Raw genomic sequence first — 124572 nt, 5'->3', positions numbered from 1 at the left:
GAGTTTCTCCTTTTGAAAGAGAAGTTATTTGTCTTATATATAATTCAGTTACATCCTCTGCAGCCTCCTTTTCCAAATATTACTAGAACTTCCCTGAAAAATGAAGGAAGGAAGTGGGGCATGGTGCTTTGCATCTTTAGTCACAGCACCAGGGAGACAGTTTTCTGTACATTCAGATTCAGGGGTACATATCAAATTCTAGGGTAACCAGGGCTATATAGAGATCCTCAAAGAACACAGGTGAATGAAATGAACACCACGCTGAGGAAGCTTAGATGGTGATAGGAAGGAAGGAGGGGGGGAGGGAGAGAGAGAGGGAAGGAAGGAAGGAAGGAAGGAAGGAAGGAAGGAAGGAAAAAACACCTGGTGGGAATGGGAGAACAAGACAAAATAAAGAAATGACTAAATGACTAGAAAGAAAATAACTTTCCTACTCCAGTGCCCTAAATGTGGCTGCTCTCTGGACAGAGCCAAAATGTCCATCACTTACATGCAAATGAGCCAAAAAACAGGAGATGAGCCGCTGAACTCCCTAGACATCCAGCTGTGGTTTTGTCATGGTTTGAGCGTGAGTCTGTAATGAAGGATGGTTTTATAGAGTTTTCAAGGACTCTGCACTCAATGGTAAGGGCTTTCCGCTGAATCATCATGCAAGGTTTCAAACAGGCATGTCATTACCACCTTTGTAGTTTTGTTTGGCCATTCTTTCTAAATACATTAGCCTCAGTAAAAGTATTGCCTGGCTCATAAATATTCTTTAAAATATCTGGACCCGAGAGCTTGAACACATAGCCACAGCCCTGAGGGCTGCTGTTCTCACATCAATGTTGCCCTTTATCTGGAATGTAGTTCACTAGATCCCTCTGAATATTCTCACTATTTTTTCACAAATGTGCTCTGAATCTCACCTAAGCCAAATTACATGCAGTCTGCTAAGCCATTTGTTGTGTTTGCATGTATATAGTTTCAGGGCTGAACGCTCCGGGATGGGCTACCAACAAAAGGGCTCATCCTTGGGAGAAGTTGATTCTCTTGAAGGAGAACTCTTGAGAGTAAACTTCTGAATACTAAAGAATAACACTGAGAATTATTTTTAAGTGCAATGTAAAAATGATGGACCCATCCATCATTTAAAAATTCTCTGCAAAGAAAACTTATTATAAGATTAGCTGGATCTGTGTAGAAGACTTACCTCTAATTTCTTAAATTGAGCCAGAATCAACATTATCAATGACAGCTTTTTTTTTTTTTCCTCTCAGGCTCCTCCTGTCTGCAGCTCCCAAGCAGCACTGAGTAAAACTGAGTAATTTCAATTATTGTTATTATTTTATTTCCTTAGTGCTAGGGATAGAACAAAACGTGTGCTACGAAAGCTATTAGTGAGCTAGTCCCTACCACTAGGAGCCCATTAAATATATGTTAGTAGATAAATGTGTCCTAATATATAAATAAAATATTATCTTATAAAAAGCTTTAAGCTGGGCGGTAGTGGTGCACACCTTTAATCCCAGCACTTGGGAGGCAGAGGCAGGCGGATCTCTGTGAGTTCGAGACCAGCTTGGTCTACAAGAGCTAGTTCCAGGACAGGCTCCAAAGCTACAGAGAAACCCTGCCTTGAAAAACCAATAAATAATAAATAAATAAATATAAAAATAAAAAAGCTTTAAAACATATTGTGACACAACACTGTAGCTTCTTATACCGTGGAAAGTTTCATACACATAGCATTTTATGAATTCTATAATGTACACTAAGTTTAGATCCCATGTAAAAACAGAACAATATGATATCATCATACATTCAAAATTTAAATTCACAAGAAACATAAATGGAAAAAATATCATGAATTTTAAATTTTAAAGTCATGATAGATTAAAATTCTGTAGTTCAAGTGAAATTGAAAATAATGGCAATCTCCTTGTTAACTATGACCAATCCATTTATTTGAGAATCTTTGAACTCAGGGAAAAAAATATAAAGTCATGTACTCAGTATTTCAACTCACCTCCAGATCCTCTTGCAGGGAAGTCTGCCCTTTGCTTCAGGGGTGCTGTGTCTTCTGGACTCTCTGGACAGCAGTTGTGACTCTCAAAGGCAACCACGGTGTAACTCCCACCAAGTGTCTCTGAACTAAGCACATCTTGCTCTTCAGACTCCTTTATATTAGAGAGCTGAAAGCCCCACCCTAAGGTGGAGTGTTTAAGAGTTAGCCTGAGGCTGGGCAGTGGTGGTGCACGCCTTTAATCCCAGCACTCGGGAGGCAGAGGCAGGCGGATCTCTGTGAGTTTGAGACCAGCCTGGTCTACAAGAGCTAGTTCCAGGACAGGAACCAAAAGCCATGGAGAAACTCTGTCTCGAAAAATCAAAAAAAAAAAAAAAAAAAGAGTTAGCCTGTTTTAATTAACTTTCACAATCACCTGGATGTACACCCTGAGTGTTGTTTTAGCCCTCATGGCTATTTTGTTGCTCTACTATGGACCAATCAGGCTTAATCACGAACACTTTCACTGATGACTTGTTAATAAATTGAAAGAAACATATTGTTGTGGCAAATCTTGGTTCATCTAAAATCTAAACTCCTGAGCACTCCTTCAGTCTCTCTCTCTCTCTCTCTCTCTCTCTCTCTCTCCTCTCTCTCTCTCTCTCCCTTCCCCACTCCCTTTCTTTCTCTCACTTGCTCACTTGCTCTCTTTCTGAAACAGGGGCTTTCTATTTTGTAGGTCTGGCTGTCCTAGAGCTTACTATATAGACCAAGATGACCTCCAGTTCACAGAGATCTACCTATCTTTGCCTCCCACGTGTTGGGATCAAAGGCATGTGACACCATACCTGGGTAAGTTCGAAATCTTCTCCACCAAGTGACTGTGGCACACACTTTTAATCCCAACACTCAGGGGGCAGTGAACTCTGTGAGTTCAAGATCACCCTTGTCTTTTTTTTTTTTTTGAGACAAGGTTTCTCTGTAGCTTTGGTTCCTGTCTTGGAACTAGTTCTTGTAGACAATACTGGCCTTGAATTCATACAGATCAGCCTGCTTCTGCTTCCCGAGTGCTGGGATTAAAGATGTGTGCCACCACCGCCCAGCTGACCCTCCTGGTCTTAGAGCAAGTTCTAGGACAGGCTTCATAACTACTGGGAAACCATGATGTAGGTGGGTCTTCTATCTATTTGTTGCTTTCATTGGTTAATTAATAAAGAAAACTGCTTAGCCTGATAGGTCAGAACATAGGTGGGTGGAGTAGACAGAACAGAATGCTGGGAAGAAGGGAAGTGGGTCAGATGCTATAGCTCTCCTCTCCAAGATGGACGCAGGTTAAGATCCTTTCTGGTAAGCCACCACCTTGTGGTAATACACATATTAATAAATATGGGTTACAGCAAGATGTGGGAATTAGCCAATAAGAGGCTACAGATAACGGGCCAGGCAGTGTTTAAAAGAATACAGTTTCCGTGTAATTATTTTGGGTGTAAAGCTAGCTATATGGCAGGACACAGCCCGCCGCTCCTTACTACAAAACCCTATCTCAAAGAGAAAAGAAAAAGAAAGAAAGAGAGAGAGAGGAAGGAAGGAAGAAAGGAAGAAAGAAAGAAAGAAAGAAAAAAGAAAAAGAAAATTTCTCAATCAGATAATTTAAAAGAGAAAGATTCACTCTAAATCTGAGCCACACCTTCTGTTGGCTGCCCACATTAAAGGACAAAAAAAAAAAAAAAAAAAAAAAAAAAAAAAAAAAAAAAAAAAACCTTTTGCTTTTTTGTTTACTTACCTTCACTTATGCTGGGAATTTTGTCTATCTCATTATTGTGGCCAATATTAAATCTAACTTCATCAGGATTCCCACATAGACTGAAGACAAGCAATTTTGCAGGAATCCTCCTGGACTCCAGGGCCATATTTTGGACTGCAAAGACATCAGCCTCATGGTCTGAATAACTACTGGATACTCAGCCTTCTGGTTGTGAGACAGTCATTGTCGGAGTACTCAGGCCACATCTTATAACACAGCCTAATAAGCTCCCTGCTAACTGTACAGTCATTTTATCAGTTCTGTGTCTTTAAGAACCCTGACTAATCCATGATTTCAAATATCACAAAGACACCCAGTGTTCTATAATTAGTATACAATAATTTTTTTAAAAATATATATGTATTTAATTTTGTTGAAGATAGATTATGTGTTTTGGAGTCTATGATAGATTACCTTGGAACAGATTTGATCCTTTTTTTTCTTGATAGATTTTTTTATTGGTATTTATTGATCTCTACATTTTTCTCTGCTCCCCTCCCTGCCTCTCTTCTTCCCCATTCAATCCTTCCCCGAGGTCCCCATGCTCCCAATTTACTCAGGAGATCATGTCTTTTTCTACTTTCTACTTCCTATGTAGATTAGATCTATGTAAGTCTCTCTTAGTGTCCTCATTGTTGTCTAAGTTCTTTGGGATTGTGGTTTGTAGGCTGGTTTTCTTTTCTTTATTGTTAAAAACTACCTATGAGTGAGTACATGTGATAATTGTCTTTCTGTGTCTGGGTTACCTCACTCAAAATAAATGTTTTTTAGCTCCATCCATTTTCCTGCAAAATTCAAGATGTCATTATTTTTTTCTGCTGCATAGGACTCCATTGTATAAATGTACAACATTTTCCTTATCCATTCTTTGGTTGAGGAGAATTTAGGTTGTTTCCAGGTTCTGGCTATGACAAACAAAGCTGCTATGAACATAGTTGAGCACACAGATTTGATCTTTGTAAAGGTCAGAAAGCACTGATAGAATAAGCTACACCCTAGTTTTTTGGACTCCACCATGATCCCTCTATGCTTTGTTGCTTCCTTCCCTTAGCCGTCATCTACTTTTCAAGGTCACACAGAGAGTCTGTTATAACTTTATCATCTAATCATCATAAAAGTTCCTTTATGCATTTGCTGTTAGACAAAGTTGTCCGGTTTTGAGAAAATGGAATTCTTCACAGTAGATAGTACATACTGAAAAGGACTAGCAGGTCTCCAGAAGCCTTCCTTAAGTTTATGACTTACGCATAGAATTAACACTGAATCCTATTATTGACAATGCAATTTAAGAAAATAGGGGATGATTATTGTGTCTAGGAAAACAAGGTTTATAATCTTATTAAATGAGATAGCCTATTCTCAACTAGTCAAGTTGGTCATGAAGAGTAACTATTTAATAAAGACTTTTTTAATTCAATGGAATAAAGCACAAAATTATTAAACTTTTCCAACAGTCATCTCCATCTCTGTAATTTAATAATTATAAAATTATTAGTTACTCTCTCTTTGTATTTTGGCTTTTGTTGCAGGATCCCTGGAAAAATCTGCTAAAGAAAGCTGTAGGCTAGCCATTTACCAAGCCACACTGTCTCCTTCACCTGAAGATATGCACACTGATACCATCACAGGAAAGTATGGCAGCACTGGACCTTTACTGTCTTCTTTGTGATGCTAATGATCTGTTGGCATGGGGTTGCCTAGTCTTCATGCGTTGGTCTTACACTTATCTCCTTGATGAAGTTTACCCATGAAGGGAGGTGAAGTTTAAAACTAGATCATGTGGACTTTGTTGGCCACTGTTACAAGTCTGGATTCTTTTCTTCTTTTAAGGGAGGCTTTGGAGTGCTCTGACTTTAGGAAGCTTTAGAAAGAATTTTGTTAAGTCAAAAATCTATTTCTTCAAAACAGTAGCGAGAAGAAAGCTGGTGAAGGTGGAAAGCAGCTGTGTTTGGACTGTGGAATCATTACAGCCTTCTGAAGGTCGGGCTGTGAGATGTGAAAGAAACTGAGAAGTAATATGAACCCTGAGGCCAAAGATGAGGTGAATGCAAAATTGTTGTAGGGCAATGGTCTTGTTCCCTGTAAAGATGAGAATGCCTGACTGATAAAGGTACCAAGCCACATGGCTAACACAGACAAGAATTATGAGTAAGATGTAAGAATTAGTTAATAAGAAAGCCTACTCTTATAGGCCAACCTGAGTATAATTAATGTAGGTCTCTGTGTGTTTCTTTGGAACTGAACAGCTGCAGGACTGGGCAGGACAGAAATCTCTGTCAACAGAATGGCACCAATGTGTACAACTATAACCACATAAAACCTCAGAGAGCTTGGGAAACAATTCTAGACACAAAAGAACAGAGTCAAGCACAGCTTTTGGTATCAGCATTTTCTTGGATGGGCTCTGTTTGCTAGAGGCAAGTGCATCTTATTTAAGAGAGGCTTCCTTACTCAGCTTTAGCTACAAAAACCTTGGAGCTCTTTTAAGAGGCCCTGTCACCAAACACTTAAATGGTGTTTATGAGTAGCCAACAGCATGCTTCTTGGTGGTGGCAGGAACCTTAAAACTCCATAGAGTTGTGGCAATAAGCATGGCTTCTGTCAGTACCTCCACCATGAGGCTAGACTCTCAGAAAGCTAAGGAATGGGATAGATCAAATGGCCATCAAAGCCACAGCTTTATTCCTAGCCATATTATTTAGCAAATTAAAGATTCATGTGGTCAGAAAAAGAGAGATATACAGTAAAGATAGATTCAGATGAAAAAATCCCCTAAATGGTTTACAGTGTGTTTAAAAATATATGTACACTTGTGAAAGAAAAGAAAAAGGATAAAGTCCTTAAAAAACAGTAGTTGAGTGTGGTGGCACACACCTTTAGTCTCAGCACTTGGGAGGAAGAGGCAGGCAGATCTTTGTGAAGTCAAGGATGATATAGCCAAAACTACACAGAAAAAAAAAAACTGTCTCAAATAAATAAATAAATAAATAAGAAAAGAAACAGAGTTTAAAATAAAGATACATAAATACGGAAAATATACAGAGAGTCTGAATACTGTATGTTACTGTGTTGTCTTTGAATTGTTTGACTGCTGAGGGAGGACCAGCAGCTGATAAAAGACATTTGATTATAAATGCTGATGGATTAATCAATGCCTTGACTTCAAAATGTAAGTCAAAATATATGTTACTTTGGAGAAGAGGTTTTGCTTTTGTTTCCACAGGAAATGAGAGGCTGTGGATTCATTCTGAGTTAAGAAAAATCAGGTTTGATCAAGGAAGACCCTCTAAGAAATCTCTGGTCGGAGCAAATGGTCCAGATGATCCAACATTTCAAAGGGTCTCTGTTGGTTTCCTCTGAATCCTACATCTAGAACAGTTTCAAGACTGCTGGCTGAGATGATCAAGTCTCATAGAATATTCCAGTTAGGACTTGACCATGATCCTAAATTTTTTTAGGTCCCTATAAGATTATCTATGCCCCAATCAGCAGGAAGTAGCCTAGAAAACTATGCCCACATTCCCACAAAATGGATTTGTCTTTGTTTAGAGTGTTGTTTACAAGTTACTAGGGATAATGGTCAGGAAAAAAAAATTAAAAAAATGGATTAGATTTAGAGTTCTTGCTTTGAAAAAGAAAAGGAGAGGGAGAGGAAATGCTGTGGGACAATGGTCTTAATGGTGGGACAAAAACTTCTGTCAACTCAAAATTTAAAGAACAGCTGTTACCACCAGCATAAAGGGTAGTGGGTGCTCAGCTTGAAGGAAGGATGCAAACATGAAGCAAAGGTGCAAAAGGAACTTCAAAGGGCAGTGCAGAGCAGAACAAGGCAGCAGACCAAAAGTCTTTTTCACTTCTGACCTCTGAAGAAGGATGGCAGGAAGAGAAAATGGCTGGTTAACTAGCTTTCCGGGAAAGAGATCATTAAATGAAAATAGATATCAGGAAAAGAGATGGTTGGAGAGGATGGAGGGGCATTGAATCACAAAGATTACTGAAGAAAAGTTGAGAACACAGAAAGAAAAGACACCAGATGCTTAAAGCTGGCAAAGTGTCATGGGTAACAGGCTGAATGTTTATGTTAATAAGAGAGGAACAATGGAAAAATAAGAGAGGTAGGAAAATCTGGGTTAAAGACCAATGTATGTAACTTACCAGTATTCTGTTTCTATCTGGAATGTCTGCTTGACAAGAGCCATGAGGCATAGGTCCTTCAACTCCACTGGCAATAGGTGGCTGTTCCCTAATTTCTACATTTATTGTTGAGTAGAGTAATTGTGACATCAGAAGAAAACCATGGTTTCTGCTTTTTCTCCAAATTTCTCCTCCCCTTTGCTAGCCTTTCCTCACTACCTTTATCTCTCATCTGTCCAACAGATTTCTGTATTTTGATCAGCTAACACTATAATATCTAAGTTTATATTTGTAAGAAAAATTGTGCCCAGAATCTTAGAAATGCTCACCTGGAATGCCTCTCTTTTCATGAATCGCAGTACTCAAGATACTCACTGTTTTCTTTCTGGAAAGTAAGCATTGCTGCCTTGATGACAATATCATGTAGCCTGCGACCATTTCTGAAGTAGTGACACTTCTATAGTTACCTTGTGTCATCACTAATGACTTAATGCTTATATTTATAAAGAATATTTTATCTGGAATTTATCTAGAATAAAGATAAATCTTTAAAGGATAGAATTTTTGATATAACCATTGTTTAGAATGTTGATATGACAAATATCTAGTCACTAAACTTGTTTTAACATTTCAATATTAAAATATTATTAAGATATTTATAATATATTGCTTTATTTGTATCCATTTCACATTGGGTTTGATTGGTTTTGTTTTAAAAAATAGGGCCTATGTATTTCAGTCTAGCTTGAAATTCATTACCTAGTCCAGGATGTTTTCAAATGTTTTGAGGTAAATCTCCTCCTCAGCCTCTTGAGTTTTGGAATTAGAAGTGTGTACCACAACACCTAGCTCTATTTCACCATTTTTCAAAAGATTAGCCATGAATCAGTTGAAGTGGCTTGATTTTAGAGTTATAAGGATGCTTCTAAGATGTGAGAAGAGAAAGTAAAGGATTTGTATAAGAGTCTTCAACTTGAATGGAAAACAGTTTATTTTAGAGGCTCACTGCATAATTAGATCAAATAGTTTTCTGGAGAGATTGGTTTCCAGAGAAAATGTTTCTTTTACACAAACTTATCTTTAAAGGAAAATTTTAAGAAAAGATTAGCAAAAGATCAATAATATTGTTCTTTTACATGTGCTTTGCAAAATGCAAATATCTGTTACAATGCCAATTATTACAAAGCGTTACTTAAGAGCAGCCTTCTGTAACACACTTAATGGAGAAGAAATTCTGAATGCTTACAGATTCCATAGATGGCAAAGGCCAAAGACTCTGGAGCCAGCCAATTCCACTTTTTACAATGGATTTTCAGGACTCAGACTGCAGATGCCGCCTGATAGGGCATCGACGGCGGTCATATTGGAGGTAATTCTGCTTTTTCTTAGAATTTGTTATATGGAATAATTTATTCAATACTTACCTTATCTGTCCATCATAGGTCTTGTAATGGCAAGTATCACATCCTCAAAAGTTTGTACAATGTGTGTCATGCAATAGCTCTTGAGTAAATGCTCACTGAATCAGTATTCTAATTTTAATTTTGGAAGATTAATCAAATGGACAAAGTGTTGAATGATGCATCGATTTCTCTTACTTGTCAAACTTCAATTGGCTGTCAAAATTGAGATAGGATGGAAAAAGTTAAAATTTAAAAATAATTTTAGTTTCTTTAATCTTTAGTTTCCACCTTTTCTCTCATAAACCTTATTGAATTTTTTGTGTATTTTTTGATAAAGTCAAAGTCCTGGAAACCAGAAAATTATGTAAACAATTCCCAAAATATAGTGGTATGTTATTTGTATTTTAATAAATAAATCTTGCCTGAAGACCAGAGGCAAAGCTAAAGCCACTAGAGATCAGGTAGTGGTGATTTACACCTTTAATCCCAGGATTTGAGAGACAGAGGCAGACAGATCTCTCGAGTTCAAGGCCACTCTGGGCTACACAAGATCAATTCAGAAACAAATCCAGGTGTGGTGCCTGACACCTTTAATCCCAGTCCTAAGGAGTCACACATTTAATGCCAGCGCTAGAGGGAATATAAAATGTAAGGAGGGAGAGGTTTAGATTACTTAGTCTGCAGTTGCCCAGCTTTGGTAGTGATTAGATTTCTCTAGAGGCTTGATTGCTTTGTTTTTCCAGTTTTGGGGTTGAACACCAATATCTGACTCTGGGTTTTTATTATTGGTGCTACACCAAAATGTTTATGTGGCATACAAGTAACATTTCATACTGTTTGTGAACGGAGGTGATTTTTGTCCCAGCTGTTAGACACTAGATAGTTATTTAAAGCCGGTATGGTACTGCACACCTTTAATCCCGGCATTCAGGAGGCAAACTCAGGAAGATCTCTGAGTTCAAGGCCAGCCTAATTTATAGAGTACAATATAGGACAGAGAAAGCCTTTCTTGAAAAGATAAAAAAACAAATGAACAAAGCAAAATTCTTACATTATTTACATAATAGATTGTGGAATAATTTATGTTGTATTTGGGGAGTGTATCTTCTTCATAGTCTGTTGCACCTGTGAAATAATTTTATTCTAATTTCCTATGTATCCATACATGTAGGGGGATTAATTTTGATATGAAAATATATTTGAAAAAGTGTTTATTTCTAAAATGAGAATGACAGAGACACGGGTTTGGACAGTCCAAAGAGCCACTATTGAAGGAGCTGATGTTATTAGGGTCTTTAAAAGATTACAAACGGTTAGAAGTTGTCAGGGCAGAGGATGTGGCACAGTTGGTAGACGCCACATCTAGCTTGTAAGAAGATTCCATTCCCATCATGGGGGCACACTCCTCGGGAGCTCAAGATTGCCTTTGCCTGCCTTTGCCTGTCTACATAGCAAGTTCAAGGCCAGACTGGGAGACTCCTAAATAAAAAATAAACAAAACAAATGTATTTTATTTAAAGCCAGCTTTTAAAGCTTTTGCAAAGTTACAAAAGAAAAGCCATTTGTTACAGCAGTCAGTAATGACACCCAAGAAAAACAAAGACATTAGGAGCTTCCAGCAACTTGCTGGTAGTAAGGTGTGTTACCCAAAGCCATTAGGACTACCCAGAACATGGAGAACCGCTGGGCACATGGAAGACGTTACCGCCTTCATCGTCCTCTAGGGAATTTTGATTTGGCTAGAATGACTTATTAGATGTTCCATTTGGGGGAGACGGATGCAAAACCAGCTGTGTTGTAAACCTTGTAAACATGGTTAAAGGGAAATACTTTTCAAGTTTAACGGAAGGACGAGGACAGAAATGACATTTAGAACTTACTGCGCATGGCCCTTGTAATGGTGAATTTTGTTCACCTGCAGCTATGCAGCTACGTTGTTCCAACAGGGTGTGTTAAAACCTCTGCTATAGAAATGCAGAAATGTAGAGGCCTGTTCAGATATGCCTGTGGTGGGTGGGTGTGGGAGGGATTAGGTCTCAGTCTCTGGGATTTGATGTTACAGGGTTGAGGCTCCGGCTTGTTACAGAAGAAGCCCAGGACGTACGTAGCCTCAGTGTGTTCAAGTAGCAATTGGAAGAATATGAAAGCTGAGAAAGGAACCCATCAGTGAGATTTTTCAATGAAAACGTCCTTCTTGGGATGCAGTTGACAAAAGGCTCTGGTTGGTCTCTTCAGTAAATAGCCAGAGCTCTGTGTAGCAGTTCCTCCCGCTGGCCTGTCTTCCAATGCGGGCAGACTGAGCAGGCGCCATGATGCAGAGTTTCTTTTAATCTCTGGGTCGTTGCAAAGTCTCCTGTTCACCCTCGCTTTCCACCGGCAGCCCCCAGGCCTGCTGTTGCAGTCCACTGCGCTCCCGGGCCCAGGACGGCATGGTGAGGCCTCAGCAGCTCAGAGGTCTGGGGATTTGCATTGCTGTAGCGCTGGCGTCCTTTCTTGCCGGCTTTACTATGGGTAAGTGTGAAAGTCTGGTGAAGAGATCTCACTGGAGGGAGGAAAAGCCCAGAGTGGCTTGGGGCGTGCTCTGTGGAGTTTCCAAAAGAATACAGCAAAAGTAGAGAGCAAATACAATGCATTTCAGTCGGAATTCAATATTTAGGTTTTTATTGAGTTCAGACCACAGCTGTGGGCTGCTGGGAAGAAAACACCGGTTGCTACTATCTATGTGGATGGGAAAAAGATGCCTATTTCTAAATAATTATGAATTGGAATCATTTTTTACCTGGATGTTTTTGCAGTGGTTCTTGAGTGTCAGGGGCTGTTTATGAACTAGATTTCCTGAGAGAGCCTGAAAGGTTATGCCTCATATATTCATAGTACAAGGGAAGAAAAAGAACAGTTCCTGAAGTGAACCGTGCTAACCAACTGAGAGTTACATGCTTATGAGAATTTTAATAGCTTTCTGCAATTGGCATGTTTCCCCCCAAAAGTGCACAGTGATCTGTTGGTTAGGTCTCACCTTGGTTTTTTGTTTGTTTGTTTGTTTGTTTGTTTTTTATTAAAAATTTCTGCCTCCTCCCCGCCTCCCTTTTCCCTCCCCTCCCCCCACTCCCCACGCCCCACTCCCTTCCCCCTCCCTCTCCAGTCCAAAGAGCTGTCAGGATTCCCTGCCCTGTGGGCAGTGCAAGGTCCTTCCCGCTCCATCCAGGTCTAGGAGGGTGAGCATCCAAACAGTTGTTGTTGTTGTTTGTTTTTACTTTATTTGGTTTCTGATTGTCAGAAGCAACCAGTATGCTTGCTCTGCATCTTTATGAGTGTCTGTGTATTTCTGTGTGTAGAGTGTGTATCTGTGATTTCACTCTACCCCCAGGCTGGCTCATTAAACCTCTGAAAGAAACATCTGGTTCTCATCAGAGGCTGCAGTGGACGCTGTTATCGGAAATGAAGGCTGAAAACATTAGATCTTTTCTCCGGTAAGTTTATGTTGCATTCTTATCGTAGAAATAGTGTTTGTTGCATGAACAGATGAATTTCAACTTGGCCCGCCTTTATTTATATGTGAAATTATACATTGTTCATCAATTCACTGATTTTTTTAAAAAATGTGTCTAAACCACTAAGGATGAAATCCATGCTTGTTACAGAGGTGCCGTTTCTCACCCATAACTTCATCCCGCAGGAAAGGGTCTGATTGGTGTATTTAGAGACCTTTCAACTTCATGTAACCTTGAACTGCAACTGAGTGAGATGTTTTGTTGCTTGTGCATGGGAATCAGAAGAATCTTATGTCTTCCTTTCTCCCAGCACCCTTTCTTTACTGCATTCTGTTAAGAAGAGTTAGGACACTGGCAGCCCGGTGACTTAGAAAGGAGATCAGCCTTTCTGACTGTGGTTTTCTTATTTTGCAAATTTTTTTTTTCTTTTTCTCAATCACTGAACAAAATGGAAACAGTAAGGAAGGACAGTGTAAACTTTTCAACTTCTTTTGCAAGGCAGTTTCTATAACACGTTTTTGTTCTCAGACTCCCTCAAAAAGAGTGCTACAAACAAATCAGCTTTGTTGGATTATAATTTACATAAACTACACAGTTCAAAACCTTGCAGTTTTATAACTGTTTACTGGCTTGTTTCTTCTGGCTTGCTCAGTTTGCTTTTTTATTGATTCCAGGACTGCCTGCCCAGGGATGGCACTGCCCACAGTGGCTGGGCCCTCGCAAAACAATCATTAATCAAGAAAATGCCTCACAGACATGCCTAAAAGGCCAGTCTGAAGAAGGCAATTCCTCAATTGAAATTCCCTGTTCTAGAAGACTCTAGGTTGTCAAGTTGAAAACAAAAGAAAACAAACAACCCATAACCAACAAAAGGATGTAAAGTAGAAATCAAATATCCCTAGGCTCCATGTATTTCTCTCTAGTTGTAAAATAGCTAGTCTAACCTCATTTGTACTTTGTAAAAGAAATATTTGACATATTAAACATCTATAGCCTGCAGTTTTCACTTAATGGCTTAACTAGAGAGAGAAAGCTTCACAGAGCTTGATAAATGAGTCTTCATGGTTCAGTCATAGTCTGCAGGTGGGAGAGGGTAAGACTCAAGCAGAGGGAAAAATATTTATGTCTGGGAAGAAGGCCTTGTGCAAAGTCTGCAAATGACAACAATGACCGTGGAAAGAGCACTGTTGAGCGGAAGCTTTGATTGAGCACAGTAACAGGGAAGGAGGCTGGGGTAGGAGGATTTGAGTCTGAGTATCTTGAGCAATCGTGAAATAAGAGCAGACCAACTACTGAAAAATACTATTTCTCAAAATCATAAAATTATAATTTCAGGTTCTAGCTATAAAAATATGAACTACTTTTTCAGCTCCATTATTTGCAAACTAAGGGAAAGGAAGAGCAGTGGCGAGGATGGAGACACACTGTAAAAGTGCTGGTACCAAGTTTCCAATGAAAATGCATCTTCATGTCCATGGAGGGTTTGTTTTTCTTTTTTTGTTTTTGCTAATTTTTTGGTCATCCTTTAGTTAACTTTAAAACTAATTTACAGAAATGTTTATTTTTTTCTCTACTGTTGCAAGTGGAAAAGAGAAGAAACCTTTAACATAATATTTGTGAAATAAATCTTATGAATAACTCCTTGTGGGGTTATTAAAATGCTATAGTTCATTCCCACCCAGAACTAAGAAAATATCACCCAAGGAAGTTTGACAGATCTGTGCTTCTCAAGTCACAAAAAAGATTTTGGGACTAAAGAATACAAAAATTCATGGACCTTAATTTCAATGAAGTAAATACACTGCTCCATACCTGTTACAACTGATAGAATCATCTAAGCCAAATGCAGAGTACCTGGCTGTCCCTGAGAAATGCTGAGACTTCTCCCTCAAAATGTCCTCCATTTACTCATAAACATCAGGGTATTGCATTGTCCTAGAGCAGTGACATTCTTAAAGGTGTCTTCTCGCATTTGGTTCCGTGCTAGTGTGTTTACCATGGAATTCGTCATTTCTGCAGGGAGCATAACATGAAGATTGGTTGGCTGGTTGGTTTTGGTTTTTTCAAGACAGGATCTCATTATGTAGCTCTGACTGTCCTAGAACTCACTGTGTAGACCAGGCTGGATTTGAGCTCTACCTGCTTCTGGCTCCTGCGTACTGGGATTAAAGACATGCACCACTGTGCCCAGCTATACCATGAAAATTGAAATTGTATTTAATTATTTTAAAGAGTCATGTCTAAGAAATTGGTATATCTGACTGAGATTTTTCTATGTCTGATACGTAATTGGCATGGACTGCTTCAAGGGAGAGCCATGAAGCCTTGTTTGGATGCATGCTCTTACCTTCCAATTCTATTGATCTCATTTCAGGTCCTTTACAATATCTCCCCATCTGGCAGGAACAGAACAAAATTTACTACTTGCCAAAAAAATCCAAACACAATGGAAGAAATTTGGATTAGATTCAGCCAATTTGGTTCATTATGATGTTCTCTTATCTTACCCAAATGAGACAAATGCAAACTATGTATCGATTGTGGATGGCCATGGAACTGAGGTGATGTGGAATTCTTGGGAGTTTTCTTTTTCTTTTTTTTTTTTTTTTTTTGATTTTTCGAGACAGGGTTTCTCTGTAGCTTTTTGGTTCCTGTCCTGGCACTAGCTCTTGTAGACCAGGCTGGCCTCGAACTCACAGAGATCCGCCTGCTTGAAATCCCTGGTTTGTACTTTGCCCCTGAGACAGGATCTCACTTTTTAGCTTTTGCTGGCCTGGAATCTGTTGTATGAGCCAAACTGTCCTCAAATCTGTGGTAAGGTGCACACAACCAACCTAATTCATTGCTTGTTTCTTGCTCCTTCACTAATTGGAATGCAGAGTCAAGTACCAATATAAATTTGTTGATAGTGTGGTACCGTTCACATAATTCAGAAACGGTGATGTGCTGCACTCTTCCGTGTCTATTTGTGTTAAGCATGGTACTAATTCCTTAGGCCAGAATGAAGCCTAGTACATATTTCCTTTGCTTAGGGGGCTGAGGCAGACAAAGGCATATGTCATTTAAAATCAGTAGGCTAAGTGCTGGGAAGAGAGAATTAAGGTTCAGCCATTTAGCCTAAGCAAGGAAATAAAAAGTCTTGCTGGAGGAACTGATACATGAGTCAGAAAAGAGAATAAGAGTTTAACCACATGAAAACTTAAAGCAAGGAAGAGAGTTCCAGTCAGAGGAAGTACTAGACATGCATGGAAGTGTATCCTGGCTCAGTATTATTGGTAGAGTCTAAAGATTTTATGTGTTACAATAATGTGAAAGCAAAGTGAACTACAGAAAGGGGTAGAGGAATAGATAAGCTCTGGAGACGGGTCATAGGATTATATTGTATCTTAAGGAGTTAGATGGCAAGATTCAACTATGAGACCTTCTGAAAATCATAGGCAAGGAAAAGGTAGGACTGCAAAGCATGTTAGGGAGGGCTCTTGCACAGCACATATAGACTAGGCAGAGAGTCAAAGTTACAATGGTAACATAATAGTTCAAGTTAAATGCGAAGCCCTGAATTAGGCTACTTGCAGAAATAAAGGTGAAGGATGAATCTGATAAGCAATCAGGAGTGGGTTAGCAACACGGTTCACGGCTGACCTGAGCAAGGAAGAAGCGCATAAATAATCAGGATAACTGACTCTCCACACCCAACTGCCTGGTGCAGGTGGCTTACTTAGTGAGACAGTTCACAGGTGGGAGGTGTAGAGCTGTAAACATGGTAGAAGATAAAAGCAAATTTTAATAGGTTGAGTTTGAAGATCAAAGCTAAATAATCACCTGGCTCTTAAATACAGGAATGTATAAAAGCTGACCCCGGAAGTCTGTTACTCGTTGGCACAATCTCAATAGTGAAATTGCACTGGAAAGAGCAGGAGATTACCAAGAAGTGGTGTAGGGTAGAATATGGTAACCATTTAATTGATGCAAGAGAAGCAAACAGAAAACAAAGGAGGAAATCACAAAAGCACCACCACCGGTAGCATTTCTTTTGCTCGCTTACTCTTAAGTAGTGCTGAGGATGGAATTCAACATGCTACACAAGTATTCTACCACCAAGATACACCACAGCCCACGAATGCCACCTTTGAAACCTGCTTCTACACTTAATAAGAGAACATTTAATCACTTAGGACTATTACTTTGAAGGTGATGTAAAACTTATTCGTTGTTGTCAGCAGGATTTGTCTGTTTAATTATAAAACCTTATCTAAGTATAACTTAGAGGGCAAGGCAGACTATGCCTGATAATGATGTGGGATTATTCTCTGTAACTTGACATGTTTGAATTCTTGCTAGATTTTTAAAACTTCATACCTTGAACCACCACCAGATGGATATGAGAATGTTACAAACATCGTACCACCCTATAATGCCTTTTCAGCCCAGGGCCTGCCAGAGGTAAAAAACGTGCACACCTTTACACCTTTTTTTGTTCTGTGAAAGCCAGTGTAGAGAAACACCACCCAGGGGACCTCACGTGCAGACTACATATTGGTGTAGCCATGGTTTCATGTTCAGTACTATGAGCACCTTCCAAAATTAGAATGATTTTTTAATAACAAAGAAGAACCAAATGAAAGAGCACTAAGAGTTCGCATTCTGAAGAACAGTAAACCTCCAACTGCGCTCTCAGTAGGTGCTTCCAGCAGCTTTCCTCACTCTTTACAATGTGATTTTTAAATTATTTTTATCCACCTGGCTTTGTAGTTCATACTACAGATATTCTTAAAATAGTGTTGTGGTTGGAAATTAAATATATTTGGGATTTCAGAAGCTATTTCCAATTGATAGCTTACAAACGAAAAATTGGTTTTCTCCATGGAAGTCTCACTGGGGAAACAAGCTACTCTTTAGGGTTGGCTCCCATGCCCAGCAGTATATGCTCAACACAAAATAAACCCAACAGCATCTTTGGAGGCTCTTCTCATAATTTTAAGTCAGGTTTTTTTTTAATCTTACAAGTCTTTTGGATGTATATTATAGCTTCTAGTGTGTGTTTATTAAATTCCATGTGTATGAATACAAGTGTCTGCATTTATATGCATTTCTTATTATTTTTCTTTTGTTCTTGTTCTCTTTTGATTATTTCAGTCTATTCTGATTTGTTTGTTTTTGTTTTATCTCATTTTACTTTATTATCATTCCTTAGATACTTGTTTGTTTTCTAAGGAGAAACAGTAAGGGTGTGGATCCTGATGGGAAAGGAGATGGGGAAGATCTGGAAGGAATAAGAGGAGGGGAAACCATTATCAGAACATATTGTATTTAAAAAGTATCTTCAATAAAAGAAAAAAGATGGAAAAAGATAGACAATGAAAATTAAACATAGTTGGGTTTATTGAAATTGGATTGACTGTTTCCTACTGATATTTTCTTCTGTAGAATAACTATTTAAAATATGTTTCCACTCCATAAAGAAGTTTATGAAATGTTAAAATGGTGTTGTTGGGTTCCAAATAAGGAAAGAAAACTGCCAATAGACTTTTGAAAAACAAATTATTTCAATTTTGTCTTGAAGGCAGTAGCATACATATCTTTCCCTTTTCTTGTAGGGAGAGCTTGTCTATGTCAATTATGCTCGCACTGAAGACTTCTTCAAGCTAGAAAGAGAGATGAACATCACCTGTGCTGGGAAGATTGTTATTGCAAGATATGGGAAGATCTTTCGAGGAAATAAAGTAGGATATTCCTTTTTCTAGAGGGAAAGGGGGAGGTTGGATCCTACAAATATAAATGCTCAATTATATTCACTCTCTAAAATTGCTCTTAACGTTGTTCTCATGGGTACACAGAAAACTTTATTTTATATAACTTTATATGTCTTTTCTTATTTGAGACAGGGTCTCACTATGTAGCTCTGACTATCCTGGAACTCGCTTTGTAGACCAGGCTGACCTAAAACTCACAGAGATCTGCCTGTCTCTACCTCCCATGTGCTGGGATTACAAACATGTCCCACCACTGCCTGGTGTAATATTTTAATTCTGGAAAGGACATTGTTTTTGTTACAAAAGTAGCATTTGCTTTTTAAAGATCAATAGAATGAAATTTCTATCAATTAAAAGGAACCTTTCCTCTGTATTACCCAACTTTTTTCTAGACTGTTGGAAGGAGGCTACTTGTTTGTTTCGGCTGCCCAGAACTGAAATAATCACACAGAAAACTGTATTAATTAAATCACTGCTTGGCCCTTAGCTCTTGCTTCTTATTGACTAACACTTTTATATTAATTTAACACATTTCTATTATCTGTGTTTCACCACGTGGCTATGCCTTACCAGCTAAAGTTCCGGTGTTACTATGGCTACGGCTGGGCTACATGGCTTCTCGTGACTCTGCCTCCTTTCTCCCAGGATTCAGCTTAATTTCCCCCACCTAACTCTGTTCCCCTATAGCTCTACTATAAGCCCAAAGCAGTTCCTTTACTTATCAATGGTAATCACAGCATACAGAGGGAAATCTCACATCACTAGACGTATTCAATTTGGGGTCACCCCTTCCCAATTTAATTCTTTGAATTCTAAATCTGAGTATATGTACTCTTTATGCAATTATTACGATTAGATTTTAAAGAGGCCATGATATACTGTGTGTCCTGTAACCCTGTTCCCACTCAGCTATTCCTATGCATACCTACGGTAATACACTAAGAGCTGTACAATATAGTAGCAGTTAAGGGACTGGGACCCTGGCTCCACATACTTGGGTCAGTACTAGTCTGGGCACTGAATCTTTTTAGATCTTTTCACTGTCACCTACTCTCTCTTCCCAGTGTCCTCTTGAGCAGAATATGAATGCTAATAGCACCAACATCATAGAGTTCTTCATAAGAACCTAGTCTGTACTAGAGAGAGCATCTCAGTAGCAAATTGATACTAGTAAATTCTATATGACTTTTTATTAAGTCCCTCATTCATTTAAATAGGAACATAGTATTTTTCAGAATTGATAATATATTTAATCATTCTCCTGTTGACAGATACTTTCCTTAGCCAGGCTTCAGTATGTTCCTACTATAAAGAATTCCATTGTTAACATTCCATATATACTTCAAACATTTGCATCCAATTTTTGTGATATACATTCTAAAAATTAAGTGTGCATATATGTATGTGGTGTGTGTGTGTGTATAATCAATGTTCTTTTTTAATTTCTTTTCCAGAAAGTTGAGATGTTGACAAAGCTGAGTGCTTTTTTAACATTGTAATACATACAAAAGAGCCAAAAAAGAGAATTACCTACTTTTTGCTGCAACATTTCTGATGATTAAGAATTCAGTTATCTCAGCAAGGCAGTGGTGGTGCACGCCTTTAATCCCAGCACTTTGGGGGCAGAGGCAGGCGGATCTCTGTGAGTTCGAGGCCAGCCTGGTCTACAAGAGTTAGTTCCAGGACAGATAGGGCTGTTACACAGAGAAACCCTGTCTTGTAAAACAAAAACAAAACAATTCAGTTATTAGTTATCTCACAGAATAAAGTTTTCTATTCTTATCAAATTTAATCCAGATGGTTAGATGCTTACAAAGTTCCTTTTGAAAAAACACACTATGACTATTCTACATAGCGTTCACAATCTGTTTGGATATGTAAGTATTTAAGTGCTTACTCGGTGATGTGCAAGATTTTTGAGGGTAGTTGGTTAAAAGTATAGCATCATTCACATTCTCATCAACCCTCTTGTTTTAGTAGGGAAGACAAACACTAGAAAGATATTTTAATTTATCATAAACTGTCCTATGATAGAAATATATAAGATAAGTATAAAGAAAGGAGACTAATTTTGCAGGTTTGGGCATGACAGAAACAGTTCCTAAAAGAAATAGTTAGGATTTTGTAAGATAAATGACCATTTATTAAGTTTACCATGAAAGTGATTAGTTTGGAAGCAAAGATAACAAACACATAACAACAGCATCAAAAAGCAGTTTTTAAAGGACTTTTGCAGGAGTAAGCCAGTCCTCTGCATTCCTGCTTCGTGTTGCACATTGCTCTTGCAGGTGAAAAACGCCATGCTAGCCGGAGCCTTGGGAATCGTCCTGTACTCTGATCCAGCTGACTACTGTGCCCCCGACGTACAGCCGTATCCCAAAGGATGGAACCTTCCTGGAACTGCAGCACAGAGAGGAAATGTCTTAAACCTGAATGGGGCAGGTGACCCGCTTACGCCAGGCTATCCAGCTAAAGGTTATGAGCAAATCTGTTAGTTGATCACTTTTGTGAAGTACTCCTTGCTGTTCTAAGTGTATAAAAACAAGCACTGTATGTCTTTTGGGATCCTGACTGCTCAGAAATAAGTACTTTCTCTGTTCTGGGTTTTTTTTTGTTTTTTCCATATGAAGTTGAGAATTGTATTACCAAGGTCTGTAAAGAATCATCTTGGAATTTTGACGAGGATTGCACTGAATCTGTGGATTGCCCTTGTTAGGATGGACATCTTCTCTATGTTAATCCTGCTGATCCATGAGTAGGGAAGATCTTTCCATCTTCTGATATCTTCAATTTCTTTCTTCAAAGACATGAAGCTTTCACTTGCTTGGTAATATTTTTTTATTATTTTAGGCTATTGTTTTTTTTTTTTATTTGAGCCTATTGTGAAAGGTATTGTTTCCCTGATTTCTTTTTGTTTCTTTGTAGGATCTCCATGGTGGAATTTTTAGGGTCACTGATATATGCTATCATATCATCTTCAAATTATGATTCTTTGATTTCCTGTTTTTCAATTTGTATCCCCTTAATCTTTTTCAGCTGTCTTATTGCTCTAGCTAAAATATTGATAATTATGAGTAGATATGGAGAGACTGGACAGTCTTCTCTTTCAGAAAAATTTTAGTTGTATTGCTTTGGGGTCAGGGAGTGGAATGTGGTGGTTTAAATAGGAATGGCCCCCATAGATGCATTTGAATGTTTGGCCCTTAGGGAGTGGCGCTATCAGGTGGTGTGGCCTTGTTGGAGTAGGTGTGCGTTTATTGGAGGACATGTGTCCTAGCCCTGTGGAGGCAGGCTTTGAGGTCTCAGGCACTCAAGCTACACCCAGTGTGATACACAGACTCCTTCTGCTGCCTATTGATCAAGATGTCGAACTCTCAGCTCCTTTTCCAACACCATGTCTGCCTGCGTACTGCCACATTCCCGCCATGATGATAATGGACTACACCTCTGAAACTGTGTCTTAATTAAGGTTTTTATTACTGTGAAGAGGCACTCTGACCATGAAAACTCTTATAAAGAAAACATTTAATTGGGGTGACTCTCTTATAATTTCGGATGTTCAGTTCATTATCATCATGACCGGGAACATGGTGACCTGCAGGTAGATGTGGTGCTGGCTATATCTTTATTAGAATGCAGCAGGAAATCCACTGAGTGTCACACTGAGGTAAGCTTGAGCAAAAGAAACCTCAAAGCCTGCCCCTACAGTGACCCACTTCCTCCAACAAGGCCAGGTCTCCTAATAGTGCCACTCCCTTTGGGGGTTATTTTCTTTCAAACCACTGTAAACTGTAAGCCAGCCCCAATTGAGTGCTTTTCTTTGTAAGAGTTTTTGTGGTCATGGTGTCTCTTCACTGCTGTGGAGTGTTCCTTCTGTACACTGTGAATATGTGTTGCTTTCACTGGTTAATAAAGAAATTGCTTTGACCTGTAACAAGGCAGAATAAAGCCAGACAGGAAAGCCAAATGGAGAGACAGGGAAAAAGAAGAGTGGAGAGAGTGAGAGATGAGCCAGCTGCCGGGGAAGCAAAATGCTAGAAAACAGGTGAAACCATGAAGTCATGTGGCAAAACGTAGATGAACAGAAATGGGTTAATTTAAGTTGTAAGAGTTAATTAGAAATAGTCTGAACTATAGGCCAAACATTCTGTAATGAATATAAACATCTCTGTGTTTATTTGGGACCAGATGGTTGGGACAACAGAAAAGCTCCTCTGTTTACACTTCACAGCAATAGAAACCCTAACTAAGGTAACAATATGTAGTGTCCTTCCCTGTCTCTTTTTATTACATTTGGTTTGAAGTCTATTTTCTTAGATATTAAAATGGCTACACCAGCTTTCTTGTTAGATCTATTTGCTTAGAAAATCCTTTTCCAACCCTTTACCCTGATGTACTGTTTATCCTTGTTGTTAATGTGTATTTTCTGGATGCAGCAGAAAGATTTGCATCCATTCTGTTAGTCTGTGTCTTTTCACTGGAGAATTGAGACCATTGATATTGAGAGATATCAATGATCAGTGAGTGTTGACTTCTATTACTTTGTTGTTGATTGTGATGGTGATGGTGGTTGTCGTGTGTGTGAGCTTTTCTTCTTTTGTTTTTACTGATATAAGACTATTTCCTACATTTTCATGGGTGTAGTTAACATTGGTGGTTTGGATTTTTCCATCTAGTACCTTCTTTCGTGCTGGCTCTATCATGTAATATCTATAATATTTGATTTCTCCATCTATGGTGATTGAAAGTTTTGTTGGTATGGTAGGCAGGACTGGTCTCTTAGAGTCTGCAAGGCTTAGGATCTTCTGGCTTTTAGAGTCTCTACTGAGAACTTGGGTGTAATTCTAATAGGTCTGCCTTTATGTGTTACTTGGCTGTTTTCCCTTGTGGTTTTTAATAATTTTTTTGTGTGTGCTGTACAATTAGTGTCTTGATTTTTATGTGGTTGGGGGGACTTTCTTCTTTGGTCCAACTTATTTGGTGTTCTGTAAGCTTCCTGTACCTTTGTATGCATCTCCTTCTTGAGATTAGGGAAATTTATTTTATGATTTTGTTGAAGACATTTTCTGGGCCTTTGAGATAGAGATCTTCTTCTAATCCCTATTATTCTTAGGTTTGGACTTTTCGTAGTGTCCCAGATTTTCTGGATGTTTTGTATCAGGAAATTTTTAGATTTAACTTTGTCTTTGACTGATGTATTCATTTTTTCTATAGTATCTTCAATGCCTGAAACTCTCTTCCATCTCTTATATTCTCTTGGTGAAGCTTCCCTCTGTAGTTACTGTTTGAATTTCTAAAATTTTTATTTCCAGAATTCCTTCAGCTTAAGTTTTCTATATTGATTCTACTTCCACTTTTCTGGTCTTAGTCAGTTTTATTTGTTTCCTTTAACTATGTGCTTTCTTGGATTTCGTTAAGTGATTTATTCATTTCCTCACACTGTTTGTTTTCCTGGATTTATTAATTTCCATTTTTAAGGAATTTTATCATTTTTATATAGTTGGTTTTAAGGTATTTTTCTTGTGTTTCGGCTGTATTGGAATATTCAAGTAGGATAGCTGGGCTGTGGTGGAGACATATTGCCCTTGCTGTTATTGATTCTGTTTTAATAGTGCCATCTAAGCATCTGGGTTTGGGTTGATTATAGACCTAGGTTCTGATTTCTGGATTTGTTTTGTTTTGGTTTTAATCCTTGATTTCAATTTTCTCTCTGGATTTTCAGAGTGTGTTTACTGAGAGTTGTCTGTCTCATCCAGCTGATGTGTTCTCAGAGATAGCCTGCTGGTGTTGTAGGCTGGGATACTGGGACAAGGCAGGGGAAGTAAGGTTGGAGGAGAAGGTCTTTGTTATTCCTTGGAGATGGAGTCAAACAGGAAAGGGAGGTCATAGAAGATTTCGCTATAGAAAGCTTGGGATGAAAATGGGGGGATTAGAACTCAGGAGCAGTAGGAGAGGTCTGAGTCTGCCTCCAGCCTTCTTTTCCTGGTAGGAGGGGCCCCTAAGTTAGCAGGGCTGTCTGCTGGGTTGGGATCTGTGGGGGTGGGAGGAGGAATGTTAGAAGGGGAAAGATTTGTGAGATCCACTGGAGATGGGAGTGGGCAGAGTGTTAGGGGTGGGAGGACATTGCCAACTGTGTTCTGCTGTAGAGCTGAGGGTGGAACTGGTAGAACAGAGAAAGATTAGAGATCTGAAGGGAACCTACAGGTATGGCCTGTGAATTAACATGGTCATGTGGACTGGAGCTGTGGGCTGTTCCCTTGCTCTACTAGGTTGCTGTGTTCCCACCAAATGCTTGCTGGTGTTGGAAGTTGGGATACTCGGATTTGCTGGGGGAAGGAGGGTTAGGGATGAAGTGGGGTCAGAGAGGAAAGGAAAACTACAGCAGGTTTCCCGCTATGGAGCTGGGGATGATATTGGTACTAGGGTGTATCTTGGGAGCAGCAGCACAAATGTGGGCTTGCCTTCAGTCTATTTGTCGCCCTAAGAGAAGAGGGCCATTAGCAGGGAGTGCTCACTGGGGTTGGGGTCTGGGGCAAAACAACAAGTAGGGGGAGGAAGGTTAGAAGATCTGTGGGATCCACGGGAGATGGGAGGAGGGGCTGCCAAAGGTGTTCTATAGAGCTGGTATTTGAACTGGGGGACCAGAGAGAGAAGAGAAGGTCTGCAGGCAGCCTACCTGCTTTTTTGGGAGTTAGCAGAAAATCACTGTTTGGTTTTTAGATACTCAAGAACTTTGGAAATATTTTCTTCAATATTGATTTCTAATTCCAATAAAATTAATACCACTTTTGTCAAAAAAAAATACACTTCGTATGATTTTTGCATTTAGTGGAACAATATGGTTAGACTTTTTGTTTCAATAGGCAATTATAAAAATAAGTAATAAGAAAGAGATATTTGAGCTGTTGTTTTATATGTCTTATCATTTTTAAGTTGGTTCAGATATGGCATGAGGGTTTCCATTTTAATCCATCCTGTGTGATAGCCAGGCCTGAGGAGATTATCAGTCTGACCAGTACTTCCAAATCATGCTTTGAAGAAAACTTTGTCTTATTATTTAGGTAAATATAATTATTCCTCAATCACTATCTCATAAGTTTTCTATTTTTTATCCATTATATGTGACTTTAGACATATAGACACATTTCCAAACATATAGTTTGCTGGAGTTTTTATAATAGTAATTCATAATATCTTTTGAGCAAATAAGATATTAAAAAGTTTAAGAAAATCATTTCAAGTGTTTAGTTTGAAATCTATAAATTCTATGATTTGATTTTACTTTAAAATATAAATGACTTAACTTTTTACTGCTGACTCAAATAGGCCAGTTTAAATAATACAATTTGACCTTTTGATAACCTTTAATTTTATTTTAATTGCCAAAATATAGCAAATCTGTAATGATATTACAAGAAATTCCATCATATCATTGTCTTTGCTTGTATTCTTCAATGGTTTTCACTTATATACTTGATCTTTGCAGAGTACACCTTCAGACTTCAAGTTGAAGAAGGAGTAGGAATTCCGAGTATACCCGTACATCCAATAGGATATAACGATGCCGAGATACTATTACGGTATAGTCATTTAATTGGAGATGAGTGTGTCTTGCCCTATATTGTCCATTTTCTGCTCTATAAGTCAGTTATGTTAAGAACAGCTGAGTCCTTGCTGTCTGATTTAGTGTCCTCACCTGTAAAATGCTGCTTCTTGTGTCTCAGCTGAGATCTCTGTCTCCAGTACAACGATCATTGAGCTAATACTTGCTGGTATTGTTTTCTGTATTTTATTGCCTGTTTCCCAACTACTATTTCCTAAATATTTGTACCACAGTAACTTAATTCCCTTTTATAGGTGCCCCCAATGGGGTTAGTAGTTGCTTTTAAAATTAGTTGTTTCTTAACACATTCATGAATGTTCCCGCTTTCGAATAGCCTCAGTTTCCTGCTTCTCCAACTATGTCAAATGTGAAGAGGCTGTTGCCACGCATCTGTCCTCCAGATTTTATTTTTTCCCTTCACCTTTAATAGTAACATGTTGCACGTTACTAATTTGTCTAGGCTATGACTCTTTCCAGAGTGAGAGCTCCATGAGGTTAGGCCTCTGTGTAAATAGTTCTACTCTATACAATCATACCCAGTCTTGTGATTTCCTCAAGATCAATCTTTGTGTTGTTTCATGTGCTCTTGGCAGAAACTTGGGAGGAACTGCTGCCCCAGACAACAGCTGGAAGGGAGCTCTAAATGTCAGTTACAATATCGGGCCTGGCTTTAGAGGAAGCAAATATTCCAGGTAACGTTGTGAATCTTTAAAAGCCTGAAAAAGTTTGCTTTTAACAGAAAAATGTCAGGCTAATGCTCTGCCAGGTAAAGTATGCTCTTCATGTTTTCCTTGTCACCAGTGAGCAACTGATCATTTTATATCAACTCGGAAGGACTTACAGAATTAACTACTGAATTATTCAGTGGTGACATTGTATTATTAGATGAAATATTACCATGTTTGAGCTTAGGCTTATAACATTTCAAACAGTGTTGTCTTTTTTAGCTTCCATTTTCAACTCAAGTTTTAAATCAGGTTTCCTAGTGACATTTATGATGTCAGCTGAGAGACGATAAAGGGCGAGAGGAAGGAGCCCTCGGTTACTTAAACCTTCACTCCATGGCATAAAGGGCGAGAGGAAGGAGCCCTCGGTTACTTAAACCTTCACTCCATGGCATAAAGGAGTCAAAATGAGGAAACCATGTTGTTCAACAATTCAATAATCCTCAATAGATGTTTCATTATAAATAGTATTGCTATTTTCTTTTCAAAACAGGGTTTCTTTTTTTTGGAGTAAACCGTATTTATTAAAATAAGAAAATGGTCAGTGTTATATTATTTCTAAGTAAATATTTGAATTAAATTAAAATATTTGATATTTTTTCCTGTTTTTTAAAAATTGTTTTTATCGGCCTATATATTTTTCTCCGCACCCTCCCTTCCCCCTCCCCTTTTTCCCTCTCCTATGATCCCCTCACTCTGTTTACTCAGGAGCTCTTGTCTTTTTCTACTCAAGACCTGGTTTCTTTGTGTAGCCCTGTCTGTACTGGAATTTGCTCTGAAGACCAGGTTGACCTTGAACTCAGAGACCCGCTTAAGTGCTGGGATTAAAGGCCTGTGTCACCACTGCCCAATAAAATTAGTGTTGTTTTTTAAACACAGAACTGCTGCACTGGAGTGATCATATGTGCCTGATGGGTTGAGAAAAAAGTAGGCAAGCAACATAGTTATAGAAACACAGACCATGGTGGGAGATGTAATATACTGGAAAGACTGGGGAAAGGGAAATGTTAGTGTTGATAAACCAGAAAGGCTAAAGAGAGCTGTTTATTTTATTAAACCCACATTGCTCAGTCAGTCTTGTTTGCTAATAATTTACCTATCTATGTGAACTTTGATAATCAGAATATGTTAGAATTGGTTTGTTTCAGAAAAGCTAAATTGAAACAAGTTTAGTTTTCTTACTTTTATGGGAATTTTTTTAAAATATTTATTTATTATGTATACAATACTCTGCATCAGACCTCATTACAGATGGTTGTGAGCCACCATGTGGTTGCCGGGAATTGAACTCAGGACCTTTGGAAGAGCAGGCAATGCTCTTAACCACTGAGCCATCTCTCCAGCCCACTTTTATGGGAATTTTAGAATTTGAGTTACATAAGGGCTTAATAATCACCATAATTCAATCAAAACAGTGTTCCTTCAATTAGAAAATTTATTACCTATTTTACTTATATTCTTTGGAGAGAGAAAGATAGCATAGTTTCACAAGATAACTTTTATTTGTTTTTAATTTACAAGCAGAATTAGACAGACATGGAGAAAATGCGTTGATAATTTCTGAGTTTACTCAGGGGTCTGGGGAGATGACTTGGCAGTTAAGAGGACTAGTGTTCTGTTCCCAGTGACTATGTTGTCTCACAGAATGTCTGTAACTCCAGCTCTTAAGGGATCTAAAATTCCCTCCTCCCTCCTCTGGCCTCCCTGCCCCTTCCATACACATGCACAAATGCATTAATAAAGCATATATTATAAAAACAGATTAAACTCAGAAAGCATAAGAAATAGAGAGTGTAGGTCTGGCTATCCAGCACTCTCCATCATTGCTGTGATTTGAGTTCAAAATGGATTGATACATAGTAAGCAATAACAGCAAAGCTTTGAGAGATTCTTCTCTTTCACCTCACAGAGGTCTTGATAATTATATGTCCATTTAGGAAGACTATCAAATGACAAGACATAAAGACACTTCCTCATATTGCTGGCATCAACGCAGAATAATTTATTCCTAACAAAAATGGAAATAGAAATAAACACAAAGACAATAGAGCAAAATTAAACCTAGATATACAGATAGCTAAAATAATGGAATTTTAACTGTCCACATTGCAAGATGAAGTCATAGCACATATCAGCAGGACATCCAAAACTGATAAAGAGTAATTTAAAGTGATAATTGTTGGACAGGTATGAAATGAGAATTTATTCTATCATTCACTAGACTTATTAGCTAATAAAGGAACCAGAACTGGTGTTAAAATTGGTTTAAAGAAGCTGGGTGGTGGTGGCACATGCCTTTAATCCCAGCTCTTGCCGGGTGATGGTGGCGCACGCCTTTAATCCCAGCACTCGGGAGGCAGAGGCAGGCGGATCTCTGTGAGTTCGAGACCAGCCTGGTCTACAGACCTAGTTCCAGGACAGGCTCCAAAGCCACAGAGAAACCCTGTCTCGAAAAACCAAAAAAAAAAAAAAATCCCAGCTCTTGGGAGGCAGAGGCAGGTGGATCTCTGTGAGTTTGAGGCCAGCCTGGTCTACAGAGCGAGTTCTAGGACAAACTGCAAAGCAAAACAAAGAAACCCTGTCTTGAAGAACAGCAGCAAAATTGGTTCAAAGATACGTACAGGGATACATATACACACAACTATTTATATACATCAAATCAGCTTATTAGGAATGCTGAGATGAACATAATTGCAGGAAAATTTGCTTTTACAGTAGTGAGCGATCTTAAATGAATGTGTACTAAATATGACTCTACTGTGAATTGTGTTTTGTCATAATTCTGCGTGTTTATTCAGACCGTCTTTCCAGAGATGCATAAAGCAGTCTAGTTATATAATGAAATGAAACAAAAGATACAGGTGAGCGTGATAAGAGAGCTGAGTCTTTTCTACTCTTCCCGAAAGGGTGTGTTAATGCATTTGACAAATACTCGATGAACACTAGCTGTACACAAAGTACCCCATGACTTTAAGCTCTTAGTTACAGGAAGATGCTGAAAATGTTTCTGCATTGTAGCAGTTGGTGTTTTGTTGCTAAAAGTGAACCTGGGGTTTTCTTTTGTCAGCTAGTGGCTCCACCATTAAGGCTCCTTCTTGTGTTTACTTTGCAGTAGCAAAATACATTTTTTTGCTGAATGCATTTTAAAAACCTCACTTGTTGATTGGTTTTGCTCTTGATGGAACACTTAGCCGAATTATGTATTAATTACTCTTAGGATTACTTATGTATTTAGAAAAATTTTAGGAGGATGACAGAATCTGCATGCACTTCACATTGTTCAAGCTTTGGGAGCTGTTTCCTTCTTTCCATCATAGATAACAAATTATAGATCTTTTTTGATCTAGAGAAAACAAAGGCTCATTTTCTGTTCCCATGAAAAAGCTCACTATTTATTCATGTCCTTGTAGAATTCATAGAGTGTGTATTGCCTTTGAGATGGAGGAAGTCTGGCTGAGTTTGACGGAACTTGCCTTTGCTTTTAAATTGGTTAAAATCATGAAGGAATATTAAAATTTAGCCGAAATCAGAATCAAAATGGATGAATGGCCCAGGGAAGTTTCAGTATGTAGTTGTGCATTTAGCACAACATTCTAAATTCTTTTCTTGGGGGGGGGGGAGGGGGGTGTTGAGACAGGGTTTCTCTGTAGCTTTGAAGCCAGTCCTGGAACTAGCTCTTGTAGACCAGGCTGGCCTCGAACTCACAGAGATCCACCTGTCTCTGCCTCTGAAGTGCTGGGATTAAAGGCGTGCAACACCATCACCCGGCCTAAGTACTTATTTAACAATAGAATTCATAATATTTTTCAGTCAGTGCTCAGGTCAGTTTTAAGTAATATATTTATAGACCGCTTTCAGTCATGACAAAAGTTAATGAATAGCAAGTATTACTATAATCATGTGTCCCTTACCAGGAAGATGTGTTTTGAGAAATGTGTCATTGCTGGAACACCAGAGTGTGCTTACACATACCTCAGTCACTGAATGGGACTTTAAAAAAAATCTGTTATAAACAATCCTTTTATTTTACATACCAATCCTAATTCTCTCCCCCTCCCCTCCACCACCTTCCCCCAGGCACTCCTCAGAGAGGGTGAGGTCTCCCTGGGGAGTCAAAAAGTCTGAAATGTGACTTCTTGATGCCTTGGGATTCTATAAACAAGAAGAATGAGGCTACCGTTAGCCTAACAGGGTAGTCTGTCTTAGAGGAAACTCTTTTTTAGTAAGTGTGAGCACACTTTTAATGAATAATGAAAGTGCACTATGCGTTGTACAGAACTGCATTGCTCTCCATTTATGACTGGCAATATAATGTCTGTTCCCATAAGTATCACCACAAATACGCAAGTAATATACGATGGCATCATAGCAGGTGCCGTGTTAATAGATCCTTCTAATTCCTTTCTACTTTTTGGGATACTATCATATGTATGATCTGTTACTGATTTAGACATCACTGTGCTATGCAGGGATTTATAAAAACAGATGCTCCAGTATAGTGAGAATACAAAGTTTTAATATTAGTACTTTAAGGCATTTAATAGAATATTTTCAGTTAAAAGTAAGAATGAGTAATACAGCTATGAAGACAAATACAAAATATTGGTATTTAAAGTTGACGTTAAGATACATACCTAAATACACAGGTATAAATTACAATGATGCTTCACAAGTATTTCATATAATCCAATTATTGAGGATTCACTGTCCTAGTGTATAGTTTTCTGTAGTTTTGAGATTTTTCACAATAAAATGTAAAACAAAAAATCTAAATGCAATGCTTCATTCAACTAACTTATTCTTTTTACAATTCTAGGAAAGTTAGAATGCATGTCAGTAACATTAACAGAATCACAAGGATTTACAATGTGATTGGAACTATCAGAGGGTCTCTGGAACCTGGTGAGTCGTTAGGAAGATTGGAAGTATCAGAGGGTCTCTGGAACCTAGTGAGTCATTAAAAATCTAAAGACATTTTCTTTTAATGAAGATTAAGGAAAGATGAAATTCTGTTAATAACATTTTTTTCTGGCTGATTTGAAAGTGAAATTCAGGGGAAGGATATTTCCACTTTAAAAGATTTTCCTTTACACTGTTGGTTGTCTTCTGTGAGGTAGCTCAGGCAGGAGAAAGTTTAATTTACTTACATAAATGACTAATGCCTGTAATGTTTGCAAGCTGAAGTTTTCGGAACACATTCTTGTCCAGATAGGTATGTCATTCTGGGAGGTCATCGTGACTCCTGGGTGTTTGGAGGGATTGACCCTACCACGGGGACTGCAGTTTTGCAAGAGATTGCCCAAAGTTTTGGAAAACTGATGGATCGAGGTAACTAGCATTTCTCAGGTAGCTGCTGACAGAAAGTGACTTGCTTAAATTCCTGTCCCTGTAGGTGGGTGTGTTTAACCGTGTTTACTAACATGATTACAGGCTGGAGACCTAGGAGAACTATCATTTTTGCCAGCTGGGATGCAGAAGAGTTCGGGCTGCTGGGTTCAACTGAATGGGCTGAAGTAAGTAACAGCGAAGGTACTTGTTGTGATACTGTGTAGATTCTCTTACCTAATAGAGAATGACTCAAGGGAGTATAAGACATAGAATTTGTTTTTACTCTCAAATCTATTTGGCACAGCTGAGTCACTTCTTATGCTAAACCTATTTATTATCAAAAATATTTCATATTTTTGCATTTGTATTATGAAAACAAAGTCAGTAAACTCAGAATAATCAGAATCTGCAAGCTGTTAATCTTTTTACCTCTCATAGCAGTAATATGCTTTGATTATTAAATATAAAGTGATAATTCTGTAAATTTAGTAAAGTAGCTTAGCTTATTATTTCACAGTGGTGTCTATTTTTTTTCTTTCTTACAGGCTCTTACCTCTTAAAGAGCCTCTCCTACACACCGTCTTTCTCCTTTCCAGTTCTCCTCTGTTGGTAATGTCTAAATTCTTACGTGTGAAAAGCGAGCACACATTTTCATATTGTTGTTACACTTTGTGGTGCTTGCTTTCTATCATCTGTCACATACAAGCATAAATGTTGTTGGTATGTTCTATGCATGTCTGTATATAGTTTACAAAACATTTTTCTCCTGACTCATTCCCTTTTATATAACTATAAAATATGAAAATATATAAAATCACATATAGCTACTTATCTGATATCACTTAGCTTTGTTGTTTATATTTACATCATAAAGTTTCACTTTGATACTGGTACCATAAATATGAAATTCGAAGGTAGAGCATTAATTTAGATTGATTAAATATTATTGATCAAAGTAATTTCTTTTTAGAATGTTTGACTTTTTATAATATGTGTGCGCATAAATATATTTTTTTAATTTCAGAAATTCAAAATAAAAATCAAAGAAATCTAAGATTTGCTATAGTAAATTTGCATTGATAACACAAGTGAGTTTAGAAAGAATTTCAACTTTCTTCCTAGTTTTCTGTACCAGGCTTTTTCTTTTGGGCCATTAACCAGCTCCCAAATCAAGACACAGAGACTCATTAGTTTTTAATGCTCAGCCCAGCTTCGGCTCATCTCTTTTGACTGAAATTAACCTGTTTCTCTTTATCTGTCTTTTGCCCTGGACTTTTTATTTTCTCACTTCTGTATATCTTACTTTCACTGCTTCTTGAGTATGCTAGTTGGCAGCTGCCTGGTTGGCCCTGGGTGTATCCATTGTTCTCTTCTTCCTCGTCTTTATCCTTTTCTCTCTCGAGCCTAGACTTCTCCTCCTGTTTATTCTTTCTGCCCAGCAGCCTTATCTATCCTTTTCTCTGCCTAGCTATTGCTGTCCTGCTCTTTATTAGACCAACCAGATACCTTAGACAGGCAAGGTGAAACAAACATCTTTACATAATTAAACACACATCCTTACATCATTAAACAAATGCAGCATAAATAAATGTAACATATCTTTGTCTATTTAAAATTATTTTCCACAACAGTTTTCTACAGGATATGTTGTCATATTAAATACCACATTAACTTCTCTGAAAACGTATAAGGAATTATGTATGATGGTGCAAACCTTAATTCCTGGCACTCAGGTGGCAGAGGCAGGAAGACCTATAGTTTGAGGCCAGCCAGGGGTACACAATGAGATCCTGCAAATGCTGTAGTAGAGACTTTGACTATAATCAAGGCAATCATATTAGTTACTTTTCTTGTTGGTACAAAATGCCCGAGAAAAGCAACTCAAGGTACAAAAGGTTTATTCTGCCCATAGTTCAAAGGTACCACCCATCATGGCAGGAAAATAGTGAGGACGTATCTGAGAAGCAATTGACCACATTAAATCCACAGTCAGGAAGATGAACTAGATAAACACTCTGATGCGAGCTTTCCTTCAACCCAGAACACTAGCATAGAGAAAGGCTTTATCTTTATTTTATTCTTTTACTTCTCTATAGATTTTTATAAATATAGATAAATGGACTTTTATGTGTTTTTCACTCTTATACTATACTTAGGAGTCGACTTAGTGGATCACAAATTTCAGTGGCTATAAGGAGCAATTTCTAAGGACACCTGTTAGGAAACAGTTTCAGGCCTCACTTTGAACAGCTTAGATTCAACAGATTTTATGAAGAACTACCAAATTTTGGACCCTCATCTTAGCTTATTTTGATACAGAGAATGAAGGAATTACACCTAAAAATATCTTCCCTGGGCTTTTTGCTTTTAGTACACAGCTTCATAACATTCTCATTTTCTTATTTTAATTTTTATTGCCATCAATTAAGCAGTCATCAGAATTTTCTACAAGTTTGTGGTCACAGGCAGATACTGTATTTGACTTATAAACACCAACAGACCATTTTCTAGGAGGCTTTTGTGGTTACTTTTTTTTTATATTTTCAAAGCAGTAAAAACTGCATACTAACAACTTTGATTCAACTGCAGGAGAACGCAAAGATCTTACAGGAGAGAAGCATTGCTTACATCAACTCAGATTCATCTATAGAAGGTGCATCTTATTTTATTTTGAAATACGGCATTCAAAAGTAAATTCCGTTTTTAGTAATTTTGTTTCTAGTTAGTATGCTATTCTTTTGTTTGTTCTGACTTTTTTTTCTGTCTTGAGATAAGTCTCAGTTGTGTTGGTGGTCATGACCTTGAACTCCTCATCTTCCCCCTTCTACCTGCTAAGCACTAGGATTATAGGAGTGCACCTTAGCACCCACAGTGTTTTTTGGCTTATTACTTTCTTAAGTCTATAAATTCTTAGTAGTATCTCAAATCTTATATTTAGATAAGGCTATTCAATAGTAAGTTAGCTTTTGTTTTACTACAAGAAAAAGTAATATCAATCATTATGACTCACAACTGAGCTATATGACTCCTGATTTCTTTTTTTTTTTTTTTTTTTTTGGTCTATCTTTGGTTTATCTTTGCTTGCCTTGGATTGTGATTTAAAGACCTAACATTCACCACATTTTTCTTGTGGATGAATTAGAGAAATTTGGTTGGCGTATTTCAGAAGAATGTCTCATACAGAAATATTTTCTTAATAAAACATTTCCTTGAAAAATAAAATAATATTTCCACTATTTATTGAAACTGAATTTTGAATTGACCCATTGTATTTGGCTCTCAGTGGTTTTGATGCATTTTTGTTCATTGTCCCTGAAGCTGTTACAACATGCATATTGCTTTCTAATACATTGATCTAAAACAATGAAAGAATGAAGAATGAATTCTGTGGTCTTAATGCGTTCTTTGACATTGTCCCCTGAGAGATGCTGATGGCTGTGGGGGCTGCCACATCAGACGCCACAGTCCACCATCTCTTCGTCTGTTTAATCAACGCACTGCAGCCTCTCCACTTCTCAGGAGCATTTTGAATTAGATAGTTACATTATATTTGAAATAGAAAGTGCAATTAAACATAAATGGACTCATTTGGTAGTATGAAATATGACCTTTGTGTTTGGTTTATCCCTCAGGCAATTACACCCTCCGAGTTGACTGTACTCCTCTTCTTTACCAGTTGGTGTATAAAGTGGCAAGAGAGGTAAATGAGGACACCTGGCTGACTATTTTATGATGAATGGGTAACACATTTCTGGCATGGTTAGCTACATTTGTTTTTAAGTTGTTGTCAGAACATTGGTGACTCAAATAAGTAGCAGCTACAACAAAATTTATCATATACAGTTGACTATGCAACATAATTGTGAGGATGCTAAGAAATAAAGTATTAAAAATAAGCCAAGGAATTCAGAAATCTGGTAATGCAGGAATTATTGGTCTCCATTGCCAGGCATTTCACTGTATGCCAACTTAGTGGGTAGAGTGGAGAACAGTCAGTCAAAAGACCAAAGGGGAGGAAGTCTCCAACTGGTGATTACACAGAAACACCATAAATATTAAATTAATTATACATGTTAAGTCCTCATGAGAACTAAAGCACAGTGAATCCCAAAGTAAAATCAGATACTGTGCTCCCAATATCTGTACACTCTGAGCAGTCCTCCGTAATCGAATTTACTTAGAGAAGTTCTGCAGAGGCAGACCAGTGACTGAGAGCACCAGCGGATCTTTCAGATCGTCCAGAGGACCCAAGTTTGGTTCCCAGCACCCAATCAGGTCTCTTAAAACTGCCTGTAATTCCAGCTCAAGGAATCTGACACCATTTTCATCGTCCTTGGGCACCTGAAACACATGGCGCGCGCCCGCGCACACACACACACACACACACACACACACACACAACCAACAAAAAAAATCACATCAGTAAAAATAAAATGAATCTTTAAAACCAAAGAATTTGCTTATAGAAGTGATTGATGCTTTAAGATCAGCCTTAGTGAAAAGTAAGAGGTGAGTGTCACCCTAATGCAGGTTTTGTTTCCTAATCTCTGTAAGCTGGCCCTACCTGCCTGTTTACTGCTAGTGTCTCTAAAAACAGGTATATTTTTTTTCCAAGCAAAAGTGCTTACTATATTTCTCTTTTCCCTTTTATTGGTGTTCTTACCCTCTTGAATAAATTTATTTCCTTGGTTTTTTTTTTTTTTTTTTTTTTTTGGTTTTTGTTTTTTTCAGGCACGGTTTCATTGTAGCTTTGGAGCCTGTCCTGGAACTAGCTCTTGTAGACCAGGCTGGCCTCAAACTCACAGAGATCCGCCTGCCGCTGCCTCCCGAGTGCTGGGATTAAAGGCGTGCATCACCATCACCCAGCATCCTTATTCTGTTATTGGAAGGTCTCAAAATAAAGCAAGTGTAAAGAGAATCTTTATGGGGCAATACTACAGAATATGTTTTTATGATCTGTACTGTATTTGAAAAACGGCTACTGTCTTTGATATCAGGGGTGCTAAGACCTTTGGAACCAGTAAGTAGAAGTTATTATTTGTGCATCTTGTGAAAAGACACATACTTATTATTTATGGTCATGCAAAGACTGGGTAACTAAAGCGACTCCTTCACCTTCCTGTGGACAGATTATTACAATTTCTTCCATCCTCCACATCTTAGTTACTTTTCTATTGTGATGAAGAGATATCATGACCAAAGAATATTATAGAATAATGAATTTACTGAGGACTTACAATTTCAGAGGGTGAGTCTGTGACTATCATGATGGGTAGCAAGGCAGCAGGCAGGCAGGCATGACGTAGAAGCAGTAGCTGAGAACTTAACATACTTACCTCTAAGCAGAAGGCGGAGAGAGATGTAAATAGAAATGGCATAGCCGTTTGAAATTTTAAAGTCCACCCCTAGTGAGATATCTCCTCCATACCTCCCAATCCTTAAACAGTTCCACCTACTGGGGACCAAGCATTCAAATGAATGAGTCGTTCAGGTTTACAGCTACATAAGACTATGCATGGCTCTATCTCCCTAGAACCCTACACAGCACAGTCCAAGAAAACCTAGACAACAAAGAGGAACCTAAGAGAGACATACCTGGATCCAATCTACATGGGAAGTAGAAAAAGACAAGATCTCCTGACTAAATTGGGAGCATGGGGATCATGGAAAAGGGTAGAAGGGAAGGTAGAAGGGAGGGAAGCAGAAAAAAATATATATAGCTCAATAAAAACAATTTAAAAAACATAAAAAAAGAGAAGCAAGTGCTTAACTGCTGAGCCACTTCTCAGCCTATAGTCTTAAAAAAGAAATTGTGTGTGTGTGTGTGTGTGTGTGTGTGTGTGTGTGTGTGTGGTTTGTAGGACTCAGTTTTCTCCTACTATGTAGGTCCTGGGAACTCCATTTTACTTTTAGGCATTGGATCAAATACCTTTAGATGTTGAGCCATCTCACCATCCATAAACTCTTTTCATTAAAAAAAAATGGTTTTGGTTAGCTAATAGAACAACAGGCTTCCACATGACTTCTTACATCATTACTAATTCTCCCCAGAGTCTTATTTAAATTCCACCATCCTGGTACGTCCTCTTCCAGTCTCATACCACATGAGTTCTACTATCCACCCATCTTTAGAACTCTTCCCTAACCCATATTCCCTTTATCATGTTCTAATCTCTACCAACATTCCACGTTAAATACAAAATTAAATTACAAGGTATGACACATATATAAAAAAGAACACATAGCATTTGAGATATCTCAGTAAACATTACCCCCAATTCTACCCATTTTTCTACAAATTTCATTTTTACTTGGTGCTAAATAGAATTGCATTGTATAAATGTGACATTTTACTTACCTACATTTCAGTTGATGGACATCTAGTTTGATTCCATTCCCTAACTTTGTGAAGAATACAGTAATGACCATGAATGCGCAAGTGTCTCTGTTGTTAGCTTTTTGGGTGTATGTGCAGAAGTGATATAGCTCAGTCATATAAACATCTATTTTTATTTTGAAAAAGCGCCACCTTGATTTCCATAGTGACTGTACCAGTGTATAAAGGTTTCCATTTCCTCACATTAAGAAAGTCCAGCTTTGCTTAAACATAAAATAGTAATTTAAAAATATAAATAATTATTCTCACTATTCCTGACTTCTTTTCCAGCAAAAGTAGGATCCATCTGCTTGGATAAAGGCAATTTATTATAGAAATTATCTACATTTTCTCCAGTATCTTTACCTGAAACACTTTAAAACTTTCCTTTAAAATGTTATTAATAAAAAAGGAAATCCCCCTTTTTAGGTAGCTGGCAACATTACAAACATCAGTCATCATAAATGTAGAAGAATTTGTACTAGTTCTTTCCTTTTCTTAGGAAATATACTATTTTATGCAAGTGAAAATGGCATATGCATGCGCAGATAGCAACAGAAGTTGATACTAATGTGCAGATGGAGTTATATTGGGTTCATATTTGCTTCCATTCCTGATGCCCACTGTTTGTTTTTCTAGATCTCCAGCCCTGATGATGGTTTTGAAAGCAAGTCACTTTATGAAAGCTGGCTGGAAAAAGACCCTTCACCTGAAAATAAAGTTTTTCCTAGGTAAATTAACGTGTGTAGCTTTTCTACCCTGGGATAAATATAGATTGCTCCTTTTCCCTTGCTCTTCCAAACTTGCAATTCTTACAGAGCGCATCAATAATGTAAATAAATTCAATAAAGCTGTCCAGTCAGTTGCTGTTTTGCTTACTAGTCAGCTCAGACACATTTTTAGTGTTCAGTGTAACATAGATAGATATATTTTTGAAAATTTTCAACTAAACTGATTTTGTGGGGACTTGAGAAATAACTTGCTGTTCTACCATTGGACCCAAGTTCAGTTCCCAGCACCCATGTCAAGTGGCTCACAACCATCTGTCACCAGCTCCAGGAGATTCAATAGCCTCTTCTGGATTCTGTGGGCACCTGAACATCCTTGTATATACATGCAAATATATGCATATAAATATATGTAAAATAAATTTTGCAATGATTTTGCTATTTATTAGTCATTATTTGGCATCTTTACAGAAATGTAATTTTAGATATGTAGTATATGCTTTAAATAATAGCATAACTTCATGTGATAATAACGTAAAATATAAATGTACTGTGGGTGTTCATGAGTGTGGGTGTGTATCGATGTATTGTGTGTTCATGTGTTTGGATGTGTATCGATGTGAGTGTTCGTGTGTGTGGACATGATATACATGTGTGTTCATCTGTTACATGTATGTGTGGATGTATGTACATGTTGATGTGTGTGTGTGTAGTATATGTGTAGGTGCATGTATGTGGATGTGCTATATATATGTGTGTGTGCATGTGTGTGTATGTGGTATATACGTGTTGGTGGAGGCCAGAGGTTGATGCCCGGATCTTTCTCCATTTATTCCCAACCTTATTTTTTTCCTTAAAAAAGATTTATTATATTTTAATGATGTGTATATATGTGCATCTGTGTGTTGGTATGTGCATGTGTCCTCAGAGGCCAGATGAGTTGGATAAACTGAAATGGAATTTACAGTCAGTTTGAGCCATGTGATATGGGTTCTGGGGAACTGAATTCAAGTCCTTTGGAAGAGCAGTATATATGCTTTTAGTCACTGAGCTGTCTCTCCAGCCCCTCTACCTTATTTATTTTTACTTTTACATGATAGATCATTCACTGAACCTGGAGTACCCAGCAAAACTGGCTGGTTGTGGATTTCCAGAATCTGACTGTCTGCCCCTTGCCCTCAGCCCTGGGGTTTGAGATATGAGTGGCCACGACTGGCTTTTATGTGGATTGTGAAAATCTGAACTCTTAAGTCCTCATGCTTGCACAGGAAACACTTTGTCCACTGACTCGTCTCCCTAACCCCCTCGTTTTATTTTATATTTAATAAAGGGCATTATCAATAATCTTTAAATTGTGTGTTTTTCTGTAATCAATTTAGATTTTTGATTTTTATCATTTTACATTTTTTCATTCATGTTGTAGTGACTTTTAAGTTTATTATATAGTTATCCATTTTTATTATAATATGATTTATAAGACTGGCAGAAGATGATAGTTTATAGCTTCATTCTATTGTTTAAAGTCATTTAAAATATCATTGTATTTAATTTTTAATTGTAATTTTTTTCTATTTTTTAAGACTATAATTATATCATTTACCTCTTCTGTTCCCTTTTTCCTATTTTCCCTATATACTTTGCTCCCCCTCCCTCCGCTCTTTCAAATCTATGGCCTCTTTTTCTTTCATTGTTGTTACATATATGTGTGTCTTATATGCGTACATAGACACATTCAGTGTGCATCCCCCCAAATTTATAAACACAATTTACTTGATCCTTGTGCTGGTAGTTGTATGTTTTCAGGAATGACCATTTGGTATTGGATAACCAGTTGGTGAGCCCTTTCCTGGGAGAAGACTATTTCTTCTGTCCTCATCATTCCTTAGCTGATGTAGTTCTTTGTCTAGGTTGAAGCCTCGTGAGCTTTCCTCTGTCCCATGGCTGTATATCTATTGGCATTGTCCTCGTCCAGCTCCTGTTTAGGCAGCCATGTTGGTCAAAGTTCATGGGAGAAGCTTCTCTGGCATTGCCAGGAGACACAATCTCAGAGCAACCTTTTGATTCCTCTGGATCATACAATTTTTCTGCCTCCTTTTTCACAATGATCCCTGAGTCATATGTTTCAGAGGTTCTATTGTAGATGTATTAGTTGGGACTAGGCTCCACAACTATGCATTTTGATCAGTTATGATTTTATGTACTGGTTTATGTCTGTTGCAACGAGAATTTTCATCGATGTGTAATGAGAATGACATTTTGCGGGATATAATGATACATATTATATTTATAAAAGTTAAAGCTTATGCTGGTTTAATAAAGTGACAATTGTGAGTTCTCCTCTAATATCAATGACTTCACTAGTACTAGGTGCTAGTACAGTTGGCTAGGTTTCCAGTATAGAAATGATTTCCCCTTCCCTGACTGTCCCTAAAGCCTCCAGTTTACTCTCCTTCCCAGGGCCATCCATGTGTCCTTCTTAGGGTCCTCCTTGTTACCTAGCTTCTCTGGAACTGTGGATTGTAGTCTGGTTATCCTTTACTTATATCTAATATCCACTTATAAGTATGAATATGCCATGTTTGTCTCTCTGAGTCTGGGTTACCCCATTCATGATAGCTTTTTCTAGTTCCATCCATTTGCCTTTAAATTTCATGATGTCACTGATTTTGACAGCTAAGTAAATGTATCATATTTTCTTTAACCATTCTTCAGTTCAACGGCATCTAGGTTGTTTCCAGGTTCTGGCTATTACGAATAATGCTGCTATAAACATTGTTGAGGATGTGTCCTTGTGGTATGATTGAGTATTGCTGGGTCTTGAGGTAGATTGATTCCCACATTTCTGAGAAACCACCATACTGATTTTAAAGTGGTTGAACAAATTTAAACTCCCACCAGCAATGGAGAAGTGTTCCCCTGACTCCACATCCTCTTCAACATCAGGTGTCCTCAGTATTTTTTTTATTTTAGCCATTTTGATAGGTATAAGATGGAATCTCAGAGTCATTTTTATTTGTATTTCCCTGATTATTATGTTGAGCAATTTCTTAAATATCTTTTGGCCATTTGAGATTCTTCTGATGAAAGTTCTCTGTTTAGCTCTGTACTCCAATAAATTGGTGTATTTTATATTTTGATGTCTAGTTTCTTGAATTCTTAATATATTTTGGAGATCAACCATCTGTCAGATGTAGGATTGGTGAAGATCGTTGCCCATTCTGTAGGCTGTCCTTGAAAAACAGACAGCATCTCAACAGAGTGGATCAAGAGGTGAATGGCCAGCCTCTCAGCTAGATAGCCCAGGCTCTAGACCCTAGTCCCCCTGGGCAAAAATGCAGGCCCCTTCCCTACCTGTTTTAGCTGCATTTTGTATCTTAATCTATTTAGTCAGTTCATGTATTTTGATTTAAGAATTGAGGTTGTTGATATTTAAAGTTATTTTTGAATGTTGATTGCAGTTATTATGTAGTTGATTTTTGGGTTCTTTGTGGATTGTATTTTAGTAATTGTAGCTTTATATTTCTTCTGACTGTTTATTCCTCTTTAATTTTGCTTTGTTGTATGAGTGTGTGTGTGTGTGTGTGTGTGTGTGTGTGTCTATTTAGTCTGTTTGTATCATTGGAAGTTTTTCATTTTCTATCAATTATCATGGCTAGTTTTACTGGATATATCAGTCTAGACTGGCCATTGTTGTCTTTTAGTACTTAAAATCCATTGCTCCAGGCTCTTCCAGCTTTAATAATTTCCACTGAGAAATCACCTATTATTCTGATGTGACTTGTGGTTATTCTCTTATAGCTCTCAATAATCTTTGTTATGCATATTTAGTGTTTTAAGTATAATTTATCATGGGAATTTTCTTTTCTAATATTGTATATTTGGCATTCTGTGTGCTTCTGGTATCTATATGAGTATGTCTTTTCTTGTTTGAGAAAGTTTTCTTCAATGATTTATATGAAGATCTGGTCTGTGTAATTGACCTGGGACCCCTCTCCCTCATCTATTCTTATAATTTGAAGGTTTGGCTTTTTTAAACTAGTGTTTCACATTTCTTGTATATTCCTTTTTTTTAAGTTTTTTTTCATAGAAATTCTCTATTTTTTCTTTGAGTTCTGATCTTCTATTTTCTACTTGATTAATTCTTCTTGTAAGCCTTTCTTTCTAGTTGGAGGTATTGGTTTTGTTCACTGCCATCTTATTTCAGTTTGAGTCCCTCTTCAATGTTTCTATGTATTGAATTCTTTTTCTAAATCCTGGATTGTCTCCATAATTCCTATCAGCCTTACATTTGTGTTTTTTGGATCATTACTGAGGCATTTATTCTCTTTAACTTCATTGAGATATTTCTTTTTGTCTTCCTTAAACCTTTCAAAATTTTGATGATGTTTGTAATTTTTCTTTTAAATTGCATCCTGGGCTTCATCTATGTAGTGCTCATTGGCACATATTTCCTTAGAACTGATCAATTATTTTTTTTTGTATGTGGGTGTACTGCTTTGATATTGCTAATATTATTTGTATTTTTGTGGCTAGATCGGGGCAAGTGGACTTCTTTTATTAGCTGGTTTTGGACTATATCTTGGATAAGGATGTTATTTATTTTGATTAATGTGTGTGTATGTGTGTGTGTGTGTGTGTGTGTGTATCCTCATTCATATGACACATATATTTGTGTGGAGGTCAAAGGACAATTTTTCTTTGATTCCCTCCATTTTCATGTGATTTCTAAGATCAAACTCAGGTTATCAGGGTTGTTGGTAAGAGTCATTATCCTTGGGCTGGAGAGATTATTTAGTGGTTAAGAGTACTGGCTGTTCTTCCAAAGCTCCTAAATTCAATTCCCAGGAACTACATGATGGTTTACCATCATTCATAATGCGATCTGGTGCCCTCTTCTGGCCTGCAGGCATACATGCAGGCAGAACACTGTATACATAATAAGTAAATAAATGTTTTTTTTTGTTGTTTTTTTTTTTAAAAGAGTCATTATCCTCTAAGCTATCTTGATGGCTCCCAAATTAGTCTTGCAAAAGTTTAAAAGTTTTTCTCCCATTATAAAAGTTTCATATGCTTATTCAGCAAAAATAAGAAAAAGCAAGCTCTTCCTATAAACAGCTTGAGATGGCCTATGAAAATGGTTTATTAAGTGGTTCAAATATTTCTGTTAATTTAAAAAAAAATTTAGACTTCAGTGTCCTGTAGTACTGGTCATATTCAATGTAGCTTGCCACATTAATATTCTAGCAAATAATAGGGGAATAGCTTGATATTGTTTTAGCTTCTTACAATTCTTATAGCAATTTGGTATGCAAATTCTTAACTACTTTTGAGCAGGATTCATTTTTCCATCTGTTTTATTTCATATTATTTATTATTCTATCCATGTATTTATTTATTTATTTATATTTTATATCTAGAATCAATAAGCTGGGATCTGGAAGTGATTTTGAAGCTTATTTTCAGAGACTTGGAATTGCTTCAGCCAGAGCTCGCTACACTAAGAACAGGGTACGCCATCTAGTAATTATTAATAAGTAGTATATCGGTTCACTCTTCATTATTCTAACAAGATACCTGGAATGATCACCTCACAAAGAAGTTTGTTTTGTTCATGGTTTCGGAGGTCTCGGCCTGAAGTGTTTGTACCAGCTCTTGTGGGGTTGTGGTGAGTCAGTACATCATGGTGGGAAGAAAGCTGCTTACCTTAAGGCAGCCAGGCAGCAAAGAGGGATTAGAAGGAGCTGTATTGCTACTTCCTTCTTCTAGGGCATTTCCCAGTACCTTTTCTGGGGGCATTTCTTTTTAGTTATGAAATAGTGTGTTTCATTACGACTTTTTCATATATGCATACAATGAATTTTAACAATGCTCATATTGTCCCTTGTACTGTCTACACCCTGTAGTTTTTGTTTTGTTGCAAGTAATACTCCATCTATTCTCGTGTATTTTGTTTTAAATTTAGATATGTAGATTCTGTAAATTGGGAAAATAAACCATATTTTTTATTCTCTGTATGACTTTGTTTAAATGGAACTCAAGCTCCATCCATTTTTCTATAGCACTTCTTAAAATTGTTCTACTCCACTAGGAGGATATGCTTGAACTTACAAGTCTTTGTATAAGTCTTTGGATGGAGGTTATTCCAGGTCCAAACCATAGCAGCATTTCACTAATATGAACTAGAATTGAATTGCATGTCATCAGGTGGACGTGGGACCCAAGAAGAGTTCAGAGATGCAGACAGACTGCTTGTTCCTGCTCCTTTGTAGATACACTATGAAGGAATGCAGGCTGTTCTGTGAATGCATTACTACTAAGATTTTTCATTGAAATGCTAGTTCATGTATAAATGTCAGATGCATAGCTGGTTATACATATTTTCTCAACAGAGAATTTGCTGGAAAAATCTTATTTCGTTCTGTGGATGTAGCTCAGTTGGTAGACTGCTTGCCCGGGGTGCATGAAGCCTTGGGTTCCTTTCCCCAAAATGGACTGTGGTAGTACAGGCCTGTAATCCCAGTACTGGGAGTGAAACTAAGGGGAACCGAAATTCAAGGTCATCCTTGGCTACATAGAGAGCTCGAGATCAGCCTGGGCTATACTCTCACTCAAACTAAATAAAAACAAAAGTACATAAATAAAATTTTATTTTGTAGTCCAGTTATATAGGCTCTATATGCTTTTTCCTCAGAAGAAATGTTTTTGTTGAGGGGCATGCTGGGCTAGGGTTGTATGTTATCAGTTCCCCTTCTACATATTTTTGTCTGTCATGAGGCAAAGCCAGTGGGAGAGAACAGAGCAAGTTTCTCACAATTTTTAATTTCCTCCTACTTTCTGTTCTGTACTGCTTAGTTCATATTATTGTCAGTCAACCATTCCGATGACTTGCAAGTACTTAGAAGTAGTGAATGTGTGCTGTGTTGCTTTGACAATATCTTAAGTTTTGTCATACACCACATATTAGCAGACTTGGCTTCTTTGCATCTTTTAATCAATTTCAAACCCAAAGTATCGTACACCAACATCTTGCTTGTACATAATGTATATTGGTTGTCTGATTATCCTGAATACAACCAATGATAAAGAAGCAAAGATACTTCCAGAATACTGTAAATTAGATGAATGAGCATTGTATACTATATATCAATACTCATTTTTTTTTACTACACCTGAACATCAAGCAACATGAGTTTAAATGGTATGAGTCCATTTAGGTGTAAATATTCTTGAGATTTTTCTGCAATTTGAAAAAGATTACAAAGTACAGACTCTAGAAATGTCAAAAAACTTTAAGAGCTAGGTATGTCCTACATAAAATATATGCAGATGAGTCTACTCTCACCTCTTGCTGCTATGAAATATATACAAAATAATGCAAAAAATAAATTCATCAAAGTTATTTATTGAATTATGCATGACACCATTTGCAATACAACAAAATATAAGTAAGTATGGAGATATTACATTAAATTATAGCTGTGTAAAGTGAACTACAAAATGTAATATACTACTAAAGTCATTCTACAGCTCTGTGTATAGCTCTGTGGTATGATTGTTTTGAGTATTTACTTAAAGTGCCATGTGACACTAATCATGTGGGGCTTGAGCTCTTTACCTCTATAGTAAGTTGCATACTATAGTAAAAAGAATGTGTGATGGGTCTCACATATTTTGATCATACAGAATACACAGAGTATACACAATATGTGTTGTTTATATTAGTAGTAGTTTAGGTGATATATGTACTAATGTGGAAATTAGATAGGCTCTTTCTAATTTCTGTGTGATTTAGGGGTCAACTGCATGTGTAAAGTGTGACTTAGCTGTATCACTTTATTCACTATTACACTCTGTCACAAGTTTGAAGAAAGTTGTCTAATATTCAAAAAACACACAATTAGAAGAAAGGGGACTAATACTGAATTGTTTTTTATGATCCAGAGTAGCAAGAATGGTAGTCCTATAAGAATATAGAAGGCCAGGTGGTGGTGGCTCATGCCTTTAATCCCAGCACCTGGGAGGCAGAGGCAGGAGGATCTCTGTGAGTTCAAGGCCAGCCTGGTCTACAAGAGCTAGTTCCAGGACAGGCTCCAAAGCTACAGAGAAACCCTGTCTCGAAAAACAAACAAGCAAAACAAAACAAAACAAAAAAAGCTATGGGCTAGAGAGATGGCTCAGTGGTTAAGAGCACTAACTGCTCATCCGGAGGTCCTGAGTTCAATTCCCAGCACCCACATGGTTGTTCACAACCATCAGTAATGCGATCTGGTGTTCTCTTCTGGCCTGCAGGCATGCATGCAGACAGAACATTGTACACATAATAAGAAAAAAAAGAATATAGCAGATAGTAAAAAATAAAATTAGGATATGCAAACCGAAGTTCTAAAACTATGTCCACAAACTATGTAGTAACATGTTCACTACATATACTCCCAGATTATTATCAAGGGTTGATAGCCTTTGTTTGAGCACTGCTTGGTTAGGGAAAGAATACATTACCTTTCTGTAGACATTAAGCTACCCAGAACATTTTATACACTTGATCAGTTCATAGTTTTGAATTGTGCTGATTTGAATAAGTATTTCTTCAGTTTAAAAACCAAAGGTTGGATGAAGGTTACATGAATTACACAATGAAGACAGGCATATAAAAATTTAAGTTAGTGAGCATTTTGGCTGTAGTGTTTTAATTATATTTTTAACTTACTTAGTTGATGAAATCAGGACTTTCGTCTATTTTTCTTTAATCATGATTAAAATATAAATTGAAAATATAATTCTTATTTTTCAATTCTCTCTCCATTTTAGAAAACAGATAAATACAGTAGCTATCCTGTATACCATACCATCTATGAGACATTTGAATTAGTAGAGAAGTTTTATGACCCCACATTTAAAAAACAGCTTTCTGTGGCTCAGTTGCGAGGAGCATTGGTATATGAGCTTGCAGACTCTGTAATCATTCCTTTCAACGTTCAAGACTATGCAAAAGCCTTGAAAACCTATGCAGCAAGTATCTTCAATTTATCCAGGAAACATGACCAGCAACTGAGAAAACATGCGGTGTCATTTGGTAAGATTTTATAGACTTTGTTGTAAACTTTTTTAGTTCCTATCATGGTCAGTGCATTCAAGAAGAAATACCTTCTCATTTACTAATTATTTCTGACAAGAACTTTAAATGAATGCTGAATTAGGGGTCTGATTTAATCTGAAATGTCTATGATGAAACCATTACTTATGAAGTAGTGCTACAAAAATTAAATTAGGTAAATATTTTTCTATGTTACTATTCTTATTAATATTTTCCAAATATTAAAAATTATAGTTACAAATTATTGTATATAAACTATTATTGCTGAATAGATTCATCAATATTTGTGTACATGAAGGCTATTTTGCATAGATATGTTCAGCCTTTCATTTTATGACTGGCTCTTCACGTCATGTGTCTTCTATAAACTAGGGGTGAAATACAGCACAATGCAGTGACATTAAACACTGGATCTGGAAGCATTGGATCTTGGCCTGACTCGGATATTCCCCCTTCCACTTGTACCTGTGACATTAAGAACACTTAACTTCTGGGCTGCCAACTTCTTGAGCCATGAACCAGTAAAACACGCTTCACTGTTGGGGAGGTTATTAGGGAATCTGTAGATCAGTAGCTATCGGTGCTGAGCGTTCAGTGAATGTTGCCTACTGGCACTAATTATAAATATTTTCTTTCCTGACTCCCAGATATATATTCTTTGTATATACCAAAATAATTTTGTATTTCATGTCTGTTGCGTACCAAGTATATTATTAATGTTAAAGTTCTATTTGTTAATTTTTCAAAGAGCTTGAAATTTAATGTGAGAAGGGGAAAGGCAAATCCAGATGACAAGTTCTTAGAGGGGCAAAAAGAATAACTAACCGCATAGAGAATAGGGATGGAGTTGGTCATTAGCGACGACAGGTGAATGTTATTTTGATTATTACATAAGGATTAGTAACCTTTATGAAATTATGAAGAACAGCAAATATTTTATTCATTTTAAATTAGAAATTACATTTCTAGAGTCATTGTGGAGCCAGATGCTGTGTGCTACCATGTAGACATCGAGGTCAGAGTACAATTTGTGGGAGCTGGTTCTCTCCTATTGTGTGGGTCTCAGGCATTTATACCCCCATCCAGTCCTCCTCTGTCTCCACTTAGATGGTACAATCAACAAAGCATGGCAAACCAAGCTGAGACAGGACCAAGCTTCCCCCTGTCCCCACTGCTTCATTAAGTGTGAACAAGGCATCCACCAATGGGATTAGGTTCCAAAACGCCAACTCATGCATCAGAACAGGTTCTGGTCCCACTGCCAGGGGCCCCACAAAAGACCACACTACACAATTGTCACTCAAATGCAGAGGGCCTAATCCAGTCCCAGACTGGCTCCCGAGCTGTTTGTCCAGAGTCTGTGAGCTCCCACAAGCTCAGGTCAGTGGTCTCTACAGGTTTCCTCATCACCATCTTGATGCCTCTCTACCCTCTCTTCAACTAGACTCCTAGAGTTCAGCTCACTGGTTGGCTGTGGATCTTTGTATCTGCTTCCATCAGGTACTGGATGAAGGCTCTATGATGACAATTAGGGTAGTCTCCAATTTGATTACAGGGAAAGGCCAGTCCAGGCACCCTCTCCACTATTGCTGGGAGTCCTAGATGGGGTCATCCTTATGGGTTGCCAGGAGCCTTTCTGGCACCAGGTTTCTCCAGGACTCCACAATAGCCCTGTCTATCAAGCTATCTCCCCCATCACTCTCTTGCTCCATCCTGCTCACAACTCAACCATCCTGATCCCTCATGTTCCCATCCTCCATCCTCTCTCCTCTATTCTCTCCCATCCTCAGTTTCCCCAGAACATCCCGTTTACTTCCTCTTCCCTGGAAGATACATGCATCCCTCTTGAAGTCCTCCTTGTTACCTAGCTTCTCTGGGGCTGAGGATTATAGCCTGGTTACCCTTTGCTTTACATCTAATATGCACTTATGAGTGAGTACACACCGTGTTTATCTTTCTGGGTTACCTCACTTAGGATGATTTTTTTTTCTAGTTCCATTCATTTGCCTCCACATTTCATAATGTGGTATTGTGTGTAAGTATTACTCCATTGTGTAAATATACCATATTTTCTTCATCCATTCTTCAATTGAGGGGCATGTAGGTTGTTTCTACATTCTGGCTTTTACAAATAATGCTGCTATGAACATAGTTGAGCAAGTGTCATTGGGATATGGTTGAACATCCTTTGAGCAATATCATCCCAAGAATGATATTGCTGGGACTTGAGGTAGATTGATTCCCAAATTCCTGAGAAACTGCCACACTGATTTCCAAAGCGGCTGCACAAGTGCAAACAAGTGCACTCCCGCCAGCAATGGAGGAGGGTTCCCTTTACCCTGTTGCAGGAGGCTGCTTGTTCATTTCTCAGCCTCCCAGATCTGAAATAACCACACAGAAACTGTATTAATTAAATCACTGCTTGGCCTATTAGATCTAACTTCTTATTGGCTAGCTCTTACATATTAATTTAACTCATGTCTATTAATCTGTGGCTTACCAGATAAAGTTCTGGTGTCTGTCTCCTGTTTGGCTACATGATTTTTCTGACTCTGCTTCTTTCTCCCAGCATTCAGTTTAGTTTCCCCTGCCTAGTTCTACTCTACCCTATCAGGCAAAGCCAGTTTCTTTATTAACCAATGGTATCAACAGCATACAGAGGGGAATCTTACATCATTATCCCACATCCTCTCCAGCATAAACTGCCATTAGCATTTTGATTTTAGCCATTCTGACAGATGTGAGATGGTATCTCAGAGTCGTTTTAATTTGCATTTCCTTGATAGCCAAGGATGTTGAACTTTTCCTTAAGTGTATCTCAGCCATTCCAGATTCTTCTGTTGAGAATTCTCTGTTTAAATGTGTACCCCATTTTTTAATGGGAATATTTGATATTTTGATGTCTAGTTTCTATAGTGCATTATATATTTTGGAGATGTTCTCTGTCAGAGTGGAGTAGGTGAAGATCTTTTCCCATTCCATAGGCTGCCGTTTTCTCTTGTTGACTGTGTCCTTTGCCTTACAGCAGTTTCTGTTTCAGAGGTCCCATTTATTAATTGTCAATCTCAGTGTCTGTATTGCTGGTGTTATATTCAGGAAGTAGTCTCCTGTGCCAGTGCATTCAAGGTTATTTCCCACTTTCTCTTCTATCAGCCTCAGTGTAACTGAATTTATATTGAGGTCTTTGATAGCATATGTGTCTCTGTTAGTGAATACCCATCAGATGGCATATTGTCATATCTCTTCCATTTTAACAGTAGCATTTGTTTCTGCTATGTCCCACCTTCACAATCAAAATTCTCTGTTAGTAGCAGGAAGCAATGATTATTCAGAAGATGTATTAGTGAAGAATGTGGGTCAGATGAGTGAATGAATCAATCAATCAACGAATACATAATTTATACTCCTAGTTCTTTCTCCTCCACTAAACAGCTCACTATGCTCCCATACTACTAGTACCACTGCACTGTAAATGTTATTTCTGATGAATCCTAATGACATATTTCAGTTTATCTTGATTTCTGTACTGTATGTGAAATTTAGATCTCCTTCTTCAACATCCTATTTCCTTTGCTTCTATCATATCCATTATTAGATTACTTGCTTTGATTACATTTTAAACAAAACTTGGAAAAGTTGAGGTTGAAAGGACTTTTTTGAAAATACCAAATGTATTTATATTGAAGGCCTGACCCATTGACAGCTAATGTAGCAGAGTCATGTAATCTGAGTTACAAGCACTTGATCTGCAAAACAGACTCAAATGCAAGCAGTATATCAGTCATGCATGTCAATTCCTGCTTAGAACATATACAACATGGCAAATAGGTTGTTGTAATAAAAAGTATGTGCTGAAAGTCTAATTATATTTTTAAAACTTTATGAAATAAAGAAAAATATGTCCAGACCAAACCTCATACTGTTTCTCCATTTAGATATATTAATTTGTCACAAGTCACCATTTGCAAAAGATATTAATATACCATTATTTTGTTGTGAGGAGCGGCGGGCTGCGTCCCACCACCCGCTAGCTTTACCCAAAATAATTACACGGAAATTGTATTCTTTTAAACACTGCTTGGCCCATTAGTTTTAACCTCTTATTGGCTAGCTCTTACATATTGATTTGACCCATTTCTAATATTCTGTGTAGCACCACGAGCTGGCTTACCAGGAAAGATCTTAACCTGTGTCTGTCTGGAGTGGGAGAATCATGGTGACTGCTTGACTCGGCTTCTTTCTCCCAGCATTCTGTTCTGTCTACTCCACCTACCTAATTTTCTGTCCTATTAAAGGGTCAAGGCAGTTTCTTTATTTAACCAATGAAATCAACACAAAACAGAAGACTCCCACATCATTATTTGAAAAATAAGAATTGGTATTGTTTTAATCCTGTAATAATGACAGTTAATATCATGTATATATAATACATATACATACACACACACACACACACACACATATATATATATATATATATATATATATATATATATATATATATATATCCAGTTGCTAACATATCATAATTGCTAATTGTTCCAATAAATATATTCAATTAAAGAATGCTGGAGTTTGGGTAAGTAACTGATTGCGGTATTATTTGTTTCCTGTACTTGTGAAAGGAATTCTCTTAAGAACCAAATTTGGAGAGTGCTGTAGAGATGACACAGTGATTAAAAGCACTTTATGGTCTGTCATGAGGAGTTCAGTTCTCAAGACTCACCATGTCATGAGGATCATAAATACCTGTGATTCTAGCTCCAAAAGAGATCTCACCCTCTCTTGACCTCCATGGATACCTGGACACAAGTACACACACACACACACACACACACACACACACTAAAAACAAAAAAAAAAACAACAAAATAACTCAATTTGACTACATTTAAAATTCCCATCTTTTTGCTTAATCCTTTTCATGAGTCCACAAGAAGGGTCCCTAGAACAAAGGTTTTCCATTGTTTGGTCCTATCAGGGAGAGGGCGGAAATGTGAACCTCTGAAATGTGAACTACTAACTAAATTCTTTTATTTTTCTATTTTTAAAAAAGATTCCTTATTTTCTGCTGTGACAAACTTTTCAGAGGCTGCTTCAGACTTTCATAGAAGACTCACAAAAGTTGATCTTACTAAGTAAGTTTCAGCTGCCTACTCTCAAAAGGGCAGACTGTCTTCGTGTGTGTAGAATGCGAAGTCATCGCTGCTTAAGCCGTGGTCTGCAAGACAACAGCATTAGCAAGATTCACCAGCTTCTTAGAACCCAGAAAGACATGCTTAGAGTTGTCTTTTCTCTAATATGTCTTTTCCAACTACTCACTTAAGCCCTCTGTTGTTCCCTTCCCTAGCTTCATTCTCATGTTCATGGCCTCTTCTTTGTAATAACTAGGGCTCTCAGTTGTTTTATTTTTAATTTACACTAATGCAAAGTTGAATTTGTGTGATGAGAGTTACAGTTGGTAATTTATAACTATAAACTTGGGTGCTTTGAATATATTTCTGTATAGTTCTTCTCAATACCTAGTCACCCATCAACCACTTCTTTTGTATAGATTTTTTTCTGGAATTTTTTTGTTATTGCCACTTTTAGGTAGAAAATAATTTTTATATTATATTAAAACATTATACAATAAATATGAATTGCACCAAGTATAGTTTATTTTTTCATACTTAAACAGCAAGCTGCATCAGTCATTTTGAGGAGGCTCTCTTGACCCTTGGATTGTGGGAGAGCCCAAAGACGTACGTAGGTCAACTGTGCAGAAGCAGTGTAAGGATTGTGAATGGGAAAGGACCGCCTGCTCACCATGGCAAGCTGTCCTCCCTTTCTCGCAGATTTCAGAAACCTTTACTCTGTGTTGTTGCTCATCTTTATTCTATTTCTTCCCTCCAGAGTAGGACTGTGTGAGTCATTAGGGATGACTTGGCAGTTTCCTCCATCTTTCTGGGGGGTCTGGTTAGCCTACAGAGAAATAAAGAATAGCTTTCATTTCTTTTTGACCACTTTGTGGCCTTGAAAAACAAAACAATCCACTTCTCAATAGCATTCTGGGTCTGTTGTAAATGCTAAGATGACCCTGCTGTTACATGTTGCTTGCTGTGTGACATGTTACCATGTCAACATTATTTCTCCTAATGGTCTACTGATTATTTTATCTTCCCATGCATTATCTTTATTTAATATTAGTTGAATTATGGCCTGCTAGTAGAGATTTTAATGATGTGTTTCTTATTCTCCAAGTCCTATTGCAGTGAGAATTGTGAATGACCAACTGATGCTTCTGGAAAGAGCATTCATAGATCCTCTTGGTTTACCTGGGAGGCGGTTCTACAGGTAAGAGGAAGGCGTGTGTTCTACAGAGGGCACCAAACACCTCACTATAGTCAAAGAAGTATATCAAAGATGATTTAAATAAATGCCATCATAGTAGTATGAAACATATTAATGTAATATAAATGCTAAATGTAATATGAGTACAATTATGTATCCAGTAATGGTATAATGTGTAGTATTGGAGAAATACTTCTCATCAGTTCACTGTGGGCCAAACTGAGAAAGAACTTTAACACAATATTCCAGCCACAGAGTTCGAAAGGAACCTTAGCGCACATGCAGTCCAAGTCTAGTGAATCCTTCCTGTATGCTTTCAGGTACTTAAATAATCAGTCTGCTTCAGACTTGTGATGGAGACCTTCCTGGATGGTCTTCCGTGATGGAGACCTTGTATTATTTGAAGGAGTAATTATTAGAAAATTTCTTTCATAAAGATCTCAAATCTTTTATCCTGTATAATGTTTTCATCTAACCTGATCTTTTTTCCCAAGTAAAACAAGTTTACTTTATTACGTTTATTTTACATTTATTATATTTAGTCTCATTCCATACAATGATTTAAGTTGTGAAGATAGTTGTCATGTCTCTTGAAAGAAATATTGTTTTGTTTCAGGTAACTTTTTTGTTTTGTATCTATATCATATTTTCTTTTAGTATCTTAAAGCTATCACCTCCCCCTCCCCCAGTTTATTTTCTTAAGGTCCTTCTGACTGGAGAGATGGCTTAGTGGTTAAGGGCACTTGATTCTCGGCACCTATGTGGTGGCTCACAACCATCTGCAACTCAGTCTCTTCTGAACTCTGGAGGCACTAGGCATGCATGTAGTACACATACATACACCCAGGCAAAACTTTTTGCACATAACAATGTAAATAAATTTAAAAACTACTTAAAATGCTGCCTTAATGGAAATTAAGATGGGTCTAACATTTAAAGTTCGAAAAATCTTCACTCATGGTCATGCAAAGTAGGAATGGGTGCAGTTTGGGGGTTTCAGTGCTCTTCCATAGCATGCCTCTAGGATTTGCCTGTCTGAATTAACATAATAAATGCTACTTTACAAAGTTAGTGATCACCTTTCTAAATGTTAGTTGTTAGGACTAACAGCCAAATGATATAAATAGATCTTTTAGAGCTGGGACCTTCCACTGTGACCTTTGGTTTCTCAGCTGCAAATGGAGATTTTAGCTGTTTACCATTGAGACCTATAGATTTAAGGCTTCTGAAGATTGAGCTAGGAGACGGAGGCACTCTGGGGTGTGAGCTGTATTTATAAATGTCTGTTTATTCATAGATATAAATTGGAGATAGTAGTTATGAACATGTATGCATATATAACAAGAAACATCCACTATTTTAGTATTTTCTCGCAAGTTATTGTTAGGAAGATTTATTATGTATACAATATTCTGTTTGTGTCTATGCTCGAAGGCCAGAAGAGGGCACCAGACCCCATTACAGATGGTTGTGAGCCACCATGTGGTTGCTGGGAATTGAACTCAGGACCTTTGGAAGAGCAGGCAATGCTCTTAACCTCTGAGCCATCTCTCCAGCCCAGCAAGGAAGATTTTAGCACTTTAATCCCCCACATAGTATTTCAGTGTTTGGCTTTCATTTATAGAATTAATGACTTATTATTGAGATTTGTTAGATGAGCTTCTCCCCACCCATTATGAAATACACTTCTGTAAGATGTACTTGTGTTCTATTTGAGCATTTATAAATATTAGTATCTCTATAATCAGGACCTAGTATTTAGGGCCAAAAAAGACAACACATTTTAAAGTTTGATGAAAATATGTCAAAACGTCCTCCAAAGCTACCATGCTATATGTTAAGAATATATTTTTAAACTGTTAATTGAATATGTAGAAACCAAAGTAGTTCATATTGTTGTTTTAGCCAGCTGCAGTATTCTAGAATAATGTTACTGTGTTATTGTAAAGATCTTGTAGAAGAACTGTATAACATATTGTATACTTTGCCGAACAACTTCTTAGATAAATGTAGCTATGGCACCTGTAATTTTTCATTTGATATAAAAATAATCAATTTTTTTGTTTAGGCACATCATCTTCGCACCAAGTAGCCACAACAAATATGCTGGAGAATCATTCCCTGGGATTTATGATGCCATGTTTGATATTGAAAATAGAGCAGACCCTTACTCGGCCTGGGCAGAAGTGAAGAAACATATTTCTATTGCAGCTTTCACAGTTCAAGCAGCAGCAGGGACCCTGACAGATGTGTTATGAAGTTTTTGTCAAGTAGCTTCATCACTAGAAGTACTGCAGTGTTGAGAGGCAAACCATCAGAGGGAGTCTTGCTCATATGGACTCACTGGTAGAGGCTGCCGAGAGTCTGAAGACAATATGTCTTTTTCTCTGGTGATTCAAGAGGCCAGGACACTCTAAAACCATGATTCTCAGATCATGTTTTGTACTTCCACCATACTTATCTGTCGTGTTTTTTTCTTTTTAAACTCTTGCATGCATATTCGGTGAAACTGAAACTGGAAGCAACCTAAATGTTCATGGACATCCAGGTGATACACACAAAGAGCTGATAAACATCCAGTATTATTGGCAGATCCTGCTGAGTAAGAAGTTGGGCAAGAATGAGCCCATAAGACCAAACTATCTACAGTACTATTTACCTGAGGCTTTGGAGATAAATGGAATTTTCCATACTTCCAGCTTAATGTTAGTTACACAGTGTATGCATTTACCAAAGCTCATCAAACTGTCATTGAAATGTCTACATTTTGTTGAAAATTATGCTCAAGTAAATTTGATTATAGAGGGGAAACCCTACCAAAGGAAAAAAGTCAGGTAAAAAAAAAAAAACAGAAATAGCACATCATTGCTTGTAAAATGAACAAGGAATACATGAAGTACAAATGGTACTTTCATAATTCGGTTCTATTGGATAATATGTAAGTCTAACGAATGAGGTTCCAACTCACCACCCTAATTCCATTAAGAAAAGTTCAACAGTATTACAGGGTTTCTGACAGAGTCTTAGAATTACAAGCAAATGCTACTGAAGTTTCATTTAGTAAGAAAAGATGCAGACTTGGCTCAATGGTAGGACTCTTGCCTCATTTTTTCAAGAACCAAGTTTTTTCCCTCAGTACTACACACACAAGCATAAATATGTATGTATATACAAGTACATATACACTCACACATTAAGTAAGCTTGATTATTTAACCACTTCACCAAATAATTGAAAATAAAAATTTAGAACAGTCCTTTCCCTTAACCTTCAGGAGCATCAAAGGTGAGGGTGTGGACAGAATATATGAGCTGAGGATGGGAAGGCATGCTAGGAAATGGTCTTTTGGACATTACTGGTGTACACATGAATGTGTAGCAAGGGTACGTTATCTACACAGATCAAGCACAGAAGTCCAGAACAGATAGGGGAGGGACTCATGAGGTCCCATCTGTAAAGAAAAAAACTACTGGCAGTTAATACTTAGTAGAGGGGAAGCTGGTTTTTCAGACCACTGGTAAGTTGCCCATGGCCCAGTAAACAGACCCATAGGCACTCATATGCAAGTGAACCTAATTAAACTGAGTATATTGGGGGAAAAAAGACATGAAAATAGTAGGTTTCTGTGCTTATGCTCTTGTACACTATGACTTGTCATTTGTATTGGTTTAATAAAACTATGATTGGCTAGTAGCCAGGTGGGGTGACCAGACGAAGGCTGGGAAGAAAGGCAGAGACACAGTTGGAAGTAAATGCAGAGGAAGCAAGATAAGAATGCCTTATTGAGAAAAGGTACCAAGCCACTTGGATACACATAGATAACAATTATTAGTTAATTTAAGTTGTAAGAGCTACTCAGTAATAAGCCTGAGTAATAGGCCAAAATATAAGCCTGTGTGTGTTTATTTGGGACTGAATGGCTGCGGAAGTAGGGGAAAGAAACTTCTGTTTACAGAAGGTGTTGGGAAGATAGTTCTGAAGGGAAAGTGATAAGGAATTTAGGGTGAATATGTTAAAAATATATTATATATATATATATATATATATATATATATATATAAATAAATAAATAATCAAGGCGTAAAAAGTTATTTTTTAAAAATTAACATTATAAGCACACTAAAATAGTAAGCCAAAGCTCAGTTTGACCACAGGAGAGTAGTAGATCTCACTACTCTTCCATCCTGGCCAACAAGATTGTTTAATTCAATGAGTGGGGTGTTAGACAGCCCCAAACTATGTATTTGTGAGGCACAGGGGAGGGAGTCCCTTACATAAGAGTGTGGTTGAAGTTTTTTTAATTAATTTTTAATTATTTTTACTGAGGTATACATTTTTCTCCACTCCCCTCCCTTTCTCCCTTCTCCCCTTTTACCTTCTCTTGTGACCCCCACAATCCCAGTTAATTCAGATCTTGGCAAGACACTGGGTGAAGTTTTGAAGAATTATTTTCAACAATACACTGAAAATTTGCTGTGAAGATTGCTTACATGGATATTTTTCTATAGAACTATCTTAATTAAGAATTTTAAAATGGTAATGAGTTATGCTTCAGTTTAGGCTGAGAATAAATGACTTCAGAGTCTGGATCTGTTACTCTCCCACTTACAAGCCTACAATATTCCAAGGATCTCACAAGACTGTCATAAACTTTGTTTACAGTAAAAACATTTAAACCTTAGTGTGATTTCTAAAATCCTGGTGACCTCTGGTTTTGTTATATTAGCCTATAATCTTGTTTAGCACATCCTTAGGACCACCTAGTATTCGCTACAGAAATTGAAAGGAAAAAAGGAGAACAAGTGCACAGGTTTCTTGAGTTTATACAATGTAACTCCACCAAAACCTAACAGGCTGTTTGTTAAGATGCTAAGCACTACTTAGCTAAAGCTGTGGAGCCCTCACCCACACTTGGGTGTGTTCCATCCTTTCTTCCAGTTTGTAGTTCAAGACAGACACTGAAGCAGACTACTGTCCTTTTGGGTAAGAGAGTTATTAGAAAAGTTATTAATGCCATCGAACAGATACCTGGCTGGGGATTCAATGAGTTCAGGCCTGCACGACAAAGCAGAGCTCTTCTATGTCTTGGAGTTGATAAGAAGTCCATAGGCTCTGATTTTCTAGTGGTCAAAGAAGGGGGAAGGGCATGATTTTTATCCTTAAGGTAGCCCTTCAAGGAGGGCCATGTCACCAGTAGCCTGATAAACTTTCTTTGGGGAAGTGAGAATTAGACTCAGGGAGTAGTTGTCAGTTTCCTAGTCTGGTGATGTGGGCAGAGTGGTAAACTCCTTAGACGTGAAAACTATAAAACTCAGTCAGCTTTAAGTGGAGACACCTCTAGATGGGTGTGACCTGAGCAGCGACCACTTATGTTTAAATCTGTGTTAAGATCTCACCTTAATAAATCCCAGTTTTAGCTGATCTACTGGGAGCTCACCAAGGCCAGCTGGACTGTGACCGAAAAAGCATGGGATAAAACCGGACTCTCTGAACATGGCGAACAATGAGGGCTGATGAGACGCCAAGGACAATGGCACGGGGTTTTGATCCTACTTAATGTGCTGGCTTTGTGGAAGCCTAGTCAGTTTGGATGTTCACCTTCCTAGATATGGACGGAGGGGGGAGGACCTAGGACTTACCACAGGGCAGGGAACCCGGACTGCTCTGTGGACTGGAGAGGGAGGGGGAGAGGAGTGGGGGGAGGGGTAGAAGGGTGGGAGGAGGGGGAGAAGGGTGGGAGGAGGGGGAGGGAAATGGGAGGCTGGGAGGAGGTGGAAACTTGTTTTTTGTTTATGTTTTTTTTCTTCTTTTCTTAATAAAAAAAATTATAAAATAAAAAAAAGAAACAACATAGCCCATTAGAGGCAGGATGGATAATTTGTATACTCATTCAATGGAATGCTGTATTGCAGTAGAAACGAACTCATTTTTAAGCTTTCATTTCTTTTAATCATGTGCAAAATCACAGAAAACCAAATACCATGTTATTCATGAAAAAAAAATAAATAAATCCCAGTTTTGCCTCACGATGGCTTCTCCTCAAATCCTGTGTTTGGAAGGTTATAAAAAAAAAAAAATGAGACTTCACCTAAGCAGAGGTCTCTGCAACTACTCCAGCTAAAGCAGGATGCAGTGAGCTGTTTTCAGCCCTACTTTTGTGGCTCATTCTTCCCGACTACCCAAGTGAATGAAACATTATGTATTTCTAAACTCACGGCCATAGTATACATTATTTCTAAATCACTTCTAAAGGTGATACAGGATTTCTAAGAATCACTCCTGCTAGTTGCTTTTTTGAAAACTATGGCCGCCAAATAGCACCTATGATTATCAATGTGAATTTGGGATAAATAGAAAAATTTCCAGCTTATTATTCCTAATTGGCCATTTTGTTTATCACTGAAGAGAGAATAGGACACTATGCTGTATGCACTGTGATCTGCATGTTGACTCTGGGGAATATGTGAAACTGTTAGTAAACTAGTTTAAAGTTAAGGTCGTGGCCTGACAGTCAGTCCAAAATGGACCACTTCATCATAATCAGCTTTGGACAAATGAGAAACAGTAATTGCCAAGGAGAGGTATCACACGGCCTCTCTCCTGAAGTTTAAAATACAATATGAAAAGGAAGAATTAAGTGAAGGATAAGGATTTCTCCTGGTAATCCATGACTATTTTCTAAGTTAAAATTTTGGTTACGTAAATGGATGTTTTGCATGCAGGTGTGCACTACATGTGTGCCTCCTGCCCACTGAGGGCAGAAGAGAGCTCTGGATCGCCTGGAGCTGGATTAGAGGGTTGTGAGTTGCTATATGATGTTTGGGATCAAGTGATCAAATCATGGTTCTTTGGAAGAGCAGTGCGCTCTTAACATCTGAGACAACTTTCTAGGATCCCAAATAGGGTTCTCTTTACATATTTTTTTTTTAAATTCTTTAATTTTTAGTCAGCTCTTAAATTTTCCCCCCAAAAGAATAAGACCCAACAAGAAGCCCCATGCCTAGGTTGAGAAGCTATTGGCAACTGATGACTGCGGAAGGGAGGTGAGGGGTGAGGGCAGTTTTCTTTAATACCACACTGAGGCTACCCATCTCCAGTAGATGGCCCTATACAAACACATGCAGTACACCACAACAGTGAGCTTGGTGGGTTTACAAAACAACACACAAATGAAAGAGTTTAACCAGTGACATGAATCCTTTTCCTTACCTGTAGTACAAAACAACATCCCTCACAGAGTAGCCGTGAGCAGTTAAGTTTTCGTGCACCGATGTTCTTAAAACAATGCCAGTCCATTACTGGTGTATGCTAGTCACTTACAGCTACCCAAATATGCCAAATAGTGAGTGCAGTAGAAGATAGGTTCCCATTAGTTGGCCAAAACAGAAGCAGCCAAAGCAACAGGCAGGCAGCAAAAAGATTAACAAAACATAAAACAGGAATAGACTTCTCCAACATCTTTGTTGCTTATTTGGTGCTTCAAGCTTTGGGAGGTTTTCCTTTTTCATGCTTAATCATTAGACTAATTAGGAAAATCTTTTTTAAAAAGATAATTATATAATTTAATTACTTCAATAGGATATCTGCTTAGTGGAAAAGGAGTAACAACTAAAGCTATTTTGATACAAAATCTTTAAGTGACCTAAAAATGTCTAAAGACCATCCATGAAAATAGTCTTTGTAAACCTATTCTTGAAGAAATTCCATACATCTAAGAATGACACACACAAAAAAAATCAAAAACAAAGCACAAAGTTCATACAGAGAAACTTGGCAAGCTAGATGTTTTAGGGATAATGAATGCTACACGTCCAAGGGCACAGGCATCTAGCATTGATTAAAAGGCCCATGCAGGCGGGATAAAATGTAGTTGTAAGATCAAGAGACAAGCAATCAGGGAAAAACATGACCTTCCACCGACGAAAGAAATCAGACATGCCAATAAAAACCTCAAAATAACAAGCTGAACTTAATAGCTCATATTTTAGAATAAAGCCATGAGCATTACTGGATAAATTACTATAGATTAAAGTCAAATAAGATAATCTGCAAAACCCTAGAGTTAAAAAAACAAAAGCAAAAAAAAAAAAAACCCAAAAAACTAAAACAATATATACTCAAGTATCTTTAAGAGTTTTTAAAGTTTACTATGGGTGTATACAACACGCAATTTTCAGAGTAATCTTATTCATTCTTTCATTCTGCGTGTTTGTGGGTGCTCATCACAGATGCCAGAAGAGGGCAACAGATCCACTGGAGTTGAAATTACAGGTTATAAACTACCCACAATGGGTGCTGGCAAGTGAACTCAGCTCCTCCGGAGTTGAAGTGCTCTTAACCACCGCACACTATTTCTCCCGTTCCCAGAGAATCATTTTAAGAAAAGCGTTAGAAGCAGTAACTCAGAACTCAAAATATCTGCAAGAATCTTTTAATAGTTCTCTTCATTCTGATGAACTGATAAGAAAATCAAACAAGATCTATGTAAAGACAAAGTCCCCAGCACAAGATACAATGGCAAAGCTCAACCAGTGCACTGACTATAGTTCTGTAAATGTACAGTCAGCCTATAAACAGCTGATTTCAATTCATATTTTGTTTACATTACTGGCTTACATTATAAGACAGACTCCAAAAATTTCCCTTTAAGAATTCCACTAGAAAGGTTAAAATTAATCATTCTATTTTAAATTATGTAAAGGTTAATGCCTTACTTCTGTAAAGTGTTTTTTATGTAAATTTTAACATGGGGAGATGACATACTAACCATAACTCCTGTACTAGTTTCATAAGCTTGGCAACCTAAAGTTATTTCAAAATAAGCGGTTAGAAAAGACAGGCCAATTTAGGATATTAATTCCTTTGTGCAAGCAAAACTAGGCAAGAAAAACAACATTTACGTTCCCATGCTACAATGAGTTACAACATGTATAAAATATATCTAGGTTTGGCTGCTTTGATGCCGTAATAAAAATGCATGTATGTAACAGAAATAATATCTTTGAGCTAACAAGCATTTCCTTAACCTTTCTTAATAAATTGACATTCTTCTTTAAAAATACTGTTACTTTAACATAGAGTAAATACTGTTACTTTAACATAGAGTTTATAATGCGATTTCATTTAATTTTTATCTGAGTGACACACAGAGGTTCTGGAAGGAAATAACAATTAAATGGTCACAAATGTAACCACCGCACAATGTACTAAAAATGAAAACAGTGCTGTGCAACCAGGTCTGAGGTTAGGAAACATCATTTGCTTCAACAGTACCACCTCAACAGACAAGCTACTATTCAAGGGAAAACAGGCTCAGTAAGGAAGCGATAAGTGTAATTAATATTTTGAATCAAACTGATTCAACCTCTTCCCTCAGACAGAAAGTAAGATCACTTTTCTAAATGAATTCATGTCTAACTAAAAACTTAGAGACAATATTTGGATCCCAGTTTTTCTTTTCTTTTGGTTTTTCGAGACAGGGTTTCTCTGTGGCTTTGGAGCCTGTCCTGGAACTAGCTCTGTAGACCAGGCTGGTCTCGAACTCACAGAGATCCACCTGCTTCTGCCTCCCAAGTGCTGGGATTAAAGGCGTGCGCCACCACCGCCCAGCCTGGATCCCAGTTTTTCATTGCCAAAAAATGTGAGCACGCCCTCGTATCCGTAGAGCTTAAAGACTAGATTTGTGTCTTTACACTTGTTGACAGAACTAGATAGACAGAATGTTGCATACAGTTGGCTGTATCTAATGTGAACAACATACTTGCCTGGTGCCCACAGAGTCCAGAAGAGGGACCAGTAACTGAAGTAGAGTTCCTTGAGTATATAAGTTGCCATATGGGTGCAGGGAATCAACCCAACAGCCAGTGCTGTTAAGGGAGCTCTCTCCAGTGCCCACCCAGATTCTTTATTAACTAAGATAATATTTTGACTATACTCATACTTTCTTTGTAAGAATTCCATTAATACCAACGTAAACACCTTTAACTTTCATTTTGATTTATACCAGTTTAAGGCACCAATTTACTAGAGTTCTAACCTTCATATAACAGGTTTCCCCTTGAGCTGTGCCTCAAAAAGTAACCTATTCATTAACGGCTGTAATTGGCATAAATATAAATGTTCTGTGTCATATACAATTAATAGAAATGAGGTATAACATAAAATCAGTATTGTACTGGTAAACTTGTCAACCTCTTTGTGGCACCCTTAGAAAAATTCCAAAGAATCAAGCAGCTACACTAACACAGAACACGCAGCTGTCCTACTTGTTCAGTACTGCATACTTTGTTCTTGTCGCCTTGACCACAGCACACGACACAAACAATCAAAGGAGCAAAGGTTTATTTTGGCTCGCAGTTTCAGAGGATACAGTTTACATACAATGGCTGGGAGGCAGCACTGAGAGCGCGGGACAGAGGTGGCTCCATGCCCTGACAGCAGGGGTGTATAATCCTTAAAGACTCACTCCTAGAGAACCCAACCAGGCCCAACATCCAAAAAGTTCCACAGCCTTCAAAACAGAGCCGTAAATTGGGAACTCAAAACAAGCTCTCAGAGGCATTGCAGAGTCAAGCCTCACACATACCTTAACACATCTCAACAAAGCTACACAGTCACAATTTTACAGATACAGTTTTCATCTGGGAGACAGAGATAATCTCTAAGAGATTTAGACTAGAAATTTAATAAAATTTAGTCAAAACATCATAAAAACACCTTTAAATAATTAAAAAGATTTTCAAAACATTATTGCTTACTCTTATGAAATGATAAATTTTAACCAAATTGATGCTTCTATAAACTTAATTTTATTTCCTATAGTCTTAAATTATATTGCTTGACAAGAACTATAGATATCGGTGTAACTCTGAAATTAAACGAACTGCAAACGAATTCTGTGAGCAGTACACAGAGACAGTGACTATACTGCTTTAGGGTTAGCACTACCGAAGTAACCACCTCATAGGGGAAATAAAACTTTATTACAGTAACAAAGTTCATGAAAAGGCCAATTAAATTTTTTATATTACACCTTTCTACCGTTCTAAGGGTAACGGTAATATAAGAAAAAAATCCTTTTATTTCTCTGCTTATAATAATTTTTACTAAGAAATACTACAATCATACTTATGAGTTTTTTTCCTCCCTTTGTGTGTGGGGTAACAACTATGTTTTTACTATTGAGGAGACTTGGAGTCTTAATATGGAACTCAAAAGAAAGATAGAGGCACAAAAAAATCAAGAGACTTTGGCTTTAAAGAAACTCATGATAACCCTAAAATGGCAGATTAAAAAACAACAAAAAGGTTACAGCAGCAAGCTACTACTTCACCACACACATTGAGAACTCTAAATCAGACAAGAGTTTTCTGCTTCTCTTCCAATCAATCTGCAATTTCTTCTTTTTGTTTTTCCTGCTTTTTGGTTGTGGGCAGTTCAAGACTAGCCCATTGCATGGGCTCTGCCTTTCTCATAGTGATCTCAATCTTGGTTGCAGTCATAGTTACATAACTTCGTTTAACATCAATCACCTACAACACATCAAGAGTAAACATTAACTTGGTGCTTTTATTGGTCTCAGAAAAACACATCTTGCTTATTCTAATGACAAAAATCAAGCCTCTGGAGCCATTTTTTATGCAATTTAAGTATCTTAAAAGACACATTAAGGTTTTATTCATCAACTTTCCATGAGTATTCATTCTAATTTTTTTCATTATCAGGGAAAATAAATAAGTGGATTCATAATACTTACGCCCCACAGTTTCACATTTTGATGAAATTCCTTCTCTCCTTCAAATACAATGTGAACATTTAACTGAAATAGATAAATTGTTATTTTTTGGTGGTAGATATTGAAAACCAGGCCTTAAAACACACTAAGCCTGCAGTAAAACAGTGAATCACATCCAGTCAAGAATGATAACTGATCAGAGTGAAGGTTTGTGAAACCAAGCACCGATTACAAAGACAAGACGGACATTACTTAAGCCATGAGAAAATGTCAATGGTGGCTCCCCAACTTCCTGCTTCCTTTAAGAAAATGAGTATGAGAATAAAAAAATTAACTGAAAGGTTCATACTGAAAAACCTGTATTTTGTGATTCTTCTAAGATACTACATATTTTAGAAAATTTCAGAACACAATGTTCTGAAGAACAAACTTTAGAAACACGCAGAAACACTGATTTTTCACTTAAAATACTGCTTCTATAAAAGTCATTAGTTTTCTGATCAGAGCTAAGAACTCTGAGAAAATATAAACAAATAATGCGTTAAGGGTAATTTTACTCAGTCAGTTCATAGACTCACCAGTGTACTGTTTGCCTCCACCTGGCTGAGCTCTGGCAGTGAATTCTTAGCATACACTGAGATGGTAACTTCACCGCCAGTCTGATGCCAGTCATGTCTACATGGTACAACTTTCTTCCCCTGTAATGTAATACAAACCTTGTGATCTTAAGACACAACACAACTTTTTTAAAAGAACTCGCTCAGCTAATAGAGGAAAATTCACTATGCACAATGAAGTACTTGATGCTTCGGGGTAACACATCTAAAGATTCCACCAAGAGGTTTAAACAATAAACTATGATACATATATCTTAACAAGTTTATGATGTGAGAACACCCTCATTTCTCCAGTTTGGCTTTTCTCCTTTAGGGCTATATAGTTACTGTTCACTTAGGAGACAATTTCACAAGCCTTACTAAACTTTATTCCATTCACATCCTATTGTCCATTAAGTTGTGTCACAGAATCATTCTTTGAAGACAGAAATGAGAAAGGAATTTGTTTGGTAAGATAAACAAGACAACACAAGACTTGAAAGTCTGAGAACCTTGAGTTTATTTTGTACAGATGAAGAAGTTTGGGTGTTATTAGGGCTGGGGACTTAGCTCAGTACCAAGCCTGCTTTGCAAGTATGAGGGGCTGAGTTTGGAACATCAACATAAAAAAAAATCATATATGGTAGCATGATTCTGTAATCCTAGTGCCAGAAGGTTAATCACAAGATTCCACAGCTGGAATGATGAGCTCTAGGCTCAGACAGAACCCCGTATTTCATCAAACACAGTGGTGACACAGGAAGACACCAAACACAGAACCATCATACCATGTATGCATGAACACACACACTGTCAACTAATAACTATACCTATGATTATTAAATTACCTTGTCCTTTCATATTAGCATGCAGAAAATGTCACAGTTTGCAGAAATCATCTGTTGACTGCGAGTCTGGAAATGACTATTATTCCTAGTGCTTTACTATATTATCAATTCATTTCAAAAACAAATCAAACACTTTTATTTAAAAGAAAAAATAGTTACATTTCACCTAGAAATACACTCTTAACTTTTAAACAAAAAGTGAAGCATACAATTTATTTTTTGAAAGTATTTAAGGTTTTGATTTCAGAGAAAATATACAAGCATACCCCATTTTCTGCTAATAAAATATTTCTGCAAGTTTTATGGTAAGTAATCTATGATTCAAAATGACAACAATGACATACCAAAGACTGAACACATGTCTAGCCTGAAAGTTCATCCTTGAGTTAAAACATAGAAGTTTTATGAACCAGAAAGGTTCCTAAAGTTACCAATGTCAGCACCGCACAAAAATTTGTTTGGATTAATCATGCTATTAAAATAATAAGATCTGGCATACAAATCTTTATGTAGCAACAAACTGGTTTTATTTTCTCAACTTAAGAGATTAAGGTAATTATGTTCACAGCCCTAAAATACTTTGATAGGAGCTGATGCACTTCAACTCTCTCCTCCGTGATAAACTTCTCCAGAGCACGCAGAGGCATTCAAAGAAATCCCACTGTGAACACTAGATGGAGGGACCGTATGTATGGTGGAATTGATTTTGTGAGCAAAAAAAGAAGTAGAGGGCTAACTATTGGTTTAGTAACATTAAATTAATAAATTGCTTTTATGAGACAATTTTCAAAGTAGGAAAGGCTGTGAACCTAATTTTTTCTAATACATTTTTAGATTTACTTTGTGTGTGTGAAGGCTTTCCTTGCATGTATGTCTGTGTACCACATGCATGTATGGTGTCTAATGGTGAGTCTCTGGATGATGGGATGGGAACTGAATCTCAATCCTTTGAAAGAACAACAAGTGCTCTTACCCACGGAGCCAACTCTCTAGCCCCTGTGAAACTAATTTTAATAAGACAAGCATTTTCCAATTTTAGTAGGTTTAAAGTATTTCTAAAAACTCACATACCTGCATCAATACACACAGGGTTATTTTGTTGGGAGATTGAGATGCACTACTTTGTACATATGCCAATGCTTTACTTACCTTGTAAGAAAGCTAGTTTTATGCTATAAACACATGTTAATTTCAGATCTTTTAAACATGGCTTGGATGATCACAGGTCAGTATGTGAGCCTGAAAGGTGACTTACCGCATCTTTTTTAGTCCACACATGTTTCCCTTTCGTGCAGCCCTCCTGGGCTAAGAATGTATTAAAATCTGAGGTTTTTCTTCTACAACAGCTCCAATATTTCATCCTTTAAATCAGACAATGGATTAAAGTTATCATTAAAACAGATGTAATTAAGAAATAAATACTCCAACTTTAAATATCTTGCAAGTATTTATTAGTGAACAGTTAAAATGGATACATACTAGGAAAACTAATTATTTAAAAACCAGGGTGACATTTATTTTATTAACTTAGCTTTTGAATAAATCTATAATCACAAATTCCAAGTCTAGGTTCTGAGAATGTACAGCCTAATTCCTTCATGAAGCTACCAAAAGTGATATGAATGAATACTGTAATAGCCACACTTCAACAACCCACTAAAGACCAAGGAACAAAGTAGAAACTAGCGCTTCCACACATGATGAACAATCTCAAAGAACGGAAAACCACTACTACTAACTTGAGATAAAACCCTGCACAGGTAACTGAAAATTACATATCTCCAGGCATCCGAAGCATTTGGAAACACAGTATAGAGACAAACTCAAAATTGAGAGTTATGGAAAAGCATGGGCTTTCCACGCCCCATGGCCAAAAATTCCAATGTCCTAAAAATGAATGACAGTCTTTTAAGAAAAGCAATTCAGGCCACTCGGTAGGTCATGCCTCTAAGTGCTCTCTGCAGGAGGCTAAGGCCTGAGTACCTTAAGGTAGAGGCAATGCACACAACCAAAGTCTAAATAAGAACACACTGAAAAATTACAATGATTACTTAAAAATTATGAAGGCAACTGCCTCTGCCCTTTTCTTAGATTATAAGGATTAAATGGCAATGTAGGTAAAATTTTTCCAAAAACTGAATGGCAATGTTTAAAGATATAAAAGTTTAATATTTTGAATTACTACTATAAATTTTTATTAGAAATACATAAGTTACCCCTCATGGAAAATAGGTACTCCAGAATGATACACACAGACTTCGTCTAGACTCTGTAGACCCTGGTATGTCTAAAAAACAAAGACAAAGAGAAAAAATTAGCTGTTCATCTCACACTTGCATCTTACACCTATCTGTAGTACTCGTTACCTATAAGGCCTTTAGAAAATACTTAAATAACAGCAGCTATAATACTGGTAAATTCATCCAGAAATGGAAAATGCCTCTCTTTTGAACATAAATAAACTATAGATTCCTGCAAAGAAAGAAATCAGAAAGGTAGCCAACTTACTAAATAAGAGGCTTTAAGGCTTTTAGGCATGAGGTTACAATGAACTAAGTCCAAATATTTAAATTTACAGAAATGTGTTGGAATCAAGGGACTTACACTCTTCCCAAAACAGAGTATGATTTATGTGTTTAGTATACTCTGTGTGGGCATCACTAATTAATATGGAAAATCTAAAAAGCAATTCTGGAAGTTTCAGGAAATGGTGATATCTTATCCCTACAAATGGTAAAATGAGCTGCAGACCTATATAAACATCCATGGTTTGTCTGGAAGATCCGGGCCCCACTGCTGCTGTACATGAAGGCTCTACAGATGAATTCACAAAAAGTTATGTTAATAAAACATGGATGTAGCTGATAGTATGTTCTCTAATTTTATAATCATATTAACTAAAGTAGAGAAGACCAAGATTTTGTGTTTCTTTTCTGTAGGTCCAAAGTACTAGGTGTTTATCACCTTAAGTACATAAATTCCAGTATATTAGAATCTGAACTTATCATTACTGCCACCTAAATGTCTCTTTTCTTATCTTATCCAATGGCACCAAATGCATCCAGTCCTCCAAATCTGAATCAGTACATCTGTCCTTTCTACCTCTGAAGTTATCGCAAAATCTGGTCAAACTCAAAAGACTAACTCGTTTAAACTCACTCAAGGACTAGCAAATGCTCCTTGAATGTCCTTTATTTAAAAAAACTCTCATATTTTCCACCATACTCTGTGTTTCACATAAAGTACCCCTGCATGAGAAAATGTAGCTCAGAACAAGTTGTGCAGGAGAATTGTCTGTATTCTGTCAATCATGTTTTAAATAAACGGTGATTGGCCAGGCAGGAAGTATAGGTGGGTCAACCAGACAGGAAACAGAGGCGGGGCAATGAGAACAGGAGAATTCTGGGAAGGAGGAAGCCCATTTTCGCCCAGACCATCGAAGAAGCAACATGTGACATGCCCCACTGAAAAAGGTACTGAGCCACATGGCTAACATAGATAAGAATAATGGGTTAATATAAGGTACCAGAGCTAATAAGAAGACTGAGCTAATGGGCCAATCAGTTTATAACCTAATGTAGACTTTGTGTGATTTCTTTAGGGCTTGCCAGCTGTCGGGTACCGGGTGGGACATTAACCCTAACAAGCCGGCCCATCATGTTACAAACAAGTACTTCTTAAATAAAGTAGAACACTGTCAACAAAGGAAAAAAAAAACAGGAAAACTTCCATTTCATGAAAACTGAAAGAAAGTCTCTTTGTTTATCAATGGTATCATCAGCCCAGTGGAAATCAAATGAAATACCTCTGACAAGAGACCTGGAGCTAAGAGATATGAATAGTTCCTACAAGACTGCTAGGGAAAGGATGACAAGAAAGGCTAGCAGAGAGATCACGGGCATGTGGTCAGAGAGGAAAGACCTGAGCAGTAGTAGGCACGTCAGTGGGCACTCAACACCGCCGAGGTCAAGGAAACACAAAGTAAGAAGACTGTATGCTCTATCAGAAGAGCTGAACTATAAAACACTGATACGACAAAGGGAGCCAATGTGGATCCAATTCATCAGTACTGACAAGCATATAAAATATGCAACCTTTTGAAATCTCCTATGTCTACGTATCTGCTGAAAATGAACACATACATCTAATCCCATTTCTAGTATGTCACACACTGAAGTGTTTAAGGTCAGTGTTATTTAAAAAAAAAAACAGTGGGAAGGAAAAATCAATTATCACAATTATCAATTGTAGCACATGCTCAACAATGACATTCACAAAGCACCAAAAAGGGCAAGATTATGGTTATATTCCCTAAAACAAACCTAACAAACCCAAATGAAAGATTAAGAAAGAGGACAAAGAGAGCAAGATACGTGCTGACAGATAAAGATAATCTTTTCAGGGGAGCGTGTGAAAAAGCTGAAGATACTGCCGGCTTCATTTTGAAAGTCATCAAGTTTAAGTTTGTTCGTGAACAAGTTCTAACAAATTTCACTATTTCAATGAAATAGATTAAAAATTTCTTAAATCCTCTATAACCTAAAAATTTAATTTCTCACCACTAAAGGCACTTAAATTTGGTTATCTCTTAATTTCAACCTACATAAGGAAACAGTATTATGACATTCCCATTATTTTCTCTGTATTACTGCAATCAGTTTTGTTAGATATACCTCCCTCACTCCATTGTTGATACTTTTATTGAGTTGAATTTCCGCTCGGACTCTGCCACCTGTACTGCCTTTCCTACTCTCTACCAACAGCACCCAACTATGAACCCTGTGAGCTCTAACGGCAAACTGCCAGTGAGACTGGAGACTGGTGCAATGGTAGCATGAATATGAGGGCATAACAAATTGCCCTTTGACTGGATTCAAGGCCCACTCCAGAAGATTCAATCCACACCTCAAACTATTAATGAGGCCAGAACCCGAGGCTAGACAGGTAGACCATGTGCTCTGGGGGAAAACTACTACTTCTCTGCTAAATGTACAACACAGGGAAATACATATTGCTAACCATAGATCAGAGAAGCTTCTTGTGGTTGATGGTAACTAACAGACAATTTGACAGTAGGTAAACAATGCGAAAGCTTGGAGCACCCAGCCATAAATGGGATGTCTGAATATTCAAGGCTCAGGAATCTACAAAGTAGATTCAACGAGCCAGAAGTGGTGGATGACTCCAATGAAACAGCGTGCTCCAGATAGAACTTATGTACATACGAACAGAGACCGCGACAGCATGCACAAGACTTGAAGGGGGGGATAAGAAAAACTCCAGCACGGAGAAGAGAAAGTGGGCATACCTAACCAAGAAGCAGTTTGCAACTGGCAACTGATGAGAAAGGGGGGAAAAAATCTAACCATGCTCCAGGACAGGCTTCACGCTCATGAGGAGCTGACCAAAACAAAACAGATTTCAGTTTTTTTTTTTTGTTTTTTTTTTTTTTTCGAGACAGGGTTTCTCTGTGGTTTTGGAGCCTGTCCTGGAACTAGCTCTTGTAGACCAGGCTGGTCTCGAACTCACAGAGATCCGCCTGCCTCTGCCTCCCGAGTGTTGGGATTAAAGGCGTGAGCCACCACCGCCCGGCCAGATTTCAGTTTTTATATGTGTGCACTTTCAGTTATGTTTCGGTGATTTATTTATTTCTTGAGAGAGAGAAAAAGAACATGAAGTTGGGTGAGTAGGGAGGATTTGGAAAGGCTTGGGAATATGAAAAGAATACTACCAAATTAAATTGAATGAAATTTTAAAAAAGTAATAAAATTGAAAATGAAAAAAAAAATTACCCCCTTTTACTTACAACTTCTACCTTATACATATGAGGCTCTACTTCTGTTTCCATTCCACTTTTAGTAAGCAAGGGAATCTCAAACATCATAGAAGGAAAACAAACCTGCTGACATCCCATCTTCACTCTTAACTCTAACTGGTCCGGCAACAATAAAGATACCACTTTTATTGTTATTTCATTATTTTATCAGCATGAGTATTTTGCCCAATCATGTCTATGCACCAAATGTGTGCCTGGAGCCCAGGGAGGACAAAAGAGGTAATGGACCCCCTTGACCTAGAGTTGCACATGGCTGTGAACTGCCATATACATGGTTAGAATCAAGCCTAGGCTGTAAGAAGGAGCAGTTACTGCTCTTAATTGTTTCAGACACTTGTGTCCCTTATTTTAACTAATAGACTACTTAAACAATGGACCCCAAAAAAGAAATTACCCACAGGAATATCATGCTGGAAGAGAAGGCCTAAATTCTGTGCCAGTCAAATGGAAAAGCCACACCATGATGAGTTTATGGTTGGTGGAACCAGACCTTGATTGGGACCTGGTGTAGGAAGTCCTTCTGTTTATGTGTAGCTTTTATTGATTAATGAATAAATCTGTTTTGGCCAGTGACTTAGCAGAATATGGCAAGGCAGGAGTTCCAAGCAGATAGAGGAAGACAGAGTAGGGGGAATCACGGAGACGCCATGTAGCCACCAGAGGGGAAAGATGTGACCTGCCATCTGGAACCTTGCTGGTAGGCCACGACCCTCGCGGTTAAATATAAAATAATGGAAATAGGTTAATTCTAGATGTAGGAGCTAACTAGCAATATGCTTAAGCTATTGGCCAAGCAGTACTGCAAATAATATGGTTTCTGAGTGATTATTTTGGGTCTGAGTAGCCAGAATGAACAAAGGGCTGCTCCCAACAGGGACCGCTTAGTTATACATACCTCTAGGCCTCTATTTAAGCCATCTCTTACACAAAATGGACTGGTGGCGGGGTGTGTGTGTGTGTGTGTGTGTGTGTGTGTGTGAGAGAGAGAGAGAGGGCTGGATCTTTGTCCCTCTTCCCAATGTGATCACATGTATTAGAAAAAAGCCTTTCCTGTTTTTCTCAGATTAATTTATCTATTTAAAAATTGGCTTATCAAAGATGGGTGTCTGAACTTGGCTTCTTGGGGCTTAGGCTGTGACCCTAAATTCACTAATTACCCATATTCTTGAAGATACAAGTATTCAAAGTATACTACTTCCTTAACCACGGCTTTCAATTATTGCCCAAGCCCTGGGATCTTGCATGCACTGAGTAGCACAGATCTAAAGCCTCTCGACCTGCTCCCTCTAGGGATGGTTCTACTCCCAGGTTTAGTCCTCCTCCCCCCAATTCCAACCTAGTACCGCATCAGAAAGATCTTCACCAACAAATCTTATTTAAGTAGCCCCTGACTGGAACCTCTGTAGTTGCTCTTTGTTTATTAAATTGTTTAGTAAATTGTTTATTAAATTTACTTCAGGTGTGTCTGAATTAATTATTCAATGGTCTAGTCTGTTCTCTTGCTCACATAATATATTCACTCCTCAGGTTTTTGTGTGATACTATTGTCTCCAGCCCCTGAACCAATGTCTAGCATATATCAAGTGCTTAGTAATTGTCAATTAAATTAGATTTATTCCCATAATTCTACCAGATGTTCCTCTTAGAAAATCTCTACTGTATTTATAGTCCTAGTGTTCAACAAAGTACCCAACATTTAACTAGCATCCAGGTGTTTGCTACCTTTAGAGTGATTCAGAGCCCTTTGCGTCCATGTTAAAATTTTACTCCATAAATCCAACGTTTTATAATATATACCTTTGAACACCCTCCATTTTTACAAGAAGTCCCAATCTTAATTTCATCACTGTCTTCTTCTGCAATGGAAAAAAAGGTAACACAAAGTTTCATAACTATGTTCTTTTAAAACAAAGGAATAAAATCTAAAATTACAATATTAAAATAGAACCCCACAGTTGTATTAGTATTAAAAAATAATCTTTCTATAAAATAAGTAAGATTTAAAGAAAAAGAAATAGAGAAAAAGAAACCCACAGCCCAGCTGATCTGGTGCTGTACATTCTAGCACTTTGAAGGCTGAGGCAAGAGGGCTATGAGTTCTAAGATACGCTCAATCACAAAGCAATATCCAAGACAGCTACCGGACAATTCTCTCCAAACAAAACAAACAAAAAGCCGGACATCTAGTTTTGCGTATATGCCCCCAAATGATATGTTTTCATTCTATAATGCAGAGCTTATCCAATTTTAAAGCTCTTTTTTTTTTTTTTTCGAGACAGGGTTTCTCTGTGGCTTTTAAAGCTCTATACAGCAGAAATCACGGAAGGTATTTTTGCCCCTTAATAGTAAGCAGAGGTCAATGGATAAGAAAATAGATTTTATAGGATGTGCAAAAACCATTTCATTTATTGAAGAAATTTCGTTGATAAAGGAATTAAGGGGTGCTAAGCTTGCACACGGACATAATCGATGAACTGAATGCTCTTTCATGGTGCCATCAGCATCTGGGAATGAAGTAAGTTCTTCCCTACAGTGTGCTACAGTTCCACACACTCAGTGCTCTACAGCTACCTCTTACTTACACAGAAGAACATTGTGAAAAACAAAAAAACAGGGACTTACCTTTCTTATCTTCTTCATTCCCTGACGACAGTTTAAGTTTATCAAGTGCTTGTTTTAGGGAAGCAGATATTTTTAATTCCAAGTTTGTCATTGGCTCATCTGGGCTGGAGAATTTTGAAGGTATATTATCATCAATAGACCAAAGTATTTCTTTGTACTTAATATTGACGACCTTAAAAATCTTCCATGAGCCATTAAATATTTGTTAAGTTATTCCTTAAAAAGTATCTTATAAACATTTATCAATATTTTAACTTTTAATAAAATGATTCTTCTATTAAGAAATTAAGTTTCAAATATTAAAGACACTGCTAGCATTAAAAGACACTACTACACAGTGGAGTTATAGGGAGTAAGACTAGGAATGTAAACTCTGAGCACAAATTCTTAAGCACTAAGTGAAAGCATACTTATCTGTATTAGAGTCAATTAACTTTATGTGGAGAAATGACATACAGACTTCCAAATTTAGATACAATTTTATGACAGTGTAAATCACAACCATCTTTTAATATTTCATAACGGTTAAGATTTTTATATATAATTTCCAAGTCTGACAATAAGTGAATATTAAGACTATTAATAAATATAGCAATAAAATATATCATAGGTAATTCGCTCTGCATCCACAATTATAAACTGGGAAACATTAATAAAGTACAGTGAAACAATTTAACTCATGTATCAAATGGATTTAAATAAAACGTTTAAGTGATGGACAGCTACCTCACTGATTAGGAGAACATAGTGTTCTTTCAAAAGATTGGGATCAAGAGGTCTAACTCTGGTTCCAGGAGAATCAGATGTTCTCTATAGGTACCAGGAATGGAAGTGCTCAGATACACATGCAGGCAAAACATACCCATACAGACTAAAAAAAATACATTTAATTTTTTTCATAGCCTCCTAAGTAGAACATAAATCTGAAGTCCATCATTTAAAAAATGGTATTAACTCATACTATTATTATATTCTAGGAAGCTCTACTGTGATGTAACAGATTAAAACACAACCTATAGTATAACAGAATTCTTGTCTTTTTCCAGTACTTTTTTTAATGGCCTAGGCTTGTGTTTGACAGTCTACTAAGACTGAATTAATAATGCAGGTGGAATAAAAGCATTCAGATCTTGAACTATAGCCTATACTTCAAAATATTAATGAGCAAACAAACATTGAAACTTAGGATTCTTGTGCTATATTCGTAAGTCTATAAATTTATTTAAGTATAATAAAGAAAAGGAAGATTGTAAATTTACAGCGTGAATAAAAGCTTCAATTGATTTCAATGATTTCTCAGGCTTGTATTGAAAAAGAACTCATCTGAGAGACGTATCTGGAGCCCAAATCCTGAGTTTACATTTTGTAGTTCAAGTTCTAAAACAACCACTATTTAAGTGCAGTTTGAGGCTCTTGTGTTACACAAGTAAACCCATTAATGTCTTTTAGAATATAGTCTTGTTTGAACAGAAGGAGATTATAAACAATCTAATTCTACTTCAAACTGAGGCAAAAGCTATTCTTAAAGTATTTTGACAGGCAGGCTATCACAAATCAAATAAAATAAAACTCTCCAAGTACTAATGAGAGTAACTAATTCATATTCAACCTGAAAGCACAAGTAAGTGGCCTTTACTTTAGGCCTCTGTGGCCCTTCAATTTAAACTAACTGTATAAACGGACAATTCTTTTACTGAATTCCACCATGCCACATGGGAAAGATACACCAGAAAATGAAGACATACAACTTCCCAGTTGTGGGCATGCCCTCAAAAATGACAGGATTATTGCCAAAAGAAAAACACATACAGTGGCCTCATTAGAAAAGCCTTTATATACAATGTTAGAAAGAATTACCACTGGTAAATGCCATTATCATAGTCTTACAAATACAAACAGCTGTATAGAGTATACCTTGGCCTTTTTATTGCTTCTACTGGTTTAGGGGCTTGAATGATGTGTTCCTGAAATTTGGGTTTTAATTCAGACAGCTCTTTCTTCTCTGTAGTCTTGACTTCAGGCTTGACTGGTTCAGGTGGCTTCTCACTATTATGCCTACCTTTTGTACATCCCTGTCAGTAAAAGATACAGATGAACAGTTATGCTTTCACCTACTTTATGTATTATGTATGTTTGTATTTTGGGTGCTTTAAGAAGCAAATTATGTATATATGCCAAAGCCTATTCAAAAAGGCCACAGTCTGCAGTCTCAGTCGGTAGAGTGCTTGTCTAGCATGCAGCTCTGAGTGTGACCTCCAATACCGCTAAGCCTGGTGTAGTTTCAGCTGTAATCTCAGCATTTGGATTCGGAAGCTGGAAGTTCAGGAGTTCAAGGTCATCCTCACTAATACTTGGGTTTTGTGAGACCCTGCCTTAAAACAAGACTCTCAATCTAACATCTCAATCTAGGCTTCAACTTTCCTATTAAACTGAAATATGTCTTAGCTTGAATAATCTTTTACAACTCATTTTTCTCATCTATAATATAGAAACAGCTTTCTTCCTTGGTGCCATATAAAACAATGAACCATCCCGTTGGTTTCTTTTTACTGCCTCTAATTAAAAATATGCTTTATCATTGCCTGCCTGTGACTTCCTCCTTTTCAGGACTACCAAAATCAAGAATGTAAAATATATTTATGTATATATGGTATGCATGGTTTGTAGTTAACATAAAATCCTATTCTCCAAGGCAAACAAAGGATTTTTAGAGGCTATGGAAGAGATGAATCCCCTTTGTAAAGTTTGGCGTGACCAGATAGCTGAGTTAGTGGATAGCAGTGATTGGACTGCTCCATCTGGAGTTTCTAGGAGGATGTCCTTTGAGAAATATAAAAAGAATAAATTAGTACTTACTACAATGCTTAAAAAGTCAGAAAAATCAGTTGTTCTTCTCTTACAGCAGGACCAACCCTATAAAACAAGTAAAAATAAGCAAGCAGACCCTTAAAACTGTGCTGCTCTTCTTCCTTGAATCCTGACACATACACATACAAACATACATGAATTCAGTTTTCTTTTTTGATTTTCGAGACAGGGTTTCTCCGTAGCTTTTGGTTCCTTTCCTGGAACTAGCTCTTGTAGACCAGCCTGGCCTCTAACTCAGAGATCCGCCTGCCTCTGCCTCCCGAGTGCTGGGATTAAAGGTGTGCGCCACCACCGCCCAGCATGAGTTCAGTTTTCTTAAGGTGCTTCCCAATCACATGACTTTTTAAATAATCACTAACTATTTAAAACAGAAAATCAGAAGCTTTTGATTTGTTTATGAATACTATTTGACCTTTAGAAAAAAGTTTTTAAACATCATCTACTGGATTACGGATTAACTCACTGGAATTCTTCCCTGGTGCCAAATTCAATTCCAACAACCACTCTTTAATTCATGTATTTAAAGGATCTGACAAATAAGGTCATTAACATGAGGGGAGCCTATTAAGTAACAATTATAGTACTGTCGTTTCTAAACAGTTAAACTAACCTTTCAGCGAGAAGCGGAGCAGACAAAAGCAACTGAAGTAAGTAAGGTTTTAATCAACTGTCAAATGACTCTTTGGGATTCAAGCAGGGAGTTTATAAAACCTGGAAAGGAGACAGATGTCACCTGTTATAATGCCCTCTTCTGCCCACCAAGTTAAAAATGAGCCAGGGCAGAATGTTTATAATGAATTAATCAGCGGGGCAGCTTTTATCTTACCCAGAGTTAAACATGCTCATAGTGATAAATGATTTTATTGGTCTACCATGTCAAACAGACATCTTGGGTTTTGGGTAATAAGAGCAGTCCTTAAGTGACTAGAAAGTTAAACCAATGACAATAAGGCTCAACAATTCCTCCTTGGCTAGCCAGAAAATTGACTGCTTTGGTCTTTAGAAGCCTTTATCATCCTGATTCTTTTTCAACCCTCAATAAAAGCCAACAGGAACAAAGAACAGAGGCCCCGGTTCTGATACTCTCTCCTTCCACTGCTTGCCTCACCACCACCTATAAGATGTACTATTGATTCTTTCATTCTACTCTGGTTTCATTAAAAGCTTGTCTGACTTTTCTGCTGGCCTCCATCTTTTTTTTTGTCTGGTGTTATACCACTGAGGAAGGGGTCTAATTTTAATCATTTTACCCCAAAACCAGGTACTTTACCATAAACAGCTTACTGAAGGTGGCTTTTAGTTATTGATTTTAATTCTAATGTAGTAGGAAATAAGGAAATAGAAATACAATATCCTTGTGGCCCCAAATTCATATTAAGTTCTTGTGGGACAGCTTAAGGCATAGAAGTTTTGGTAGTGAATTTTGTTTTTTATAACATTATACGCACTATCAGGTTATCTTTCCAGTTCTTAAAAAAGAAAAATTAAATATTCTATAATTTACTGTTTTTCCTTTTCTTGTGAACTTTAGATTAAGATGCACATGAACCAATTACCGTACTCTTACAGCATTTAAAGAGTACTGATACTATTCAACAAATTTAATTGTGTGTGTGTGCATGAGAGAGAGAGAGAGTGTGACGGAAACTTAGCATTTAACTGGTACATGGAAACATGTAAACAAGGTGCAAGCAGCTAAGTTTGTGTTATCTGCTCAGTTCTGTGTGAGGAAAACACTGTTGGAGAGGGTCCTTTGTCCAGCTCCTGCTCTGATCTTTTTAGCTTCGTTAACAGTCTTTATGTGTGTTGAAACCGATTATGAAGGTGTATTTCTCTTTTTTGGAAAAGGACTGTTTCTTGATTGCTGTTCCTTATCCTCTTACTACTTTCTCCTATTTCCTAACCATAGGGATGTTTCTCATTTTTTGTTCCTGAAGTACATCTGTTTGTGTCCTCAAATTGTCAACTCTAGTCTAGTGATTCTTTGGCATATTCTGTATGTATGTGCTCTACAGATAGCATCAAACCATTCCTAAACTGAAGTGTTTGTATTACTCTCATTTCTATAGTTGTGTTGGTTTTTATTAGCTCTGTTCATTGTATGAATGTGTGTGTGTGGGGGGGGGGCGCTAGAGGCCAGAAGTCAACATCTAGGGTCCTCTGCTCTCCACCTAACTTTTTGAGACAAGGTCTCTTATAAAACCTGGAGCTTGATAATTCATCTAGACTAGCTAGACAGAAAGGCCAAGGACCTGCTTTTCCCTGACCTGGGTTAAAGACAAGCCCTTCACTTTGATTTTATGTATGTGTTGGGGATCCAAATTTAGGTGTCATGCTTGGATGAGTGATGGCACTGTCAATCATTCTCCAGACTCTCGTTGTCTGTCTGTATTCTACACTACGTATTATAAATCTTGGATTGCAAGACCCAATAAATTTCAGGTAATACAAGGTCTGATATAAAGCCACTAGTTTTCTACTTAATGAAATGAGTAAATTTATATTAACAACAATAAGAGGAATATTGAGAGAAAAGTTCTGTAATGTTAATATTCAAGGAAAGATTATAAGTAGCCTTATGCTTACAAAATTAAGTTTATCTTTCTCTAAAAATGTATGTTACTGAGAACTTGCACACCTCATATTAGTCATGAATTTTTAAAAAGACATCAAAAACCTTGTCAAAACAAAGCAAATACAAACAAAAAAAACCACCACTGTACTATTTCTCTGATTCTTCAGCTCACCAAGGAAATAAAGGAGAAAATACAGTATGACTTTTCCAGTAAAACACTTGTAGAAGCATTAAACATCTGAAACAACCAATAGAATACTCAGAGGAGAGCCAGGAGGCGGTGGCACACGCCTTTAATCCCCTTACTTGGGAGGCAGAGGCAGGCGGATCTGTGTGAGTTCAAGGCTTGCCTGGTCTACAAGATCTAGTTCCAGAATAGGCTCCAAAGCTATGGAGAAACCTTGTTTCGGAAAAAATCAAAAACCAAACCATTCAGACGAAGCCTTTCTTATTAGCAAACACTGACAAACTAAAGACCAAGCAGTATAACTGCTTTTATTTAACTTGGAACATAGGAAGGGAATAAATCATTAGAAAAAAGAGTCGGAATGTAAATAACTATAATGAGGAAATATTACTGTCTACTCTCTTCTGTCTTTAAAGACTATGCTTAAAGCACCCTCAAATGGTCATTAAGAAAAACTGACAAGCTGAAGCAGGAAAAAAAATTCTATCTTTAATTTTATCTTGCAAGTATAAAGAAACTGAAAAGTAACTTGTTCCTACCTTCAGGGCATCATGAAATACAGGTACACCTGGGTGGTACGTGCAAGCATCTGGTCAAAACAGAGAAAGGAAACAACAGCTGTTTATCAATTACAAGTTTATATATCCCTCCTTAGGGTGCTTAAGGGTTCGATCGTTTTTCCAAAAGCAGGCAAATTACTCTTAGCACTTCATTAAGTTTTTTGTATTAAATCTCTAAGAGTATGATACAGGGACAAAATACAGAACTGTTCAAGAATAACACACGGGAATACTCTGTGGCAGTGGTTCAACCTTCCTTATGCTGTGAACATAAGGAATACAGTTCCTCATACTGTGGTGACTCCCCCAACCATTAAATTAGTTCATTGCTACTTCATAACATAATGTAAACATCTGTTTTCCAATGGTCTTAGGAGATTCTGTTAAAGGACCATTTGATCCTTAAAGGGGTTGTGACCCACACGCTGAGAACCACCACTCTAGCATTCTTCCATCTTTTGTAAGAAAACTTCTTTACTACTAAACTTGAAGTCCTAATGATTCTGGCAATATCTCTTTTTATTCTCTAAGAATTTCATACATGTGCGCAAATTATCTCAGTCGTATCCACCCTCCTCACTTGCTACCCCACCTACTCACCTCCCTCTCCTTTCCCCAGAACTTCACACACACTGAGTCACTGAGTCCAACCAGTGCTGTCTATAGCCACTCCCCTGAAGAAAAGTCATTCCTGTCCCAGCTGCCATCACCTGCCTACAGCTTCCCAGCTTAGCTTGGGGGAAGCACAGACTTTCCTTCTCCCTGTGGGCTGGAATATTTTAACTAGAGGATGTTGTATTGGGCAGTCTTGTGCAGGCAACCACATGTACAACTACATGTACGAAACAGTCACGTTATATCTAGAGCACAGAATTTCACAGCTCTCCTTCCCATCTTTTGTTCTCAATTATCTTTTCAAAAGAATTTCTTTCTTTCTTTCTTTTTTTTTTTTTTTTTTGGTTTTTTGAGACAGGGTTTCTCTGTGGCTTTAGAGCCTGTCCTGGAACTAGCTCTTGTAGACCAAGCTGGTCTCGAACTCACAAAGATCTGCCTGCCTCTGCCTCCCAAGTGCTGGGATTAAAGGTGTGTGACACCACCACCGGGCAACAATATCAAATTTAAGTATACTTATAAACTGATCCATAAAAATTGCCCAAGCTTCTCTAAAAAGATATTATGAAAAAAATTAACTCAACATTTTAATCACTGCAGAAATACCTAATTGCTACATTAGCATTCTTAACAAGTAATTCCTAAATACAAGCCAGAGTTCAGTTCTATAATATATTTCATGGTTGCTATTGATCATTTTATATTTCTGGACTCTTTTCCATATCACAGAAATTTTAACTTATTTAACTTGTATACAAAATACGTTTATTACCTCTATCAATGTGGAGTATTTTATTCGTAATAAACACACATTACCTGAGAATGCAGTACACCATGATGTTAGAGAACGACACTTATATTCCTCTGTAATTTTCTTACTTGACTCAAACTTCTAAGTTGAATTCTCCCATCCTGCCCCGGCTTCCCAACAATCTGATTCCCTGTATTGCCCTTAAATCTCTCTACCCTCTACTATTATCTCCTATTACTTCTTTACTAAGTGCTGGTTATGCATACAAAGTACTAGGTAATGGAATGGAACACCGAGAACCCACAGATTAGGAAGAGGTTACTAGTTACATACTGCAGAGTTAGAAGAAGGAAGCTGGGCATGGAAATGTGCATGCACAAAGATATGAAGTTGAGAGGGAATAGCAGATCATTTTATTTAATGTGCAATCACTACCATAAAGTATACAATGTATAAATACAGCTGGACAACAGGTTACAGCATTGAATTAACTGTAAAAATCACTGCTTTCGAAGGAAATGACATTAGATGGGCAGAAGAACCTCCTCTAGCATTTCTCAGGCTTACCAGCATTGCTGAAATTCATACTTACAGCAGACTAGTGACTATGTTGAAGGCCTTTTTACACTAGGCTTAGCTGAAATCTTCACTTGTCACTCGTAGCTGCTGTGCTGTTTGCAAAGGCGTGTCTCCTTTAGAGTACTTAACACATGTAAGCTATGATCCATATTTCTTTTTAACATGTACTTGAATCACAAACCAAAACGTCCTATCATCTTGAAAAGAGGCTAATTTTTGAATGCGAGGCAAAACAAAAGAAACAAAGATAAAACTAAAGGAATGAAATAAGTCAATAAACGTGGAAATTATACTACACTATTATAAAAGGGAAGACTGCGTACAGCCTTACAGCTTCTTACAAATACGACCTCATCACTGCACTCCCTGAGAACACAGACCACACGGGCACCTTCAACATAAACAGTTTAATTTATAATTTCAACGTAAAAGATCAAATTATTCCCATTCCAAAAAACTTTCTCTTAAATCCAGTGTTATCAACTGCCATTCATTCAACCAATTTACTTGACATTTATCCCTAGTTTCTAAAACAATTTCCACTTTGCTAAAGTGAACACATTTCTCTCCAGGTGACTGGAGTTCCCTGCTGTAGGTAGGTGATGCTGTTAATAGCCCGAAATTGATGATTTACTCGTGTGGCTTTCCTAGCCTGGTTTTTGTGTTTGTTTGTTTGTTTGTTTGTTTGTTTTTTACCTTTTCTATGTAATACACCATTCCACACATGGTTAGACTAACTTTCAGTAACAAGTTGGCACAACTCCTGAACTTTGGACCAGAATCTAGTACCCTAAAAATATTGCCCCATGCTACCTATAAAGCAGCAGTGTATTCAGTATTAAAGTAAAACGTGCACATAACCACAGCAGTTTAACAAGTGCTTGTAGCGTGGCTTCATCTTTCCTTTTAAATCCTGTACCACTCTTATTTACAAAGAACTCATCAGTTTACATGGAAACCAAGATAAATATTTCAAACACCGCAAACGTGAAAAAGACCTCTAATTAAGGTACTGGTTTTAACCTCTTCTCACAACGCGGAACTCCGGTCTGAAGCGAGACACTTCACAGGGTAGTCAAATTACGTAACGAAGTGTCAGTTCAATACCGTGCACATAAAAGGCATACTATACATGCCAGGTAAATCTGAAACAAGAGTTGCCACTTTCCACAACAGTCTAGTAATCTGCATAATTCTCCCACTCAATAACGAGACTCACACCTCTGGGTTCACGCACGATAGGTGCTTTGCTTTCACTGCACATTCTTAATTAGAGCACACCGGCTTTTGGAGCATCACTGGGGCTCATCTAATGCTGGTCGGTGTGCTTTAAAACTGCAGGCCCCAGCAAAACTATACCGAAAATGTTCCTACTGTGAGACGGATGTGTTGAGAGTCATTTCCGCAACCAAGCACAGTTCTTCAGAAGACAAGTAAATAGGAGAGGTGGGCTGAACGAGCGACGATACGCTTCTTACTAGCACTCAAAATGCGACCAGAAGTCCAATGCGAGACCGGTCTATTGCCCACTTCCCCGGCCCTCCCGCGCCCAGGAATCAAGGCAGTGACAAAGCGTAAACCGGGTCACGTTAGCCCTGGAACTGAGGAGGTGCAGGGGGTCCCCGGTGAGGGATGAGGGGCACCCGAGACAGCAGCGGCCAGCCCTAGGCGTGGGAGACACGTGGAGGCTCCCGGAGCCGCGGGAGGTCGAGACCGGGCAGGCGAGCGGTGGGCAGGCTCGGGGCCAGGGTCCTCCTTACCGTCCGCATTAGTCTCCGGGTCGAAACGCTGGCCGCAGCCGCGGTTGTAACACAGAAGCGCCATTCCGTCTCCCAGGTGAAACCCACACGGCTGGGACTAAGAGGAAACCACCACGCCAATCGCCGGCACTACCTACAGCAGAGGACGGCGCTGGCTTCCGGTAGCCGCCGGTGCCGCTTCAGGAATTTTCGCGAACGTTCGGGTTGCACAGGCGCAGAAGAGTCGAGAAGCTGGGCCCGAGCCAAGCCCTGGTCGGTAGATTCCCCGCCGGACTCAGCGGGAGAGCGCAGTGGGGGTGGAATCGGACAGTTATAGATGAGACACCCGGGGCCGGAAGCGGAAGTCCCGGCGAGCCTCGCTCCTTTTGTGTCCCGCATCCTCCCGGGGGCGGTGGTGTGTGCTGCGCAGTTCGTTGCCTGAGGCGGCGGCGTGCCCGATCCTCCCTGCAGACGCTCTCTCGGCAGAGGGTGAGTGAGGAGGGCGAGGACAGCCACCTTAACCGGTCTCTGGTCCGGATCTGCGCAGCCGCAGTCCGTCACAATTCTAAGATGCTATTTCACATTAGCTGCCACTTAGCGGTCCATCAGTCGGTCTCATACAGTAAAATTTCAAGTCCATTGTACAAAGCACAATCATTAATAGATAACATGCAAGCAATGTCATCCTGAGCAGATACTTTCAATAGGGCACTTATGAAATAGCAAACACCGTTGATGAGATACAGCAAAAGGATGTGTACTTTCCCGACGAGCCCAAGTTTATTATTAATGGAGACCTGCTTACATCCCAATAAGACTTCTCATTTTTCCACAGCCTTTTAATACCTAGAGATATCAAGCTTATGTATTACTTCAACATAAATAAAGTTATGTATTCCTTTAACCTAAGATGATTTCCATTTTATGTCATTGCTAAGTCATTTTTAGGAATGATGGATGTTTGCTGAATTCTGTCATTTACACGTTCTATAATCTCACTGTTATGCCCAAATCCCCGAAGTCCCTCAAAAACCAACAAGGAGACCAAGTCCTATATGTAAAAGCAAAGAGCCTTTATTTTACGCAAGTTTACAAACTCAGTCTCTCTGTATTGGAATATCCGGAGAGAGCTCAGTTAAAGTTGGGTTTTTATAGTAGGAAAGGTGAGGTGAGGGGTTTCTGAGGTTCAAGTCCCCTGATTGGCTGACGGGATGTCCTGGTGAGTCTGCTGGAACGTTAGGCATTTCCGTTGGATGGTCTATTCTTGGGTGGTGCTCGGGTAATCTCAGTTTGTGGTTCTTCTTGCAACCAGGTATTGCTTCAGGGTAAACTGCTGAGACTCACACCTCCCTTAAACTTATCAATGTGAGTCCTACTCTGGAAGGTGATAATGGTTGGAAGTAAAGAACTTCCTTTGGGTGGTCTGTTTCTACTTAGTTTATCATGGCTGGCTCCTACACTCACCAATTTAATTATGCCCATCAATAAGGAACTTATTGTTTGTTGATTTTTTTTTTCTATTCCGCTAGGAAGTAATTAATACTGTGTAAAGGGCATAAGCCTTTTAAATGCTTCTAAGTTTTTAAAGACTATATATATATATTGCCAATTGATTTCTAAAAGGTGGTACCAATTTTTATTTTAGCCACAGATATCTGCTATAGTAGATCATAGAAATTAATCATAAATAATAAGAAATGGATGAGAAGCTCTAAAGATTTTATTTTGGCCAGCTCCAGTGTTGCGTATCATAGGGTTACAGCATCAGTAATGGGGTTGTTAGACAAATCGTTTAAGTAGGCTTAATATTTAATGTTAGTTGTTTTTCACTGATACAAATTTACATTAAGAAAATAATTGATTATAGTATATTGTAGGAGCCAGCCATGATAGGCTTAATAGAAACAGACCACTCAAAGAAAGTTCTTCCCACCACTATCATCTGCCAGTGTTGGGCCTAGCCATGATAAGCTTAATGGAGACCTGAGTCTCAGTAGTTTACCCTGAAGCAATTGCCTGGTTGCAGGGTGGACCACAAACTGAGATTACCTGAGCACACCCAAAAACAGACCATCCAAAGGAAATACTTAACATTCCAACAGATGTAGATAGGATCACCTGCCAGCACACTCCACAGGACACCCCTAGACAAATGTCAGCCAATCAGGGGTCCTGAACCTCAGAAATCCTTCACCCCAAACCTTTACTACTATAATAATTGAGCTCGGGGCTCTCTGATTATTCCAATACTTTGGACACATGGAGAGACCGAGTTTGCAAACTTGCATAAAATAAAGGCTCTTTGCTGTTACATATGGGACTCAGTCTCCTTGCTGGTTTTGGGGGGACTTCGTGGATCTGGGCATAACAATATAAATTTAAAAATATAAAAACAAGATAAAAAATAACCATCTGGGAGAGTTCAGAATGGACAGGACCAGATTGAGCTGGTTCATATGGTGAGGGGAAGGGAACCAGGAACCAGGTGCCACAACCTGGAAGGCATAGGGCCAAAAGGGACAGGTAACCAAAATGTCTGGATTATGTAGGGAAGAGTCTCTGGAGAAGGGCAGCCTAGCCTTTGGGCTGAATCGTTCAGGACAGAGGGCACAAGGTACGCCAGCCCTCTCTTATAACAAGTAGGGACTGGGATTCTGGAAGAGCCTGAAGGCCAGGTCTGCTTTGGTATTTTAAGAAGCACCCTAGCCTTTTTCCAGGAATGGAAACTTAGTATCTTAACAGATCATTCAAAATTGCTAAACATCTTTAAATATGTGACAATTTGAATTGCTACAAAACCTCAAGCATTTGAAGTTTTATAAAATTGGGGGGGATTTTGTTGTTTACTTTTTTCCTTTTGGACACGGGGTCTCAGTTGTTCACACTGGGCTCAGTCTCACTACATCACTACGTAGCATAGAATGACCTTGCACTCCTGACCTTTTGTCTCTACCTCCATCTTGCAAGGAGTGTAGGTACTACCATTTACTCCTTTACTCAGTTTCCTGTGCTGCTAGAGATTGAATTTAGGATTCCGTGTATGTGAGGACAACACCTACAACTGAACTAACAAAGAGTCGTTTTAAAAGGGGAGCATAAATTGAAAATATTTTTTTTAAATCTTTTTCTGCCTTCTTTTTGTGGGGGAGGGGTCCATTGGTGGAGAGGGCAGATCTGGAAGGACTGGGAAGTGAGTGTGCTCACGTTCATGATGTGAAATTCCTAAATTATCAATAAAACAGAAGACCTCCTTGCAAAAAAAAATATTATGAAAAGAAAATAAAATAAAAAGTACAAGATGGGTATGGCATGCCTGTGATTCCATCAGTCAGGATAAGACCAGAGGATTGTGAGTTTAAGATCATGATGAAATACATAGTACTATTAGTGTCTGAAACTCTCTGAAGAAAGGCCCCAGACTCAAAGAGTATGCAAACACAGAGCCTTTATTCTGCAGCAATAGCTAGCATGCAGGGGTCAATCATCCACACAACGTGGCAATGACAACCCAGGACAAAGACATATATGCCCTTTTAAAGGGAATTTGGGGAATTGTAAGTATGGTGAGCTAATCTTTGTTCTAATTGGACAGTCGAGGAACAGTTACATGGGACATGTGTTGATTGGATGAGGCTAGTAACAGTTTGACCCATTATGGGCTTTTTAATTATAGATGGTCAGTGACTGTCTTATCCTGCACCTTTGCGTCTCCCAGACTTATAAGGTCAGCTTTCAAACTGTGTAACTGGTTAGCTAAACTTGGCTGGAGTACTTCCTGTACTCAGGCTTAGGGTCATTATCTACAAATGGAGTTGCTCCATGTCTGAATTGGAGTTACATTCTGACCCCTTCAATATAACTTATCAAATAAATAAACAAGCAAATAAACAATAGATGTTAAAAACAAGAATACACTGAAATTCATTTTCTAAAGAATAGGAGTAATTAAAATCTAAACAAAATGACTAGAAGTAGCATATAAAAAGTTGTATTTTCCCTTTCTGTCTTGTGCCCATTGACACTCACAGGTGATCATGCACATGAATATTTGTAGACTACAGGTTTTCCTATTATCCATATTTGAATTTTTATACAGCAGTTTTGATGAAAACACATTATTAAACTGTCATATCAAAACTGTGGAAGTACTTCTTTATAGTAATCTTGATGACTGGGTGTGATGTACAAATGTAATCCCAGGACTCAGGATATTGAAGCAGGAAGATCAAGTATTCAAGGCTTGCTGGGCTCCATAATGAGATGCTATCTTTGAAAAACAAGTAAACAAAAACCAAGAAAACTCATTCATGTTTTTTATTTATTGAAGATACTGTTATTATTAACTTTAGTAGTTTCACAAAAGACATCAGAATCATACCTTGTGATACCTTGTCAAAAGCCTATGGATAGGCTCATAGATCCTAACAGGGAAGCAGCTACTCATGTTTTGCTAATTAGAGATGTTGTCAAACTGCCTTCTAAATACCTATGCTTATACCGGTACATGACTGTTGCTCCCAAGCTTGGTCAGAGGAGTTTCTTTTTCATAATGGAAGTCATGTCTCCTTGTAGAGACTCAATGCATAAAAGTGCTGAGAATATGTGACTGTTGAGTTCCCAGCCCTAAATGGGGCATCGGTATCAGTGCTTCCAGCAGCTTTGGCACAGTGAATTTCACACTGTCTTCCTGATGGCAGTACAATGTGGGTGATGAAGGGGCCATGAGGACCCACCCCTAGCTGAGGAGACACTGGTGATTAGTGACTGTTGAAGAGGGGCCACTGATAGGTGCCCCATGTCCCAGTGGATAGTCCCATATCATTGAAGGAGTAGACAATGAGTTATAAGAGGACACAAAAGTGAGAAAGGATTGTGTTGGTGGCAGGATTAGGTGATGTTTTGGGGACTACAGAGGAGTGGGTTGCAGGGCTGGATGTGGTCAAGATATATTGTATATATGGATGAAATTGTGAAAGAATAAATAGAATATTACTGAAAAAAATAAAATAAAAACTAAGTAGTCAGTTAAGTCATGTAGAGAAACACTATGATCACAAACCCGGAAGTACAAGAGTTAAAATAAAACGGTGCAACCCTTGACCAACCTAGGGTTGCTGCCTAGTGAGTAAGCACTCTATATTCCAGCCCTGAAGATAACAGTAGGCATAAGTGGATGTCCATAGGTTTGATAAGTCATAAAATGACTTCTGTAAGGTTTAGGATTGAGCTCTAGAAAAACCATAGCAATTAGAGTGATATAATAAGATTCATTTTGCCTTTCTTTTTCAGTCCAGTGTTCTATGTCTCTTCTTGGTAATTTATTTTTTTAATTGTTTTTATTGAGCTATATATTTTTCTCTGCTCCCCTCTTTTCCTCCCCTCTCATCTTCTACCCTCTCCCATGATTCCCACATTCCCTATTTACTCAGGAGATCTTGTTTTTTTCTACTTCCCATGTAGAATTAGATCCATAGCTGTTTTCTTTCTTTCTTTTTTTCTTTTTTTTTTTTTTGCTTTATGTCTAAAAGTCACTTATGAGCAAGTAAGTACATATGATATTTGTCTTTTTGGGTCTCGGTTATGTCACTCGATATGATGTCTTCTAGATCCATCTGTAATGGAAAAATTAAAAATTGCTGCAGATCCCTGAGTAGCGGCAGACAGGGGACAGCGGGTCCCTAGAGCAGGGACTGCACATGAGACCATGCCGCACGCAGGTCTTTGAAGGTGGCTGATCCTGGGCAGCCAGCCACGTGGCAGGGGGTGAGAGACAGAAAGGCATGCCATGCATAGTGAGGTTGGATCTTGATTTAGTGGTTATACAAGGGATAGGAGAGCAGGAGAAGGGGAGAAGAGCAGAGTTGAGGCGGGGAGAGGTAGACAAGGGGTGGGGAAGAGCGAACTCAGGCTGGAAGCTGAAGCTCAGCTAGCCTCAGAGGACTTGGGGGGAGTGGGCGTGGCTTGTCTCTTAAAGAGACAGAACAATCATTACATCATCCATTTGCCTACAAATTTCAAGATGTCATTATTTTTTTCTGCTGTGTAGTACTCCATTGTATAAATGTACCATATCTTCTTTATCCATTCTTTGGTCGAGGAGCATTTAGGTTGTTTCTAGGTTCTGACTGGTAATTTCTTAAAATGCATTATTTGCTTAAAACTTTTGTTTTTAGCTATGCTATTGGAGAGGACCCAGACTCAAACAAATTAAAATGTTTAAATATATGCATTTTACCAAACATCTCTTTTAAAATCAAAGCTTCAAAAATAAAATTTATCATAGCTTATTTTTATGGATGAAAAGTTCTACAGAAAAGGGGACAACTTTACATACAGCTCTTGTCAATTAGGAATGACTTCCTTATGCAAGAATGGCCAGCATTTTCTAAAACTTACATTTTTATCTAAAATATTAGCTTTTTATTTTTTAAAAATTTATTTCATTTGTATTGATGTTTTGTCTGTGCGAGGGTGTCAGGTTCACTGGAACTGGAGTTACAGACAGTTGTGAGCCACCAGATGGGTGCTGGGAATTGAATCCAAGTCCTCTGGAAAAGCAACCAGTGTTCTTATCCACTGAGCCATCTCTCCAGCCCTAAAATATTAGGTTTTAAAAACTACTTCAGTTTTTTTATTTTTGGAGCCCACAAGACCATACAGTAAATGCACAGCTGACAGATTCTAAAGGCAGATCCACAAGCGGACAACTTATGGGACATCCATTTTGCAGAGCTGCGGGAACACTTGTCTTTTGGAAAAGTCACTGTTATATCTGTGGAAACTTTGTGAAGCCATGATTTTTTCCTTCAAACTGGGATTCACTCCCAGAACACCTCAGTGTAACCTCTGTGCACTGGAAACAGAACGACCTTCCTTCATCCCCGCCCACCACCCACCCTCCACCACCTTGAGGCCTTAAAGTGATAACATTCACTCTTCTTTCTAATGGTCAAATTTACATAGAGTCAATCCCACAAAATTACCACATTAGTTTTCTATAGAAGACAGGCACTGAGCAGGAAGGCCTCATGCCCCACCTTTGCTTACAAACAGATCTGGGCATTCCCAAAGCTGATTATCACAGAAGACATTAGATAAGGAGAACAGATGAATCCAGGATTCATGGTTGTTTAATAACTTTATCTGATGGTTTAGAATGTCAGGTACTTCCCCTTGAATACTGGCTCTTTCCTGGGTCAGGTCACGTGTTTTGAAGTACAGCTTTGACAGGTTCTACCTGCCTCTTTTTGTGATTTTGATATGTACATTATCACTGTCCTTGACTAGAAATGTCCTGGAGATCAGCCCTTACTCTTATTTTTCTCCTCCTTGCTAACTCTTCTTGTTCTTCCCCTTACTCTTCTGCTCCTCAGCACTCCTTCACTTCATTTTTCCCCCTTGCACAAAAAAAAAGAAGATACAGAGGTAACATTCTTAAGTTATTTATTTTTTTTACCCTCAGATCATCTCCTGTCATAGACGTCCAATTCTGAGCCCTGAGGGAGTACTGAGGCTGGTACTCAGTGTCCCCGGTATTTTATCAAAATTTAGCTCTGATGATATACATAAATGCTAGACAAATTGTCTTGTTGAGATTGCCAAAATTTAAATTTTTACTCCTTTATTTGTGTTAAATTCTTCTGAAATCCCATCTATGCAGGAAATTATTAAATCTTCAAGTTTCTACATTTTCTATTCCTTACTCTAATTTTGAAGTATTTCGAGTTATACTTTCTCAAGAAAGAAATGGTGTGTCTTTTGTTTTCCTTCCTTCTAAACTAGGAAGGTGTTGTGCTATTTGTTATGCGACATAAACACATTTTAGGAGACAATGAGGACATTCAAGGGTACTTTTTTTTAAAATTTATTTATTTATTAAAGATTTCTGTCTCTTCCCCGCCACCGCCTCCCATTTCCCTCCCCCTCCCACAATCAAGTCCCCCCACCTCAGCCCGAAAAGCAGTCAGGGTTCCCTGTCCTGTGGGAAGTCCAAGGAACCCCCACCTCCATCCAGGTCTAGTAAGTTGAGCATCCAAACTGCCTAGGCTCCCACAAAGCCAGTGCATGCAGTAGGATCAGAAACCCATTGCCATTGTTCTTGAGTTCTCAGTAGTCCTCATTGTCCGCTATGTTCAGAGAGTCCGGTTTTATCCCAGGCTTTTCCAGACCCAGACCAGCTGGTCTTGGTGAGTTCCCAGTAGAACATCCCCATTGTCTAAGTGTGTGGGTGCACCCCTCACGGTCCTGAGTTCCTTGCTCGTGCTCTCTCTCCTTCTGCTCCTGATTTGGACCTTGAGATTTCAGTCCTGTGCTCCAATGTGGGTCTCTGTCTCTGTCTCCTTTCATCGCTTGCTGAAGGTTAATATTCAGGAGGATGCCTATATGTTTTTCTTTGGGTTCACCTTATTTAGCTTCTCTAGGATCACTAATTATAGGCTCAATGTCCTTGGTTTATGGCTAGAAACCAAATATGAGTGAGTACATCCCATGTTCCTCTCTTTGGGTCTGGCTTACCTCACTCAGGATAGTGTTTTCTATTTCCATCCATTTGTATGCAAAATTCAAGAAGTCCTTGTTTTTTACTGCTGAGTAGTACTCTAATATGTATATATTCCATACTTTCTTCATCCATTCTTCCATTGAAGGGCATCTAGGTTGTTTCCAGGTTTTGGCTATCACAAACAATGCTGCTATGAACATCGTTGAGCATATACTTTTGTTGTATGATAAGGCCTCTCTTGGATATATTCTCAAGGGTACTTTATATGTCTCACTAAAATGTAACTTGTGGAAAACGGGGATTTATATTTTTATTATTATGTTACTACAGCAATGATTGACATGTATGTTGAGCATGTGAATATATATATATATATATATGTATACACACACATATACACTTACACACACACACAAAATATGTGTAAATGTATATGTGGTGGCTTGAAAGAACATGACCTCCCAAGGGAGTGGCACTATTAGGAGGTGTTGCTTTGTTGGAGTATGTATTGCTTTGTTGAAGGAAGTATGTCACTGTGGAGGTGGGCTTTAAGGTCTCGTATATGCTCAAGTCATGCCCAGTGTCTCAGTTCCCTTCCTGTTGTTTGTATATCAAGATGTAAAACTCTCAGCTCCTTCTCCAGCACCATGTCTTCCTGCTTTCTGCAATGTTCCACCATAATGATATTGGATTGAACTTCTGAACTGCCACCCAATTAATGTTTTCCTTTGTAAGAGTTGCAGTGGTCATGATGTCTCTTCACAGCAATAAAAATCGTAAGTGTGTGTGTATGTATATATATACATGCACATAATATTTACATAGATATATTTGCACACATTATGAAAACAACTCAATAAGTAAATTTACAGTCATCATGAAAATTTTTCTTAGTATATTTGGAGCAAAATAAAAACAAAATACAATAAAGAAATTAGATTAGAAATAAAATTACTGTAACAATATTAGATCAGAAAAGCATATAGATAAGAAAGTGATAGTTTTTCATGAATGCAACAGAAAGACTACTTGTAGATATTCAACGGTTAATTTGAAGTTTCCCTTTAGAAAATGAAGAATATAAGCAGAGATATATTGCAAACCTTGCCAAACTCAGTTACATAGAAATATAAGAATTGTTTTGTTCCACAAGATGGCAGCAAAGATTTATTTTGGCACTGCTAACAGTCAGTCATTACTCCAAAAGATGCTCAACTATAAAAATTAATGTATAATTAGCATGGAGAATTTTGTTGTTTTGCTTTCCCCTTTGCTGTTCCTTACAGGACATCTAATTAGGAAATTTCTGTGTCCAGCCTTACAGTTTTGATGTCCTTTAATACCTTCGTCTTCATACTGTCCTCTTGTATTTAATTTTTAAAATATAGTCTACACAATGACAATTCTGTCAGTGACAGGCAGCAACACCACAGTAAGCCTATGACGTCATGATAGAACTACACATTTCCCTACTGATAGCACTGAATCTCAGTGAATGTTCATGTGTTGCTGGTGATGCCGATAAAAACAAGTGATTGCTGCCAATTTTATTAGTGTAGCACAAGCAAGTCTTTACAGTACAAGGAACTTGACAATGATGGTGAATGACCGTTACTAGCTCATGTATTTCCTGTCTTGTGGCTTTAGCGTTTACTTCCATTCATCCAGTTTTACTCACCACAAAATGCTGTTTTATGTATCCAACAGTTCCCTATATCGTGTGCCTATTATGTCTCTTTTTTTGTTTCAAGAGGCCATGGCAGGCGCTTGAACTAAACTGTCTATAATGTGGCTTCCGTAAAAACACATTATTGTCTTCACGTAACAATGAAACTGTCTAATGTCACATTTCTCAAGATGGGACCCCAATGTTAAGCCACAGATGATGAAACATTTAAAATTAATCTAAATCTAAATATACTCCTAACAATAATCAATAATTCCCCAAACCATGAAGAATGATTCCTTAAGTTAACGTAAGTTTGTTCTTCTTAAAGGCACTATGGGTAAGTGTTACAGCTCAAATGGAAAGTTATCCTGACAGTTGGGAGCCAAGGAATGCCAGCCACACCACAAAACTCATACAAGAGATTTATTGGGAGGGGGAAAGTCAGAGATGTGTCTGCCTCTTCTTGGATAAGAAACAGCAGAGAACTGAAGAGAGGGCAGGGTTTATTTAGTGTTTGTGGGGGAGGGAGTGGAACTTTTCAGGGTGAAACTTTCCAGGGTGAAGATTGGTGAGATTTCACATCCAGAGAATGGAAGTTTTACTCTGTAGGGTAGGGACTGGGTTCAGCAGTTAGGGTAGTCAGAGTGTTCTGTGAGTGGAATTTGGCATTTGGAGGTCTTCAGGGGAGGGGCCTGGCCACTACGGTGGCCTGAGGGTTTTACACTATGTGTGCAAGCACTAGGAAAACATGATGAGTTCAGGACTTTTACAACTGTGCATCATGTACTGTTAGGTTACAGCTACAGTAGAGTCCTTACCTGGTAAAGTGCTCTCGGAAGTGGAATGGAAGGTGTAGTGAGGGATGAATTTGTTTGGATGGCTTAAAATGTAATTGTAAAATATATAGTAACTATTGGTGGATTTATTATTGTCTGCACAGCTTCAAAAATTAGTCTATAATTTTAAAAGAGATGAAAAATTATCACCTCTCTAACATTTTCAGATATACACAAACACAACATAGTACCAGTTTCTGAACGTCTGTGTTTCTCAGTGTGTATATAAAGTGGGACTAAAATATTCCTCCCTTATTTGTAACTGCATTCATTTAACAATACATGAAAAAAACCGAAGCTGAGGAGATAGCATTGGGACAGATAAAGAATGATTAGGAGGCTGTTAAAGCACCAGTGCCATAGATGACAAGCTCTGAAAGACTTATAGAAAAGAATAATTTCAAATTAAATGCTGCTGAGTTATTTACTGATAAAAGGGTAAAGGGCAATCACCAAGATTTGGCAATTAGCATGCCAGATAGTGACCACTACCAAACAGTTTTTATAGAGCTGACAAACTGAAACATGATTGCTGAGAATCAGCAATAGGAACAGAGCTGTGAACTGTTCTACAGGAAGGTACTGTGAAAAGACGGCGTGCAAGCATTCTGCTACTCCCATCATTGCCAAAACTTCTTATTTGTCTTTATTTTAACTCTTTCTTTCTTTCTTTCTCTTTCTTTTCTTTTTTCTTTTTTCTGTTTTGGAGCCTGGCAGATTAAGACAGAGTCTTGTTTTACTAGAGCCTACCCTGGCCTAGAAAGTGTGATGTGGGAGTCCCCTCTGTGTGCTGTGATTACCATTAATGAATAAAGAAACTACCTTGGCCTGTTGATAGGGCAGAACTTAGGTAGACAAGGAAGACAGAACTGAATGCTGGGAGAAGGAAGGCAGAGAGGGAGATGCCATGGATCTGCTGCCTGAGTAAGACATATGGAAACTTTGCGGGTAAACCACTGCCATGTGGCGATTTAGAATCTTTGTCCATTTTGAGAAGTTGTTATGCATATTTGGGGTATTGAGTCATTTGAGTTTCTTACCTATTTGGGACATTAAATTTTTTATTGTTTTATTAAATACATTTGTGGTTTGACATTTTCACTCATGCAAAAAATTCACTCTAATTATCCTGACCTTCCTTCCCTGGTAGTCCCCATTCTTCTTACAAATCTGTCTTACATTGTATATATATATATGTATATGTATATATATATATATATATTGCTTTGTGGCCCACTGAATTTTACCAATGTCATGTGTTAATTCTTTATAGCTATAAAGCAATTGTCTTCAGATGATGCTAAATATCAAGGGCTGGTTCATTTATAGTTGATTTACCCTCAACCCTGTGCTAGGAACTAAGTCCAAGACCTCGCTTATACTAGAAGAACACTCTACCACTGAGTTATAACCTTAGTTTCTACTACTAATTATTCCTAATAGATTGAGTAACTTTGTGACCTCGCAATTTTTCCAACTCGGTTTTTAAATTTTGCTTTATTTATATTGTGCTCATCTTTTAAAACAATGCAAATGTCACCTCGGTAAATATTCAATTAGATATTAACAAGTTTTATATTTGGCCAGTTGTCTGTGATTCTGAGAACTTATGTGCTTAGGGCTTTTTCATTTCTTGAGTAGACTTGCTATAAATTGTTTATGAAAAATAGTAGCAACAAAATGCTCATTAGTTGACCACATGATAGCTGAGTGAAAAATTTCATCAGGGCAAATGTGCAGTCTATTTAAAGGACTGAAGAGATATAGTATTGTAAGAAAATTTTCAATAAATGTTAGTTTTAGGAACAGTGTTCTACTGCTAAAACCAGTTCATGAAATCTAGTCCCATGGGAAGTATGAAAATTCAGTTATTCAAGACCAGCCATGGAAATATCATTAAAAACTCAACTCTTGGGAGTGGTATTATTTGGTGGGTGAGTTGCCTAGGAGTCTAACAGCCGTTGCCACGTCTACTTTGTATAGTGAATGTAAAATAGCAGTTTTTACATAGTATTTGCCATTGTAAAATAGAAATTTAAAAATAATGTGGTTAGTAGAGGTAACATGAGTCTTTTAATAAAATTTACCAACATTTTACTAACCTATCAAATTATAGGAGTGTTGATTAACTTCAAAGAATTTTGAAAATAAAATGTGTTATGAAGTATTAGCATGCTTTATTACAAGTTTTTATTCACATGTATTATTTACCTGGAAAACTAATTATATAAAATGAAACATAGGAAAGGAAGAGTGCTAGTATAATAAAAAGGAAAATATAAATAAAAGAGGAGGCAGAAAACATCTGTTAACCACTTTAAAAGGCACTAGCTTTTAATAGGAGTGGGTCTGAAGAATTTGTTCACATTAAAACAAAAATGAATTCCAGGTGTTCTTGTTCCACATATGTTAAAGAAGAAAACATTTAATTCCCCCTTTATAGATGGGTTTTTGTAGCATTGCATGTTTCAAAATCTCATATAACAAATATGTCATTAGTTGAACATTTAATATTATTTTTGTTTTTTAATCATTGATATATAAAATTTCTGGAAGACAGTGCTATAAATTATAATGCAAACACTGAGTTCAACAAGCATATATATCTATAATATGATGGTATTTCATGCTTCAAAAAGGTAAAAGCAGAAAACACTTTTTCAAAACAAAACTCAGTCCAAATGTCTAAATATATACATTTGACCTATTTGTGTAACAGAAAATTATTTCTCAATACATATATTTTCATGGAATGCATGATTTAGGATTGACCTAACTATGGAGACTGGGAATTAAGAAAGACAGTTACCCAGAAATGCTGGATCAAGTGGGCTGTGCTGTGACATGGAGATTCAGGAGTATGTTTATTTTATACATCTGAACTAAGGAGTAGGGCATTGTATACAAGTGAACAAGGAGGCAGGCATAGCTAGTCATGCTAGGAAATCTCTATATGGGAGCAGTCTCAGACTGTAAACTTGTGGGAGAAGGAAGTGGTGGTGGCCATTTTACACATACACTGTCAACATCCTCACATGGACCAGGGAGATTTTGTTATTTTCCTGAGCTGACTTGGGGAAGCTTGTATCATTCATACAAATTTGAAGAACGAGGGCCCTTGACATGGCTCATGACTTCATCTTCTGTCCAGATATATTACTAATGTTGTACTCTCTATCTAATACATAACAATAATATCAAAACCCTGCTTTTGTTGTATGTTATTGCTAATGATAGCTGAGAAAACAAAATCATTCTGTTTATTTTTGATAATTATATTTGACAAAATTTTAGTGCTTATTCTCTTCCAGGCTTTCCATCCACAACCTAACACAAATACTTAATTATCTAGATTATTTTAGGTTAGAAAAATGGAGTATAAATAACTCACTCAATTTAATTAAGTTGTCATAGTGGGTGGATTGCAATGATGTAATTCTACCCAGGCATTGGGAATACAGAACTCATGTACTAATAACTAAATCGCTTTAAGTTTACTTCTTATAAAGTATTTGAGGTTATACAATGGGTACAACAGAGTTGTAATATATGTTGTAGTATGCTGTGTAAGTAATTTGAAGACATTTTCTGGTAGAAATTGTAGCTAATGTTTAATCTCTCATTTTTAATGTACCTATTATAATATTATTGTGTAATCCTGCAGATGCCTAAAACATGCACATGAATAATATATGTTTTAAACATTCTCAAAGATCAAGATGCAGTATTTGAAAACTGCTTTTTTCTATGTATTAAATTTTCAAAAAATTTATTTTATTTTTCCTTATGTGTACATATGGGGTGAATATGTGTGCATGTATATACCAGTGTCCTGAGAGTCCAGAAGAGGGCATTGGGTCTCCTGACTCTGGAGTCATAGGGGGTTATAAATCACTCCACATAATGGCTGGGACCTGAAACAGGTCCTCTCTAAAACAAGTACATGTTCTTAACCACTGAGCCAGCTCTCCCTCCCCCTATGAATTAATTTTTTAAAGAAACTTTTATTCTGGGGATGATTGAAGATACACACAGTGTTATAAAATAACAATTGCAATAGTCACAACAATCCTGTCTGTCTTCTCCTGCTTCTTCCTATGGCAGCACCTTGTAACACTGTCGTACACATATTGTAAGAAGGAGGAAGACATTCTTAGTCCAACGTCAGCTTTGCACATACAGCCAAATGTCGCCTATTAATGTCAAGATAAAAAGTATGTTTTTAAATAATTTTGTTATTGTGTGACATAGAGTATTCTTACATAATAGAGATAATTTAGCCTATTGTACACCTTAGCTATATTAGAAACACACACCTCACATATGTATACTCCCGGATTATGTATGTTTCAGGAGCTATAATGAGCAAAACAGTATTAGAAAACTTTATTTTTTTCCTCTAATGACCAAAAGAAAAATAATGCATTAAAAAAGTATGGTGAACATAAGATATATTAGACCACTCATGGATGAAGATGGCATAGTATTAAATATTTAAAAAGCAGATAAATACACTAAAATAATGATTTTTGAAAAATAACAATATTTTAAATATATAAACCAGAAACATATTTATTATCATTATTAATTGGATATTTTTTTCAGGGGTAGGTTTGTTAAAGCAGCTTCTCTATAAAAGTACAGTGTTAAGCTTTATCACTGAGACTATAGCATCACCACAAAGTAGACATTTCTCAACCCCATTATAATCTTATATAACTGATGAGTTTATCTAATTATTCTTTATCAATAAAAAAATTAGGAGTCAGATATCAGGGTAAGAACCTGAATGATCAGAGAAGCAGAGAAGCCACCATTTACCTTTTCTCTTTTCTGTTTCTCAACCCAAAAAGCTTGAGGTCCTCACTTGTTGCAGGGAGGCTGCTTGTTGGTTCCTGGCTCCTCAGTCCCAAAAATAACCACACAGAAACTGTATTAATTAAATCACTGCTTGGCCCATTAGTTCTAGTTCTTATTGGCTAACTCTTATATTAATTTAACCCATTTCTCTTAATCTGTATATTGCCACGTGGCAGTGACTTACCAGCAAAGATTCGGCATATCTGACTCTGGTGGCTCCCTCTCACCCTGCCTTCCTCCAAACAGCATTCTGTAGGAGAGAGGCTGCTTGTTTGTCCCGGTTGCCTGGCTAGCATAGCCCCAAAATAATCACACAGAAACTGTATTAATTAAAACACTGCTTGGCCCATTAGCTTTAACTTCTTATTGGCTAACTCTTATATTAATTTAATCCATTTAAATTAATTTGTATATTGCTACATAACAGTGGCTTACCAGCAAAGATTCTAACTGGCGTCTGTCTCAGGTGGAGGATCCATGGTGTTTTTCTGACTTTGCTTTCTTCCTCCCAGAATTCAGTTCTGTCCTTTCTGCCCACCTCAGTTCTGTCCTATTAATTAGGTCAAGGCAGTTTCTTTATTAACCAATGAAAGCAACACAAAGAGAGAAGGGCCTCCTATACCATTTCCCCTTTTTTGTTTAAACAAAAAGGAAGGCTTTAACTTTAACATAGTAAAATTACATATAATAAAACAGTTATTCAGCAAGAATTGTAGTTACAATATTTATATCTACCTTATCTTTTATCATAACTAAGGAAAATTATAATAATAACTATTCTTTCACTCCATCAGAGACTCCAGAAGGATGCAGTATTACCTAAGTAAACAGGAAGTACATTGTAAGAAACTTCTAAAACTCTAGAATTGACAGAGACATCTTGCTGCCTGGATAATCACCCAAAGTTCTTCTGTACCACTGGGGTATCTATCTTCAGCCTACAGGCCCATAGTATCCAGCAGTCTTTTCCATGAAGCAGGAAATTTCAAATACAATTCAGTCACTTTCTTCTGTGTCCTGCAGAATGTTTATCAGACTCTTTCATGAAGCAGGAACCCCGAAGGACCATCTCATTCATCTTTCTGTGGGTACTGCATGTCCAGGGAATCAGTCTAGGCAAGAGCAGTTTCTTGCCCAAATCGCTAATAAACTCTGTACAGAGACTCTTCAGTGCCCATCTTTCTCCTGAAGTAACTGGTGCTGCAAGGAGCAGACTGTTGTGGGACCTGTGGGTTGCATTCCGCCACCCAACTCCCTCCACCAGCTAGCTTTATCCGAAATAACAGCACACAAATTGTATTCTTTTAAACACTGCTTGGCCCATTATATCTAGCCTCTTCTCAGCTAATTCTCGCACCTGGACTAGCCCATTTCTAATAATGTGTGTAGCACCCCAAGGTGTTCTTATCGGGAAGATTCTAGCCTACGTCCATCCTGGGTCGGAGTTTCATCGCGTCTACCTGGGAGAGGGGAGCATGGCCTCTGAGCTCACTTCCTCTTCCTCCCAGCATTCTGTTCTGTTTACTCCTCCCACTTATGTTTTAACCTATGAGGGCCAAGCAGTTTCTTTACTTTTTAACCAATGACCTTCCTCCATCAGCAGACATGTCTCACTGTCATGAAAAGCCCTAAGTTCTTAAACCATTTAAATGCCATATTCTGTAATCTTTGAAAGAAATGAAGAATGCCTATCTAACTGAAATATATCTCTATACATCTAGAAAATCTTACTAACATGACTAAAAGCTTGACTATTATAGATGATTATCTATTAACCTGTATTTCTTTCTTTTAATATTTTTATTTATTATGTATACAGTGTTCTGTCTTCATATATGCCTACTCGCCAGAGAGGGCACCAGATCTCATTGCAGATGGTTGTGAGCCACCATGTGGTTGCTGGGAATTGAACTCAGGACCTCAGGAAGAGCAGTCAGTGCCCTTAACCTCTGAGCCATCTCTCCAGCCCCCCAAAAGGGAAGGTTTTAACTAGCATAATAAAACTATATACAATAAGTACATTAACTATATTCAAATATATACATTAACAATGTCCAGTCCATTTGCATTTGGAAATTAAGAGAAAATGCTCCATTATCTATCCTGTCTTTGTGAGTCCAAGTTTTGTGTCTAATTCACTTTCTATCCTAACTTCCATTACCAACACAAAACTATCTTTTTATGCCTCTCAACCTCTTATTCCTTACACATTTTTTGTGCATTTCTTTTCTGTATTTGGTAACAATGATAATTTTAACTATATCTATTCTTCAACTTCATCAGAGACCTGAGAAGGAAATAGTATTACCCGAGCAAATAGGAAGTGCAAACAAGCAACTTCCAAAAAATGTAAGAAATGACAGAAACAGCTGACTGTCTGGACAGCCACCCAAGCTTCCTTTTAACATTGGGGCAGCCATATTCAGCTTACAATTCTAGAGTATTTGACAAACTTTTCTTTGAAACAGGAATTTTCAAGGACTGTCCTACCTTGTCTTGGAAAAACTTAGCAGTCACTTTCTTTTGTGTCCTGTGTGTCCTTGGATACCATATTGTCAGTAGTTGAGGCAGGGGAAGTTTATTGCCTAGTGGCTAACTTTTGCCACAAAAAAGCAAACTCCATATGAAGTTTCTTTGATGCCCATCATCTTCTCTGAAGTAGATTGGTGTTATTAGGAGCAGACATGTCTCACCGTCATAAAAAAAAAACTTTATGTTGATAAACCATCTTAAATGCCATATTTTGTAGATCTCTAAAGTGTTTGAAGACCACCTGTCTATATAAAATACATATGTTTGACCTTGAAAACATACCTAAAATTACTATAAGTTTGATTGCAATAGGTGACAAACTACTAACCTGAATTTCTTTATTATCTTAAATAGTTTGTAATATTAACTTTCAAGGACTAGAAATTTGCATTACATTGTTAAATGAACTGCATAGGTATAATAAGGATATAATAATATCCTTAGACAAGAAAAGAAAGAAATGCACAGTATGTTCTAACAAAAATAACCCTAAATTTATATCAATATACAATAATATCTGAAACAAGAGTAGAAGCATACATTCATTATGACACAAATCATCTCAAATTTGTATTAACCTACAAAAATCCACAACAATGTAAAATATTTAAGACTAGTAGTTTTCCTTTTGGTTTCCCCAACACCCCACTTCCACTTTTGTAACTCCTAACAATGACTAATCTGTTCTCCAAGCCTGTGACTTTCACTTTTCAATGTTATATAACTAGAATTCTACAGTATGTAACATTTGAAAATTGGCTTCTTTTATGCAGAATATTTCCCTGGAAATTATGTTTAAATTTGTCATATCTATCAATACTTCATTACTTTTCATAGCTCATTACCATTCTTTGGTATCTAATCACAAGTTCTTCAATCTTTTAAGCATTGGAGGATATTTTTGTTTTTGTTTGTTTGTTTGGGTACTTTTTTTTTTCTTCAGATTGTAGCTAATGCAAGTAAATCTTCTAGAAACATTTTTCTGTGTTATTTCTAACTGACTATTCAGGTAAACATATGTATGATTTCTCTGTAGTAATTGCCCCCAAAGTGCATCTCCGGGCTCTGTGATAACAAAATAGCTATCAAATCATCAGCAATGGTAGTTGTTCTTCTTTGCATTACCAGCAGAAAGATATGTCATCCATTTTTCCTCACTTGACATTTTTTTTGTATTTTAATTGAAATTCAACATTAGTTACCTAAGTATGTATATAACAATAGCTTATTGTGATTTTTAACTTTCTCTAACATATATGATTTAAACATCTTTGCAGATGTCATCACTTTAATACACAAATATCATTTTACACATATACATAAATGTCAACTTTATATTTATATGAAAATATCTTTATGAAGCCCATCACTGTACAATAAACACACACATATAAAAGGTTTATGCTAAATATATGATAAAATTATGTTAACCTTTATTTTTTTTTTTGTTTTTTTTTTGTTTTTTGAGACAGGGTTTTTCTGCGGCTTTGGAGCCTGTCCTGGAACTAGCTCTGTAGACCAGGCTGGTTTCGAACTCACAGAGATCTGCCTGCCTCTGCCTCCCAAGTGCTGGGATTAAAGGTGTGCGCCACCAATGCCCTGCTTATGTTAACCTTTATTAAATTCTTATTCTTCCAGATTCTATTCTATGTTCCTTAAGAATATTATATCAGGGACCCATGCAAGTAACTTTGTAAAGTAATCAATATATTTTCCACTTTTTAAATAGAAAAGTAACTAATTCAAAGTTTTAAAAAGTTGCCCAACATCCCATAGATAATAAGTGGTACCATTTTAACCCAGCACCCTTGTCCAGCAGCCCATGTCTGCCATTTACCCTTTACTTAATATTACTGTTTCCAGAAGGAAAACAAGATCATTATTAGTTTGGGTTATTAATGGTCACATTTTTAGTCACTTGGGTTTATGAGTTACATTTTAATGTCATATAATACAGGTGGACACAATTTTTGATACACTATTTAAGTAGAACAAATATTAGATTATTATACTAAAAACGTAATTGTATATTTAGGAAATGTCTCTACTACCTAAACACCTTCAATTTTATTTAGGGATGCTTTTTCAGAATGTTAGGCTCATTTGTTGACTGCACAGGGTTGAGCTAGTGAGGTTATAGTATTTAATATGGAGATTATATTTCCCTATAGATTGTGTAGACACTTAAGACTTGAGAAGTCAATGTACTATAAGCCTATAAAAGTTAGGAGAAATATGGTTCATACTAATGTACTTTAGAGTTCTCTATATGAGAAAAAATTGGTTATTCATATTTTGAGCATTCAAGAATTAGCCCACTTAAGGATAATGTTTTTCTCTTGGCTTACTGACTGCACATAAAGTTACTGATATTTTAACTATTGTCTTCTGGTATGGAAGGTCCTTCTGTCTCTGTGTTGCTTTTACTGGTTAATGAATAAAGAAACTGCTTTGATCCCATGGCAGGGAAGAATGGAACTAGGTGGGAAAAGCTAGGCTGTATGCTGGGAGCAAGATGGCAGAGTCAGAGAGCCGCCATGGAGCCACCACTGGAGATAGATGTGCTGAAATTTTGCTAGTAGGTCATGACCTTGTGGTGATACACAGATTAATGGGGATGATTTAAATTAATATGTAAGGGTTAGCCAATAAGAAGCTAGGCCTAATGGGCCAAGCAGTGATTTAATTAATACAGTTTCTGTGTGATTATTTTGGGTCTAAGCTAGCTGGATGGCCAGGAACCAAACAAGTGGTTCCTTCGTTACAACAGTCTGCAGCTACTGGGGCCACAATCCCATTTTTGCCATAGCTGCATTATGTAGGTAAAAATTAAGTCTCTATTGTTCCATTTATCAGTAAGACTTGGGACTAAAAGGTAAGCTCAGAGAGGTTGAGTAGCACCTATCCAACTTTGATGTTTGCCCAGAGACACTCCAACAGACATGTCTCTTCCCTTTTCTCAGAACCAGAAGGCAGCTCAAACTCTATTCTAGCCATTTCCTTCCTATGCATCTTCTTAGTCCAAATTGTGGGCTACTCTATGGCTAGTTCTGATCAGCCAGTTGGTAGCTCTGTCCCCTGATTCAGGATAAACTTTATTGATAGTCTGAAATATCACAGTGTGATCAAAATATATCAGAACATAAGGAGGGGAATTATTTTTCAGCAACTTCAATAATAATATTAACAGGACTTAAATTGTAGGTCAGTGTTTTCAATAAAAATTTGCTTACTTATTGAGTATAGATTTTCTAAGTAAATACATTTTTTCTCAGTTATAGTTTAGTAATTTAGGCTCTTTCTTCTTCTAATTCTTTTCCAGTTAATGAACAACATGCCACTTATAACATAATTCTTAACATAATTGTATGTTATATAAAAACTAAGGCTATTAAGTTCAAATGCTTATGGTTTGATATCATTTTAAATTTTAATTTATTTTTTAAATTTCATTTTACATTCTATTCACAGTTCTCTCTCCCCTGCCTCCTCCTAACACTCCTTCACTTCCTCCCCACCACCACTCCTTCCAATGGGCAAGGGCTCCCATGGGAAGTCAACAAAGTCTGGCACATGAAGTTGGGTCAGGACCAAGCCCCTCCTTCCTGCATTAAGGCTGAGAATGGCATCCCATCAATGGACTCCAATAAGCTAGCTCATGATGGAGGAAGTTCATCTTTCTATCTGTTGCTTTCATTGGTTAGTTAATAAAGAAACTGCTTGGCCTTTAATAGGACAGAAAATTAGGTAGGTGGTGTAACCAGAACTGAATGCTGGGAGAAAGAAGCCGAGTCAGGCAGTCGCCATGATTCTCCCATCCGACACAGATGCAGGTTAAGATCTTTTCTGGTAAGCCACACCTTGTGGTGCTACAAAGAAATGGGTTAATCAAGATGTAAGAATTAGCCAATAAGAGGCTGGAACTAACGGGCCAGGCAGTGTTTAAAAGAATACAGTTTCTGTGTAATTATTTCAGGTAAAGCTAGCCGGTGCGGGAGCCAGGTGGCAGGAAGTGTCCCACTGCTCATATTACTACAAGCTCACGCACCAGGGATAGATCCTGGTTTTACTGCCAGGTGCCTACAGATTGTCCAATCTTCACCACTGTCTCCCACATGTGGAGGGCCTAATTTGATTCCATGGCAGCTCTGCAGCTATCAGTCTAAGGTTCATGAGTTTCCAAGAGCTTGGTTCAGCTGATTCTGTAGATTTTTCCATTATGATCTTGACCTCTCTTATTTATATGTTCCCTCCTTGATTAAATTCCTGAAGCTTGACCTGGTGTTTGGCTGTGGATCTCTGCATCTGATTCCATATGTTGTTGGATGAAGGCTCTATGATGATATTTGGGGTATTCACCAATCTGATTGTAGGGGAAGGCCAGTTTGGGTTCCCTCTCCACTATTGCTAGGAATAGTTTGATATTTTACCCCAATAAAAATTTATGGTCTTGTTGAATTTTGTGTCTCTTTTTACTATTTTTGTAATGTTGAAAGAATACAAATATGATTAATTTTAAATAATTTTCAAGGACAAAATGATAAAGAATACAATATTTAAAGGAATAAACCATTGTTTTGAGATTTTATTTTATATTTGTAAGTATTTTTATGGAAACAGTGCCTCCAGAAGCCAGAAGAGGGTGTCAGACCCCTGTAGTTGGAGTTAAAAATAGTTATGAGCCACCATGTGAATGATGAGACTTGGAGAGATTCTTCTGGAGGAGCAGGCAGTGCTCTTAACCATGGATTAATCTCTCCAACCCCAGAATAATGTATGTTAATCATCTTAAAATCAACACCAAGGTATTCTGGGGACAGTAGGAATAATAAGAGTGATGAAATTATAGAAAAAAAATGGAGTGGCTTTCTATTACACATGAACATTATTAACTTTCATTTTTATGATTGCTGCATACATAGATTGTGTCAAACTTTAATGACATATCCTAATAGTAAATGAATTTATGCCACATGGAATGTATACAAAAAACAAAATTACTATAATCCTTACAAGTTCCTCATAAGTTTAATTTTCTTAAAGAATTTTATGAGGTCCTATTAATATTTTTATTTGATTCTGAGATGTATAGTCTCTACATTTTTAACATTTTGAAGTATACTGTTTAATTAAACTTAAATTTCCAGTCTTATTGCCAAAACTTTGATAAAGCCATGAATAGGTATGTGGCCCTCATTAAATGCAGACTTCACTGCGAATATGTATAGTTATCTAGTCAACTGAGATAGATAATTCACAAATGGATAACTAAAGAAATTTCATGTTAATTTAATTTAGGATATTTACTCAAAATTCATAAAATTGTTAATTGTGGGTACAATATAAAAAAATTATTGGGTGCAAATAAGCATGAGATAGATGTGAAAAGTGGGAAGTTATAAATGGAGGAAGTAGTTCTCACTGGAACATTCTGTGTTGGGGTCACAGAAAAAGCACCAAGAGAGAATCAAGAATGCTAACCACCCTGTGGTTTCTCCTCAGTGGTGGAGATACAAATCAAATACTTTAATTCCACCCAGAAAGCTGAGAGTGGATTTTGCTAATAATCTTCTGACTTTTTGCTATCTTGGGAGGCAGATCTCACCCACCTTGTGCTATAGAGGCAGACTTCATCTATAGGCCCCAGAAAGATTATTCCAGGCTTCCCCCCCTCGATCATTACCCATCCTTATGAGAGATGTCACATGTGCTGTGTGGCCTGCTGACCTTTATGCTACCAGTCAGGGACGACACCAGGTTCTAGGTCTTTCATCTATAGAACCCTCCCTCATGGTCACATGTACTTTGTAAAGGAGTCTTTATGTACTCAGACCTTAAACCTTATTGTGCACCTGGAATTCAACTAACTGGACTGATTGTTGCCTGGAAACCTTTAGACAAATTATGCTGTGGTTTAAATATGCTGACAAGGAACCACCTGGCATTAGACTTTCTGAAATCTCATCCAGGTTGACAAAGTCAGTCTACACTGGGTTTTCATTCTCATCTCCTGAGGATCACTGCCTGCAATGCCACCAGCCAGTATCGCCACAATATGAATATGCTTAAAGTAGTAACTAAGTGATTTAGAGTACTTATAGAAAAAAAACACATGATGAATATGCTGAATTTCGTATTGTTATTTAGATATTTGGAAAAGGGTTTCTCATTGTATTTTAGGCAATTCAATTAAAGATGAAAGAATTTGCCAAAACCTTTGGAATAGATCATAGTACTTCAAAGCAAAAAAGATTGGTATGATGACTCATAGCTCATAAAAATCTACCCTTCTGATGCTAAGCATGTCACCTTCAACGACTTTTAGCTGACTTCTAAGTGAAACTTAATCTGCAGGCACATGCAAACTTTATACAGAAAAAATAAAATTTGAATTTAATAACAGAATTTTGCATAGAGTCTTGTTACAGTTTGATATAAAATAGTTATATTTGATGCCAAAAGTTATCATCAACCCCAAATGAAGCAAGAGTGGTCAGACTCAGAAGCATACAAGCAGAGTGTGTGAGAAGTATGTTTGTTGTAGAACCATGAAAACCTGGAAATGGTTCAGAAGACACTTTTGAAGTTCTATATTATTGGGACCATTCCTGTATTCTTCTGGGGTGTGTGTGTTTAATACATAACCAAGTCCAAAACCTCTAGTTTTTAGATCTTATATTTTTGCTAAAACTATTTGATTATAAGAATGAACAAGTGAGCTAGAGCGAGAGCTCAACTAAGGATGGGAATGGGATGCTGAGAGAGAAGGACAAGATACACAGGTGCTATTCAGTGTTGTAAATCTCCAGAAAAGGGGGGACTGAAGAATGGCAGGCAGAGAAGGAAGAACCCATGAAGTACATTGTATCATGAAACCGAAACAAATAGTTTCATCTCTGCCAAACTTTGCCACAAAGTAACTAAGTAGGATGACGCTGCCCCATGCTATTCAATTTATCAGAGGGAGCAGAGACACACAGAAAGGGTAGTGGATGTGAGACAGATCCCTGGTCTAAGAACTTAATGGGATAACAAAAAACTAATATTAACTTTCTGATAAGTCTAAACATGTAAAAAACATGAGATGATGTTCTTTGTCATGAGAGATTTTGTTTTCCGTATTTTGTGTAAAGTAATTCTAGTTTTCAAGAAATAATCAGTATTTTAAATTGCAAGAGAAATAAAGATAAGAAGATACTAATTGTTCATGCCTAGTGAGGTAATTTTGTATTGTGAAGTCTTTACTTTCATTATTTATATAAATTGTTAATTAAAAAATAGAAAAGTTTGTAATGTTTTTATACATAATGTATAGAAAATATAAAAATGATGGTGATAATGTGTACATTGAGTTGAAAATGATATGTCACAAATATTATATATATATATTTTATTATTTATACATGTGTCATAGTAAAGAATACTCCTTGAAGTAAAAGGATTACATATTAACTTAGATGGTGGAGACTGGAGTAAAGGGCTGTGTGTCAGATAACATGCAAAGAAACTGCATTTGAAAAGGAAGACAAACGTATACTATTTTTTAAAAATCAGAAACATATGATTAAAAACTGAAACCTAAATAAATTACTGACAGATTTGATAGCAAAGTACTTAAGGAATTTCTATTTGATGGCTATCCTATTGCATTAATAAGCAAAACTAAATTATCTGTAGAGAATGAAGAGTAACAGAGACAATTTCAATGGATCTAATAATGGAAGGTGTTTTAGAATGCTTTTTATATAAGTTAAATCAAGATAATCATAGAATAATATTGAGATTTCGGTTAAGTCAGGCTATTTATTGATAGAGTTATAAAATGATATTTTGGTTAGGCATGTTCATTTCTGTGAGTGTAGACCAGAAATAGTACAAATGAACTTTTGAATTCTAGGTGGAGATGCTGAGTAAACTAACTAGGAAGACTCATGATAATGATAACAGAAAATTTTAAACATCAGATTGTATGATAAGTTGAAAGTATTCAGAATCCAAAGTCTGTAACTCTGCAGAAAACAGAGAGGGTGATGTACCTGTAGCCTCAAAGAGCTCAACTGAGCTAGTAAGTGGAAAATTTCATGGAGACAGAATGCGCATGGTTTTATAAAGGAAAATGTTCAGTGTGTTATACATAATAAATCTTGAGGACTATTGAGAATCATCAAATATAATATTGCATAGATTTTCCATGTGGGTACTCAAGTGAATGAGATGGATTTCTCATGATTTAGGTAAACCCAAGAAAAGAATTTTCAGAAAATTAAAGAAGATCAGAGATATCTCTTTGTGGTAGCATGTTTATCTAGGATGTTCATGGCCCTGGGTTTAATAGCTACCACTACAACAAATAAACAAAGCAAAACAACAGGTAACTAGAAAGCCTGTTGTGAAGCAATGCATTAATGAGAATATTTAGCCTCAATTTAATCCATGAGTCACCTAAGACAAGGACATTACTTAGGAATACTGGCCCTGGGTTCAAATTGCCTAGATTCCATATCTTTACTGATTCTATATCTTTAGATATTTCTATGTTTGAGAAATGCTTAATATCATTATGATCCAGTTTCATGTGTATACAACATGGATAAAATTATGCAATTTGAGGTATTGCTATGATGATTAAATGAAATAAATTCATGAAATTGATTTATAAAATAAAATTGTATATAGCTCATTAGAGTTCTTGTATATTGGAAGCACACCATAAATCAAGGCTACTGTCTTAATCAGTGTTCTACTGCTGTGAGGAGATACCATGACCACAGCGACTCTTATAACAGAAATCATTTAAGCGGTTTGGTTTGTATTTTCAGAGGTTTAGTTCATTATCATCATGATCAGCAGGAATCATGGTGGGAAGGATGGCAGCATGCAGGCAGATAAGGTACTGGAGAAGTAGCTGAGAGTTCTGCATCCAGATACACAGGCAGCAGGAAAAGAGCAACTGGTACTGGCTTGAGCTTTTGAAATCTCAAAACCCTCCCCACAAGTGACATACTTCCGCCAACAAAGCCATACCTTTTAATCCTTTCACATTGTCACTCCCTGATGTCTAAGCATTCAGATATGTGAACTCATGGGGAGGGCATTCTTGTTCAAACCACCACAGCTATGTTCTAAAACATTAAAGAATAAATCACATTTCCTTAAGATAGCTGGAAAAGCTTCCTTATTAGTTTTCTTTAGTAAAAGGGATATCAGGAAACTGGTATAGCTTTATGGGTTTACTGATTTTGTAAGGAGACCTCTAAAAGTGGTCAGGTATTATAGGCAAAGAATAGTGGGTATGATGACCATTTAGGGAGCTGAGAATCATCAATAAGGCAAGAGCTGGGGATAGCTTTCTTTTTCTTTGTGTACATCTTCCACATAGCCGTTCTACAGTAAATGGATGTGATATACTTACACTAATAGTCATTTAAGGAAAGGGAGATACTTTGCTTTAGATAATTCATATACATGTGACCTGGGCAGTGGACTTTGCAGATGTGCTGCAGAATAGTATACTTTTTCTCTTCTAGCATTAACAGCCTGGCAACTATAGGAACATGAACATGAACATAAGCTCCATGGCCTATATTAGAAGCAGCATGGGTATCCAGTTTTCATGCTGCCCAGAAATCTAATAAGTATACCTGTTCTTTACTCTACTCCCGATAATGTATTTCTATCAGGATTATTACTATTGTAGTTCTTATTTTGTTACTGTTTTGTTTACTTGAATGTGACGTTCACAAGAGTAGATGCTCTCTCCTTTAGCCTACCATCGCTTCTGTCCTGACAGCAGCTGGCATTTTAATAAAGATGCTCTGTTCCTTTCAATACAAGGGATTTATATTACCTTAAAATGAATTACTCCATGCTATATCTGGAGGTATTTTGCTTTATACAAATACATTGCTATAAAGTACCTACTTTTGGTTAATCATTATTTCGAATGTACTGTTCTTATGTTATAAAAATTTGAACCATTTTGAGTCATTAAGCAAAAACTAATAATTTTCCATAATAGTTTACAGAATTCCATTCTGCCTAAATTTAGAATTACTTCTTCAGTAATGCTTTATACTTTGTGTTCACGTTACTAAATCCTCAGTGACTGAGATCATTTGGTTCATCCAAGATGCTGCATTTCACAATAGGCAAAATTAGCACAAGTTACCAATGTTTTCTTCACTCAGCTCCGCCTCTTGACTTCCGTCATGCTGAAAATTAAAACTGAAATGAATTTCAAGTTTAGGAAGCACCAATGCTTAATGAAGTGTTCAGAATCTCTACCATTGCTTTCTCTGGGAGCATTATCAAATGGTCAACTTCTTCAGTGTAGGTGAACAATATTTCAACAAAACACTTCTCTGGATAAGTGTAAAATAGCATCTTTCCAGACATTTATGTTGATATTTCCAAGGAATTTTAGATGGCTATTTTTAGTGTAAAGACCATATTTAATATTTTAGTTGAGCATCTGCTAAAATCAGCATTTTTAATTTACAGCAACCAAGAGGTATAATGAATAGTGACAACTATCATCTTTTGTCTTATGATTCATACTGCTGATTTACAGTCTGTTTATAGGGATGTCTCAACACTGAATCAGAAGTTATAGTGACATTCCTTATTTTGTGCCAGTAAAATGCACCAATATAAAACTGAAAAAAAACCATGACTAGATCTGAGCATTTTTTGAGATCTTTTTATGTTTACTGCATACCTCATCCAATGTACACAGTCTGCCTGTCTCGTAAGATTCAGATTCACACATAATTACCCCAAAGATTGAAAAATGCCATTGGTATAAAATTAACAAGTACAAGAACAGGTTTATTGATGTCTCTATTGGCAAGTTGTGCGTTTATTCCCTTATACACTTTGGCACCCATTTACCCAACCACATACAGAAAAGTTGGTGCAGTCCTATTCATCATTTTGTCTGTCCTATTAAAGATCAGCTGGTATACTTTAGTGACATGCTTACCAGTACAGAGTCTTTATGTCCTTCTTTTGAAATGAGTTCACCAACAACCTTTTCTAGATTATTCAAGTTCCTTCTAATTTTATTGACTTCAATTTAAAAAAAAATTTCTTCCAAGTTTTGATATAGTGACACAATGATGTTTTCATTTCTTCTACTTCCTAATTATTTGCCCCATTGACAGTCAGGTAAAGGTCTCTTGAATCAGATTCCAATCCTGTGAACAATCCAGAAATAAGTCATAGGCCATTGCTTGCTTATTGCTTGATTCCTTTCCTCCTTCTCTCCCTCCCTCCTTCCCTCCCTTCCTTCCTTCCTTCCTTCCTTCCTTCCTTCCTTTTTCCTTTCTTTTTTTCTGTTGGGGGTCTCTGCAAACACCAGGGCTGGCAGAATATCGATCCATATGAGGCAAGAAAGAAATCCAGGTCAATATAACTCAGCAGCCAGCATTGTTTCAAACTTCTAGAGTCTGACACCAGACAATTCATTTTAGTCATATTTAGATATAGTACAGTTTGGAAAAAATTCCTGGTGTAATGAAATCCTGAGTACACAATGAGGCATAATTACATGGAAACTCTTCTCAAAAAGTATGTATCACTTATTCCATGAAGATATGTTCTCTCTATAGGCTACATGTGCTATTTTGGTTTTGTTTGTTTTTCAAGACAGGGCTTCTTTGTATACTCTTGGTTGTCATGGAAACTAGCTCTAGAGATCTGCCTGCCTCTCCCCAATGCTAGGATTAAAGGCATATGTCACTCCTGCCCACCTACAAGTGTCACCTTAAGGGCCTAGGGGAGGATCTGGTATCGTCTCAGTCATACAGATAAAATGCAGATGTCATCTGAGCTACTAACCATCTCCAGTTCTGTTTTGGGGAGCCTAGTGGAGAGTCTGGTCATACAGATAGTGCAGAAGTGACCTATGGTCCTTCTTATGGGATCCTGGAGGAGTCAGATATGATTTGGCCTTACAGATGGCATAGAGATCACCCAGATATTAACCACCTCCGTTCCCATCCTTCTGTGTAGAGAAAGGTTATATATCTCCTCCTTTGAAGAGATAATGTTCCTAATTTAACATTCTTACTTTTCCTAGTGTTAATCTTTGACTGCAAAGAACTTTGTGCTGGCAACATTCATTCTCCCTCCCTCTCTCCCTCCTTCCCTCTTCTCTCTCTCTCTCTCTCTCTCTCTCTCTCTCTTTCCTTTTCTTTTGAGACAGGACCTCTCTTTGTAGTCTTGGTTGTTCTGGAACTCACTGTTTCTCCTGTGTCTGCCTCCAAAGTGCTGGGTTTAAAGGTGTGTGCCCCCATATCTGGCTTCCACTGTTTTATTTAGTCAGGAGGAGTAATGTGGAATTCAAGTCGTGTCAGTCTCAGCCAACCACAGTAACACAGAGAGGGAAAGGGGCTATTGGAAAACCAAAACAATGGCTACAATTTATTTTTGTCCCATATTAAGGTCCAAATTGTGTCCCTGATTCATGTTAAAACCAAGACCCCCAGTATGGGATAGTATTTACAGATAGAGACTTAGATAAAAATATGAAGAGAGAGGAGCCATCATGATGAATTAGTCCCCATATAGGAGTAGTCTTCTCCCATTTCAAGAGGATTCAGGAAAACAGTGAGAAGACAGGAGAATGCTCATCCTTATAAGGGCTTTATCATCTAAATAGTATCATCACCTTGAACTTCTAAATAAAAAAAATGAAAGATAAATGTCTAATGCTTAAGTTATTCTATCTATGATGATTTGTTACAACAATCCATGCAGATAAAGTCACATCACACAATAGAGTCTGCACACCCCAGACAGTATGACTGTTTTTAAAAATTCAAGTAATATCATTACTACTGAAAATTACATAGTAGGATATTTAGTATTTAAGTTATATTTTAAAAACATTTTGTTCGCCACAAGGTTACATGTAAACTGAAACCTGCCTGCCTGCCATTTTGTGCCAGTTTCTTCCTCATATATCACTCTTTTCAATGATATGAAGGTGATGTGCATGCATGCATGTTATGAATTAAATTCAGGACATTGATCTTAGTAGTTAAACCCTCTACTAACAGAGTTATATTTTCAGCATTGTGAGTGGTATTTTATGAAGGGTTCTTTCCTAACATTAGAATGTGTGCTTTCTGTAGTCACTACCTGGTCATTTTCTGCTTTTCCTTCTTACTATTTATTATTTATTTATTTGTTTGTTTATTTATTTATTTAAGTTCAATCTCCTCCTTGAAGGGTGCTCTTTGCCTTCTTCTACACTCATAACTTTTTACACAGCATTATTTTTCTGGCTTGTTCTTTTTATAAGATCTGAATATTAGGTAATATTTTTATGCAAAGTAGAAAACCATAATCTCTAGGCCATTTTTCTGTAAGGAGTTATTACTGCCTTTCAGAGATCCAGTTAAAGAAAAGAACCCAAGCCGGGCGGTGGTGGCGCACGCCTTTAATCCCAGCACTCGGGAGGCAGAGGCAGGCGGAACTCTGTGAGTTCGAGACCAGCCTGGTCTATAAGAGCTAGTGCCAGGACAGGCTCCAAAGCCACAGAGAAACCCTGTCTCAAAAAAACCAAAAAAAAAAAAACCAAAAAAAAAAGAAAAGAACCCAAAGAATATCTTCATAATAATAGACACATGTTTTGAGTAAGCATTGCATTTTTTAGAAGAAATCTTTTATTGTGGGTGCTAGTGAAATGGGAAGAGTGGCCAGTCATAGTCCCCGGCACACATTCTGATGTCTTTCAGGCCTCAGAAGCTGGTTAAAAGATTTGGTGGATTGAGTTCACTTTATCAATATAACTGCCTTTTAATCATGGAAGAAAAAACACTACGTTTTTACTACACATTAAAAGTAGTAGCTCCAGGCTATTGGAATAAGATTATTTCCCCTAATTTCCCATTGTTTTATTTGCTTATAAAAACATTTGTATATTTCATTATTTTGAGAACATCTTATGTATTCTATAGTTTCCTTATAATATATCTCCACATTCATCTTTGGCTACCAGGGTGTTTATCGTTTTGGTTCTATATCACTAACCTCTTTAGTTTTCCATGTTAAGGTAATAATCAAGGATATAACTGAGTAGAGAAAGCCAGGAAATGAAAGAACATGGGTTTACAGTGATCCTCTCCTCAAATTCATTGTTCCATCCCTTATAACCAGATGTCTAAATGACTTTTCATTATAAAGCAGGGAATGGTGTTGCTATAACAACATATGTCATTTATCACTGTCATTTTGTATGCCATAGTTCTTTTATGGAATTGGTAAATTGCCACCTCTTAAAAGCTGGGATTCTGACACAGACAGGAGTTTTTTTTTTTTGTTTTTTGTTTTTGTTTTTGTTTTTTTTTTGATAATCTAAGACTTTGTTGTCAGACTTTCAATTTTCCCACCGCCTCAAGGGTCCTGGAAGGTGGAGAGTGTATGATTTCACATTTTGTCACAAATCTGCATTGCCAGCTGAATACTTAAGTGATATTTTTATTTGAATTTAAAAAAAAAACTGAAGAAGACTAAATATGCACCTTACCTTTCTAGTGGCCTTGTGACTATTGCTGTCATCTGAAAAGCTTGATGTGTGTTAAATGCCCGTTTTAAACAACCAGTTGTCCTACACAGATCACTATTTGGTTGTCCATTATATTTTAATAGAATTTCAAAAAAAGCACACATTTCAATAAGTTTCACAAAGTACAATGTTTCAAAATTCAGATGAAGTAACAAGAGAGATAGCAGTTTAATCGGTGTCTGTAACTTGAGAGTTCTAAACTGTTGTGACAGTCTTTAAAATACATGAATGAGATGTCCTTACCTTTATATTACTGATGGAAAGAGTTAAAGGATTTATGTTCATTACAGAAACATAAAATACAAACTGTTATTAAAATGTACACAAATCCTGAGATGTTAGTTCTGGGGAAGTCACAGTGGGGTGGGCTGTGGTGTGGGAGACAATTGAACTGCATGTGTACCACCACTGAGTACCCATTTGTGGTTTAACGCTAAAGCAACAGGTACCCTATTAGCTCTGTTTCAGACATCATGTTCTCTACAAGTGTGTATGTTTAAGGAGATGACAGTTGGTCAGGCACTGCTCAATAGAAAGCCCTTGCCTGGCATCACGTATGAGGCCTGGACTTTGAGTTCAGTACTATTAAACAACAACACATAGAAATGTCAAACAGATTCCATAAGAAAACATGAGAGAAAATTTGTATGCTTCTGAGCTTGTCTTTATGGCAACTAATCAACTATCACCAAAGTCATAGATCATAAAGAATCACATGGTTACATTGTCTTCCAACATCATTTTACTAACAAAGGTGACAGCTGTATTTGGCCAGTAGTCTGTTGTTTTCTGTTCTAAAGCTTAGATTACACATTCCAGGTCACACGCTCAGATCTTGCTTGATTAATTGCTATAAAAAAATCTGTGAAAAGTGTGTTTATGTCATCAGTCAAGAAATTTATGTAATGTCTAGGAGGCATTAGACCCTGTCAAACTCCACAGACACAGAGGTGGACACAAGACTCTTTTTTCTTTTGTCAGTGTCACAGGAGGTAACTGCATAAAGAAGCAAGTACATGACAAAATAACATTTAAAGTATAAGAAGCATTTCCCTGATGGTTAAGGATGCTCAACAATTTTTAAAGTGTTTCTCTGCTATTTGAAATTCTTCTGTTGAGAATTCTTTGTTTAGATCTGTACCTCATTTTTAAACTGGATTATTGGGTTTACTGATGTCTTGTTTTTTCTTGTGTTCTTTATGTATTTTGGAGCCCTCTATCAAATGTGAGGTTGGTGAAGATCTTTTCCCATTTTGTAGGCTGCCGTTTTGTCCTATTGATGGTGTCCTTTACTTTACAGAAGCTTTTCAGTTTCACAAAGTCCTATTTATTAATTGTTGATCTTAGTGCCTGCAATACTGGTGTTATATTCAGGAATTTGACTCCTGTACCAGTGCATTCAAAGCTTTTTCCCACTTTTTCTTCTATTAGGTTCATTTAATTGGATTTATGTGAGGTCTTTGATCCATTTGTGGTATGGGACAATGGTCTGTATTCTGTCATTTATATTTTAAAGAAACGCTGATTGTTCAGTAGCCAGGCAGGAAGTATAGGCAGGACAACCAGACAGGAAGTAGAGGTGGGACAATGAAAACAGGAGAATTATGGGAAGAGGAAAGCTTTGTCTGCAGTCCTGACCCAGACACAAAAGAAGCAAGATGTGACTGCCTCACTGAAAAAGGTACTGAGCCATGTGGCTGACACAGATAAGAATGATGGGCTAATATAAGTTATAAGAGTTAACAAGAAGCCTGAGCTAATGGGCCAATCAGTTTATAACTAATGTAGACCTCTGTGTGATTTCTTTGGGAATTAATGACTGCCGGAACTGGGCAGCACAAGGACCGGTAGGACAGAAACTTCAGACAACACATTTGGACTTGATTTTTGTGCAGGGTAACATATATGAATCTATTTGCGGTCTTTACGTGCTGACATCCAGTTAGTCACAATCCACAGACCCAGAGAGGGTAGGTTGCAAGGAAGGCACAGCAGGGGATACAAGGACCTGTCTGGGAAGGGGAAATAGAATAGATCTCCTGAGTGGACTGGGGGTGAATGGGGTTGGGAACTTGAGAATTCAGATTGTGGGGTGAATGGAGGGGGAGAGTACTGAAAGGGATGATTACAAAGGGGGTGCATTTAGAGGTCAGGTAGAAACCTGATGCAAGGGAAACTCCCAGGAATCTACAAGGATGATCACAGCTAAGACTCCTAGCAAAAGTAGTTACATAGCCTGAATTGGACGTCTACTGTTATCAGAATGGTGACTATTGTCACCAATTAATTGTCTTCAGGGAGCCTTCATCCAGAAATTGATGGAAACAGATGCAGAAACCCATGGCCAGACATTAGGTTGAGCTTGGGGGAATCCTGCTGAAGAGAGGGAGGAAGGACTGTAGGAACAAGAGAGGTCAGGATATCACAAAAAATCCCACAGAAACAGTTAACCTTGCTCATAGGAACTCACAGAATCTGAACCAACAACCAGGGAGTCTCCATGATACAAACTTAGGCCCTCTACATATATTTAACAGTTGTGTAGATTGTTCTATCTGAGGGACTCCAAGCAATGGGAGCAGGGCCTGTCCCTAATGCTTTGGCTGGCTCTTGGTAAGCTATTTCTCAAACAGTATTGCTTTGCCCATCCTTAAAAAAAGGGGAGTTTCTTAGTCTTACTGTAACTTGATATGCTATGCTTTATTGGTACTCATGGGATGCCTGCCTCTTCTGAACAGAAACAAAGGAGGAGTGGATTGGGGGTGGTGGTGGTAAGATTGGAGTGAGGGAGGAAATTAGAGGAGAGGAGGGAGGGAGGGGAAACTGGTCAGGATGTAAAATAAATAAATAAGTACAATAAAAAATGCATGGCATAGGTATTGTTTTGTGATAAAATTCCAGTGTTTAAATATATTTTCTGTGTTGAAATATAGTTTCATATATATTGTAATATATTATCTAATATATATCTAACATAATCTAATATATAATTAATTAAATATCAAATTTCAACCTTAAAATATAATATTATACTTAAATATTAATGGTATCTCTTTTATTTGTATGGCTTTTGTTCATCTATCAATTAAACAATAAAATTTATAACACAATTTGAACAAAGAATAAGAAGCAAATGCAGTTGTGTAAAAGAGTATAATACAAGGTGCAAGCTAAGCTTAACATGGGCGCACAAGAAATGCATCGCAGAAGTGGTATAAATTAGAGCAAAGTGTAGTCCCGTATTCATGAAAATACCGTGATGAAACATGCTGCTTTGTGTATTTACTCAAAATAAGAAGAAAAATGACTTAAATGATATTCAAATTAAAACTTGAGTCCAAAGAAAATCTTAACTGTACAATGAGATTTGGCTGAGGGGCAGCATCATATAGCTTTGCTTAACTTTGCAAGCCTATTGATTACCAATGCCACACTTTCTCTTCTCCGCGTCTTTGATTGGACCAATTTGATGACATAGAAGCCATGCGTCTGTATTTAAGAAAGGTTTTATGTTTTATTTCACCAGCTGAGAAGAAGTTTCTGTGTGGATGTGGTCAGTAGTGTAGGTGTGATAGGAAGACAGCCGAAGTCCTAGAGTGCGCTAACCATTCCTGATGTGCATCGGTACTAGAGTGGTGAAACCAGCAGGTGTGATGTGGAAACTACATCCATGATTCCTATTCTGTGGCTCCTGCTCCGGTTAAGAAGCCAACTCACCAGAGCTACACTTCTGTCCTTACTTCATTCTTGGCAAATGGTGAGATTTAAAGAGGTCATTAGCTACACTGAAATAGGTGTTCTGAGTTTTGAAAGAGAAGACACGACGAATTTATGAGATTTGTGTGCTTTTGGCATGCTCCCTTGGAAGTTTTGCCAGTGGCCTAGCCTGTAAATATTTAATCATTTCTAGTAGTTGTCTTCAAAGTCTCAATCCACTTACTCAAGTTCATGTTACAAAGACATATTTGTGTACTATTGACAACGCTCAAGAAGAGAGGGAAATGATTTTTACTAAGTGCTATAGATTTAGTGAACTTTGCATTCTAGAGGGTTAGCTTCGTTCTTAGTGGTACTGGGCTGGTTCAGATTTGATTATTCAATATTATATTATTGAAACAAGTGAGAGAATAAGCAAATTATTATATTAATTAGGGCTTCATTTTTAGAATTTAGTCACCACTTTTGTCTGGGGAATGCACTCCAGCAAGTCATTTTAACACTTCGTAGTGTTTAGGCATGCTTCCTGTACACCAGTAGATGGCAGGCCCTCATCACTTAACTGTTCTCCTTTAAAACAAATACACAAGAAAGAGATTGGAAAAGGTGAAAATGGAAAGAGATAGAGATAGATCTTTAAGTTTATTGCATTGTATTTATTTAAATTGTGTAAATGGATTTTTAAAAATGAACCGTTAAATAGTAGGGAAAACTAAACCTGTCTTAATTGGAAATAATCATCAAACACAATTGACTTTGTGCCAGTTGATCATGTTTTAAACCAGTGAGTTATATTTTGAGTAAATGACATTGTATTCCATTTTGAAAATAAGCTCAGTAATGGCTACATAGCATGTTTGATTTCCACCGTGAATGTTAGCCTCAGTAGTCAAACTGTGTACTTGGGTGAGGGAGACTTCAGATTTTGAGGTTTGGGGCTTATTCTGTTCTTAGTCTGATGCCTTGGAGACTATTTATAGAAAACTGCAAATTATTTTTATCTCTAAAATATTTAAATTTTGTTGAGCATCTTGGCACACTGCAGCCATCCAAACAATAAATGCATTTACCGGCATTAAAAGCATATTACAAATACCTCCCCACCAGGAGCTCACTATCCATCGCCACAGAGATTTCAATATGGGAAACACGTTGATGCATTCACATTGCATCTCCACTGCAGGAGATGACTCTAGGAATTGCTAGGGAGCAAACCGAGACCACCAATTTCCTTTCCTTTAGAGAAAGAAAGATACTTTAGAGAGTATCTTTATTTGAAACCAAAATAATGTGTTCCAGAATAATTTCTTCAGCCTGTCCTCTCATTACATTTACCATTCTACTTCAGACCTTTCTTACTGACCCTACTGCAGCAGGGGAAAATGACTAATCTCAGAAATAACTCTGTGCTTCAAGTATTGGATCCAGCTTCCAGTAGAATTTTTGGTGTCTTCTTATTTTGTCTTTTCTACAGTTCATCATATCTAAAAGAACAGCTGTCTTTAATGTTCTAATGTACTATTGTTATTAACTAAATAGTACTGATAATTATAAAAATGTTTTTGTTTATGCAGTGATAGTTTTACATGTATTTGTCAAAAAAATTTATTTCTCTGAAAACAAACT

General features: G+C 37.4%; 2 protein-coding genes across 2 annotated transcripts; one reads left to right on the top strand and one right to left on the bottom strand.

Annotated features, from left to right (window-relative positions):
* The first annotated feature begins 9223 nt into the window (after positions 1-9223).
* Naalad2 (N-acetylated alpha-linked acidic dipeptidase 2) lies at positions 9224-57011 on the top strand. The gene is made up of 20 exons (XM_041657581.1): positions 9224-9288; positions 11703-11833; positions 12690-12792; positions 15188-15374; positions 17155-17256; positions 18411-18536; positions 20855-21041; positions 26053-26146; positions 26763-26861; positions 31711-31796; positions 32103-32222; positions 32325-32407; positions 34812-34875; positions 35855-35922; positions 39238-39329; positions 44744-44834; positions 48135-48399; positions 53477-53558; positions 54664-54756; positions 56822-57011. The coding sequence occupies exons 1-20, from the start codon at positions 9224-9226 to the stop codon at positions 57009-57011; spliced, it is 2328 nt and encodes a 775-aa protein (XP_041513515.1).
* A 6159-nt stretch (positions 57012-63170) lies between these two features.
* Chordc1 (cysteine and histidine rich domain containing 1) lies at positions 63171-86577 on the bottom strand. The gene is made up of 11 exons (XM_041657413.1): positions 86282-86577; positions 82559-82608; positions 79246-79302; positions 78304-78461; positions 76390-76493; positions 75565-75623; positions 70148-70218; positions 69187-69292; positions 67066-67185; positions 66509-66571; positions 63171-66284 (listed from the first exon to the last, which is right to left on the bottom strand). The coding sequence occupies exons 1-11, from the start codon at positions 86343-86345 to the stop codon at positions 66138-66140; spliced, it is 999 nt and encodes a 332-aa protein (XP_041513347.1). The 5' UTR covers positions 86346-86577; the 3' UTR covers positions 63171-66137.
* Between the last annotated feature and the right edge of the window lie 37995 nt (positions 86578-124572).

The sequence above is a fragment of the Microtus oregoni genome, unplaced genomic scaffold, assembly GCF_018167655.1.
Source record: "Microtus oregoni isolate MIOR12 unplaced genomic scaffold, Mior012 000008F_ref0000371, whole genome shotgun sequence".
Lineage (NCBI taxonomy): Eukaryota > Metazoa > Chordata > Mammalia > Rodentia > Cricetidae > Microtus > Microtus oregoni.
Note: the sequence above shows the minus strand (reverse complement) of the source record. Positions and strands in the feature narration are given on the sequence as shown.

Bases quoted from the DNA above. Each gene is read 5' to 3' on its own strand.
- Naalad2 (XM_041657581.1), top strand. From the start codon at position 9,224: ATGGATTTTCAGGACTCAGACTGCAGATGCCGCCTGATAGGGCATCGA. The intron at 39,330-44,743 runs GTAAATTAACGT...TTTTATATCTAG, and splicing joins GAAAATAAAGTTTTTCCTAG to AATCAATAAGCTGGGATCTG. The intron at 48,400-53,476 runs GTAAGATTTTAT...TTTTTAAAAAAG, and splicing joins AAAACATGCGGTGTCATTTG to ATTCCTTATTTTCTGCTGTG.
- Chordc1 (XM_041657413.1), bottom strand. From the start codon at position 86,345: ATGGCGCTTCTGTGTTACAACCGCGGCTGCGGCCAGCGTTTCGACCCG. The intron at 69,293-70,147 runs GTAACTTATGTA...TCTGATTTAAAG, and splicing joins GTACCTATTTTCCATGAGGG to GATGAAATATTGGAGCTGTT. The intron at 67,186-69,186 runs GTAAGTCACCTT...ATTACATTACAG, and splicing joins TGTGGACTAAAAAAGATGCG to GGGAAGAAAGTTGTACCATG.